This window comes from Panthera pardus, unplaced genomic scaffold (genome assembly GCF_024362965.1).
Source record: "Panthera pardus isolate Hobbes unplaced genomic scaffold, ASM2436296v1 HiC_scaffold_27, whole genome shotgun sequence".
NCBI classification, from domain to species: Eukaryota; Metazoa; Chordata; class Mammalia; order Carnivora; family Felidae; genus Panthera; species Panthera pardus.
Genome location: NW_026526843.1, coordinates 126665439 through 126784808, shown reverse-complemented (window position 1 = coordinate 126784808; position 119370 = coordinate 126665439). Strand labels below are relative to the sequence as shown.

General features: G+C 48.7%; 1 protein-coding gene and 1 non-coding gene across 2 annotated transcripts; both read left to right on the top strand.

Moving 5' to 3' along the window:
* Nucleotides 1-17264: 17264 nt before the first annotated feature.
* LOC109248275 (protein Shroom2) lies at nt 17265-100158 on the top strand. Its single transcript, XM_053891935.1, is given in 10 exon segments — nt 17265-17566; nt 36682-36813; nt 41615-44075; nt 45623-45720; nt 81222-81579; nt 81581-81801; nt 86521-87045; nt 87952-88123; nt 94207-94479; nt 97377-100158. Coding segments are annotated over 10 exon segments (4794 nt in total). The 5' UTR covers nt 17265-17279; the 3' UTR covers nt 97644-100158.
* TRNAY-GUA (transfer RNA tyrosine (anticodon GUA)) lies at nt 91660-91744 on the top strand. Its single transcript has one exon. It is a non-coding gene; the product is annotated as a tRNA-Tyr (tRNA).
* Nucleotides 100159-119370: the final 19212 nt, after the last annotated feature.

Below are 119370 nucleotides of genomic sequence, written 5' to 3'. Positions count from 1 at the left end.
CCTCGGTCGGTTAAGCGCCTGACTCCTGATTTCGGCTCGGGTCCTGATCTGTTCATGGTTCGTGAGATCAAGCCCTACATCAGGCTTTGCACTGACAGCATGCAGCCTACTTGGGATCCTCTCTCTCCCTCTCTCTCTGCTCCTCCCCTCCTCTTGGTCTCTCCCCCTCTCTCTCTCAAATAAACAACAAAAAAACCCTGATGCGGCCTCCAGCTGACGCCTGCTTCCGTCCCCTGTGCCAGGACCACCGCACAGCCACCCTCCCTGCAGGGGAACGTGGCCGTCCCCTCCTGTGGCGGATTCCTACTGTGGGGAGAGCAGGGCTTCTGGCCTCCAGAGACTGATGCTCACCAGTGGTGGGAGGGTATCGCCCTGGAAGATACAGTCGGGCCTGGAGAACTCAGTGCTTGACTAGGGTGCTGAGGGAGCCCACATGAGAGGGGAGGAGGGGACATGCGGGTAGGGATAGTGGCAGAATGCTGGGTGAAGGGACATGAGGAAGACCGCCTGGGGGGTAGGGTTCCCGCGTGCTGCCGTGGCTTCTGACACAGGAGAAGAGGCGTGTATGACAGAGGAGGACCAGAGGTGCGTGCGTGGTTACGTGTATGTGACCTTCTGATAATGATTTTTTTCTCACCTCATTTAAAAATTTGTTTTGATGTTTTATTTTTTTATTTTTTGAGAGCGAAAGCATGAGTGGGGGAGGGACAGAGAGAGAGGGAAACAGAATCCGAAGCAGGCTCCAGGCTCCGAGCTGTCAGCACAGGTCCCGACACGGTGCTCGAACTCACGAACCATGTGATCATGACCTGAACCGAAGTCGGACGCTCAACCGGCTGAGCCACCCAGGTGGCCCTCACTCACCTCCCTTTTAAAAGCCAAGGACTGCCAGCCTTTGAGGTCCTAGGGAAATTATCGATAAAAATCCAGATGGTCAGATTTAGGAGAATTAAAAAAAAAAAAGGCCTGCTCCCACTGAGTGCTGATTTCACTTCCGCGAGCGGCATCTTTTGTACACGCGGCCCCTTCTCGACCTTATGAGCACTTGCTGTGCAAGTCAGGGCTTCGTGTTCTTCCCGCAGGGCTCAGCGAGGCCCTGTGGGCTGGACCTTTGACATCTGCCTTTGTCTCTTCCGGCTAATGTAACAACAATACCACAGACTGGGCCGCTCGTAAACAAATAGTTATTTCTCGCAGTTCTGGAGGCCAGAAGTCCAAGTTCAACGTGGTGGCAGATAGGGTGTCTGGAGAGAGCTCTCTTCCCTCTGTATAGACAGCTGTCTTTCCACGGTGTCCTCCCATGAGGGAAGGGGTGACGGAGCTTGTGGGGTGCCTAGTAGAAGAGCACTAATCCCAGTCCCGAGGGTTGCACCCTCATGACCCGATCCCGCCTGGGAGTGTCCCACCGGGCATCAGGGCTCAACATGTGAGTTTGGGGAGGACACAAACATTCATTCACCGCCAACATCACTGAAAAAAGAGTTTTTCAAGCAGAAAGACAGCCCTTGTGATGGAGGAGATCATCCATATTTTACCCAGCACAAAAAGCGAAGGCTTTAAGGGAGCTCTGAGTTTACCCAAAGGAAAGGTGAACGTAACTTTGGCCACGTTCCCTCTGAGCAGCGCGTCTCTTGGGTCGCACAGGGGCGGCGTTATCTGAAGGGACAAGCGCTGTTTCTTTGAAATGGCAGTAGGCTGGGAACGTCCATTAAAAATAAACAGCCGTGTGTTCTGAAAAGCCAGGGACACTTTGTTCTAATGTCCAGCGGTTCCTTTTCCTGTTTCGTGATTGCCTATCAGCTCTTGGAGATTGCTTTTCTACTTTGAAAACTGAAAACCTAAGTAATTCCAGTCATCTCTGTTTAACCGGCACTTAATGTTCCCACCATTTGTTTCCAGAAGCTCTGAGAGAGGGGCGCCTGGATGGCTCGTCCGACTCAATTTTAGCTCAGGTCATGATCTCACAGTTCATGGGTTCGAGCCCCACATCAGGCTCTGTGCTGACATTGTATGGCCTGCTTGGGATTCTCTCTCTCTCTCTGTGTCTTTCTCTCTCTCTCTCTGTCTCTTTCTTTCTGTCTGTCTCTTTCTTTCTCTCTCTCTCTCTGCCCCTCCCTCTGCTTGTGCTCTCTCTGGCTCTCTCAATAAACTTTAAATAAATTAATAAATTAGAATATACATGCATGCATACATACATATATGCTTGGGGTGGTTTTGCCCCAACCAGTCTTGAGATTTCTAAGACTGACTTGAAAGACCAGGACTGGGGACACCTGGGTTAAGCACCCAACTTCAGAGTCCTTGTGATTTGCCGTCTGTGATTTGGAGCCCCGTGTCGGGCTCTGTGCCGACAGTTTGGAGCTTGCAGCCTGCTTTGGATTCTGTGTCTCCCTCTCTCTGCCCCTCCTCTGCTCATGCTGTCTCTGTGGCTCAAAAATGAATAAATGTTAAAAAAAAAAAAAAAAAAAAGGACTGTAGTGGGGTTTTCCTCCCACGGTCCTTAGGATGAAGGCAGGGCTTGAGACAAAAACCTGGCTATCTTCACTGGTTCCCTTCGTCTGTTCGCCCTTTCCACAGTGTTGCCTCCTGCCTTGCAACAGACGTTGGTATAGGAGGGACTAAACAAAGATGCCACCTGGGCTTTGTTCTCAAAGACGGGCTAGTCCCGCCACGGGGCTAGAAGCAGAGGCAGAGGCCCATCAACAGTGTTCAGAGCAGTGGTTGGCGATGCAGCCCGGGTGTCGGAGAGGCCAGGAGGAGGGCCGCCAGGCCCGCGGCGGAGGCAGGAGGAGGCTTGTGTGGCGTCCAACGGGAGCGAGCCAGGTACAGTGTGTGCATGTCCATGATGGGGGCGGCGGCCTGAATGGAGGGGACCTGGCCAGCAAAGCCCGCAGACAAGAAAGACCATTTTCTGTGGGGAGAAAGAACAAAGGCTTCTTAGTTGCGGGTGTGTGATGTTGGGACAGGACCCGTGGTGCCCAGAACAACAAGGCCCGCTTTGCATGGTAATGATGGGCCTCATTAAACACGGTGGCTCCACCTGGCCCGATGGGCCTTGTGCGTGGCTGCCAGTGACCAGAGAGCCTGTCCCTGTGAGGCTGTCTGCTTCTCACCATGCTGGATGGGGTTTGCGGGGCAGGCGTGAAAATGGGATTTAGGCGGTGTCTTGCTTTTCGTGCAGATGTTCACGAGAGCTGGCATGGTTGTCCCGGATACTTAATCCTTTCTCTAGAACAGTGGCTCTGAACTAAGGGTGATTTTTTTGGGGGGTCCCCTAGGGGGCATTCGGTAATATCTGGAGACATTTTTAGTTGTTACAAATCGGGGTGACGGATGGTCCTGGCATCTAGTAGGTGGAGAGCAGGGATACTGCTAGTAAATATTTTGCGCCCAGCACGACCCCCCACAACAAAGAATTACCCAGCCCCAGTGTCAGAGGTAGAGAAGTGTGACATGGTATTCCGCCATGAGCCGTCCCATAGTTTACTTTTTGGACATCTGGGTTGTTCTGGGGTCTTAGGTGTCATTGATGATGCTGGTGTGGACATTGTGGTATGGGCCCGTTGGGTAACATACAGTCCCACTGATGAGGTATAGGTTATGCAGTGTGGTTTCCCACGTGGTCACATTGATCCCACGTGGTCACATCCATGTAGCCTACAGGACTTGCAGGCATTGAAGCAGCCCACGTGTCCACTGACAGGTGAAAGAATAAAGAAGGGGCACCTGGGTGGCTGTCGGTTGAGCGACCGACCGACTTTGGCTCAGGTCATGATCTCACGGTTCGTGAGTTCGAGCCCTGCATTGGGCTCTCCGTTGACTGCACAGAGCTTGATTGGGATTCTCTTTCTCTCCCTCTCTCTCGTTGCCCCTCCCCCGCTTGTGCACGCTCTCTCTGTCTCTCTCTGTCTCTCTCTTTCTTAAAAATAAACATTGAGAAAAAATAAAGAAAAGGCATATATGTACAGGGAATATTATTGAGCTTTAAAAGGGAAGGGTGCTATGCATCATGTGCTGTGGCATGGATGGACCTTGAGAGCTATAACCAGGCGAAAGGACAAATACCGTATGATTCCACTTATGTAAGGTGTCTAGAGCAGTCGGGTTCCCGGAAAGAAAGAAGACTGGTGATTGCTGGGGGGCAGGGGGGGTGGCGAGAAGGGGACTGGGGTATTGTTCGGATACAGGGTCAGTTGTACAGGATGAAGTTTTAGAGATGGGGTATACACGATGTGTTTATACTTAACGCTACTGAACTGTGCACCTTAAACACAGGGTTTTTAAAATTTTTAATTTTAATTGAGAGAGAACCAGTGGGGGAGGGGCAGAGAGAGAGGATAGAGGATTCGAAGCAGGCTCCGTGCTGATAGCAGACACCCAGACACAGGCCTTGAACTCATGAACCGTGAGATCATGACATGAGCTGAAGTCTAACACTTAAGCAGTTGAGCCACCCAGGCTCTCCGTGCCTTAAACACAGTTAAGAGAGTAGATTGTGGCGCATGTGTTTAAGCACCGTCGAAGAGCTGCAGGTGACCCCGTTTTCCTTTCAGGCACTCTGTGCTCCTGTGCACGTCACTGAGCAACTGTGCACCCTGGGGGGCACACCCTCCCTTTTCCTGCCTGAGGGCGCTAGGGGGCGACAGGGAACGTAGGCGTTGGGAGCCGCACAGATGATGAAGACATATTAAAGGAACTAGAGCTCATGGAATTGTGGGAGAACGTCCTCAGGGGGCATGTTGGGCAGCAGGAAGGCCTCTGATAACCCATGTCCACCCGGCTTGGGAAGACTGAGGGAGGCAGGCCCCTCGGTGTGGCCGGGCATCCCCCTGGCGTGCCACTGGTCTCGCGGCCCCAGTGTGGTGTAGTGGCCTGTGAAGACGTCCTGGGGCCTCCTGGGCCCCTCTGCAGCCGTCCCTTGCTGACTGTGACCTTGTAGAGACCTTGTCACCAGTAGAGAATAGTGCTGCTGTATCGCTTCTGCCTCCCATAGTTGGGCAGGTTCATTCTAATGCTTAGAACCATACAGAGACGGACATTCTGGAAAATGTAGTTCCCATTTTAACCAAGAGGACCCACTACTGACGCCTAAGTTGGAAACACCTTTTACTTATTGAACCCGTTCAGAGGGCCACCTGGGGAAATTCGTGTTCCTTTTTTTTCCCTTTGCTTGACTGCAAATCTGTGGTATTTAAACCACAAGTATTTTCAAGTATTTGTATCTTGAGAATTTATCATGTAAATCATGCTTTTTGAAAAGGGGGAACTGTGGTCTGGTTTCTACATAATCCACTTAGGCTAAATTTTTGTAAAATATCATTTATATACTGTGGCTTTGTCTACTTAAGTTTTCTGTGATGCTATTATAGCTAAATAATGGAAAAAGGAAACTTTAAGTTAGGTTTAAACAATAGCATCTAGGATAACTGAGCTTTGGGATTTTTTTTTTTTTTTTCTTTTTCAAACAGCCTCAGGAAAGGACTTAGAAACTATTGTACCTAAATAAATAGCTTGGAAAATTGTAAATGAAGCATTCTCCCTTACCACTTCAGCCTTATTTCCTAATGTTAAAATCAAGAATTGGGGGGAACCTGGGTGGCTCAGTCAGTTGAGCTTGGGACTCTTGATTTCAGCTCAGGTCATGATCTCAAGGTTTGTGGGTTCAAGCCCCACGTCGGATTCTGCACTAACAGTGCAGAGCCTGCTTGGGATTCTGTCTCCCTCTCTCTCCGCTCCTCCCCCACCCATGTTTTCTCTCACTTGCTCTCTCAAAATAAATAAATAAACACTTAAAAAAAAAATCAAGAATAGAATCATTAGGTCACTGAAGCCTAGCCAGGTAGTTCCCCTTGTTACACCAACAAATGGTAAGTGAAATAATTTGTGAATATGCTTGTGTAATACTTTAGAGTTTACAAAATATTATTTTTTTTAGGTGACAAAACAGACAAAAATGAGTGACTTTTTTTTTTTTTTTTCAACGTTTTTTATTTATTTTTGGGACAGAGAGAGAGCATGAACGGGGGAGGGGCAGAGAGAGAGGGAGACACAGAATCGGAAACAGGCTCCAGGCTCCGAGCCATCAGCCCAGAGCCTGATGCGGGGCTCGAACTCACGGACCGCGAGATCGTGACCTGGCTGAAGTCGGACGCCCAACCGACTGCGCCACCCAGGCGCCCCAAAAATGAGTGACTTTAAGTTGACTAGTTAAGTAAATGGAGGAGTCAAGGCTTTTTTTTTTTTTTTTTTTTTTTAGTTTGTTTATTTTGAGAGAGAGCACGAAAAGCGGAGAAGGGCAGAGGGGGAAAGAGAGAATCCCAAGCAGGCTCTGCGCTGTCAGTGCGGAGCGCGATGTGGGGCTGGAACTCACAAACCACAAGATTATGACCTGAGCCAAAATCAAGAGTGAGACACTTAACCACTGAGCCACCCAGGCGCCCCTAAACATTTTATTTTTTTAAGTAACCTCTACACCCAGTGTGGGGCTCGAACTCACAATCCTGAGAGCAAGAGTCCCACACTCCCACCTCTTTTAATCCTTCGCTGATGCTCATCATCTCCTTGCTCCCTAGCCGGCCCGTAATATAATTTTGCTGCTTGGGCCCCGCGGGTGTCTGTTACTGCACTTGCCACGGGGAATTTATATCTGTCAGTGTCCAGAGAGGAGACAAACCATTCAGTAATTTGGACAGGAAATGCTTCATATAAAGCAGGATTCGGCAGACCGGCGACATACAACACAGTGTTCTTTGTCTTGTCGGTTGCACAGAGTCGAGCGCTGGCTGTAGGCTGCGAGGCCCACGAAGCCTAAACTGAAACACTGCTCGCCGTGCGGCTCTTTACAGAAAGGTTTGCTCCCCCCCCACCCCGTACAAAAAAATTATTACCTCTTAATGGATAATTACTCGAATTGACAAGTAAAGAGGACTGTAAATGTAGAACCCCGGCTATGAGGAGCAGCCACCACCCCCGGGGCTGAGGCGGGTGAGCGAAGGAAGAAGACCTTAGAAGTAGCCCACCCCTCCCGCCGGGAGTCAGGCCTCCGTGGGGCGCGTGTGACCGCGTACCCCCGGCAGGGGCCAAACTCACGGAGTCGCAGAGCAGCAGGCGGGCGGGAGGCTGCCCCCGGCTGCCTTCGAGGTTCAGCAGGGAGCGGGGCAAGGGTGCTGCCGGAGCCGGCTGGCGTGCCGGTGGAGAAGCCTCTGGGGAAGGCACTGGGGTGACGCTGCTAAAACTTGCCGAGAAGCCGCCCGCGCCCCCCAGCGTATCCGCGGAACGTGCCAGGAAGCTACCGTGCTACTGGGCACGCCAGGTGACTGCCGCGCCCATTAATGTGGCGATCGTGACTATTATGCCATGTGACTGGCGAGCCACGTGACTGCCATGTTCACGTGAGTGCCGCGCCCTTTGACACCTTCGCGTGGCCGCCACGCCCATCACTGTCATGCTCACGTGACTGCCACGCCCACGTGACTGGCGCGCGGTCATACCTGCCACACCCATGTGACTGCCCTGCCCATTAACTGTTGTGATCACGTGACTGACGCGTCCCTGACTGCCACGCCCGTAACTGGCGTGGGCACGTGACAACCCCATTCGCATGATTGCCACGCCCATGTGACTTGCGTGTGGGCATAATGGCCACACCCACATGAAAGCCATGCCCCCAAACGGTCATGCCCACGTGACTGTCACACTCACGTGACTGGAGGATGGCCATAAAGGCCTCGCATGTGATTCCCTTGCCCATTAAGGGTCGGGTCCCTTTGACGCCCTGCCTACGTGACTGCCACGCCCATAGCTACCGTGCTCATGTGACTGCTGTGCCCACGTGACTCAATGCCCATGTGACTGGCGGGTCGGCCTAATGGCCGCCCTTAGCTGTGCCACCCACATGACTTATGCCCACGTGACTGCCACATCCATTAACATGTGTCAAGCCATGCCCACATGACTGACTTTCCTCTTGACTGCTGCGCCCATTAACTGTGGAGTCCCTGACTGCCACACTCGTGAACTAATGAGCCCATGTGACTGTCACATTCGTGTGACTGCCTGACCTGTCCACATGAGTGCTGTGCTCATTAACGGTCACATCAGTCTGATGCTGGGCCCACGTGACTGCCACACCCATTAACTGCTGAGCCCAAATTACTGCCATGCCCATTAACCGCCTCACCCACGTGACTTTTGCTCCTCCAATGACGTCCATGCTCCCGTGACTGCCGCACCTGTTAACTTCTACGTCCACGTGATGCCGCACCCACGTGACTGCCGCCCCCATAACTACCATGCTCACGTGACTGCCACGCCCACGTGACTGACGTGTCCCTCGACTGCCACACCCATTCGCTGTCACGCCAAGCGACTGCCTTTCCCATTAACTGCCGTGCTCGCATGAGTGCCACACCCACGTGACTGCTGTGTCCATCAGCTGCCTTGTCCTCGTGACTTCCACTCCCGTGTGACGGTCGCGCCCATTGACTGTCTTGCCCACGTGACCCTAGGCCATGTGACGCCAAGCCCCAGTGAGTGCCATGCCCACGTGGGGCCTCTCCCACGTGACGGGTGCACCCACGTGATGCCGTGCCCACGTGACTGCCGCCTCACGGGAGCAGGTATAGAGGAAGACAGGCCGCAAGTGGAAAGGGTGACGGAGTCCCCTTCTGGTGTCCCTCCCGTGCCCTCTGCTGACGGTCCTTACTGGTGCCTGCGGCAAGGAGAAGCGGTCACAGGGCCCCTCTGCGGGATCTTCAGGGGAGGCCGCGGAGGGCAGAGCTAGAGCCGAGGCGGCACGTTGCTAACCGGCAACGTGAGAGCCGGAAGTCTTCGTGTCCCTTCTGGCCTGAACCCTCTCTGACACGCGAGGGTGTTTAGAAGATGCTCCTTGGATGTGGCTTTCCGGAAGCCGTCCCTTACGTGCGTAGGCCTCTGTTCCTCGGATGCAGGGACGATGTGGTGTTGAGGACTTTGCAGAGTCCTCCTGTCCCGGACCTTTGCCCCGTAGAGAGGAGGCCCCGCTCGGGCCTCATCCGGCCGCAGGCGGGCAGCCGGGCCCGGGCTCGGGAGGAACGCTTCTCCTTTGGCTCCTGGCGCGGCTGGCCTGGCTTCTGCGCTGTACTCCCGACCGCCAGATGCGGAGCCCCTCCTCTGCCGATTGTGCTTGAGCCGTCCTCCAGATTTCGGTTTCCGTCTCTGGCTGTCCAGTGCAGCCTCCAGATCTTGTCCTCCTCTTCCGTGGGACTTCTGCCTTGACGCTTTTGTTGGCCACATCCCCCCTCCGCGCACGAGCTCGTCACCCAGGCGTGTCTTCCTTTTATGTATCTCGTCGGCCGGGGTCTGGCCGGTAGTTAACCTGCCTTGGTCCCGTTGTGCAGGCCACATTTGCCTTTCTTTTTACGGGATCTCACGTGACCAGCTCTCCTTTTAGGGAGGCTGAAAGGAACGTGTTAGAATAGTCAGAGGGAGCCGTCGCGTTCTTAAATGCCTCGGAGTAAACACCAACTCGCTCACCGGGAGACCAAAGCCCAGGAGGTGGGTTGTGGTTTCTTTTGTTAGTTTTAGTGGGGCATCGTTTTGTCTTTTCTCTTGCTTTTTGATTTTGGTTGTCGACCATGAGGAAAAAGAAGAGGTGTTTTTTTTTTTTCTTTCCACAATTGAGATTTTGTTGGCGGTTTGATGATCCGTACACAGACATTTCATTTTGTCTAGATTGTCTTGAAGTTTATTTATTTATTTTGAGAAAGAGAGAGCATCCCAACTAGGCTCCACAGTGTCAGCACAGAACCCGACATGGGGCTTGAAATCACAAATAGTGAGATCGTAACCTGAGCTGAAATCAAGAATCGGACGCTTAACCGACTGAGCCACCCAGGTGCCCCTCATTTTGTACAGTTTTTAGCACAGATACCAAAGACCTGAAAAGATGTAGTCTGTCACTCTTATGTAAACGGTTATTCCGTGACTTTACAGCTTGAAATGTGGAGGCAGATTTTCCTTAGGAAGAGATAAGTATCAGCATCTTGTGTGTCGATAATCTGTTCAACCACAGCGCTCCCCACCTCATTCACAATTCACAATTTAACATCCTAAACACGACTTGTTCCAACTTCCAGGTTTTTCACGGCACACAACCAAAGTGTTTAGGGAAACTGGGCTAGCACGCTCAGGAACTGAGCGCACCAAGATCAGGGAATGGTTTTCTTTAGGAATTGTGGGGAGAGAGGTAACTTTCAGTGTTCGAGACACACGAAATACACCACCGTGCCTCCAGATTGCCACGTAGCATGCTTTGTACTGTCGGCTGTAAAAACTGCTCCCCTGACCCGTGGAATGTTAAGCTGACCCAGACAGCCAGAGCCTCCTGGGATTCCATATCTTGCTCTTTCCTGGTTGTACTAAAAAATACATAACCAGTGAATGATTTTGCCTCTTAAAAAAAAAAAAGTTACACTTAACTTGGATGAGGTGACATTCCCTCCTTAAAAATATTCCCAGACTTACTAAAAAGCTTACATTTCCAAAATAGCGATGAAACTCCCCTCTGGATTCTGTAAGGAGACGGGGCCCACCAGTAAGACGTGGCATGTGATCTTAGGCTGGGCTTCCTTCACCTCTGCTTCTCCAGAGGCTGGGCTCTCCTGAAGCTTTCGTTCCTCTGTTCCCTCAGGTAGATCTGTAGTTTCTTGGCCAGTCCCTTCAGCCTGTTTTCCCATTTGTTTGCCCTTTTTTTTTGTTTGTTTGAAGAGGTTTTGCTCCATTTCCACTTTTGCTGGTGCAGGTTTTAGCTGACAGCTTGCGTGTCTCCTCTGGGGCTCCCTCACCGCCCCTGCACCCGAGTTGACCTTTCTCTCGGGCATCTTGGCCGTGGAGAGGGTGCCGGTCGGTCCCGAGATGCCGAAGAGCCTTCTAGAAGCTGGGCTGCCTGGCTTGTGTGGCTTCTCTCGTCACAGGGGAGCCGGCAATTATTACTTGTTTGAGTCTCCAACACGTTTAGGTGGAAGTTTCCAGTTTTCAATGGGCTTGTCTGTTACCAGAGATACGCACTCAGGTTATTTCACTACTTGATACTTCCCCTGGATGAGTCAGGTTTCCTTTCCGAAGCTTTTTGGTTCTGGGAGAATGAGTAAAATACCGAAATTAAGCAGCCTGAAGCGGTGACGTCAGGGATTGCCCCGTCTAACAAAAGGCATTGCTTTGTCATGCAGGTCCTGTTGTCTGGACCATTCTTGAGGTAGAACTGATAAGTTGCACGTGTGATTCGTGGCCTTTGAAATAGGATATTAGACTCCGTGTCGTTTTCCTCCTTTCATTCTGATCTCTGGCCATCGTGATTTTCTGAATCACTCGAGCACAACACCTCCGCACCACTGGCTTCTTTCCTTTGGCCCGTTGTGTCCATCTGTGACCACATCGTGAGGTCTTCCCTCACAGCATCTAGAGTCCTTGCCCACGTTCCTGTTCTCTGCCCTGTGTCGTTTTGAGCCCTCGTTTCTGTCCAGCGCCAAGATGGAGGTGAGGATCTTCGTCATCGCCGCCTTGTTCTTAGGCAGAAATTCATTTCACGTGTTGTGCCTGCAAGGTTCATCTTCCACAAATACTTGCGTGAATACTATCATTTCCCTACTTCCATGCCTGCTTTCTCTGGGCCTTCACTGCCTACGGGATATTGTCCCAGATTCTGATTCAAGGTCAAGTTCCTAATCTTCTCCCTTCTGCCCTTATCTTCAAACGCCCTCTTGTGAGAGCTTTACACCCTGCCAGGCTGACGTTCCTGTGACACGCCTGGGCTTCCTGCCCGTGCCCCTGTCTTCACGTCAAGACCCGACTTTGGGATGTCCTCCCCGAAACACGCACCTCCTTTCAAGTTGTGTTCATGGCCCTTCCCATTTGTGAAACTGCATTTCCGCCCCCGAGACAGAGGTGAACGTTGCCCCTCGTGCTGCCCCCTGCATTGGACGCGATTCCTTTCAGCGTATGTCTGGTCCGCTCCCAGACCCGATTCTTTTGCCTCTGTGGGTCTTCATTCCCGATCATCTGTAACGTCCGTTCCAAGAAGTATGAAAACTTTGTTCCAAAATGACTCTTGGGCATTTAGGTGACTCAGTCGGTTCAGTGTCTGACTTTGGCTCAGGTCGTGATTGCACGGTTTGTGGGTTCGAGCCCTGTGCCAGGCTCTGACCTGCCAGCATAGAACCTGCTTTGGATTCTCTGCCTCTCTCTCTCTCTGTGACCCTTCCCCGTTGCTGCTCGCCCGCTCGCTCTCAAAATAACTAAATGATAAAAAATAAAGGCTTGCGTTAACTGTTTCTCCCCACTGCTGTTTCCAGACAACATATTCCTATAAGAAGAGTAAGGCCTTCTTGACGTCACGGGACATCTCACTTCATCGGGACGGTGAGCGTGGGTTTGCCGTACGGAATGCCAGTTAGTGACTCCGGGTGGAATTTGTGGACTGGCGTGGGCGCTCGGGACTCCCGTTCTGTACGTGTGAAGGGCGTGCCACGTGGGCCCGCATCGTGGGCACGGCAGGGTTTGTCTCTGCCCGCCTCCCGTTGTGCGGGGGACTCTTCTGGGTTGGAGCAGGTGACCTCGGCCGGAACTACCCTGCTGGTGGCTCCCACCCTCTGTCCGCGTAGGCGGTCGCCCCTACTGGTTAACAGTGCCAAGCACGGTCCTTTGTAGTGCGTGGCCCTCGGGACGGAATGCCCATCAGCGTTGGGTTTGGATACACTGTCACGTGCGGGCAGGCAGAGTCCTTATCCTGTGCGGGTAGCACTGACTTCAGGTTTGTTCTTTGCCAAGTTGAAGCCTAATTAATCCCACCTGCTGTGAGATGTTGGTGGGGGGGGGGTATAGAATGCAGGTTTTCAAAGCTGCTTTTTCTTTTACAGCTTCTTCCCCCAGGAGCACAATAAATATCAAAGAGAAACTTTGTCTTGGGGAGGAAGCCAAGGGCGGGGGTGCAGGGGGGAGGGTAAAGCCCCAGCTACTTTATCTCCCAAACCCAGACCGATTTTTTTTTTTTCTGGGAAGTGTAGGTGGAGTGCTTAGGGCGAGGCTGAAGGAGGCTTTGGAATGCAGTCTTCCTTTATAGAGGAGAAACTGGAGAAGTCTTTACGGATGAGAGGAAGTAACATGGTGTTCGTCTCCGTGGCGAAGCCGGAGGACATGACGGGGCTTCACGGGAGTCTCGCACAACTTGTCCATAGAAGGGTTTGTGGGGATGACGCGGAGAAACCCACCAAGTGGTAGCTGAGCCAGACACCGGTGACGTGTCCCCTCCAGGGCCTGCTGCCTTAACAACTGTCGTGAGACCCTGCAGGTCATTAGTCACGGTGGTTTTGCCTAAAGACGTTCTCTTTCACTGCAATTCAAAGGGCATCACTGTAGGGAGGACGCTTATCGTGGGGTCAGGATCTTTTCTTGTAGATACAGAAGAATGTGTGACTTTTAGTATGCTAAATGTGTCTGACACAAAACTCACCATTTTAACCCCTTTAGAATGTGTGATTCAGGGGCGCCTGGGTGGCTCAGTCCGTTAAGTGACGACTCCCGGCTTCAGCTCAGGTCATGATCTCATGGTTCGTGTGTTTGAGTCCCGTGTTGGGCTCTGCACTGTCAGTGCAGAGCCAGCTTGGGTTTCTCTCTCTTCCTTTAAATAAATAAATAAACTTAAAAAAACTTGTATGTTCTGTGGCTTCCTCATGGTACCTGGCCCTTGTGTGTTGTGACGAGTCTCCAAAAAGTGCATCCTTCAAGGCTGCACCAAATGCCATGGGCTCTGTGAAAATGTTCCTGGAGGGTCCATCCACACCATAGAGGGCAAGCCGACTTCTCACTCGTCTGGTACTTCATTTATCTGTCCCTATATCTCTATACTGCAACTCAAAGCATCGTCTCCTCTCCTGGGAGCTTGTTAAGGATGGTCTTAGAGACGCAGAAGTTGAGGCCCCACCCAGGACCTGCTGAATCAGATCTGCATTTAAAAAACATTTTTTTAAAGTTTTATTTATCTATTTTGAGAGAGAGGGCATGAGCAGAAGAGGGGCAGAGACGGGGTGGGGGGGTAGAGAGGGAGAGAGAAAGAGAGAGAGAATCCCAACCAGGCTCCACACTGCCAGTGCAGAGCCTGATGCAGGGCTCAAACTCACAAACTGTGGGATCACGACATGAGCTGAAATCAGGAGTTGGATGCTTAACTGACTGAGCCACGCAGCCACCCCCAGGTCTGCATTTTAAACCCTGGGAGACTTGTGTGCACATTACAGGTTGAGAAGCATTGGCCTCTAAGCCTAGAAATGTCTTCGAGGCGGGAACTACATCTTGCAAGACCCACTGTCCAGTATCTAGCGGTTTTTTGCATCGTACTTGCTCTGTAGATGGTTACTGAAAGAGTAAGTACAAACTCTGAACGCAGATGGCTTTTTTTGCACTCATGCCACCAAAGCATTTACCTAATGGAATTCAGGCAATAGTTCACTGGGTACAGACCCAAGTTACCATCTGCATGTGTTCTGTATTCTAGATTTTGCCCTCCAGATTGTGTACTTAGCGCCAAGAGGAGAGAGAGAGAGGAGATGAAACTGACCCAGGCACGCCTTGAATGCTGCCTTGAGGGTCTGCAGCCTCTGGGTCCCTGTTTTGGGGGACAGGTGCTGGTCTTGACCCCAGCCACCACGGTGCTGCGGGCTCTGATAGTGACCCCAGCCAGAGCGTTGGTCAGCTTCCCCTGGGGGCTTTCCCCGCACGGGCAGGGTCACCGGCCGTCCTTGTCAGTGTGAACTTTGGTGGTGGAGGCTTCTGCAATGCTCACCCTTTCTCCTTTATCTCCTGTGGTTTACCTGGTGCCCTCTTTCACCAGCGCTCTAATTGTTGGGGATCCAGGGTTCCATCTCTGTGGTTATCTGCCCGTGGCTCTGTCTTCTGTCCGGGCAGCCTCCTTCAGTCTCCCCAGCCCCCTGGTTTTTTTTTTTTAAGTTTTATTTATTTCTGAGAGAGAGTGAGTGTGTATGCACAAGTCAGGGAGGGGCAGAGAGAGAGAGGGAGACAAACAGAATGGAAGCAGGCTCCAGGCCCTGAGCAGTCAGTACAGAGCCCGACACGGGGCTTGAACCCATGAACCACAAGATCATGACCTGAGCCGAAGTTGGACGCTTGACCTACTGAGCCACCCAGGCACCCTGCCCCTCAAATCTTTAAATATCTTCTGCTTGGGGTCACTCCACGGGTGGGCCACCTTTCCCTGGATGCTCTTCTCCCACAGCCAGCTGCCCACGGACCCTCCACCTGGACAGCCCCTTGGCCTCTCGCACAGGACGTGTCAAAAACCTAAGCTCTCCACTGAATGTCACCTGCACTTTGTACCTGGCTGAGCGTGTAATCTTGGGCAGGTGGAAATTTACTTACAACGTGTCTGTTACTGTGTTGGGATAAAATTGTCTAGACTTTTGAAGCCAGTTATTAACAAAAATATGAAGCCATCCATTCGGTTAAGAAGTAGTCGTTTACTTGCATCGATGGTGTTGACTTGCGATGAATAATTGCTTGGTTAACCTGAGACTTCAAACGTCGTCCTTAGATTTAAGCGGAGGTTTGAGGCAACTATCGTTCACTTGCAGAACTGAGGCATGTAAGTTGCTTAGTACCCAGTTTTTTAACCCGGAGGAAAGATGTACTGCTCTACTGCTTGGTGAGGGCTTTGTAAGTAACTGTTAGGTTGGCCGCGGCAAACAGTCAGGCAGTGAGCTTTCAGACTGTACACAGATACTCTCACAAACGTTAACTTTGTTCACCGGTTTTCCTAGCAGTTTGTCAAGGTAATTGCTTTTTGGTATACAACTGGGGTTGGCAAACTGTTTTGTAACAAGCCAAGTAGTAAATATTCTTGGCTTTGTGGGCCAGGCTACTCATTGCTGTCCTGTAGCAATATGGAAGCAAGTGGGTGTGGTTCTATTGCAGTAACATTTTATTTACAAAAAAGGGGAGGGGGGGGCGCATCTGGCTGGATTTCGCTCATGGGCCATAGTTTGCCAAGCACTAGTAGAGAAAGCAGGCAGGGTTAATTGCTGCTGAGATTATTATTACTGTATAGAAAAAAACTAGGTTTAGTATTTAAAGACCAAGATTTCTCGGGGCGCCTGGGTGGCTCAGTTGGTTAAGTATCTGGCTCTTGATTTTGTCTCAGGTCATGATCTCTTGGTTCATGAGTTTGAGCCATGAGTGGAGTTCTGTGCTGACATCACAAAGCCAGCTTGGGATTCTTTCTTCCTCTCTCTGCCTCTCCCCTGAGTGTGCACTCTCTTTTTCTCCCTCTTAAAATAAATAAACGTTTTTAAAAATGCCACATGTTGCAGAATTCTTTTTATTTGTTTAAATGTTTAATTTTTTAAATTTATTTATTATGAGAGAAAGAGAGAGAGCACAAGTGGGGGAGGAACAAAGATAGAGGGAGAGAGAAGCCCAAGCAGGCTCCATGCTGCCTGTGCAGAGCCTGACACAGGGCTCGATCTCATGAACCATGAGATCATGACCTGAGCCAAAATCAAGAGTTGGATGCTTAACCGGCTGAACCACACAGGTGCCCCATTGTTCATTTATTTTGAGAGAGAGAGAGAGAGTGCAGGGGAGGGGCAGAGAGACAGGGAGAGAGAGAATTCCAAGCCGACTCCACATTGTCAGCACAGACCCCAGTGGAGGGCTCTATCCCACAAACCGTGAGATCATGACCTGAGTCAAAATCAAGAGTCAGACGCTTAACCACTTGAAATGCCCAGGTGCCCCTGTAGGATCCTTTTTCTGTGAGCTATCCAGCAAGGGCAAATGCATAGAGACAGGAGGTGGGTTTAGTGGTGGCCAGGGCTGGAGGGGGTCAGGAGGTGACTGCTCACGGCTACCAGGTTTCTTCTAGGTTTAGGACGTGATGGTTCCACAGTTCTGTGAATATACTAAAAAGTCATTCACTTGTATATTTATATGGGTGAGTTTTGTGGTATTCGAACTCTCTCTCAGTAAAGCAGTTACAAGAATCTAGGCCTGGGATTAATGTATGAGAAACAGTACATAATAAAAATAATCCATCATTATTGTTTGGATAAAGGATTCCAGAAAAGGGCCCTGTATCTTTAGATCCACCGTTTTGGGTCGTGTGTGTTCCGGAGCGCATGCGCTCTTTCCTGTTCCCTCGGTGAAGGTAGCCCAGGTCCCCGCAGAGGCAAGCGCTGGGTGAGGGATGTGTCCCTCATTCGTCAAATAGGAATCCGCGCAGCCTGAGGGCCTAGATGGGGTCCTGGCCGATCGCAGAGCCAGTCATAGAGCTGTGGGCGGCACACGTCACAGGCACGTTGCTCCTGGCTGACTTCTGGGGACTTGCTTTGCTTGTTTGGAGGCTCATGGCACGTGCGTCTTTGTTGCAGATTGAAGAAGGAAGTAAAGCTGCGGCAGTGGACAAGTTACTGGCCGGGGACGAGATCGTCGGCATCAACGACATTGGTCTCTCAGGGTTTAGACAGGAGGCGATTTGCCTGGTGAAGGGCTCTCATAAAACCCTGAAGCTGGTAGTGAAAAGGTAAGACCCACGCCTCGTGCCATTTTCACAAACAGAAGTGAGTAAAATAGCAAAAGGTGAAGCCAGGTCTGCTGATCTGTATCACTGCAAGCAAATCCCAGTTTGGACTTAAGAGGTGTGTGTGTGTGTGTGTGTGTGTGTGTGTGTGTGTGTGTGCGCACGCGCGTGCGCGCATGACCACAAAATTCTACTCCTTGGCCAAGGGTGAATCCAGCATCCAAAACTTAAAAGATGCCTTCTTCTAGTACTATGCATTGTTTATTTGATACATTAAGTGAATTTGAATGCTTTTTTCTTTTCTTTTTTTGATTTAAAATCAAGTTAGTTAACGTACAGTGTGGTCTTGGTTTCAGGAGTAGAACCCAGGGATTCATCGCTTACATATGACACCCAGTGCTCATCCCAACAAGTGCCCTCTTAATGCCCATCACCCATTTTCACCACCCCGATCAACCCTCAGTTTGTTCTCTGTATGTAAGAGTCTCTTACGGTTTGCCTCCCTTTCTGTTTTTATCTTATTTTGCCTTCCCTCTCCTGGGTTCGTCTGTTGTGTTTTTTAAATTCCACTTATGAGTGAAATCACATAATATTTGTCTTTCTCTGACTTATTTCGCTTAGCATCATACATTCTAGTTCCATCCACACTGCTCCAATGGCAAGATTTTATTCTTTTTCATCACGATGGAACATATTCCATTGTATACATAAACCACATCTTCTTTATCCATTTGTCAGTTGATGGACATTTAGGCTCTTTCCATACTTTGGCTATTGTTGATATTACTGCTGTAAATACTGGGGTGCATATGCCCCTTCAAATCAGCATTTTTGTAGCCTTTGGATAAATACCTAGTAGTGCAGTTGCTGGGTCAGAGGGTAGTTCTATTTTCAGTTTTTTGAGGAACCTCCATACTGTTCTCCAGAGCGGCTGCACCAGTTTGCGTTCCCACCGACGGTGCAGGAGGGTTCCCCATTCTCCACATCCTCGCCAGCATCTGTTGTTTCCTGAGTGGTTATTTTAGCCACTCTGACCGGTGTGAGGTGGTATCTCATTGCGGTTTTGATTTGTATTTCCCTGATGATGAGTGACGTTGAGCATCTTTTCATGTGCCTGTTAGAATGCTTTTCTCTTTTCTTCAGCCATATGTAGGTTCTTATGTTAGAGAGCTGCACTGACGCTTCAGATGAAGTGTTGTTACCTCTTGTTTCCACAAGGTGGCAGGCTACTGTGTTTTCGCCTTTGAGTGAAAATGGTGCAGGGCTGCCTGTACACTGGTCAGCTACCAGGACTTTCTAGCGCTGTGCTGAGGTCTGGGGGGAGCGCGCTGCCTGTTCCTGTAAATCAGATTGCAGAACTTTGGAGGACATGAAGTGGTTAGAAAAGTAGAATGAGGGGCGTGATGTTTTTATGCACAGGAGCGACCCTGAACCCCCATAAAGGTACTTGTGATTTCTTGTCTTCAAATAGAAGTAATTCTCTACCTTGCATTTTGTAGTTGGCTAATTCACACTAAAGTGTTTGCATGCCCCCTCCTCTTTTTTTTTTTTAAGTGGAATTAGTGTATTCTTTCAAGTTTAACTGTAAATTTTAAAAAATAAATGGACTCAGGAGCCTGAGTGGCTCAGTTAAGCGTCCGACTTCGGCTCAGGTCATGATCTCATGGGTTTGTGGGTTCCAGCCCCGTGTCGGGCTCTGTGCTGACAGCTCGGAGCCTGGAGCCTGCTTCGGATTCTGTGTCGCCCTCTCTCTCTCTCTCTCTCTCTCTCTCTCTCTCTCTCTCTTCCTTGCTCACTCTCTGTCTGTCTCAGAAATAAGTAAATAAACATTTTTTAAAAGTGTTAAAAAAAAATAAATGGACTGAAGCATTTACTTCCATTTTTAGTACAAGTAGACTTGAAAGCCTATTCCCAAAGGAATTCACTTTTTATTTTTTATTTTTTTTTAATGTTTATTTATTTTTGACAGAGAGAGAGACAGAGCATGAGCGGGGAAGGGGCAGAGAGAGAGAGGGAGACACAGAATCCGAAGCAGGCTCCAGGTTCCGAGCCGTCAGCACAGAGCCCGACGCGGGGCTCGAACCCACAGACCGCGAGATCATGACCTGAGCTGAAGTCGGACGCTCAACCGACTGAGCCACCCAGGCACCCCTCACTTTTTTTTTTTTTGACTGAAACCATATCCAAGGAGGAGGCTCAGAAACAAGGAAGAAAAAACTCTACTTCATTGCCACACTGAATTAACAACTTCATTTCCAAGTGGTACAGACTACCCTCTCTGTAAATCAGAAAAATACACTCTTAGATGGGTAGTTTGGGAGCCCTTTGGAGAGGATGAGATAGGAGAGACACTGTCATATTGTATAATTATTCCTTTGTGGTCACATTAACAACCTTTCTAAGGCAGGATACGTGTTCTAGGATTTAGTGGCGCTTAGTGCAGTAATGATGATGCGAAGGGAAGCGTGCTCCACAGAGGTGAGCTGGGTGTTATCAACTGCCTCGGGGAGTCCTTACCAGCTCCCCAGCTGATTGAGGTTGCCCTCTGTCGTCTCTCATAGGAATCTGCGGGTTTACTTGAAAGTGAGACAGTAGTGTTTTTTTTAATGTTTATTTATTATTTGTTTTGGGAAGGAGTTCGGGGGGCAGAGAGAGGGAGGGAGAGAGAATCCCAAGCAGGCTCCGCTGTGCCAACGCAGAGCCCGACACGGGGCTTGAATTCACGGACTGTGAGATCATGACCTGAGCCAAAACCAAGAGTCAGACGCCTGACAAACTGAGCCAGCCCCCCTCCCCCACCCCCTGAGGCGCTCCCTGAGATGGTAGGCTCTGGCTGTCTTGTTGGCAGAGATCTAACAGTTAGCAAGACCCATCGGTGAGATTGTGGGGAACCAGCATGTATTTGATACAATGCCGATTGGACTACAGGTTAGACAGACTTTCCGGCGAGTAGTTTGGCGACATGTTTCAAAAGGCAGGTCTTGGACCCACAGTTTTCGTTTCTGGGATCCTAGATACTCAGCAAAGGGAAATTACTGAAATGAATTAGAGACCACCCAAACTGTAAAGTGCTGCTGTTACAAATGATGTCAGCGTTTCCTGACATGGGAAGGCGCCCCACGAAGTCCAGGTGAGCGGAACACATAAGAGCAGTCAGAGAACCGTGTATGTCCCATTCTTACAAGGTTGGTCGGTTGGTTTGTTACGTATGCTTCACGCCAGCATGCAGCCCAGCATAGGGCATGAGCCCAAGACCTGAACTGAGATCAAAGGTCCGATGATTAAGGGGGTTCCTGGGTGGCTCAATCGGAAGCGTCTGCCTTCGCTCAGGTCATTATCTCATGGTTCGTGAGTTCGAGCCCCGTGTAGGTTCTGTGCTGACAGCCCGGAGCCTAGAGCCTGCCTCGGGTTCTGTGTCTCCCTCCTTCTCTGCCCCTCCCCCACTCATACTGTCTCTGTCTGTATCTCTCTGTCACTCTGTCTCTCTCTCTCTCTTTTAAAAATAAACATTAAAAGAAAAAGATGGGACACCTGGGTGGTTCAGTGGGTTAAGCATCTGACTTTCGCTCAAGTCATGATCTCATGGCTTGTGGGTTTGAGCCCCGTGTCAGGCTCTGTGCTGACAGCTCAGAGCCTGGAGCCTGCTTTGGATTCTGTCTCCCTCTCTCTCTGCCCCTCCCCTGCTTGTGCTCTCTCTCTCTCTCTCTCAAAAATAAATAAACATGAAAAAAAATTTTTTTTAAAAAGAGTCAGACATTTAACCCACAGAGCCACCCAGATGCCCCCTGTTCTTAGTTTTAATTTTTAAAGATATTGTGGTACAATACATATAACAGAAAATTTACCATCTTGGGAATGCAAGCTGGTGCAGCCACTCTGGAGAACAGTATGGAGATTCCTCAAAAAACTAAAAATAGAATGCAAGCTGGTGCAGCCACTCTGGAAAACAGTATGGAGATTCCTCAAAAAACTAAAAATAGAATGCAAGCTGGTGCAGCCACTCTGGAAAACAGTATGGAGATTCCTCAAAAAACTAAAAATAGAACTACCCTATGACCCAGCAATGGCACTACTAGGCATGTATCCACAGGATACAGGTGTGCTGTTTCAAAGGGACACGTGCACCCCTATGTTTATAGCAGCACTATCGACAATAGCCAAAGTATGGAAAGAGCCCAAATGTCCATCGATGGATGAATGGATAAAGAAGATGTGGTACATATATACAGTGGGGTATTACTCGGCAATCAAAAAGAATGAAATCTTGCCATTTGCAATTATGTGGATGGAACTGGAGGGTATTATGCTAAGTGAAATGAGTCAGTCACAGAAAGACAAATATCCTATGACTTCACTCACATGAGGACTTTAAGAGACAAAACAGATGAACGTAAGGGAAGGGAAACAAAAATAATCTAAAAACAGGCAGGGGGACGAAACAGAAGAGACTCCTAAATATGGAGAACAAACTGAGGGTAACTGGAGGGGGTGTGGGAGGGGGGATGGGCTAAATGGGGAAGGGGCACTAAGGAATCTACTCCTGAAGTTGTTGTTAACTATATGCTAACTAATTTGGATAAAAATTAAAAAAAATAAAAAATAAAAAAATAAATAAAAGTATATTTATCATGGTGAGCAATAAAAAAAAATTTACCATCTTAAACATTTTTAAATGTACATTTAAGTAACGTATTACTTATTACTTTTATAGAACTTTATAAATTATATTATTATACTCACAAGTTATGTTTATAACAATAAAAACTAGCATTAAAAAAACTCACTGTATTTTTATTTTAATTTTTTATATTAAATTTTTTTTTCTTAACTTAAAACAATTTTTAAATTAAGTTTATTTTGAGAGAGACAGTGTGAGTGGGGTAGGGCAGAGAGAGAGGGAGAGAGAGAATCCCAAGCAGTCTCCACGCTGACAGCACAGAGCCCAGCACAGGGCTTGAACTCGTGAGACCATGACCTCATGATCTAAGCCTGAAACCAAGAGTCGGACACTTTAACCAGCTGAGCCCCCCAGGCACCCCAGCTCATTGCATTTTTAAAGAGGAAAAGCTTTGGGGGTTCAGTGTGCCTGTGCTCGTAGGAGTCAGCAGGAGGGTTGGTCCCCAGGAAACCATCAGCTGTGCACCCTGTTCTGTTCTAGGCAGTGCCCCAGAGAAGGTCTGTTTATTGCTCTGTGATCGGGACAAGAAGAAGGACCCTAAGAAGGCGGGTGTTGGAGTGCTGGCTACGATATATTCTAAGGCTAACATGTATTCTGCATTTATTCAGTTCTTAAAGTAACACCAGGGTGCAGTCGACTCCCCGGGCTCAGAAGGGCATTGGGTGGACCAGGGGCCTTGCACCTCTGTTGTGCGCCTCCGGAGAGCAGCACTGGCACTCACTGCTGATCTTGGGCTTCTTTGTATCATACACGTTCTTGTGCACTTAACGCCTGTATCCGCAGAGATCGTTCTGGGTTGACTGCGCTGAGGTCTGAGTCGCGATTTCTCTTAACGACCCCACGCTGCTCCACAGTCTGGATCCTCCGCTGTTCTACAGAACCTCTGTAGACGGATATTTCTGGTGCTTCTGGTGAAAGCCTGTAACTGCAGCATGTGGTGTCTCTGTACCCGAGTCCGTGTACCTGTACGTACAGGTCGTTGCAGTCCATTTCCAACCTGGGGTTCTTGAATCAGAAGTTTGGGGAGCACGAACTGTGATAGCCACCTCCAAATTTCTCGGACCACTTTTCAGGCTCAGGTCCACTCTAGCAGAGGTTATTTTCAGTTTAGTTCTGTACTCTTTTCAAATGTGATGGGTGGAAAATGGCTTCATTGGTTAAATGCGCATTTTTAGGGCACCTGATGGCTCAGTCAGTTAAACATCTGACTCGATTTCGGCTCAGGTCATGATCTCACGGTTTGTGAGGTTGAGCCTTGCATCTGTGCTGTTAGCGTGGAGCCTGCTTGGGATTCTCTCTCCCTCTCTCCGCCCCTCCCCTTCTCTCTCTTATGCACACTCTATCTCAAAAGTAAAATGAACATTTTTAAAAATTCAAAACAATTTAAATGGGCACTTTTCATTATGAATGAATTTGGGCGTCTTCCCATATCTTTAGAAGCTTTTTTTTTTTTTTTTTTAAGTAGAGGAACATCTTTAAGGATATCAGAATGATCTGAATTCTATTCCAAGCAAAGCATCTATGCCACAGAGAACTGGTCAGTGGAGGGACAGGGAGGAGATGCAGGGCGCCTGCTAGCTGACGGAGGTGACAAGTTATCTAAATTTTTTTTAACATTTATTTTTGAGACAGAGAAAGACAGAGCATGAACGGGGGAGGGTCAGAGAGAGGGAGACACAGAATCTGAAACAGGCTCCAGGCTCTGAGCTGTCAGCACAGAGCCTGACGCAGGGCTCGAACTCACGGACCGCAAGATCACGACCTGAGCCGAAGTCGGACGCTTAACTGACTGAGCCACCCAGGCGCCCCAGTGACAAGTTATCTAAAAGACTGTTGGGGAGAAGGAAGAGACTTTTGCCCCGAAGGATTGATGGGAGCCACTGTGTAGAACTCCACTTTTGGATTCTGTATGTCCAGTTTTCTTTAAATGAGGGGTGCACAGGATAATTTTCTGGTTAAGATGGGAATTAATATTTTAAGTAATATGTATAACAAGATAATGATTGTTCACTTCTGTTTTTATGAAAACATACTTTATTTTGATCATTTTTAAAAATTTATATTTGACATATACCATTGTGCAATTTGAAATACTTTTTTTTTTTTTTAATTTTTTTTTTTTCAACGTTTTTTATTTATTTTTGGGACAGAGAGAGACAGAGCATGAATGGGGGAGGGGCAGAGAGAGAGGGAGACACAGAATCGGAAACAGGCTCCAGGCTCCGAGCCATCAGCCCAGAGCCTGACGCGGGGCTCGAACTCAGACCGCGAGATCGTGACCTTGCTGAAGTCGGACGCTTAACCGACTGCGCCACCCAGGCGCCCCTGAAATACTTTTAATAACACTTAGGTATTACAAAATTTTTTAAAATAACTTTGTATTAATTTTTAATACGATATGTCGATATTATTTTTTGCCTAATAGAAAAAAGTCTAAGGGATGCCTGGGTGGCTCAGTTAAGATTCCAACTCTTGATTTCAACTCAGGTCATGATCCCAGGGTCATGGGGTGGAGCCACATATGGCTTTGTGCTGAGATTCTGTCAGTCTCTTTGCCCGTCTCCCCTACTTGCTCTCTCTCTCTCTCTCTCTCTCTCTCTCAAAAAAAAAAAAAAAAAAAAAATTAAAAAGTCTGAAATGGTGCTTTTGTTCAGAAACATGAATGAAATTCTGTAACCTGGTTAATTAGTTAGTATTAGGGTCTGTTGCTGTCACCCAGCACATGGCAACTCACTGCTATAAAATCCTGAAGATGCTCAGAGGAAGGACCACTAAAACTTCAAACTGAGTTTTACATTGTCCTTATTACAGAGGCACCAGTAGGTACTTTTAAAACAATTTCTCTGGAACTGGTAACGTGTATTCTTCTCTGCCGAAATTTAAATCTGTGTTTAAAGCCTGCCATTCTCCTCTTTCTCCATCCCCAGGCAACCGCTTATCGGACTTCTGTCTCACAGATCAATTAGCATTTTCTAGAACTTTATGTACAGCTCCAAAGTAGATCATGTACTCTTAAAAATACGAACAAACAGACAAAACCCGACCAGTTTATAGAAAAGCACTCTGGGGGCGCCTGGGTGGTTCAGTGGGTTAAGCATCTGACTTCAGCCTAGGTCATGATCTCACAGTTTGTGAGTTCGAGTCCCACATCGAGTGAGCTCAAGCCCTGCTTCGGGTGAGCCCTGCTTCTGTTTCTCTCTGCCCCTCACTCACTTGTGCCCCCTTTCTCTTTCTTTCTCTCTCTCTCACTCTCTCTCTCTCTCTCTCTCTGTCTCTCTCTCAAAAAAAAAAAAAAAAGGCACTCTGTAAATTATTCATAGACTGAACCACAAACACGTAAATATCCTGTGTTGCCCCGCCGGAGAGTATGGCCAAATGATGAATTAGCTTGCTCAACTCTTATTTAACTTGATTGTACTCCCAGCCCGTCCTCAGAGGCCCAGAGAAGGGCTGACATTTATGGCAAAGACTGAGGGTGGCCAGTGCAGGTATGGTGGTTCTCGGAGGTTCTGGGGAAATGTACCTCCGTGCAAACTACGTACCCAGAGTTTCATGAGTAGAAACAGCGGTTCACATGCTAACTCCTTCCTGCTAGTGTATCTCTTACCCGTAGGCTTGTTTTGTTTTGTTGTGTGTGGTGATCAGGGGAGCGAGCAGGCAGGATGGGATTGAGGGGGGCCGCTTGGACAAAGCCATGGCATCTGGTTTCCTGGGCCGTGGGCAGTGCTATCTTGTCATCGCTTAGGAGCCGGGAAGGGAAGGTGAGTCAGGAGGTGCGAGCGGCTCTTTATCTCTCCCTGTGAAGTTTCTTTCCCAGACACAAGAGAGAGAGCGCTTCCTTTCTCCCCGTGTGGGGTCAGCTGGAAACAGAGACCTGTAACCGTGATCCCCACCAAGTGCACATCTGTTCTCCTGCACGATGCCCAGGTGGTCAAGGAGGGGGCGGGGGTGTCTGCCCGGGAGTCAGGTGAACTGTTAGGCCATGAAGAGAGTCTGAGCCGAAAGCTCCTTCCTAGATCTTCCCTCCGGGCTACTCTGTTGTTCCGACTTTGCTTGGCGGAGGAAGGAAGTGCTACTCACTGGAAAGTTCGGGGCGGATGCGGTAACCTTTTCTTCTGTGTCGCTGACAGTCGTCATCTGCACCTTTGTCCTGTGTGTCCAGGCCACCTCCCTGGGAGGGCTGCCTGGCGGGTCTGGAGTGGCTCCTGTGCCCATGTTTTCACAGACAGCCACGGCTGTTGTCCTGGGCAGGCACAGAGGGTACACCATGGCCTAAGATGGGCTCGGAACAGGTGAACACCAGAAACCGGGTCACTTGTGGCATTTTCCCGATCCTACTAGCCGAGTAGATCAGCCTCGGTTGTGGGAGATGTGCTCAGGGTCTGCGTGATGCGCACAGCGTGTTGGGAAAGGGGGCGTCTTGCTCAGACCTGGGGTTAAGGCTGCTGCGCTCTGATCGTATCGAATGTGCACTGAAATGGCATGAAGAGTGCTGGGACACAGTCCTCCTCTCTCTCTTTGGAGGCAAAATTACCATAGCCTCAGCTTCTAAAATGTACATATAATTTCAAATATCCTCGGGAAAATTTCTTTTAAATACCACGCTATCCATTAGTTTGGAAAGCTTGCAACTGCTCTGGCTTTTTTTTTTTTTTTTCAACTTCCTATGGGAACAGATAGTTTTGGTTACAATGAAGCACGCCTGCCCACCTCATCATTTATGGTACTCTCAAACCATCATCCGGTGTTGCAGGTAGTTTTGCCGGGTCCGGATTATCGATAGGGTTGGTTCATGTGATTTTCTGCCTCTTTGCCGGCGGCCTTAAATCCTTTTGTGTCTCTAATTACAGCCCCTAAGCTTGCGTTCAGGAGCAGATTAACACCCAAGGGTAGAGGTTCTTCGCTGGAGGCTGAAAGGGTTAGCCAGACTTCGGGCCGAGTTAGAGATTTCAAGAAAGCGGCTTTCAAATCTAGTGACAACAGCTGTGCTCGCTACGAGCACATTTCTTGCAGCCTGCTTTGTTTTCTGGATGCCACTAAGCTGCAGTGAACTCCGCACCGCCCCTGTGTTGTGCTGGGAGCCCCTCTGCTCCTGGCTCCTTGGAGCTATCCTGCAGCAGGTGGGTCTGCACGCAGCCCTGACATTGGTTGGCAGCGATGTTCTTGGAAGCAGCTATGGGTGGCGATGCGGCAGGGTTACAGGCAGGGCTAGGGCGTCGGCAGGCTTCATTCCTCCCCGCTTCCCTCCCAGGAGCTCTTCCTGGGCCAGAAACCATATATGTGTTTTGCTGGAGGGTGTGTGCCTTGGTGGGGGTGTCGGCAAAAACCTGTGCTTTTGAAGGGTCTGCCATCATTTGTTCGAGTCTCAGGGGAAAAGTTTCTATTTCGAGCATGTTGGGGGTTACAGCCGTTTGCAAATGCTCATTTTCTTATTAGACAGAGGAAACCCAGAGACTTACGCTGGACAGACACCCTGTCTTGGAGCTGTTTTCCATTGTTTGTTATTAAATGGAATCAGGAGAAAAAAGAAAACCATGCAGATCAGAGTTGTTTTATTTTGGGAAAAGTTGCTTCTATTCCAATTTAGGCTCATTATATATGGCTTGAGCAATTTAATCAGGTGAATTTCCAATTAAGTGAGGTTATTTCATATTCTAAGTCAAATAGAAAGTGGAACAAAGTTAAGATTTTGTTTTTCATTGCAAAGCGTGTAAGTGATGTTTATAAAGTTTATCGTGCAAACATCGATGGTTTCTGATATGTTAAGACATGCAGAGAAAGTTTTTTTTTTTTTACTTCTTTCAGATATGACTCATCAGCACTGTTACTAATGCTTAGAGCTATTTGTAATTAGTTTTACTAATGGTTGCACATTTGAATATCCTGAGTTTCTTTGCCAGAAAATCCGTTCTCTTGAAATGTAGCCAGTAGGTTGGGCTGGCGCCCTTCTGAAACACTCAGTTGAACTTGCTCGGGCATTAGTCCCTCGAGGAGCTGTACTGTGAACACAGGTGGGTGAGATAGTCTTTTTTCCCCTTTTTTCTTACATGAATAGATGTATTGACCTGAAGATTTTAAAAGTTAGTAGAAAAGCCAAATCGTTTTGGTCTGCTCCAGTTCTGCCTGCGTTCATTATGTGACATTAAAAAATATATGTATCTTTTTAATGTTTATTTGAGACAGTGAGAGGGGGAGACACAGAATCCCAAGCAAGCTCTGTGCTGTCAGCACGGGGCCCGAAATCAAGAGTCAGACGCTTTACCGACTGATCCACCCAGACGCCCCCGTTATGTGACATTTCTGCACAGGCTTCTCTGCGGAAGCACCCGGGAAGAGCGCCGAAGGCTGAAAGACGAACCATGCACCCGCCCTTACTGGGGGAAGGGGAAGGACCAGGGGTGCCCCGGGCCCGTGGAGAGGCGCCCCGCCTCTTTCATCCTGTGGGAATGCTGCCTCTCAGCCTGGCGTTTGTTCCAAATGCAGCTTTGATGTCCTGTATCAGTCTCAGCTCTTTAGGCCATTTGGGAATTTTTATCTTAATTCTTCTCATGTTTAAAGGCAGGAACTCTGTGGCTCGCATCCCATAGGACTATATGGATTCAATCCAGCATGACATCACCGTCCACAGCAGTATGTTGTCTGACCACCACCGGGGAAGGGAGCCCTTTGCCGTTTCTCAAGTGCTCGGCCCTGTGTCTTCATACATTCGTGTAACGTGTTAGAAGCGCTCCGTGCGATCATACCATTAGGTCCTGCCGTCCAGGAGCTGCCTGCTGAGGGTGCTGTCATAGGCCTGGATTGGGAAAGCTGTGACAGGTGGTGAGCCAACAGATGTGAGGAGGCCGGGAAGCAGACTGCAGCAGAGTCTTACCTGAGGCTGGGCCACTGACCTGCCCTTGGAAGGCTGAGCCAGGTTTGAGCCGCAAATCTGGTCCTACGTCGGCAATACCAGGGAAGGGCAGAAGGGGTGCAGGCAAACGGACTGCAGGGGGACGGGTGACTAGGTGGCTGGGGGCAGAACGGTGCTGGCCCTGAGCTTGCCTCTGAGCTGCCGGGAGGGCTAGTGCAAGGCCACCAGCCTGCCCACATGTGTCTCCAGCTAATGCCCACGCTGCTGGCCCAGGGGCACCCTCCAGACCACAGCTTGGCTAGATGCCGGAGAATGTGGGAGCTTGGGCTCCCGTGGCAGCTGCAAGCAGTTGAAGGTTCTGGAGTGAGAGCAAGAGCTGTCTAGAGCAGCGTGGCTAGGAGATTGATCTGGCAGGAGGTAGACAGACCAGCAGAGGGAGAGGCTGGTCAGGACGTAGTCATCCACAGGCTTGGCTGGGTCAGAACAAGGTTCATTTTGTGTTTGTAGAGTGCTGGTTTTTATGTGTTTCCTTTTGAAGGACTAAAAAGGGTGCTTGCAGTCACCCTCTCCAGTGCACGCTCCCCCCCCCCACCTCCCCTGTTGGCCTGTACCCCCTCCTTTCCTTGAATTCTAAAGTCTTCACACAGGGCTGTTCCCCTCACCCACGGGTCACCGAGGCACCTTTGCAGTCCTGCCCAGACCACCCCTTCTCTGAAATCCAGGCCTCTTCCCCCCTCAGGCCCCCTGATTCTTTTCTCTAAGATGCCCCCAACGGATCACTATTGATTTCCTCCCGCCAAGGAGCCTTCTCCAACCCCAGGGTTGCCTAAAAGCCCCAGATCCCATCATAACCCCCAGCACAATGCACACCCAAAGCCAAGGCACCTGGCCTCCCCCTCTGGCCTCCCCGGCCTCCCAGCCAGCGGGTCCGGTACAGTCAGGCTGACGCAGCTTGTGGTGACCAAGCACAGACTGTTTGTTTTATAAGGTGGTGCCTGTTGGCTTCATTCTAAAAGGCTATGAAAATAACCCAGCACTCACGAAATTTTTTTTTAGGCAAGGAAGGGATTCTGTTCTTTATGAGAATGACAAACATTTCACTGAAGCATTTATTTTAATAATTCCTTTTTTAAGAGAGAGAGTGCACACAAGCAGGGGAGGGGGGCAGAGAGAGAGGGGGACACAGAATCTAAAGCAGGCTCCAGGCTCTGAGCTGTCATCATGGAGCCCGATGCAGGGCTCGAACTCACGAACCATGAGATCATGACCTGGGCCGAAGCCAGACGCTTAACCGACTGAGCCACGCAGGCGCCCCTGGATTCATTCTTAATTTTAAATGATATGCTAGCATTTTTCATATTTGTGGTGTAAACCCTGTCCTTCCAAAAATCCCCCAAAGACTACCTCGCTTATAAAATTATTTCTAAAAATTGAAGTAAATTTTTATTAATCTTGGTATGTAATTTGTGGGAAAGGCTTCGGGGGAACAACCCTCATTAGGATGAATAATTTCATCTGTAGGAGCAGAAAATGTTCATAGCCAGTACTCTGGCTTTTCTGTATTTATATGAAAGGAATAGTAAGCACTGATTAGAGGTGCCATTTGGGAAGAGTGACAGTGGCATGAGAGAATACTCCCAAAACCAGGCGGGCCGCAGAGTGAAATGGAGACACGGAGTCTGCAGGCTTCTCCAAATTGTCTAGAGACAGAGAGGAGGTCATGCAGAGGGCTGTCTTTAGATCATGGCTTCTTTTCCTTGGGCGTCTTTTTGGCCTTTTAATTTTTAAATATTCCATATTTTCTACAATAAGCATGTGTTTTAAGGATTCCAAACATCAACAGCCATTTGAACAAACAGGCTTCCTTTCCTACATACACTGGGCTGACCCTGGCCCAGTGTGAGCACGGACGAAGCCCCACTGCCTATCCAGTGATTCTGGGATTGCGCAGCCCCAGGCTCAACGTGGGGCGTTGCTGGTCCGTCTGTCACATCCCTGCCCACAGCACCTGCTCAGAAGCAGGACCTTCGGCGTCTCTGGGTTGGGCTGCACAGGCCTTTGTGGCTCTAGCGCCCCCATTCGCCCCTCATGGCTGTTTGCGAGGCCAGAAATCACCCTCTGTGTTTCTCCCTCCCAGAATGGGCTTCCTTACCGGTCTCTCCAGTTGGCTTACATCTGACTGCGGCCAAGGAGGGAGCATTCTTTCGGTAGCGTCCCTATTCATTCCTGTTGGATATTTGTCTTGGGGCTGTCTCGACCATAGCAGACATCCCACAGGAAGGAGTGATTCGGGACTGGTTTGCTGTATGCCATTTTGCATTTACTCCCTTCTTTTTTTTTTATTTTATTTATTATTTTTTTTTCCAGAGGGAATGCTTTTTTTTTTTTTTTTTAATCTTTGTAATATAATTTACTGTCAAATTGTGTAACATACGGTGTGTAAAGCGTGCTCTTGGTTTTTGGGGTAGATTCCCATGGTTCATCGCTTACATACAACACCCAGTGCTCATCCCAACAAGCACCCTCCTCAATGCCCATCACCCATTTTCCCCTCTCCCCTCCTCCATCAACCCTCAGTTTGTTCTCTGTATTTAAGAGTCTCTTATGGTTTGCCTCCCTCCCTCTCTGTAACTATTTTTTTCCTTCTCTTCCCCCATGCTCTTCTGTTAAGTTTCTCAAGATCCACATATGAGCAAAAACATACGGTATCTGTCATTTTCTGACTCATTTATTTCACTCAGCATAATACCCTCCAGTTCCTTCCACGTTGCTGCAAATGGCTGGGTTCCATTCTTTCTTATTGCCAAGTAGTACTCCATTGTATATGTAAACCACATCTTCTTTATCCATTCATCAGTTGATGGACATTTAGGCTCTTTCCATAATTTGGCTGTTGTTGAAAGCGCTGCTATAAACATTGTGGTACGTGTGCCCCCATGAATCAACACTCCTGTATCCTTTGGATAAATTCCTAGTAGTGCTATTGATGGGTCATAGAGTAGTTCTATTTTTAATTTTTTGAGGAGCCTCCACACTGTTTTCCAGAGTGGCTGCACCAGTTTGCATTCCCACCAACGGTGCAAGAGGGTTCCCGTTTCTCCACATCCTCTCCAGCATCTATATAGTCTCCTGTTGTGCATTTTAGCCACCCTGACCAGTGTGAGGTGGTATATCAGTGTGGCTTTGATTTGTATTTCCCTGATGGTGAGTGACGTTGAGCATCTTTTCATGTGTCAGTTGGCCATCTGGAGGTCTTCTTTGGAGAAGTGTCTGTTCATGTCTTCCACCCATTTCTTCAGTGGATTATTTGTTTTTCAGGTTCTGAGTTTGATAAGTTCTGTATAGATTTTGGGTACTAGCCCTTTATCCGATATGTCCTTTGCAGATATCTTCTCTCATTCCGTCGGTTGCCTTTTTGTTTTGTTGATTGTTTCCTTCACTGTGCAGAAGCTTTTTATCTTGATGAGGTCCCAATAGTTCATTTTTGCTTTTAATTCCTTGTCTTTGGTGATGTGTTGAGCAAGAAATTGCTGGGGCTGAGGTCAAAGAGGTAGTTGCCTGCTTCCTCCTCTAGGGTTTTGATGGCTTCCTGTCTCATGTTTAGGTCTTTCATCCATGTTGAGTTTACTTTGTGTATGGTGTAAGAAATGGTCTAGTTTCATTCTTCTGCATGTTGCTGTCCACTTCTCCCAGCACCATTTGCTAAAGAGACTGTCTTTTTTCCATTGGATACTCTTTCCTGCTTTGTCAAAGATTAATTGGCCATACATTTGTGGGTCCAATTCTGGGTTCTCTATTCTATTCCATTGGTCTATGTGTCTGTTTTTGTGCCAATACCATACCGTCTTGATGATTACAGCTTTGTAATAGAGGCTAAAGTCTGGGATTATGATGCTTCCTGCTTTGGTTTTCTTTTTCAATATTACTTTGGCTATTCGGGGCTTTTGTGGTTCCATACAAATTTTAGGATTGTTTGTTCTAGCTTTGAGAAGAATGTCGGTACAATTTTGTTGAGATTTCATTGTATTTTATTATTACTTTAAAAAAATTTAATGTTTATTTTTGAGACAGAGAGACAGAGCATGAGCAGGGGAGGGGCAGAGAGAGGGAGACACAGAATCTGAAACAGGCTCCAGGCTCTGAGCTGTCAGCACGGATTCCGATGCGGGGCTTGAACTCACAAACGGTGAGATCAAGACTTGAACTGAAGTCAGACGCTTAACCGACTGAGCCACCCAGGCACCTCTGTATTTTATTATTTTTTAAAAAAAATTTTTAAGTTTATTTATTTATTTTGTGTGTGAGAGAGACAGAGGGAGCAGGGGAGGGGCAGAGAGAGAGAGAGAGAGAGAGAGAGAGAATCCCAAGCAGGCTCTGCACCATCAGCATAGAGCCCGATGTGGGGCTTGAACTCACGAGCCGTGAGATATCATGACCTGAGTGGAAGACAAGAGTCTCATGCTTAACCAACTGAGCCACCCCGGCACCCCGCATTTACTCACTTCTAATGCTCATGGCTCTGCGGGTGGCCAGGGTGGATACCACTAAGAACCAAGTATGGCACAGTGGTTTCACCCAGGCCCTCAAACTGGGGACTTGTGCTCTCCTGTCCTGGCACATCCTGTGGCCTGTGCACTCCTCAGGGTCCCCACATTTCTGGCGGCTGAATGGCTTAAAGCCACCTGAGTGTGTATCTTGTGCGAGAAGAAAGCCCACGATCTTGTGAAAATGAAGACCTTAAATCTGTTCTTGTTTCTGTTCATCTGGGTCTGTCTGAAACGCAGCCAGAGGGACAGTGGCTGTGTGAGACCACTAGGTGGCGCCAGAGAGCTCTTTCCCCACAGCCTGCCAGACCAGCATCCTCACAGCATTGTGATTGAATGAACACTTCTGGGTCCAGAACGTCGTCCTCTCTCTTATTGGCATGAATCCAGCCGTTTTAGGTAGTCAGAGGGGCTGAGAAACAGAAGGTAGCTGGAACCTTCCCAAATACATTCATTATGCACTAGGAAATTCAAAGGACCTGATGAAAAGCCCATTATGTTTTAGGAAAACGTCACTATCCCCAATAGCCAGAATATCCTTATGTGTAGCTTATAGGTACAACCTTTTCACTGGGTGATTTTTTTTTAAAAAAGCTCTTAATTTCTACTGTGGTTGTCAACTATGTCTTCTTGAAGTAGACATGCATCTATATGTGTTATCTTTTTATTTTATTTTTTAATGTTTAGCTGTTTTTGAGAGAGCAAGAGACAGAACATGAGCAGGGGAGGGGCAGAGAGAGAGAGAGAGAGAGAGAGAGAGAGAGAGAGAGGGAGGGAGACACAGAATCTGAAACGGGCTCCAGGCTCTGAGCTGTCAGCACAGAGCCCAACGCGGGGCTCGAACTCACAGACTGTGAGATCATGACCTGAGCCGAAGTCGGCCACTTAACCGACTGAGCCACGCAGGCACCCCTGTATTGTCTTTTTAAAAAGGAGGGAGTGCGTGCACTCTTGGAGCCCTGCTGCCCCCCACTCCCAAGTCAGCCAGCACATATCCCAGTCTTGCCATGTGCTGGGTTGGAACATGTTGCCACAGATTATAAGGCATTTTCTTTTTCAGGCTTCCTTTTTTTATTTGTTTCCTTTGCCTCCACTCTCAGTCTAGTTTATTTCCTTCATTAATTAAGTATAAAGGAAGATGAAACACATCCTTGATGCGATAGCACAGAAAATGCCACCTGAACACGAGACTCACGTAGCCAGAACCTTCCTCACGAGGATTTGGAGACACTCGACGAGGTACACTTTGGGATTGCAATCCCCTTACTTCTGTGGTGTGATGAAGTTGTCTGTTTTTTTGCTCTTGTTCATGGGGAAACTCCTGAAGTCAACACATTCCACATTTTGCCACCCATCTACTTTTCCTCCTTAATTATGAGTTGTCAGAACGTTTTTATTTTAACGTTTATGTATTTGTTTTTGAGGGAGGCGCAGAGAGAGAGAGGGAGAGAGAGAGAATCCCAAGCAGGCTCCACACTGTCAGCGTGGCTGGAACACAGGAACCGTGAGGTCACGACCTGCGCCGCAATCAAGAGTCAGACACTTAAGTGACTCGGCCACTCAGGCGCCCCGTGAGTTGTCAGAAGGTTTAAGTTATACATACTTTTCAGATTTCTTTAATCCTCTTTACTACTGTTTTGAGAGAGTGTGTGTGTGTTAGAACACACGAGCAGGGCAAGGGCAGAGGAGGAGAGAGAGTCCCAAGCAGGCTCCACACCCAGCCCAGAGCCCATCGTGGGGCTCAATCTCATGACGCTGGGATCATGACCTGAGCCGAAGTCAAGAATCAGACGCTGAACTGACTGAGCCACCCAAGCACCCCGGGTTTCTTTAATATGCTTTTAACATTAATATCCTTTAATGTCTTTGCCTGCCTGGAAGAATGTCTGCTCTCTGTCAAGCATCTAGAGAGGCTCAGTTTGAGCCTCTTGAGCTGCAGACTGGCCACAGTGAGCAAGTTCTGTCCCAAATTGGAGACGTGGAGACATGGAGACTGGGAGAAGCAGGTGCGTGGCTCTCCTCACACACCACCGTTTTCTTGGATGCTCTGTGAACATTTACATGGCAGCTGTAGGGATTTGCGACTGAACCTCCCTTATCATTCCCAGGCGGTGTAGCCAAAAAAAGAATAAGCCACCGATGGGAGGGTGCGGACAGGGGCGCAGGAGCCCAGGAAGACGCTGCATACTGTGTTCACAAGTCCTGGCTGAACGGACTAGAGTCGTCGTTCTAGGGCATCATGAATTCACACGATGGGGACCCTTAGCTGACTTCACAGGCACTTGAGAGGCTCAGAGGAATGAATGCGCCTCTGCTAGTCTCAGTTAATGTCAAGATGTCTGCGTTTACTTAGTGAAGTGAGTAAATAGAAGTCATCCAGGGACGCCTGGGGGTCAGTCGGTTAAGCATCTGACTCTTGCTTTTGGCTCAGGTCGTGATTTCATGGTGCAGGAGTTGGAGCCCTGCAATGGGCTTTGTGCTCACAGTGCAGAACCTGCTCAGGATTCTCTCTCTCTCTCTCTCTCTCTCTCTCTCTCTCTCTGCCCCTCCCCTGCTCTCTGTCTCTCTCTCAAAATAAATAAATAAACTTTAAAAAAAAGGAAGTGGTCTAAACTGTGTATGACCCGGCTGAGCTGGGGACCCCCTGCACTTCTCTCTAGTGCATCTCTCCTCCTCAAGGAGGCTGACGGCTGTGTGCCTAGCTATGCTGAAACAGGAAAGACAGAAGAGTCCTTCCGGGGTCCTACTGATGGCTGAGGCGAGGACAAGATTTATTTACCTGTTTAGAGCAAAAATTGAAGAATAAGGCTTAGTTCACATTTTGGAGCTCATGACTCTCACTCTGCCTTAGGATGGGTTCTGCATTAATAAAAGTTAACAATTTTTCATATCCAGATACCGTGGAAAGCCCCGGAAGCAATGCTATCAGTCACGCGGGAGTAGCTGTAACATATTTCCGTGTCTCACTCCCGTCTTGGCACAGGGTTGTCCTTTATTTGCAATTCCTGAGTTGTCTGCGTTTTTTTTGTTTTTTTGTTCTTTTCAGGAAGAATGAACTGAGCTGGAGGCCTCACTCCTGGCATGCCACCAAGTTCTCTGATAGCCACCCCGACACATCAGCATCTCCGTTCCCCTCTGCCAGCTCCTGTCCTTCCTGGCACGGCCGTCACCACCCCAGGTAGGCACTGTTTCCCACTGGGATGGACGGTGTTCGACATTCCACCAACGTCCATGACCTCCCAGCCCTGCCACAACAGCACCTTTCTTGACTTCAGCGTGATTTTCTTTTCTTTTCTTTCCTTTTCTTTTCTTTTCTTTTTTTTTTTTTTTAACATTTATCTGTCTTTGAGACAGAGAGACAAAGAGTGAGCAGAGTTGGGGCAGAGAGAGAGAGGGAGACACAGAATCTGAAGGAGGCTCCAGACTCTGAGCAGTCAGCATAGAGCCCGATTTGGGGCTTGAATTCATGAACGGCGAGATCATGACCTGAGTCAAAGTCCTATGCTTAACCAACTGAGCCACCCAGGCACCCCTCTTTTTTTTTTTAATTTATTTATTTTGAGAGAGAGAGAGAGACACCGTGCCAGTGGTGGAGGAGCAGAGAGAGAGGAAGAGAGAGAGAATCCCAAGCAGGTTCTGCACTGTCAGCGCAGAGCCCCATGCAGGTCTCTAACTCACAAACGGTACAATCATGACCTGAGCCGAAATCAACAGTCAGAGGCTTTTTTTCTGATGAGGAAAAGCTGCTGACACACCATTACCAGTAGAAATGTCTAAATTCTTCACTGGGTAGGTAGGTGTCCAAGCCTTGAAAACAAAAACTAGGGGCACCTGGGTGGCCCAGTTGGTTAAGCATCTGACTTCGGCTCAGGTCATGATCTCGTGGTTTGCAAACCCCATGTCAGGCTCTATGCTGACAGCTCAGAGCCTGGAACCTGCTTTGGATTCTGTGTCTCCCTCTCTCTCTTCCCCCGCCCCTGCCCACACTTTGTGTCTCTGTCTCTCTCTCTCTCTCTCTCTCTCTCTCTCTCTCTCTCTCTATGTCTCTCTCTCTCTCTCAAAAAAAAAAAAAAAAAAAAATTAACATTAAAAAAAAAGAAAACAAAAACTAAAACACCAAGGGCAAGGATGAACAAGTGTGCTTTCTCATTTATGTTGTTTAATAAATCAGGAGCTTGGGGACTTACCTTTTTGGGCTGAATCCCTTTGGGCCAGCCAGGTCGGTAGTCCTGAGCTGAGTGGGAGGGCTGTCCGTCCACCCATGTGCCTACAGCAACCACCCTTCTTGTGAGACTTTTATGTGCACATTAGAAGGCAGAAGCGGGGTGCCTGGGTGGCTCAGTTGGTTGAGCCTCTGACTTGGGCTCAGGTCATAACCTCACGGTCCGTGAGTTCGAGCCCCACGTCAGGCTCTGTGCTGACAGCTCGGAGCCTGGAGCCTGTTTGAGATTCTGTCCCCCCGTCTCTCGCTGCCCTTCCCCCCTCACACTCTGTCTTTCTCTGTCTCTCAAAAATAAATAAACATTAAAAAATCTTAAGAAAAAGAAGACAGGCTCTGCCTAAGGGTTTGGCAAGTGTATTCCAGCGAGGCTCCCAGGCCGTTCTCTTAAGCATCAGCACCCTCTCCCCAGCCCCCAGGGCTCTCCTTATAGAGGAAATCAGGGCTTCACAGCCCACATGCCAGGGTGCCATCCAGCCTCGGGGGCCCAGGGGTGCTTTCCCACTGAGCAGGAGACCCAGATGCTGGGAGTTGTAGGTCAGTGGATGGAGGGGGAGTTCTGGGCTACCTGGAGTCCACATTTCAGGGCCAGAAGGGCTAATGTGTCAGGCAGGTGTGTGGCCACACCACAGGGGTGCTGGCTGGAGGAGGCCTCTCCTGGCCACCTTGGGTGAGTGGCCAGCGTCCTCACAAGTCTCATATTAAAAGGATGATGGCTCTGTCTCCCTCTCTCAAAATAAATAAATAAACTTAAAAAAATTTTTAGAGATGGGGGAGGCGCCTGGCTGCCTCAGTGGGTTAAGTGTCCGACTTCGGCTCAGGTCACGATCTCATGCTTCAAGCCCAGCTTCGGGCTTCTCGCTGACAGTGCAGAGCCTGCTTGGGATTGTCTCTTGTCTCCCTCTCACCCTCTCTCACCCCCCCCCCAAATAAATAAGTAAACTTAATATTTTTTAAGCAGGGTGGCTTTGGGTGTGTGCGAGCCCATGTATGAGCGTGTATATATATGTATATGTACAGGTGTACCTGTAAGTGTGGCGTGTGCACATGTATGCAAGTGCATGCTTGCGCGTGTGTGCTTGAATGTATGTGTTTGTGTATGTGAGTGTGCGTGCGTATCTGTTATGGAAGAGCATTTGTGCCTGTGTGTGTAGAGCTAACGTAACCATCTCAAAATCAGTTTTTGATCGTTAGTAAACACCGGTCTGCTACAAACCTCTGAAGTACTTCTGTGAAGGCAATACATCTCAGTGCATTGATCTGTTGAAAGTGACAAGAGATGATGGTATTTGGAGTCCAGGGTATTTTTGAAAAACCACAGATTCTCAACTGAGTAGTAAAAGTTAAGTGAAAAGTGGGCCTTTTATTTTCATTATCAAAGTGACGTAAAGTAATACGATTTCCATTAAGCCCATTTGGTGGTTTGTTGATGACAGAATCACGTTTGCTGCCCACATGCGTGTGGGAACGGTGCTGGGCACTATTTATAGCTGCCCAGACCTCAAATGTTACAGAGAAATCACCTCCAGGGCACTGAGGGGAGGGTGCAGGAGAACCGCCTCCTGTTCTGTCTGAGAGGGGCACTGCTCTGTCCTTTTAGGAAAGGGTATACAAGCCAACGGTCCCCTGCCTTCAGGACAATGTCACTGTCCCCGGTAGCTGCCGTATCCTCAGAACTTGTAGATGGAGCCCTTGTTGTGTGTTTTCGTTGGTTCTCTTGTTCATTTGTTTGTTTTATAAATGGTCAGTGATGTGCTTTTCCAAATGTTTGCTAATTTTGAGAGAGAGAGAGAGAGCGAGTGAGCATACAAGAACAGGGGAGGGGCAGAGAGAGAGGGAGAGACAGAATCCCAGGGAGGCTCTGTGCTGTCAGCCCAGAGCCCGACTTGTGGCTCCAACTCACAAACCCTGAGACCGTGACCTGAGCCAACATCAAGAGTCGGACGCTTAACCCACTGAGCCACCCAGGCGCCCCTTGTGTTTTGTTTTTGTTTTTTTTTGGAGAGTGGGTTGCAATTTTATTTTTATTTATTTATTTTTTTTCAATATATGAAGTTTATTGTCAAATTGGTTTCCATACAACACCCAGTGCTCATCCCAACCCTTGTGTTTGTTTTAAGAGTGATTTCGCCAGTTCAGTCTCCTGTGTCCTTGCCCTAATCACACATTTTTCCCATTCATCCTGGTTCTCCCCAAACCTAAAGTCGCCAGGGTTGTGGTAGTTTTTCTTGTTTTTTGTTTCTTACCTTGAAGCCTGAATGTTCCAGCTTTGTTGAACTTTAATGAAAACAGTTTTTCTCTTTTTAAATGTTTATTTTTGAGAGAGAGAGAGAGAGAGAGAGAGAGTAGGGGAATAGGTAGAGAGCTAGGGAGACAGAGAATCGCAAGCAGGCTCCACGCTGCCAGCTCAGAGCCCCACACGGGGCTTGAAACCAGAAACTGTAAGATCATAATCTGAGCCAAAATCAAGAGTGGGATGCTCAACTGACTGAGTCACCCAGGCTCCCCACGGAAGCATTTTTAACATGCTTGGATAAGTAGTTTTACCATCGAGAGCCATTAGCCTCCTATATACACTGTCACTACCTCATAGAATAACTGATTCCTTAACAAACATATCTCCCAGCTTGTAGCAACAAACCTGATTTTGTATTTCCCTGTCTTAGGCCCCATCCTGCTTCAGAACCAGTATTTTTGGCATTCAGGTACAGCTCCAGTGAACTCTGTCAAGTTAATGAGTCCCCTGAGCATGGCAGTGTTTGTTTTGCTAAGAAAGCCTGTGGCTTGGGTCCTTTATCAAATATTCCATTAACTGAGAGTTAAGAGGAGCTCTTGGTACTTTAATATTTGGGTGTGGAAAAGTAACGCTATCTCTGGATTTCCCCTTTTAATTTGAAAATTATCGTTATTTGGGGCACTGGGGCGGCTCACTCGGTTAAGCATCCAACTTGTCCTGGTCTCACTGTTCGTGAGTTCGAGCCCCACATCGGGCTCTGCGCTGACAGCTCAGAGCCTGTTTGGGATTCTCCCTCTCTCCCTCTCTCTCTGCCCCTCCCCTGCTCTGTCTCTCTCTCTCTCTCTCTCAAAATAAATAAATAAACGTAAAAAAATTTTAAAAAGAAAAGAGAAAATTACTGTCATTTGATTGCTTCTTTGGTTTTAGTAATCCATAAGAAGAATCCTTTTATACGCTAAACCCCGGGGTCCACAGTCTTGTTCTTTGAGGGGGCAGGTAGGAAATATTTTAGGCTTCATGGGTCTCTGTCGGTTGCAGGTACCCAGCTCTGCCGTTGTAGCTCAGAAGTATTCACAAACAGTGTGTAAACAAATGGCCATAATTGTGTTCCAATCACAGCTTATCTGTGAGTGCTGCGATGTGAATTTCCTGTCATTTTCACGGGTCACAGAATAATCTTTTTTAAAAAATGTCTTTAATGTTAATTTATTTTTGAGAGAGAGAGAGAGACAGAATGCAAGCAGAGGAGGGACAGAGAGAGAGGGAGACATAGAATCCGAAGCAGGCTCCATCCAGGCTCTGAGCTGTCAGCACAGAGCCCGACGCGCAGCTCAGACTCACGAGCCATGAGATCATGACCCGAGCCGAAGTTGAACGCTTAACCCACTGAGCCACCCGGGCGCCCCAGCATCTGGACGTTTCTGTGTGGGGCCATCTGTGTTCTTGGTCCTGCTCTCCTCATTTGTCCCCTTTACTATTGCTCGCTTCAAAAGCAAACTCTTCTCTCTGGTTCTTTCCTCCTAGTTCTTCCTCCCATGACCTGTCTGGCACGTGGGAGCACACGAATCTGCAGCGTACCTCTGACCACTTTAGTTCCCTGGGGAGCGTCGACAGCCTGGACCACCCTTCCCAGCCCTACCCCTCCGGACGCCTCTCCGCCGCCAGGTCCAATGGCAGCATCGACCACCTGGGCGGCCCGAGCAAGCGGGACTCAGCTTACGGCTCATTCTCCACCAGCTCCAGCACGCCCGACCACACCTTGCCCAAGGCTGATGCGTCCTCTGCAGAGAACATCCTCTACAACGTGGGCCTGGGGGAGGCCTCCAGGCCGGGCGGCCGGCAGGGCCAGGCTGCCAGTGACCCCCAGGGCCTGGAGGACAGGCTCGGGTACTTGCCACCCCGGGCCCCCCGTGACGGCAGCAGAAGCCCCAGGCCAGAGGACAGTCCTGAGACCAAGCTGGCCACCCCTGGGAAATCAAATTTGGGACCGGTTTGGTATGTCCCCGATAAGAGAAAAGCACCTTCCTCCCCTCCTCCACCACCTCCCCCTCTCCGCAGTGACAGCTTCGCTGCCACCAAGAGCCACGAGAAGGCCCAGGGCCCTCCACTCTCAGACACCGCCAGTGTGCAGCACTTTCCAGGCCCGCCCCGGGCCCAGCCCCGCAGTGACTGGAGACCAGAGCCCGCCAGTCAGCAGTGGAGGCCGGCACGGCCCGGCAATGGGAAGAGAGTCGGGAGCTCGGGCCCTGCGCCCCACGTCCCCCTGGACGGTGGGGTGCCGACCCCTGACCACAAGCCGGGCGGCCTCCCGGGGGCCCCTGGCCGGCTTCAGGCCTCTCTGTCCAGCACGGACGTGCGTTTCCCGCAGGCCTCCTTTGGCTGCCAGCACCCGCGCCAGTACAGTGACGAGAGTCCCTTCTGTCACGACGGCCCCAGGGCCGCCTCATCGCTGAGGGAGCAGCACTGTGTGGCCGTCCCTGGTGGCTGCCAGGAGCCTTCTGCCCACCGAGTCCAGGACGACGGCCCCACTCGGCTCAGGTGGCCCGGTGCCACTGAGCAGAAGGGCGACAGCGGTGGGCAGAGCCGCTACTACTGTGTGACCAGCAGACAGTGCCCGCAGGCAAGCGCCCAGGCGGGACAGCCCCACGAGGAATATTGGCAGTCTGACAGGGCCGCAGAAGCCCACGAACTCCCCACTGAGCACCCGATGGGCCACGGGCCCTGGGGTCACATCCGCCAGCACGAGGAGGAGGCCCCGCACACCCGTGAGAGCGACCAGGCAGCCAAGGGCCACCCCATGGGAAGCGAGGAGCCACAGACAGCCGCCCACTGGGCAGGAGCCGCGGGGAAGGAAGCCGCCGACGGCTTCCTGTGGGCCGCGGGAGAAAGCGGCAAGATCTCCCCTCAGAAGACACCTATGCTGCACTCGCTGGCCCGGGAGGGGGCGCGCCCGCCCGACGACGGCCCGGGAGCTGGTGCCGAAAGGCCGCCCCCGTTCGATGGCCAGGTGGGCAGAGCCACCCGGAGAAGCGACCGCTTCGCCACCACCCTGAGGAACGAGGTCCAGATGCGCCGAGCCAACCTGCAGAAGAGCAGAAGCACGGTGGCGCTGGCTGGGGCCGACGAGGCGGCTCGGGAGGCCGGCGGCTGGCAGGTGGAGCCGGAAGGCGTCCCCGGCGCCTCCCCAGAAGGTTCCTTCCGGGGCACCTATAAAGACCACCTGAAGGAGGCCCAAGCCCGGGTCCTGAGGGCCACGTCCTTTAAGCGCCGCGACTTGGAGCCCAGCCCGGCCGATCGTCCCGCGGGGTCAGCAGAGCCGCGGACTGAGGAGCACAGCACACATCTGGATGCCGCCCCCCACTTCTGGGAGGGGGGCCTGCCCAAGCCGTCCCCGTCTGGAGGGGGCCTGCCGCACGTTCCCCGCATTGGGGGCCGGAAACGGTTCACGGTGCAACAGAAGCTGAAATCGTACTCCGAACCCGAGAAAATGAACGAGGTGGGGCTCGCAGGGCCCGATCGCCCCCACCGGCACCCGGGTGCGTCCGAGGACACCGTGGGCACATTCGCCGACAGGTGCAAGTTTTTTGAGGAAAGCAGCAGACCCATTCACCAGAGACCTGGGCAGAGGCAAGCGCTCTGTGGATTCCCGAAGGAGAAGCTGGAGAGGCCGCGGACAGCGGGCCACGGGTACGAGGGTGCAGAGCCTTCGTTCCAGAACAGGGCCCACACGACCTCCTTTGGAGAGAACCCCAGCAGTCACGGAAAAACGGCGAACATGGGAAAACCAGAACCGCCTCAGAGACTTGGAACCTTTGCTGAGTATCAAGCCTCTTGGAGGGAACAGAGAAACACTCTAGAAGCCAGGAGTTCTGGGCGGTATCACTCAGCGGATGACATCTTGGACGCAGGTCTGGATCAACACGAGAGGCCACAGTACGTTCATGGAAGGTCCCGTTCCTCACCATCCACAGACCCCTACAAACAGGTAGGTTTGTGCCCCAACCAAGGAAGAGCTGGCCCGGGCTGCTGTCTTAAGGCACATGTAGGATGCCCTGAAAATACGATGGCCCAATGTCAGTGTCGCTTGTGTCCCGCCGTTTGGGCATCGTTTGTGTGCACTGGCTCTTCTCGTGTCAACTTGTGTGAAAGGTACCTGGGGACTAAACAGGTACATCCATGACAATTTAACTCCGTATCCGTGTGCCTGTCCTGAGTCCCCGGCCTCCCCATCGTCACTTGCTTCAGCTGTCTTTCCTCATAATTAGCTTGCCCCAACCTTAACACCACGGAAGAATTTGGGGGGAAGCCTAGAAAATGGTCAGTTCTCTGAAATGAAAAGGGGTGAAGACAGTGTATGATACACGATAGCCACTCTTCAAATGCTGAGGCCTTTAAAATTTTTAATATTTGTTCCTTGTAGTATTTTTTTTCAAATATGTTTGGATTCCTCCAGAACAAATGTAATTAAACATGCAATGCATTAAACTGTTGCACTTTTTATAAGGTGAGAATTCTTTTTATTTTTTTTATTAAAAAGAATTTTTTAAAGTTTATTTTGAGAGAGAGAGCGAGTGAATGAGCAGGGGAGGGGCGGGGGGAGAATCCCAAGCAGACTCCATGCTGTCAGCACAGAGCCCAGTGCGGGTCGCAGACTCACAAACTGTGAGATCGTGACCCCAGCTGAAACCAAGAGTCAGACGCTTTAACTGAGCCACCCAGGCGCTTCTATAAGGTAAGAGTCCTAATGCTGAAAGTTGACTTCAAGCTTTCTAGGAAATTTAAAGAAAACATTCCAGTGTCATCTCGCCTCTTTCTCTCTCTCTCTCTCTCTCTCTCTCTCTCTCTCTCTCTCTCAAAATATAAATAAACATTAAAAAAATTTTTTTTTTTAAAAAGAACCAATAGTAGGTTCAATACACAATATTCAGGGGGTGCCTAGCCTTAGTCGGTTGAGCGCCTTTTTTTTTTTTTTTTAATGTTTATTCATTTTTGAGAGACACAGTGCAAGCGGGGGAGGGGAGAGAGAGACAGACAGACAGAATCTGAAGCCGGGTCCAAGCTGTCAGCACAGTCTGACACGGGGCTCGAACTCAAGGACGGTGAGACCATGACCTGAGGCAATGTCAGACGCTTAACCGACTGAACCACCCAGGTGCCCCAAGCGTCTGTCTCTTGATTTCGGCTCAGGTCACCATCTCACGGTCCATGGGTTCAAGCCCTGTGTCAGGCTGTGTGCTGTCCGTGCAGAGCCTGCTTCGGATCCTGTCTCCCTCTCTCTCAGCCCCTCCCCAGCTCGCTCTCTCGCTCTCTCTCTCTCTCTCTCTCAAAAATAAATAAATACTAAAAAACAACAGTTTGGAGAGCGGAGCTTGTGAGCCCTGTGGCTGAGTGTCATTACAAGGCGGCAGGCTGCGTCCTCGCCTCCGCGGCACAGGCTCGCGGGGCAAACCCACAATGAGGGGGTTCATAATAATAGATGTCTTGAGGAAGGCAGCTTGATGATTCGGTGTCTCACTGTGCTGCTCTTGGCAGGAAGCTGCCATCGAACCACAACAGCAAGTGGGGGACGCTGGTGAGCACAGGCAACTTTCTGCCACCGTCCGGGCCGAGGAGGGACGCCCTAATCCGAGGTGGGTGAATTCTGGATTTGGGGTTGCTAAGAAGACATCTTGGAGGTGGCCTTCTCGATGGTGGGTGAATGCTTGGTTCACGTGATTGGGCCTCTGGTGGTTTTTTTGCCAAACCCAGCATGGCTGCTAACTGGATGCAGTTTCCAGCACCTCAGCGTCCCCGCTGCAGACGTGGTGCCGTTTGAGCAGAGCCTGTAGCCCTGCGCCGCCTCCAGCAGAAGCGTCTCAAGGGCGAAGATGTCTTCTGATGCCATCGTGGCTTTTTTTTTTTTTTTTTTTTTTTTTTGGTTCTTAAAATGGCTGCTGTGTTTTCTGTACAGTACGGTTCTTTATGTTCACAGAATGAGAAATCCAGTGTAACGTGCTTGAATGAAATGCTTTATCCAGAATGCTCGTTGAAAGGATGCTTTAATGATCTAGTACACAGCTGGGCTGCCAGGGCGTGGTCTCCAAATTGGAGTTGCCTGCGAAGATTGTCAGAAAGGAATGGAGCCAGCCTTTCTAAATCGGGCTTATTTCGAGCTCGAAAATAGAAATCAAGTCCGTTGGCTCCTCAAGAGGATCTGAAGGACTGGTGGATGGTAGCAGTGTTATTAACACGTTGTGTGCCGTAGTTCTCAAATGTGGGCAGTGTAGCTGTTTGACTGTAGTGAGGATAGAATTTAGACTGATTAAGTAAATGAATCAATAGTGTCATCTCGCCCTTGATATGCACGAGGAGGGAGGGAGATGGAAGCGTAGAACACTGTAGGACCTGTGGTATCAGCTTATTTTGAGAGGGCTGATAGGGGCACCTGGGTGGGTCAGTCGGTTGAGGGTCCACCTTTAGCTCAGGTCAGGATCTCACGGTTCGTGAGTTCAACCCCCACATCAGGCTTGCTGCTGTCAGCTCAGAGCTCGCTTCAGATCCTCTGTCCCTCTCTCTCTGCCCCTCCCCCATGCACACTCTCTCAAAAATAAAACATTTAAAAAAAAAAGAGGGTTGATAGAACAGTGGAAATAAAACTACACAATTGGGTCACTGAATACAGATCTTTCTAATGCTTTGAGAATCTCTGGTGATTGGTGTGATATTCAAATTTAAACACTTAACCTCAAAATTCAGGGTTCTGTTGCAGAAATAACCAATTTAAATGTTTGCTTTTGAGAGCCTTCTATACTGGGGTTTTATTTCACTTGGCTTTAAACTCGAGTGCTGTTAGCCTTACAGCAGAGTATACAATCTTTATGTGGCTCTGAGGGGACACGAGTGGTATTTTGTGTAGGAAGTCTGTGTAATTATCTGCATGGCTAAAACCAAGAATCCCTGGGTAAGAAGGAATGGCCACCGAATGATACACCTACGGAATCGAGCAGTTTCTGAGAAACACAATCACAGCTTTATTACTATACATTCTGGGTAAGTCGCGTACCCAGCACCAGCTGTACTCTTTCTTCCAAGCCCACTTCTAGGCTGTGTTGCAGTTGTGAGAGCGCTCGGTGCACCCTGCATGTGCGAGCTCTGGTTTCACCCCTGTGCTCCTGCCATGTATGTATTTCACTGATCCTGCAGAGGGTTTGTGTGGTGGTTAGAGTTAGTGCCCCTGCGGTGAACAGAGTCCTAATGAATAGCTCTAATGTACAGTGTGTGTGTGTGTGTGTGTGTGTGTGTGTGTGTGTGTGGTAAATGGCACTATCAATAGTGAAAGGGTCAAGAGGAACAGGGGGAGGGACCATATGCTTCATTTATCATGGCTGTGTCTTCTAGCGGACTGTGTAACCACCCTGAAGAAATTAGTTCCAGAAGCTTTCTGCTTTTGAGCTACAGACCCAGCAATTTTCAGAATTGTGTGCACTTTCAAAGAGTGGCAGGACTCAATGAAATTCTAGAATAGGAGCATTGAAAAGCCATTCCCAGTTTTTTTCAGAGAATGTTTGTTTTTCGAAATATCAGTAAGACATAATGTACTTAAAACATTAAATCTGGGAATAAAAGAAATGAAAACTCAGGTTAAGGACTGTCTTTTGCTCACCAAAAATAAAATCCTATAATACAAAGATTTTAAGATACCTAATGTTTTGCATAAATTTTTTAAATGTTTTATTTATTTTTGAGAGACAGAGAAACAGCACGAGTGGGGAAGGGGCAGAGGGAGAGAGGGAGATACAGAATCCGAAGCAGGGTCCAGGCTCTGAGCTGTCAGCACAGAGCCCAACGTGGGGCTCGGGTTCACAAACTGTGACATCATGACCTGAACCGAAGTCAGACACTCAACCAACTGAGCCACCAGGTGCCCTGCATGAATTTAAAACAATATAAGTGTGTCTATAAAAAATATGAATTACTGGGGTGCCTGGCTGGCTCAGTCAGTACAGCATGGGACTTTTGATCTCGGGGTTGTGAGTTTGAGCCCCACACTGGGCGTAGAGATTGCTTAGAAATAAAATCTTAAAAAAAAAAATTACTGATCTGATAATGGGGCAGGATAATGAATGGTTTTCATTGTATTCTGTTGAAACAACAGTAGGGCATCAAGATAAGAGTTACTTGTTTACGTAAACCACATAGAGAACATTTTTGTGAGGGTCAAGGTTCTGTTCTATATAAAGATAAATAGGACAAAGGTTCTGCTCCCCAAGGACCTCACAGTGTAGGAGGGAAGGACAGACACCCATACTTAACCACTGAAGAGGTGACACGTAAAGTATAATTTTGGTGAAAAGTTACGTGGTGCTTCAGAATGTTGGAGGAAAGAGGATGGGGGTGACTTCTGGATGAGTCCTGGGGAAGACGGGTGGTTTGAGCTGAAATCAGCCCACTCCCATGAGAGCAAATCCAATCGCGTGCACTTAGTACCAGCTTTCCCTGTGGTGGGCAGCGTCCCCTGCCCACACCCGACCCTCAGTCTCCTGGCTTCTGTTCTCTGAGGTTTTGTACCAGCTCTCCAAGCCCCATCATTCTGGCCAGCACAAGTCTGCTTCCTGCAAAGCTGCTCCCCCACTGACTTGGGGTCCCTCGTAAGTCGGATGCAGTAGCTTATTCCGGCCATCGTAACAAAATACCAGAGACTGGGTAGCATCCACAAAAAAAAAAAAAATTTGTCTTCTCACTCTTCTGGAGGCCAGAAGTCCAAGTTCGAGATGTCACCCTCATTTCCCCCAAGGCTTTTTTCATGACTTGCAGACAGCCACCTCCTCCCCGCATCCTCACGTGGTCTTCCCTCCATGTGTCTGTGTCGTGATCTCTTGTAAGGTACCAGGCTGGATCAGGGTCCCCTCTGATGACTTCATTTTACCTTACTTACCTCTTCAATAACCCTCCATCCAAATAGTCACATTCTGAGGTCCTGGGGGTGAGGACGCAAGCGTATAAATTTTAGGGGGATACAGTGAGTCCGTAACACTGGGAGGAATGTCGTTTCTGCCTTATACCTTAAACCAGTGCTGTCTGCTACATCGGCCCTCTCAGGAAGTGTCACCCCATCACTGAGTGGCTGAGGCCACACCTGATAGGGGAGCATTTAAAATTTTTTAAATATTTACTTGCTTATTTCTTTCTTTCTTTATTTTGAAGTGGGGGAGAGCAAGACCAGGGGAGGGGCAGAGACAGAAAAAGAGAGAGAGAATCCCAAGCAGGCTCCGAGCCATCAGTGCTGAGCCCGATGCGGAGCTCAAACTCACGATCCATGAGATCATGACCAGGGCTGAAATCAAAAGTCCGGTGTTCAACGGACTGAGCCACTCGGGCGCCCCGTTGCGGGAGGATTTAAAATAAAAGGAAGAGGGAGCCGGCCATCCTTGAGTGTGGCTGGTGAAGAGAGAGGAATTTGGCAGAACCTCTCTGGAGGGCTTTTTGGTGGCCCGTAACCACTGCAGGCACCTTCTGGTGCACTGATCCCACTTTGAAGAGTTGCCCAAGTGAACAGCAGCACAGAGGCATTCCCCGCTGAGGTGCGGACTGATGCTCACTTGGTGGGTGTGTTTGCACCCCACCCTTCCCAGTTCTCATGGAGTCACCCCCTTGCTGCCTGCTGGTCTCCTTGCCTGGATGGCTGGTAGTGCCTTTGAACGGGGTGGAGGTCAAATTCCTGTTTTTGCCCCTCGGTACCCCCTCCTTGCCGGGGCTCGGATCTGAGCCACGGCTCCCCTGGTCACCTTGCTGCCCAAGCCAAGGCCCACCTTCCTCGGGCAACACACTGCTCTCTGGGATCACGTTCCCGCCTTCGTGCAAGCTTTCGTCATCTCCAGCCTGGACCACAGCAGCTGCCTCCTCACTGGTTTTGGAAGATAGATTACAACTGTCCCAAGGCCCAAACCATTCAATGGCTTCTAGTTGCACTTGGAATAAAATGCAAACTCCTGACTGTGACCTGGAAGGCCCTGTGTGCCCGTCCTTTTGTGGGGGGGGGGGGGCACCCTTCATCACCGCTCTCCCATCCAGGCTCAGGACTCATTGCCACCTTCCTATCCCTTGAACAAGCCAAGCTCGTTTCTCCCGCAGGGGCCTTGATGCTCACTATGAGACTGTTCCCGGAAGCCACAAGCCTGCCTCAGGACATCTGCTTAGCAAATGGCAGCTGGGTGTTCATGCTCAGCTTGGGGAGGGGACCTGTGGAGCACAGTGACTGACAGGTGGCTGGACCAGTTGTCAGGTGGATGAGTGGAGACATGGGTGGGTGGTGGGTAGATAAATGCATAGGTAGGTGGATAAATAGGATGGATTGGCAGATGAATGGATAGGTACCAGCCTATCCTTGGTTCAGTCCTTGATTATGGTGGGTAAGGATTCCATGTTGGTACATTCTGTATGCTAAATGTCATTTAAGATTTTAGTTTATACAATAGTAAGTGAAATGGACTTGTCTTTCTGTCCTGGCATAACATTGAGAATCAAGACATAAATGTCTCAAAATAAATTTGGTAGTGTGGACTTGTTTTCCAGTATCGTGTTTTTTAAATGTTTATTTATTTTTGAGACAGAGAGAGTACAAGCAGGGGAGGGGGAGAGAGGGAGACACAGAAACCGAAGCAGGCTCCAGGCTCTGAGCTGTCAGCACAGAACCCAGGGCGGGGTTTGAACCCACGGACCTTGAGATCATGACCTGAGCCGAAGTCAGATGCTTAACTGACTGAGCCACCCAGCGCCCCTCCGATATCATATTTTAAAGCTTGTAAGAAAGCTAAGCTATGCTATAGGCGATTATTGTTCTCCGATTTGAGTGTTCAATGAGTACTGTGTTCTGGGAGGCTCTGGAGACCAAAGGTGATGAAAGGGGATCTAGGGGTGGAACACCATGGCTGTGGGTGCTGGCAGGTTCTGTTTACATAGCTGCCTTCCAGCCATTTCCACCCCCGCCTTTAGGAGCGAGTGCCAATGGGCTGGCACTGACCTGCAGACCTGTATCTTGTTGGGGCAGATGAGGAAGGAGGAGGAGGAGAAGGTATTCTGAATCCCAACAACTGTAAAATTGAATCTGTATGCAGTTGAGCTCTTTAGGGAAAATGTGCTTGAATATAAAATTCATAAACAAGCTAAACCCACCTGAGGGCACCTTCCTGTACACTTTCCCTGAGAGGTGACTTGGCTTACAGAGGTTGGTCAGTGCAAAGACTGATTTTTCATGTATTTTTCTTTTTAAGTTTACTTATTTTGAGAGAGAGAAAAGAGCACACGTGAGCGAGCAGGGGAGGGGCAGAGAGAGGGAGAGACATAATTCCAGGCAGGCTGTGTGCAGTCAGTACAGAGCCCAACATGGGGCTGGAACTCAGAACCATGAGCTCATGACCTGAGCTGAGATCAAGAGTCAGCTTAACTTACTGAGCCATACAGGCGCCCCTGATTTTTCATTTACTAAACAAGCTTCTTACAAATAGATTTTAAAGTAAGAGAGATTAGCCAGCCAAAGTCTATTCCTCATTTGTTGCTTTAGGGAAGACCTTTGCTTTTCCTGGCCCTCAATTAGCTAAGGGGCAATTGAAGCTTTCCATTTTGGACTGCTCTGCTGGGTAATTATGCAGCCCGCGCTGGGATAACAAGGGGACACTCCAGCTTGGACGTTTTCCAGGGTGGAGCCAGCATCTGGCAGAGCCGGCACTGGGCATAGCTTCCTTCCTGGGCGGTGGGTTTTGTGCCTGCAGTGCTTACACACTTGGCCTCTGTCTTCCGTCCTGGAGAGGAGAAAGGGTGTGGCAGAAAAAACCCTGAGCCCCGGGGGGGGGGGGGGGGGGCGGGGGGGGGACGGTGGGACGGTGCTGGTGGGTTGTAACTCCAGTTCCTCCCTGCATTTGTAGCCACATGGCTTTTTAGGGAACGCAGAGTGAGGACAAGCGAGCGATTGCAGACTTTCTTCCATGCTGGCTTCGTCTGGTGACTTCACGTTGTTTGAGAGGGACATGGCGGGGCGGCGTGTGCGGGTTATAGGATTTGGGGCCGGAGAGGAAAGACGGGAGAGCCAGAGCCAGGACAGAAGAGGCGTGCCGACGGGGCGGGGACGGGGGCCCAGGGGTGGGGAGGGGAAGGGAAGCGGACGGCCCGCAGTTCTGAGTTCCGGGCAGGGAGAGGAGCCGGAACTGGCAGTCACATGACTTCCGGTGCTCTTCCGGGGAGGCCCCCCCCCCCCCCCGCGTCTAGCTGCGCCTGCGTGCTGGGCGCGCGCCCCCTGGTGGCCGCCAGAACTAGCTGGTGAATCCTACAACCAGCCCGGAGGCTGCTGCGTGCCCTTCCCTGATGGAGAGACCTCCATAGCCACCCAGATGCAGAAACCCCCTGCTCTTTTATCCTCTTGTCTCTCCCGGCCAGTTGGCCGCTCTCTTCAGAGCTCAGACCCTTGTCGCTTGACCTTGGTTGAATTTTCACATAAAGGTATTCATCAGTGTTTTTTTTTTTTTCTTTGTCCGGAAATCCATCTAAGCATACCAAGACCCATCTCCTTTCAGTTCTCCCAGCCTGCTTCTATTCTCTAAGGCTGTGTCTGAGGGCTGAGATGGTCTGGGAAAGTACCCACTCAGCCATACACATTTAAATACTCCTTACGTTAACGCTGTTCATTTTGACAAAGGCATTGGCAAAGTCTGCTCTTCCTCCTTTGGAGATCATCTTTGCTGCCTGTTAACTTTTGTAGACTTTTCTGGTTGGTTGCCTAGTTAAGGTGCCTTCCATCTTGACTCAAGAACCAAGTTCCTATTTCTTATTTTTATTTATTTATTTATTTATTTATTTATTTATTTTTAATGTCTATTTATGTTAGAGAGAGAGAGAGCACAAGTTGGGGGGGGGGGGGCAGAGAGAGAGGTAGACACAGAATCTACCTCCAGCTCCAGGCTCTGAGCTATCAGCACAGAGCTGGATGCAGGGCTCGAACCCACAAACTGTGAGGTTATGACCTGAGCCAAAGTCCGTTGCCCAACCAACTAAGCCACCCAGGCGCCCCAGTTCCTATTTCTTCTAATGGGACCTAGCATGGCACTCTATTCGATCCATATTAAGTTGGCTTTCTTACCATTAGTGGGTGAAGCCAAATGTCTTAATCAAACCTGAGTGATTAACTCAGGTTAGAAATATATGCATATCCCTGGGACTCCTGGGTAGTTCAGTCGGGGTTGAGCGTCCCGCTCTTGATCTTGGCTCAAGTCATGATCCCAGGGACATGGGATCAAGCCCTGTGCTAAATGTGGAGCCTGCTTAGGGTTCTCTCTCTCTCTCTCTCTCTCTCTCTCTCTCTCTTACTCTACCCCACCCTTGCCACAGAGAGGAGCGAGGTGTAGGGCCCTCAGAGTCCTCCCTGATGACCCAGTAGGGTCCTGGCTGAGTTGATGCGTTCCTTCTATACCTGCCTACCTCAAGGCCACCATCCATTCAGCGTCATTCATTTTTAGAAACTTTGGACAGTAGACGTGCCAAATACAGGCACGTTGTTTGGGGCCAGGATAAGGCAGCCTAATGGCAGGTTTCGCCTTTGTTCCTTTTCCTTTGTTGGCATTTTTATATTAGAACTTTGAAATCATTGTGTGTGCAGAAAACCGTTGGGGAATGCCAGGCCCACCAACGCTGAGCTCCCCACAGGATGACTGTGAGGACTGGCCCGCTGTCTGGCTCTCAGTTCCACCTCCTCCCCTTAGGACTCACAGGCTTGTAGGTCTCTATCCAGAGGGCCTCAGTGGCCGTTCTTTGTCTCTGAGGTTACTCCAAATTACTTGCCCCCCGCCCCCCGCCCTTCAATGAGGTTGTAAAGATTTATTTGTGGTAAGATCCAGACAACATAAAATTTCCCATTTGAATGTGTGCCATTCAGTGACATTTACTACAGTGATGTTGTGCAACCATCACCACTATCTAATCCCAGAACATTTTTGTCACCCCAAAAGAAAACCACCTACCCACTAAGCAGTCACTCCTGACATAGGCTTACTTTCTTTAACTTATGAGATAACTTGACGTGATCCACCACGTGGGGCAAGGGTACGTCTTACCAATACGCAGTTGTCGCCAGATGCGGGTGAGATGGGGACTCGGCTCTCGGCACTCACTTGCCACAGGCTCGGTTGTCAGGTTCTCTCACCCAGTCTCCAATCGGCTTAACCCCTGCATTTGCTGAAGGTCCACACACCTGAAATCAAAGAAAAGTCACCTATTTCTCTTAAGCGATTGAGATTGCGTCCCAATATTTCTAAGCATGTGTTAAAACTACACATTGCCCAGGACTTCACGGAAGAGCACACAGAGCCGGGGGCGTGTTTTACGTCTGTGCCCCCAGCCCCACCCCAGTAGCCCTTTTTCCTCCCACTCCCAATACAGAAATCCTTGCCACCCCCACCAGAATTCAGAGGAAAGGAAGGCGAGGGAGGAAGAAAAGCACGGGTAGTAACAGAATGGTTGCCTGAAAAATAGATCTCCTTCAGGGGCGCCTGGGTGGCTCAGTCGGTTGAGCGTCCGACTTCGGCTCAGGTCATGATCTCATGGTTCGTGGGTTCCAGCCCCACATCAGGCTCTGTGCTGACAGCTGAGAGCCTGAAGCCTGCTTTGGATTCTGTGTCTCCCTTTCTCTCTGCCTCCCTCCCCCCTCCCCCCTGCCCCCTGCTTGTGCGCTCGCGCGCTCTCTCTCTCTCTCTCTCAAAAATAAATATTGAAAAACAAACCAAAAAAGTTATTGAAAAAAATAGATCTACTTCAGGTTTTCTCAAACAGCATTCGGAGCATGTTCTTGGGAATAAGCATGTTCTCCGTGTGCGTTTACTTTTCTGTCATTGTTTCCATACTAATTCTTCAATTCATAAAAGGATATTCCGGGTGATGTGCGTAACCGCACCCTGTACATGAGGGAGTGTCTCATTGTCAGTGGCACTCACATAACTGACCCTGGTGGGGAGGAAAAAACCTGTCCACATTCATCCATTAAGCTATCCTTCTAGATCGGCAAAAGATATCAAGGTGCCTGGCCCCCAGAGCTCCTTGTCCTGTCAGTCAAAAGAAAAGCGACGGGTGAAATGAGGCCTTCTGTGACATCCAGAAAACCGGTAGCTGAACTGGAAAGAAGTAGTGCTGAGTATCAGGTGGGGCCACGGGAGAAACAGTTTGTTCCCAGAAAACTCCCCCCACCATCGGATTAAACATTTGCTTTGTAGTCTTGCTCTCATAAAATGTGCAAATTTGTTTTGTGTTTTATAGCCTAGGAGCTATGAAAACAAAGAAAGTGAAATGTTTTATATTTAGACATGTTTCACAGTACAGTAAGAAATAATCAAAGCCGTATGTGAGATCGCATACGTCGGCAGAATCTACAGAGACACAAAGTACATTCGTGTTGCCAGGAATTTGGGGTCGGGGGCAACGAGAATGGCTGCTGTGGTAGGTATGGAGTTTCTTCTGGGGGGTGGCGAGGATGTTCTGGAATTAGATAGCATAGATAGTTGTACAACTCTGTGAACATACTAAAAAATACTGAGTTGTATACTTCCATGGGGTGAATTGTATGATATGTGGACTTTATCTCAATTTTTAAAAATCTGTGAACACTGGGATTCCACAAAAAATAAGTTAATTTAAAATAAGTCTGGGGGTAACAGAAACCCATGGGGGAGGGGAAGGAAAAAAAAAAAAGAGGTTAGAGTGGGAGAGAGCCAAAGCATAAGAGACTCTTCAAAACTGAGAACAAACTGAGGGTTGATGGGGGGTGGGAGGGAGGGGAGGGTGGGTGATGGGTATTGAGGAGGGCACCTTTTGGGATGAGCACTGGGTGTTGTATGGAAACCAATTTGACAATAAATTTCATATATTGAAAAAAATATATAAATAAATAAATGACCCTTCCGAGGAGTCCCACATCTCCTGGGGAAGTGCCTGCCTTAGTATCATCCTGCAGCTCTCAGTTGTCAGTGGGGAGCAACTCTGAACAAAGGCCTCAATGAAAAAGTAGTAATAGGGTTCCAAAAAAATGAAATAAAATAAAATAAAATAAAATAAAATAAGTCTGGGGGAACCTGGCTGGCTCAGTCAGTGGAGCATGTGACTCTTGATCTCAGGCTTGTGAGTTCGAGCCGCATGGTGGTGTAGAGATTAATTAAAATCTTATTTATTTAAAAAAAAAATTTAATGTTTATTTATTTATTAAGAGAGAGACAGAGCACAAACAGGGCAGGGGTGAGGGAACAGAGAGAGAGGGACACACAGAATCTGAAGCAGGCTCTAGGCTTTGAGCTGTCAGTACAGAGCCTGACCCGGAGCTCAAACCCACTAACTGTGAGATCATGACCCGAGCCAAAGTTGGATGCTTAACTGACTGAGCCACCCTGGCACCCCAAAAATAAAATCTTGAAAATAATTGAAAAATGAAATGAATCTGGACATGACTCAAGTCTGAGAAATGCAGCTGTAGCTCTGAGGTCGACAAAGTTTGTAAAGGGTCAGACAGTGACTTTTCTTGACTTCGGGGATCAGACTATTCACGTTGTGATGGCTCAGGTCTTGCAGCGTGGAGGCAGCGATGGCAGGTACATACAGGAGTGTGTGGCTGTACTCCAGAAAAACGTGGCAGAAAGGTTCGCCGGCCCTGGGGTTTGGCCGAGGGATGGCTGTCGGTGAGTGTACTTTTCAGGGTTGGGAATGCAGGTCATGAATGGAGCTCTCTTTACACATTCCAAAGAGCCTTCTTTTATGATTCTCTTGCCACATGAGATCCATTTCTCTTGTCATCTTCATTGTACTCGTCTCCTGGGAGGTGGTTGAACTTCTGGAGCTTGAACGGTCCACCGAGTAGAGGTGCTGGGGCTCCTTCACAGCGTAAGGGTAGAGGACGGTGCGGGATGCTCGAACCACGGGCTCCTTTGTGATGTTCTGACTCGCAGTGATGGTGTGGGGTAGGGTCCTCAGACCCTAATGACCAACTCGGGAAGGGCTCAAGGCTTCACCAAAACTTCCCAAGAGGCGAGGGAGAAGAGTTCTTCTGGAGTGTAAGTGCTAAGGTGCTTATCTTGTTCTGTTCCCTTTTTATTTGTGGAATTCTTCAAGAGCGCAAATGTTCTGTGTCAGTTAAAGACCAGGATTTGTATGTAATTTATTACAAGTGTTTATAATATAAAGTCTTTTTTTGTAATTAAAAAAATTTTTTTTTAATGTTTGTTTATTTTTGAGAGAGATAGCGTGAGCAGGGAAGAGGCAGAGACAGAGGGAGACACAGAATCTGAAGCAGGCTCCGGACTCTGAGCTGTCAGCACAGAGCCCCACATGGGGCTCGAACTCACGAACTGTGAGATCATGACCTAAGCCAATGTTGGGTGCTTAACCGACTGAGCCATCCAGGCGCCCCTTTTTTATTTAAGTTTAAGTTAGTTAACATGTAGCGTAGTAATGGTTTCAGGAGTAGAACCCAGTGACTCATCTCTTACATATGACAGCCAGTGCTCATCCCAAAAGTGCCCTCCTTAATGCCCATCACCCATCTAGCCCGTCCCCCCACCCACCTCCCCTCCAGCAACTCTCAGTTTGTTCTCTGTATTTAAGAGTCTCGTATGGTTTGCATCCCTCCCTGTTTTTACCTTATTTTTCCTTCTCTTCCCCTATGTTCATCTGCAGTGTTTCTTAAATTTCACATATGAGTAAAATCATATATTTGTCTTTCTCTGACTTAATTCGCTTAGAATAAGACCCTCTAGTTCCATCCACGTTGTTGCAAATGGCAAGGTTTCATTCTTCTTGATCGTTGAGTAATACCATTGTGTGTATATATATAAACCACATCTTCTTCATCCATTCATCAGTTGATGGACGTTTGGACTTTTTCCATAATTTGACTATTGTTGAAAGTGCTGCTATACACATTGGGGTACATGTGCCCCTATGAATCAGCACTCCTGTATCCTTTGGATAAATACCTAGTAGTGCAATTACAGGGTCCTAGGGTAGATCTGTTTTTAATTTTTTGAGGAACCTCCTGTTTTCCAGAGTGACTGCACCAGTTTGCATTCCCACCAGCGGTGCAAAAGGGTTCCCCTTTCTCTGCATCCTTGCCAACTTCTGTTGTTTCTTGAGTTATTAATTTTAGTCATTCTGATGGGTGTGAGGTAGTATCTCAGTGTGGTTTGGATTTGTATTTTCCTGATGATGAATGATGTTGAACATCTTTTCACATGTCTCTTTGCCATCTGGATGTCTTCTTTGGAAAAGTATCTATTCATGTCTTCTGCCCATTTCTTCACCGGATTATTTGTTTCTTGGGTGTTGAGTTTGGTAAGTTCTTTCTAGATTGTGGATGCTAACCCTTTTATCTGATATATTATTTGTAAATATCTTCTCCCATTCCGTTGGTTGCCTTTTAGTTTTGTTGATTGTTTCCTTCACTGTGCAGAAGCTTTTTATCTTGATGAGATCCCAGTAGTTCATTTTTGCTTTTTTTTCCCTTGCTTCTGGAGCCATGTCTAGTAAAAAGTTGCTGCAGCCGAGGTCAAAGAGGTTGCTGCCTGTTTTTGTCTCTAGGATTTTGGTGGTTTCTTGTCTTACATTTAGGTCTTTCGTCCATTTTGAGTTTATTTTTGTGTCTGGTGTAAGAAAGTGGTCCAGGTTCATTCTTGTGCATGTCACTGTCCAGTGTTCCCAGCACCACTTGCTGAAGGGACTGTCTTTATTCCATTGGATATTCTTTCCTGCTTTGTCAAAGATTAGTTGGCCACACGTTTGTGGGTCCATTTCTGGATTCTCTATTCTGTTCCTGTGATCTCTGTGTCTGTTTTTGTGCCAGTACCATACTGTCTTGATGATTACAGCTTTGTAATACAGCTTAAAGTCTGGAATTGTGATGCCTCCAGCTTTGGGTCTCTTTTTCATCATTATCTTGGCTATTCAGGATCTTTTCTGGCTCCATACAAATTTTAGAATTCTTTGTTCTAGCTCTGTGAAAAATGCTGGTGGTATTTTGATAGGGATTGCATTGAATGTGTAGATTGCTTTGGATAGTATCAACATTTCAACAATATCGATAACGTAAAGTCTTGCTACCGCTAACATAGCACAAGCAATGAGTGTCCCAGTGAGTGTCCCAGACACCGTAATAATTATGCCTTGCTCTAGTAAACATAGTTGACTTGGATATATGAAAACCCAAATTATAAACCTTAGTATTATAAAAGTGCTTTCTCTTTGGAAATAATTCATTGAGGGCGTTCTTTAAAAATTCCGCAAGCACAACTAACGTCCAGATCTTGATCTCCAATAACCTTCTGGAATCAAAGCAACCGGTGCTCCTTGGGAGAATGGCTGGGTTTAGGGCTGGGCCAGGGAATATGCAAAATGAGCCTGGAATGTCTTATAGTGCCAAAAAAGTAAGAAAGCACTGAACTAAATAAGCCCAATGACAGTAGGCACATGTCAAAAGGACACAGGAGCCGTCTTAAAGAGCTTCCTATGACCAGAACTGGAATAGTTAAAACAAGAAAATAATGTTGGATTATAACCTAGTGTATAAAATAAATATTCTTGCGTCCATACTGATATACACAAATGATGGAATAAATGGGGGAGAGAAAAGGCAAGTCTGTGCAGAAAAGTTCCAAATAATCTGTGTAGTTTGTCTGCCCTCAAGGAGGTGGCACACAACTCCCAGCTCTTTAAATATGCACTGTGTAGAGAGGACAGGATGGAAAGGTGGAGGGAGAGAAGGACATATGCTAGCCCCTGCCAGGTGATACGCAGAGATAAGTTGTGTTGACAGCATGACCCTCGATGTCATGTAATGAGGATGGCACTTTACCTTCGTGATCTTACCCCAAATCCTATAACTGCAGCGTAATCGTGACAAAACCATCAGACGGATCCTTGTTGGGAGATGTTCTATAAAATGCCTGAGCGATATTCCTCAAAACTGTTAAGGGCGTCAAGAACAAGGAAATTCTGAGAAGTTGTTCCTTAGGAGAAACTGGGGAGACACGGCTAAATGTAATGTGGTACTCTGGGTAGAGTCCTGGAACAGAAAAAGGACATTAAGTTAAAAAAAATTTGGGGGCGCCTGGGTACCCCCAGTCGGTTAAGCGTCCAACTTCCACTCAGGTCATGATCTCATGGTTCTTGGGTTTGAGCCCCACATCGGGCTCTGTGCTGACAGTGTGGAGCCTGCTTGGGATTTTCTCTCTGTCTCCCTCTCCCTTTGTCCCTCCCTCGTTCTTTCTGTCTCTTTCTCTGCCCTTCTCCCTCCCCTGCTCATGCATGAACTCTCCCTCTCTCTCTCGAAAGTAAATAAACCTTTAAAAACAGCAACCACAACTAAAAAACAATCTAAATCGAGTGTGGGCTGCAGTTAATATTAATGTCCTCAGACTGGCTCATTAATTATAACAAATGTAGCACATTAATGTAAGTTGTTAATTGTAGGGGACACTGGGTGTTGGGTGTATTGGAACTCTTTTATTGTCATATTTTTTCTGTAAGTCAAACCATTCTAAATTTTTTTTTAATGTGCGCTTATTTTTGAGAAAGAGAAACAGAATGTGAGCCAGGAAGAGGTAGAGACAGGAGACACAGAATCTGAACCAGGCTCCAGGCTCCCAGTTGTCAGCACAGAGCCCGATGTGGGGCCCAAACCCACAAACTGTGAAATCGTGACCTGAGCCAAAGTCGGCTGCTTAACCGACTGAGCCACCCTGGTACCCCTAAAGCCATTCTAAAATGAAGTGTTTATGTAAAATTTTATTCTTGTTTTTTTAAGATTTTATTTTTGAGGGGTGCCTAGGTGGCTCAGTCGGTTGAGTGTCCGACTTTGGCTCAGGTCATGATCTCACAGTTCCTGAGTTCGAGCCCCGCATGGGACTCACTGCTATCAGTGCAGAGCCTGCTGCGGATCCTCTGTCCCCCTCTCTCTCTGCCCCTCCCCTGCTCATGCGCGCTCTCTCAAAAATAAATAAAACATTGAAAAAAAAAAGATTCTATTTTGAAGTGATCTCTACCCCAACGTGGAGCTCAAACTCACAATCCTGAGGTCAAGAGTCACAGTGTTCCCCTGACTGAGCCAGTCAAGCGCCCCTAAAATGCTCTTCTTTTTGTTTGAATGTTTACTTTCGAGAGAGAGAGAAAGAGAGAGCATGAGTGGGGGAGGAGCAGAGAGAGAGGGAGACACAGAATGTGAAGCAGGCACCAGGCTCAGAGCTGTCAGCACAGAGCCCGATGCGGGGCTCAAGGTCACAAACCATGAGATCATGACCTGAGCCGAAGTCCGCCACTTATCTGACTGAGCCACCCAGGCACCCCCAAAATGGTATCCGTATAATGCATTTTGAGTTACTCAGTTTGTAAATATTAGGAACGTACCTTTTGAACAGTGAGTGGGGTGAAATATCTAATCAGCCACCATCTTACTGGACGTGTATTACGTGGGTGGGTGTGCCCTGTGCACTGAGTGTTAAGGGTGTGGCCTGAGGCCAATTTTGCCTTGTCTTAGTAACAGGACCATGTACTTGGTAAATAATCAGTGGACATGAGCAGTCTAGAAAGAAGGTAAGCTTTGGGGTTGAAGACACAGGTTTAAATTCTCATTCTCATTGCGTCAGGCCACCTCAGTTAATGACTTCATGTCCCTGGCCTACAGCAGCCTTCCTCGGAGACTTATTTCAGTGCTTCCTAGATATAACATTAATGCGTCGGCACAGTGCTGAAGATAAGTAGGTGTGGATAAAAGGAAAAAGTCACTCTTACGAATATAGCAGTAGGTACTGCAGAGTAGTATGTGTGACTCGGTTAAATGAGCAAGACTCAGAACTAACTGCCGTGAATTTAGAAGAGGCTGATAGAAGCAGGTTGAAAAGAGAAAACCCATCTTGAAGTTAGGTAAGCACCAGACTCGGGAGGGCTGGGACTGTCCAGATGGGAGGGCGCTGTTAGGGCCAGTGGTGGGTGGGAGCATGCTTCCTGTACTGGGGCAGCACTGAGGTCTTGGGCTGCTTTAGGAAGGGAGGTGGAGGGCAGGGACTTTAAATATGGATCATTGTGAACTGATGAACTGGTAAGTCACGGTCAGCCAAGGCGCGGTCAGCCTGTGACTTCTTTGTCTTCTTCACTGAAGGCTTTGCACACAGTAAAACTTCCGGAAATACTTTATCAGTTGTTTGGTAGATTATGTTCCTAATGAGTGTGTAATAAACCCAAGAGTATAAAGAGAATGCAGATAGATATAAAATAGGCTTTTCAGTGGGGTTTTTTCTTTCATTGTTCTGTCTGATTTTATTACGGTTTTAGGGTCGAACAGTGTATCGCACATGCTATGTGATTAGCATAGTTAAATAGACAAAGCTCCATAAAATACATTCACTAGGCTTTCCTGTGTTTCCTCCTTTTAAACGGTAAGGAGGAAGACACCCGAGCCTTTTGGTAGCTTTAAAAGGGCAAGTCTTTGGGGGTGGGGGTTCTAAGCATAGAAGCCTTGGGAATGTTCCCCCTGAGGTCAGGAATTGTTGATGAAGTAACATGAAATACAAGGGAGCCTTGAGTCAGGGAGGTTAGAGTTGACAGAGCCTGCGTGAACTTGTCCATCACGAGGCAGCAGGCACAGACAGGCCAACTGCTGTGAGCATGGCTTTGAGGCTCCTCTGTGCCGGAGGCAGCTAGACCCAGGGGCTGCGGCAGGGTGAGGCTGCCCTGTCCCTGGAGGGAGCACCCCGCCGTGTTCCCGCTGCTCCACCACGCGCAGGCAGCCAGCGGGGAGCCGGTAAGAGACTCCCGGATTTGTTCTTAGGCAGCTCGCCCGGGATGGGACCCGTCGCCTCATGCCTCTGCTGCTTCCATGTGTAGTTACGAGTGTCTCTTTTGTTCTCCTGTCTTTACGAGCAGGTTGTCAGCTCAGGCAGCACAGTGGGTGAGATCCGGGGAGGTCTGTAAATGTTTTCCTTGTTTATTGTGCTGCCTGGAAATGAAAAATGATGCAGGTTGGGGTGCAGATTCCAGCTCTGCACGCACGCACGCACGTACGTGTGGAGACACGCGCCTGTGCCGCTTCTGTGCTTCTGGATCCATGCAGACTTCGCAGCTTTCGGTTTGGCAGCTGGCTAAACGTGCTCTGAAATGAGAAGGCAGTGGCTTTCCGTACCGCATTCTGGGCTGCGAGCCATGGTGCCGGTGAGACCGGTAGCCTGGGATGTGGGAGCATCGCTCTGCGTGAGATCGGCGGAGGGCCGGCATGGTGTGAACAGCGTCTCGCCTTTGCTTTTTCTGTGCCAGTAGGAAATTAGCATTTTCATGACCGAGGCACTAACTGCGGATATTGAAAGGAAATGGTGAGTCGGCCACATGGAAATGGGGGGGGGGGGGTGGGCAGCAAAATCAGGTGTGCACGTTTAGGTACGGAACAATGCTCTGTGGCTAGATTCACACGTAGACTGCTAATTGCAGTGAAAAACGCCTAAATGTAGAAAATGGAATCAGTGTGGTTCTGAGTACTGTGCAGGTCTTAGGTTTTGCTCCCCACTGTGATTGTGACAGCTTAGAGGCATGCCGTTTCTTCACAGGTTTTACTGTACGTGTGCTCTGAGTCTTTACCTTCTATATTGTAAAAGAAAGATTTGTGAAATGCCTTTGCTATTAGCAGATGCTTTGGTGTCTGGAGGGAGGATGCCATTTTCAGAGAAAAATCTGCATGTACGTGTGTGTGTGTATGCTCACACATGCATACACTGTTTGAGTCTGCATTTACTGACTCCCATGGGCAGGCGTTCTTTTAAAATGCATATGTAGTGGCCATGCTGTTGAGAAGTAAAAAGGAAAAGGAGTTTGAAGAAAGGTTTTCAGAAACCTATAAAATGGCCTGCCGCCTTCCACACTGAAGACTTACAGAATGAATGAATGAAACATGTCACGTAAAATATGTGCAAATTGGGTGCAGGTCAGATGAAGGGCTGGCATATTTCCCTTGCGAAGCAGAATCTTTGAGGGGTATTCTATAAATATTTCTCATTATTGTGTTGCAGAAAAGTATTCCACGGACAGTAGTAGGAGGTACATCTCCACATTTGCTTTTTGTCATGCATGGTGGAAGAAATATGGTTTCCTTTTCTCTCTCACATACATACACACTCAAGCTGACACACACCCCTTAAAAATTTGCAGGGTATCCTTATAGATGCACGAACGGAACGCACATGTATGTTGGTGTTAACCATACAGGTTGTACGAGGCATCTCTTGCCCAGCTGGAGTGACATGGCCCTGGGAAGCCTGTGCTAAGTGCCCCCTGTTTAACATGGACTGGCCGCTTCCCCCAAATCCACCTTTGAATTTCAGTGGTGTGTTGGGAAGCTGATATGTTATGTGGTTTTTAGAATGCGTTTGCTTTACTTTCACGGCCTTTAATTCTTTGCCTCTTATGTGCATTAAAATTAAAGAAGGTCAAGGTGGTAGAAACCAGGGCTGCTATTTTGTGTCCACTGGATCAACCCGTCTTTCCCTGGTTAGTGGACACTTGGGTTTTCCAGCTGGCTTTTCCTTAGATAATTAGGTCCTTTCTGGGCAGCTTCTAGACAGAGCTGGAGGTCTGACGAGATCCTACAGTTACTTAGTTTTTTGCCTTTAAAAAAACATTTGCAGAATCTCTTGTGTTAATTCTTAAAGTTCACAAGCATTTTCATACACACACACACACACACACACACACACACATATCTTGGGCCTGAGCACATTGCATACCATGTTCACTTTACAGTAAGCAAACCGGGGCTTAAGTGCTGGATTCACACAGCCCTTGCGTGCGGTATGGCTGGTTTTTAATCTGTTGGGTTCCTGCGGATTCATGCCACCTCTGACGTTGAAAGGTCCTACAAGGAAGTAGGAGAGGAGACGGCGGTGCTCGTTGGCAAAGCTAGTCTCTTCTGACCTTTCATGTCTCAAATCCAGGATGCTTATAGTGCAGTGGGAAGGAATTGCAGTGTGGACTCCCGAGGGGGCGTGTGGTGCAAAGAATCCCTAACCAGGCTGAGAGACTGGGGACGTGTATCCTGAGCTGCGCGGGTATAACTTGCAGGCTGCCTTTCTGACCCTCCGTTTCTTTGTCCATACGATAAGGAGTTTGGGGCGCCTGGGTGGCTCAGTCAGTTAAGCATCTGACTTCGGCTCAGGTCATGATCGCAGTTCGTGAGTTCGAGCCCCGCGTCGGGCTCTGTGCTGACGGCTCAGGGCCTGGAGCTGCTTCGGATTCTGTGTCTCCCTCCCTCTCCACCCCTCCCCTTCCTCACACTCTGTCTCTCTCAAAAATAAATAAACATTAAAAATAAATAAAATCTTTAACAAAAAATTATTTTTTAAAGTGTAATAAGGGAGAAGACGAGTCCTCACAGGAACTTAAATGTATTATAAAGCAACAAGAATTCAAGTAGTGCAGCAGTGGTTCAAGAACAGACAAAAGTTAATTAATACAAGAGAATCAGTAGCCCAAAAATGAGCTTATTTTTTAATTGAAGATTTAATAAAGCATGAAAAACAACAGAAGAGAAAAAATCATGTCACGGGGCGCCTGGGTGGCTCAGTCGGTTAAGCGGCCGACTTCAGCTCCAGTCATGATCTCGCGGTCCGTGAGTTCGAGCCCCGCGTCGGGCTCTGTGCTGACAGCTCAGAGCCTGGAGCCTGTTTCGGATTCTGTGTCGCCCTCTCTCTGACCCTCCCCTGTTCATGCTCTGTCTCTCCCTGTCTCAAAAATAAATAAAACGTTAAAAAAAAAATTAAAAAAAAAATCATGTCACATATGCTGTTGAAAAAAATAGATTAGGAAAAAAGTATATTCTTATTTTGTGTCATCTATCAAGTTAAATTTCATGTGGACTTAGGAGATTTTTTTTTTAATTAACTATAATAAGGGGTGCATGAGTGGCTCAGTCGGTTAAGCATCCGACTTCGGCTCAGGTCATGATCTCACGGTTCGTGGGTTTGAGTCCCGCATCGGGCTCTATGCCGACAGCTCGGGGCCTGGAGCCTGCTTCAGATTCTGTGGCTCCCTCTCTCTCTGCCCCTCCCCCGCTTGTACTCTGTCTCTCAAATATGTAAACATTGAAAAAAAAAAGACTGAGAAAGCTTTAAAATACTTATTAAAAAAAAAGAAGAAGAAGGAAGGAAGGATAAAGCGTTTGGAATCACTGGTTTCTGAGGTCCCTTGAGACCATACTAGTTTTTCATTCGCAGGGACAGAAGCCAGGCACTGCAATCCCCCTTGAGGTCACACACCCAGCCCCCAGGTTGTATTGTCTTAGTGCCATCAACATTCGTGGGAAAGAAGACCTATAAATATAAGTCACACACATACACACACACACACACACACACACACACACACACACACACACACACACATTAATGTCTTTGAGATCCATTTAAAATAAAACGAGCTCCTGTCTGCCAATGGTGTTCCTGCCTGCAGGCTTTGTTGATGGAATAGCAGTGCCCTTGACAGTCAAACCCGTCCGGTGTCCTGTGCTAATGCCTCATAAAGTCAGCTGCTAACAGATGAAGTGCTTTGGGGTATAACTTGCATAACATTTGTTATTTAATGACTCTTGCAAAGTCTAGCCAGTGGGCCCTTAAACATACTCAGAGGCCATTAAAGATGGAATAATTAGAAACTCTAGGAAGGTGTTTTAACATTTATATCCACGTGCATGCACGTATATGTATATATGTGTACAACATAGGCACACTCACATATTAGACATTTTATAGAGTAATAAAGTATATAAGGTAAGCTTTTATGTACAATTAATATATCTAAAGCCTATTGGGTAAATAACCCATTTCCAAATGTGGTTTAGCTGAGTGACAATAATTAGACAATCCAATGTATAGAATTTTGAGAATTTGGGGTCACATACAATTGTGGTAAGAGAAAGACAGCTGAAGCAAATGATTTTCTCTTAAATTATGGGGAGACTAGGGGCGCCTGGGTGGCTCAGTCAGTTAAGCGTTCAACTCTGGGTTTCGGTTCAGGTCACGATCTCAAGGTTCATGGATTTGATCCCCACATCAAGCTCTGCACTGATGGTACAGAGCCTGCCTGTGATTCTCTCTCTCCCTCTCTCTGTGCCCCTCGCCTGTTCGCATTCTCTCTCTGTCTCTCTCAAATATAAATAAACATTAAAACAAAAAAGTAAAAATATAAGGAAGTTCTTTGGTCAGCACAGAGCCCTCTTCGGATCCTCTGTGCCCCTCCCCAACTTGTGTGTCCCTGTGTGTGTGTGCGCTCTCTCTCTCTCTCTCTCTAAAATAGATAAACATTTAAAAAAGAAAAAGTTTAGGGGCACCTGGGTGGCTCAGTCGGTTGAGTGTCTGACTTCAGCTCAGGTCATAATCTCACACTCTCTGAGTTCGAGCCCTGCGTCGGGCCCTGTGCTAACAGCTCAGAGCCTGGAGCCTGCTTCAGATTCTGTGTCTCCATCTCTCCCTGCCCCACCCCACTTGCGCTATCTCTGTCTCTCAAAAATGAATAAACATTAAAAAAAATTTTTTTAAGAAAAACTTTAAAAATATATAAGGAAGTTCTGTGTATGATGCGTGGCATTGTAAGATACGAATGTCCAGTAGAGGTCCTGTAGACTTTTAGGATTATTTCCACACTTTCACAGTTATATAGGTGAGGCTGCAGCAAACATCTTGTGAAATACTCATGTTCCGGCATGCTGATTTCCCTAGGATCAAATTCTAGATACGGAATTGCTTGGTAGGCTTTTGGAAAATACGCGCAAATTGCCTTCCATAAAGTGCATGCTGTTTGTGCCCTACCACCTAGTAGCCTAGGGCAGTCCTGCTTTCTCAAAACTCTGGCCACATCAGACATTTATTTGTTCATTCATTTATTTATTTTTATGCTTATTTATTTTTTGAGAGAGAACAGAGGAGGGGCAGGGAGAGAGGAGGACAGAGGATCTGAACCAGGCTCTGCACTGACAGCAACGAGCCCAATGTGGGGCTCGAACTCACGAACCCTGAGATCATGAGCTGAGCTGAAGTTGGACGCTCAACCAACTAAGCCAGCCAGTGCCCCAACTATAAATTAAAAAAAAAAAAAATGTAATGTTTATTTTTGAGAGAAAGAGAGGCAGAGTGTGAGCAGGGGAGGGGCAGAGAGAAAGGGGGAGACACAAAATCTGAAGCAGGCTCCAAGGTCTGAGCTGTCAGCACAGAGCCCGACACGGACCTTGAACCCACAAACCGTGAGCTCATGACCTGAGCTGAAGTCGAATGCTTAACTGACTAAGCCACCCAGGCACCCACATCAGACATTTTAAAAGTTCTGTGATTCGACAGGAAAAGAGCAATTTCATTTTTAACTTGCATTTGCCCAGTAACTAGCGAAGTTGAGTTTGTGTCTTGTCTAGCCATTTGTATTTTTTCTTTGGTTCATTACTGTTCATATCTTGTGTTCATTTTCCTGTTGGCGGTAGGACCTCTCTCTTCATGATCATTGTTATTTAGGTTGCAGATAGATCCCTGAAGTGCGTTGTGTGCTTTTCAAACATTTAGGGTTGGTTATGCTTAGTTTTGTCCTTTTCTGTGTATAAGTATTTAATAATCATGCCATTGCCCCTGCCTGGTGGTTTTGCACAGTCCATTCCCATCCTGCTGGCTCCTGGCCCCTGGCAGTTGTGTACTAGCCTTTGCGTTAGTGACGTCACAAGCATAACCACCTGGGGCTCTGGGTCTGTGACCTTACTATGAGCTGTAGACTGCCACCTGAAACATTCTACAGAGTTTTTGCAAAGAAGATAAAACTGGTCAGGAAGAGAAGAACATAGGGGTTTCAGAGGAGTGTCTCACGTGATGTTGTAGACAGAGAGTAGGAGTCACAGATGAATGTCTACACCCTAGCTCAGGTTATCAGTAAGTCACGTAGGCTCTGGGGCTGCCGTGTCCTCACAGGCCAGGCAGAAGTACTGGATTTTCTCAGTTATGCTTGCCCTCTGCCAATGGACGCTAGGGTTAGGGTTGTGTGTGCTGAAGAATCGAGAAGTGCCCGCCTACCCAGTACCCCAGCACCTCCGGCCACCTGCTCTGGTTGACAGGAGCCCGTCTGAGGCACAGCTGTCAGACTTCCATACCTGCCAGGGTCTGCTCGCTTGAGCACTTTTCCATGCCTGTGCCTTTCTCCTTTTCGTTCTCCCTCATCAGGATGTTTTTATGTTCATTATAATGTTCCTGTTGTGAGTTTTGCTGTGGCCCACCGCCCCAAAAGCATTTGATTGCTCAGGGTGTAAGTGCGTCCAAGTAAAATACATAGAAGCCATTTAACTATAGATACAAACACATTGGAAAGAGTAAAGGGCTAGTCAGTCCCCCGTTAATATTTTTATTATGGTCATCGCTTTGTTGAAAAATTGAGGGGCTTCAGATTGTGTTTAATGGGCAAGGAAACCTAACTGCTTCTGTGAGTTGCGTCGGTTTCTATAGCATTCATGCAACGTGATGTGAAATTGCAAGGACTGAGTCAGGACACGGCTGCGCAGTAGAGCTGACGCCGTCCGCCTCTCATTTAAGACCAGGTCGGGGCATGGAATCTTCTCCCAGGCCTCACAGCTCCAGCATACTGGGTGTGTGTGTGTGTGTGTGTGTGTGTGTGTGTGTGTGTGTGTGTGTGTGTTTGCCCCTATGTTTTAATTAGTATTCGATCAGAACCACGGGCTCTGTGGACAGGTCTTTGGGTGACATCAGTATGTTTCTGGTTACTGATCTGTATTTACGTGGTGAGGTGCCAGGAAGCCTGCAAAATGGAATCAGGTACAGAGAGAAGCTCCCTTGAAGGATCTTCTCCTCTGTTGTCAGGGAAGATAATAATATAACAGATTACCGTAGACTTGGTGCTTAAACAACAGACATTTATTTTTCACCAGTTCCAGAGGCTGGAAATCCAAGATTGAAGTGCAGCTGACTTGGTTCCTGGTGAGACCCGTTTCCTGGTTTGCAGACAGCTCTGTTCTTGCCGTGTCCTTACGTGGTGGAGGGCAGAGAGAGGGGCCACAAGCGCTTTCCTGTGTCTCTCTCTCTCTTTTTTTTTCTTTTTAGAGAGAGAAAGAGAGCGTGCACAAGTGAGGGGGGGGACAGAGGATCAGAAGCAGGCTCCGTACTGACATCAGCGAGCCCGATGCAAGACTCAAACTCAGGAACCTTGAGATCATGACCTGAGCCGAAGTCAGACAGTCAGCCAGCTGAACCACCCAGGTGCCCCTCATGTCTCTTTTACAAGGGCACTCTCCCACTGCTGAGGGCTCCATCTTTATGCCCTAATTACCTCCCCCACGTCCCACCCCCTAACACTATCCCCTGGGTGAGGGGGAGTTAGGATTTAACATATGAATTTTGGAGGGTTACAGAAATAAACACTGTGATGTCAGGTAGTCAGAAGGCCCAAGAAAATCAGCCTGCCGGCCTTGGCTTCCTCTCCTCCCTTACTCCCTCCCTCCTTTCTTCCTGTTACCTCACTGAGTCTTTGCTGAAGCCTGCCTTGTGCCAGGGCACTGCGTTAGGCCTACGGACAGAAGTGGGTGTTATCACCGTATCCAGGAGAAGTGATATTCAACGGAAATAATACAGATAAATTGAGTATAGTTTGGGGACAAACAGGTAAAGATTAAATCCTTATGGGGGTTCATCAGAAGAAAGGCTTGTTTGTCAACAGGTCCTGGAAATGGGGGCACCTGGATGGCTCCTCAGTTGGGCATGTGACCTCAGCTCAGGTCATGATCTTGCAGTTCGTGAGTTTGAGCCCCACATCGGGCTCTATGCTGACTGCTCAGAGCCTGGAGCCTGCTTCAGATTCTGTGTCTCCCTCTCTGCCCCCCCCCCCCCCCACTTGCTTACGTTCTGTCTGTCTCTCTCAAAACAAAACAAAAACAAAAACAGGTCCTGGAAACGCTTCATGGAAAAGATTGGATCTTAAAGAAAATGGGAATGGTGTCCATGGGGCGTATTCTGAAGAGTGTGGATCAAAGCAGAGATATGGAAACCGTGAGGCATAAATGGCAGGGGAGGGCCTTTGGCCAAAATGTATGTTGCAGGAACATGCATCCCTGAGGAGTGGCAGGTGGCTTGGGAGGGATGAGAGGGAGCCTGCAAGATCAAGCATGCAGTCTGGCCTTGATCTGGTGGTGGTGGCAGGAGGAGCCAGAAGTTTCTGGGGGACAGGGTCAGGCATATCTACTTTCCATGCTAATGGTGGCTAAAGCATATGCATGTTTGTAAAATGCAACAAGAGGAGGACAGAAGAAGAGTGGAAATGCCCAGGGTGGCTGATCCTTCCCATGGAATACTTTGCTCACAGTCTGGAAAGGTCACTGCAACGTGGCTTTGCTTTCAGAACATTAATTTGTGCAAGTCGTGAATAGATTCACTCTCAAATTTGTTGAAATGGGCATTTCCCAATGATTTCAGTAGGGTTTGATTTGTAGGTGTTTTTTTTCCCCCAAATGTTTATTTTGAGAGAGAGAGAGAGAGCATAAATGGGGGAAGGACAGACAGAGAAGGGAAGAGAAGGAATCCCAAGCAGGCTCCACGCCGTCAGCACAGAGCCTGATGCAGGGCCTGAACCCATGAACCATGAGATCATGACCTGAGCTGAAATCAGGAGTCAGATATTTAACTGACTGAGCTACCCAGGCACCCCTGACTTGTAGTTTTAAGGAATTTTAATCTTGTACATCTGCCTAAACTTGGCTGTCCTTGCAGACAAACACACTACCTTACAGGGTTTTCAGTCAGGGCTGCAGTAAGTGCCTTAGAGCAAGAGGAAACTTTCTGGGGCAGTGCAGTTGTATTTTGACTTGATTGTGGTGGTGAATACACAACTCTATACATTTACCCAAACCTCCCATCGCTTGAATTTTATGGTGTGTAAACAATACCTTGATAAGATTGTGGTGTGGTCATGGGATCGAGCTCTGAGTCGGACTCTGCACTGAACTTGGAGGCTGCTTAAGATTCTCTCTCTCTCTCTCTCTCTCTCTCTCTCTCTCTCTCTCTCTCCCTCCCTCCCTCCCTCTCCCTCCTTCCTTCTCTTTCTCTCTCTCTCTCCCTCCCTTTGCCCCTCCCCCTCTTGCATGCATGTGTGTGTTCTCTGTCTCTCTCTCTCCCAAAATAAAAATAAAAGATAAAATTGTGGTGGGGTGTGGGGAGGAATAGAGGTGGAGATGTTCTATAATGTCAAGACTTCCCAGATCCATAGCTAGATCTCTAGGAATACAAACACGTGTTTTTAAAAACTTAAGTGGCTCAGGAGAAAAGCTTGTACATGTAGGGCACAAGATGTAGGGTAAACCCAAATTCATGTATCACTTGTTCCCTGTGCCCTAATGTTTGCAGCTTTTAAGTTTTTATCAAGAACAGATCATACCTAATAAAAGCTTACGCAGCCTAGATGTTCCCGAAACTATTATTGAGGTAAATGAAGTGTCTGCCATAATACGATACTAACCTGATTTTTCCTTCTGACTGCTTCTAATGATTTGCAGCGACAGGTTGCAGCATTCACCATGGTTCACCCAAGGATGTTCACAAGAGACCATTGCTCCCACTAATAGCTAAAAAGGAGCCATTGCAGTTATAAAATCATAGCTTTAGAGGAACTCAGCAGGCCCTCCTCTCTGTAAAGTCTCTCCTCTTTTCTCCCTTGGCATTCTCTTCATAGTACTTAGCAAAAGGAGTTAAAATTGTTTAGAAATTAATATCTGCCTTGCCTTTTAGAGCAGGGTTTGACAAACTACAGGCCAAGGCCCAAATCCCCTGGGCCCAGGGTTTGAGACGCCTTTCTTGGTGGAGAATGAAACATCAAGGCTTTATCCCTCCAAGGCTGGTACCAAGGGGTACTTAATCTCACTGTGTCTTCAGAGGATGATCGTCTGGTTTCGAAGGGACATGCCAAGCCAAGGATTAAAGCTTCAGGCATAGTTTGTAATACTCAGATCAAGTGGTTAGAACAAGGGGAGAGAAGGAATTTGGGAGGGGAGGGTCCCATAAAGCAGAGATTCTCAGCACTGGCTTGACATCCAGATTCCCAGGAAGGCTTTTGCTAAGATAACAGATTTGCAGGCGTACGTGTCCTCATCAGCCCCTACCTCTGCCCCGAGCTGGCTTCTCCTGGAGTAAGTTCGAGGAGAGCTTAGATTTGCATCTCTGTAGCATCATCCCCTACGTTCCTTCAGAATGTTCTTGAGAATTGGAGGGGTGGGTTCAGGAAGCTGCTTTTTTACACATCTTGGAAAGAAATATGGACAGGGTAACCTCATGCCTGGGAGGGTCGAAAGCCTCTGACATTGATTACGTTTCCCCTGTGTCCTTTGATAGGCTTCAAACTGGTAATAGCTTCCCATGAGTTGCGGAAGGAGCTGCCAGGGTCTCAGAAGGCAGAGAGAACTTTTTACTGTACCTCTTGTGGTTTGTATTGTGTGTCCTGCTTCAGGTATTTTCTGGTCGGACTTGGGCCGACCCATGCTGAGAGTGGGGTCCTGGCTGGACCAGGGGATCCCAACGCCCATCAGAAGAGACAGCAGGGTGCGCTGGGACTGTGGGGTGACTTGTGGCACACACTCTTGTGTCCTGTGGTTTCAGAAGACTAATCGTGCCCTGCCGGGTCACCTACTTAAAGCCTGCAGACCACAGTGAGTGCAGTCTATAGCCAGCAGTGGAGCAGTGTCATTGGCCAGCCCCACTTCCCCCTGAAATCTTGATTTGATCAGTTCGGCTAGTTCTAAAACCTTGCAGTTCGGATCGGGCTTGCCCACTTTGAACTTTGCACAGAACGTATTTTTAGGAAAGCTGATAACGGAATGCCTGAAGAAAACTTTGCTAACCGAGCACGTGAAAATGTCATCTTTAGTCCATTTGTGCCTGTTTCTCACTGGTCTGGAGCTTTCATTGGCAGAGAGAATTTGCCTGATTTTGGTTCAATCAAAACAAAACAATTCATCAATTTTCAGGGGTGCCTGGGTGGCTGAGTAGGTTAAGTGTTTGTTTGACTTTGACTCAGATCATCAGATCATGATCTCACGGTTCGTGAGTTTGAGCCCCATGTCGGGCTGTCTACTGTCAGCATAGAGCCTGCTTCAGATCCTCTGTCCCCCTCTCTGTGCTCCCCCCACTCATGCGCCCTCTCGCGCTCTCTCTCTCTCAAAAATAAATGAAATAAACACATTAAAACAAACAAAAATTTCCAAGTGTCACATCTTGGAACCAGGAGCAAGTGTCTCTAGCCACAGAAATGAAAGAGGCCTGGAATAGATTCAAAACACGTGTTCTGAACACAGAGTTGGATGCTTGAGGGGCGGTCACAGACTACAGTCTCTAAATCTAAGTATTTTCTGTGATCGGACACTAGTCCTTCAAGAAATCTGTGCTTGTACGTTCTGATTTGGATCCTCTGTGTGTGTGGAATCTCTCTATTAATCTGTTCTCCTCCACTTAACTACAAACGTCTTACCAGTCCCTCTCAATTCAGCTTCATTCCTATTTACCACCCAAATTCCTGCAAGTAAAAAACAAAACCCAAAGGAAGCAAGTCTTTTTATCCATCTGTTAAGATAATGAAGAAGTAACATTCATCTGATTTTCTAAAGTGATTTCTTTCCCCGTGTGGCATTAGAATCACAGAAGAGAGAGCCTCTTTGGGTCTGACGCAGAGGGAATAACTTTAGTGGAGACGTTGCAGTAAAGAGATGACTGGATTGAAAACGATTTCAGCGCCCCTCCCCTCCCAGAAGGTGATTCTGCGAGACACGGAATTGGGACAGGACTCATGGAAACCGCTCTCTCCCTCATCACTAGTGTACCTGTCCATGCATTTGGTAGATGTCGTTTGCATACTCGGAAACTGGGATACGACAGCCAGACAGCCTTTAGCCTCCAGGGGCTCACCATCTGGGAAATCCTGTGGTAGTCTGGCATTTCCAAGGAAAGAGTGGGTGGTGCCATTATCCCTGGGTGTTCGTGCTGTTGGAGACGTTTCTAGTCGTTTCCGTCCGTTCATCAGTGAATCGGTCGATTGCCTCTTTCGCTTCCATGCCTTGCCCATCATCGTCACCTTTTCCCACCTTGTTTGGCCCTGAGAGGTGCTGTGTAGACAGAAGACCTTCCTGCGTGTGCTTCACTGCGGCCATGTGTGTGTGCTGGGAGTTCCCTGGGGCACACAAAGATCAGCGGAGACACCAGGGACTCGTTCCGGAGACTTGTACTTGTGGCGTGAGCGTCCCGTGTCTGTCCAGCCACCTGGCTCGTCTGAATGTCCGGTGGCAGTGTTCTTCTTGAGACAGCCTGCCTGGTGGTGTTCCGTGCAGATACAGGGAGAGAAGCTGTGATTTCTAATAAACGGTTCCAGCCTTCGCAAAATCGCCGTCCTCCATACCCGCAGGCAATGGATGTGTGCCACCTAAAACTGTGAATGTCGACCTCCACCGCTTCTGGGAGGCCTGTCTCTGCCTGGAAGGCAGCACTTCCGAGTCCTACCCGGTTGGCCTGTGGAGTCATTTTGTCCCGTGCAGACCTGGCTTTGCCACATACACTCGCAAGGACTGCTCTTGAACCGTCTCCGGTACGCCAGCCACCCTGTCCGTCGCTGGCGTCGGCGGCGGGCTGGCTTTGTGAACGGTGGGAGTTAGCATTTTTCGCAATATTGAAATGAAAGGAGGAAACACCCGAGTGTTGTCTTCCACCGGAAGGTTGCTCTGTCTCTCCCCGTCGTTCACTTGGGCAGTTCCATCCCACGGGATTGTGGCGGTACCGTAAGCGCCCCGGAGCAGCTGCCACGGGGATGCCCTTCCCCAGGTGGAGGCCTGGGCGGCCCTGCCTCGCCGTGCCGCGCTGTGGCGTGGCGTGGCGTGGGTGGGGGGTACGCGGTGCTGCCGCGGAGACCTGCGTTCGGGTCTGCTCCGCCACACGGGGCACTCTCCCGTTGGGGGCTCCGCGCAGCGTGTGGCCGGTGGGGGCCGCCACATGGATCCCGCCGCGCGGGGGGCTCTGCCGCCTCTGCCTCGCGTGGCTCCCCCCCGCGGTATCCCATGGTGAGGAAATGAGGCTTGGTGACACACTGTCTCTTGCCGATGTCACACAGCTGGTAAATGGTGCTGTGATGGGAAGCGTCTGCCTAGCGAAACCCCAGATGAAATGTGGGCCAGAGCCTCACCATGGCCTCAGACACTGAAGTGCATCAGGAGGAAGAGCCGTGAGCAGGAAATGTGTGTCCAGGTCACAAGTGACCGTGTGTCCCTCTCCTCTCATTGTCCCTCTAAGTACATAGGAAAGGAGGACCCTGTGGTACGCGTCACGTAAGTCATCCGAGAGCTAGAAATGTTTCTCTTTTCCTTGATGGAGACAATGGTTAACCCTACTTGCAAAGCAGTGCTGAATTAATTAGTGATTGCAGAGCAGTCTAAAAATGTTCGCTTATGATGGGAATGTTCACCTGCAAAGTTATTTCTCTGAGAACCTGACTGGCTGCGTCTCAGAAAATGCAGCCTCGCAGGGCGCCTGGGTGACTCAGCCCGTGAAGCATCCGACTCTTGATTTGGGCTCAGGTCATGATCTCACAGTTTGTGAGTTCGAGCCCTGCGTCAGGCACCGAGCTGACAGTGTGAAGCCTGCTTGGGATTCTCTGTCCCTCCCCAGCTTGCTGTCTTTCTCTCTCTCTCTTTCTCTTTTCTCTTTCTCTCTCTCTCTCTTTTCTCTTTCTCTCTCTCTTTCTCTCTCTCTCTCTCTCAAAGTAAATAAGTAAACTTTAAAAAAAAAAGAAAAGAAAAGAAAAAAAAAAAGAAAAGAAATGGGGTACCTGGGTGGCTCAGTCGGTTAAGCGTCCGACTTCGGCTCATGTCATGATCTCACAGTTTGTGAGTTCGAGCCCCACGTCCAGCTCTGCGCTGACAGGTCAGAGCCTGGAGCCTGCTTTGGATTCTGTGTCTCCCTCTCTTTCTGCCCCTCCCCCACTTGTTCTCTCTCTCTCTCTCTCTCTCTCTCTCTCTCTCTCTCTCCCTCCCCCCCCTTCCTCCCTCCCCCCCTCAAGAATAAAAAATAAACATAAAAGAAAGGGGAGGGAGGAAGGGAGGAAGGAAAGCAACACAGCCTTGCTCCTTACCATTGTGCACAGTGACTGAAAGCAGCAGATGCATTTGTATGTTGATGTTTGGGTGACCGTGTGCCATGGTGCATGCAATATTTGCTTGTGAGGCTTCAAGAAGATAGCCTGGTCTCCTACCCTCCGTGGAGGCGCTTATAGGCCAGTGAGGCGAGTTGAGACTGTGAACCACGCAAGTATTGGAGAGTGAGAGCAGTCCTGGGCTACGGGTCACCAGGAGCAGAGCACCTGTGTGAGACGGAACAGAAACCTGTGGCCCAGAGAGAGGAACCCAGGGCCACAACAGGGCTCATCACGAGCAGAAAGAACCTGGAAATAAAACCGTTACTTCTCGGATCTAGAAAGCACAGTTAGACATGGGGCTGACCGGCCGCATCCCCAAATCAACAACGTAGATTTGAATAATACCAGTGTTGATGGGATTCCCTGGGCATTTGGTGTGTGTGTGTGTATGTATGTGTCTGTATATAGTCTTTCTCCTTTTGGACTTCTGGTCATTTCTGCCCCTATCACAGGGTGTCTGGGGTCCTGAGCAGCATTTATGTGGCCTTGGGGCGGGGCGGGGGGTGGGGGTTCCTCTTCAGATGAGGTTTGTTTTGCTTCGCTGCCCTGCCTCGGACCTTTCATGGCAGCAGGCAGAGGAGAAAACAGCCAGGCGCTGGGGGGAGAGAGAATCCCAAGCAGACTGCATGCTATCAGTGCTGGGCCGGACTTGGGTCTCAAACCCACGACCATGAGATCATGAACTCAGCTGAAATCAAGAGTCAGATGCTGACTTGACTAAGCTACCCCGGCACCCGTCAGCTTTTATTTTAAAGTCTATTTATTTATTTTAGGAGAGAGAGAGAGTGCACACCAGCAGGGGAGGGGCAGAGAGAGAATCCAGATGAGGTTTGTTTTGCTTTGCTGCCCTGCCTCAGACCCAGGCGCTGGGCTCCCACCTGCCCAGGGGTTGCAGGTGTCCTGGGAGCCTCCTCCTGGAGCAGCCTTCTCCTTGATAACGTGTCATTAGCATGTTCTGCATGACAGTGAGTGACCTGAGCTGCATATCAATTGCTGGGAGTCTGGAATGCAGCTGCCTTTTAAATGTTCCTTTGTATGGCTTGACTCACTGTTCCAGGCATTCCTAGGAGCTAAATGGTTAGGTGCCTTTGCTGGCAAATCCTTAAGACTTCTTATTTTCTTACTCTGTGTGGATCTTTCTATCACCATTTCTATCACCATTGACTTTATCCTTGAAAATTTTTAAAATTTTTTTTAAATGTTTATTTTTGAGAGAGACAGAGAATGCGAGTGGGTTTGGGGCAGAGAGAGAGAGGGAGACAGAATCGGGAGACACAGGCTCCGGGTTCTGAGCTGTCAGCATGGAGCCCGATGCGGGCTCAAACTCATGAGCCATGAGGTCATGACATGAGCTGAAGTTGGACACTCAACCAACTGAGCCACACAGGAGCCCCTATCCTTGAAAAATTTTTCAACATTTAAAAAGGAAGGGCTCCGAGGTGCCTTGGTGGCTCAGTCAGTTCAGCGTCTGATTTCAGCTGAAATCATGATCTCATGGTTTGTGAGTTGGAGCCCCGCGTCGGGGTCTGTGCTGACCTCAGAGCCTGGAACCTGCTTCGGATTCTGTGTCTCCCTCCCTCTCTGCCTCTCCCCTGCTCACTCTCTGTCTCTCAAAAATAAACATCTAAAAAAATCGTTTTTATTAAAAAGTTATTTTGAAAACTTCTAGTTTCTCTTAGTGTGTACCTAGTATGTATGTTTTTCTTGCATATCTAACTTTCTGAAGCTGGGTTAATATTTTAAACTCTTTTGCTTGGCTGTTTTGTCACCGTGCATCTTCGAAGCCGAGGCCGTGTCTTCAGCGTCTTGAAAGCAGAGACCACACCCGCCCTCTCTCAGGGCCCCTGTGGGACTTGAGCTCTTCGGACTTCTCCCAGATGTGGACGGCTTCCAGCTTCTAGGTGCGGCCGGGGCCAGCCGTGTGTGGCTGTGCTCACGGCAGCACAAGGTGGGGAGCCGCCCCCGGCTGGCTGACGACGGGAAGGGGAGGGACTTGGGCATGGTCAGGGTTCTCCTCCAGAGCATCCGCTGAAGCTGAGGGGCCCTTTCCCCGAGGGACACGGTCAGAGGGACACGCGCCGGGCACTGGACTTTGTCGTGCAGCAGCCTGGCTGGGGTTGGGGCATCCATAACACCCAGGCCGGGCATCACATCCCAGGAGGCAGGCTCGCTCCTGGGCCCCAAGGGGGTGCTGGAATGAGGGGGAAAGCCTTACCTAGCTTGTTAGAGGGGGACGTCACTTACGGGCACCGGTGCTCTGTCTTCTGGTTCCCCCCGGCTGCCCTCGTTAGAGTTTGCTTTAACAGCTCTGAGGTGATCTCGTCAATGCCAAATTGCTCTTCCCTGAATGGAACGGTCCTTCAGAGGCTCCTTTTCTTACTGTGTCAGGTTGGAAGGAACTGTGCTGGCAAAGGCATGGCAGGCTGCTCTGTCACAGAGTTGAGAGTGCTTAGCCCGTGAGTGAGCGCTGCTTGCAGCGCAGAGAAACGTGCTTGGAGCGTGTGCCTCCGTCCGGGTTTTGCGGAGACCTTCCTGTGTGTGCGTCTGTGCGTACTGAGCACACGCGTATGTGCATCGAATGTGGCGGTAGAGCTGGGAACGGGTAGCAGTATGGAATGATCAGTGAGCCACTGCAGCGCCCAAAGTCTTTGTTTTTGTCTCTTGTTTTAAATTTTATTTGAGAGAGAGAGAGAGAGCATGAGTGGGGGAGGGGGCAGAGGGAGAGAGAGCGAGAGTGAGAGAGAGAGAGACAGACTCTTAAGCAGACTCCACACTCAGCACAGAGCCCAACGTGGGGCTCGATCCTTTGACCCTGGGATCACGACCTGAGCCAAAATCGAGGGATCAAGGGTGGGACGGTCAACCAACTGAGCCACCCAGGTGCCCCATGTTTTTCTCCTTTTTAATAATATACGACTGATTGGGGTGCATGGGTGGCTCCATCGGTTAAGCGTCCAACGCTTCCTTTTGGGTCGGGTCATGATCTCACGGCTTTGTGAGTTCAAGCCCCACATCACACTCCACGCAGGCAGCATGGAGCCTGCAGGGGATTCTCTCTGTCTACCTCTCTCTCTACCCCTTCCCTACTCACGCTGCCTCTGTCTCTCTCAAAATAAATAAAACTTTAGGAGAAAAATAATATACTACTGATTTTAAAGGCTTTATTCATAAATTGATTTGAGGCTCATGTTAGAAAGCTCTATGCCTTTTTGTAAATGGCAATTTTCCTAAATAAGCCACATAAAAATACTGTTACATCAAGAAATAAATATTTCTAAATATAGCCATATGAGATTTTTCACCAGTGTTGTTTTTAAAAATGTGTAAAGGGGACTCCTGGGTAGCTCAGTCCGTTAAGCATCTGACTTGGGCTCAGGTCGCGATCTCGTGGTTCCCGAGTTGAAGCCCCACGTCAGGCTCCGTGCTGACAGCTCAGAGCCTGGAGCCTGCTTTGGATTCTGTCTCTCTCTCTCTCTCTCTCTCTCTCTCTCTCTCTCTGCCCCTCCCCCAAACGCTCTCTGTCTCTGTCTCTCTCTTTTTCTCTCTCTCAAAAGTAAATAAACATTGAAAAAAATTTTAAGAGGTCTGAACCTTTATAAATAAATAAATAAAGTGTGAATTTTCTTGCCCCACAATGCAACTTGTGTCTGCAAGTACGTGTCTGTACCTTAAGTGTGTGCGTGTGATTTTAGTATTTCCCATCCTGTTACGTGAGGTAGCAACATGCAGCCTCCTGTGTGTGCTTGGACTGGATACCTCGCGTCACGAACGGCGGGGACAGGTGTGGGAAAACGTATCTGGCTTTCATTCCCGAAAATGAGTTAAGAAGGTCATCGAGATCTGGATCTAGTCCGGTTTGGAGAGATGCGGCTTGGCATCGTGCGCTCACTTGTACACTTTCTCCCTGTAGACAAGCAGATGTCCGACGGCCGGCAAGCGGTGCGGCAGGACAGCAGGACTCCCGGACGCCGGCCCAGCTCGGTCAGCCGTCTCCCGCCTGGGGGGCTCCGGAGGTGCCCCCGGAGGCCCGCGGCCGAGCGGGGACCCTCCCTCGAGACTACAGATCCTCGGAGGGCGCGCCCTCGGCCCCGCACACCCGCGGGCAGGAGCCCAGGCCCTTGAGCGTCGCGCCCGTCCCCAAGCAGCCAGCCCCGCGGAGGCCGCCGCCGCCACCGCCGCCCAAGCGTGAGCCCGGGCAGTTGGGGGGCCTGGCCGGCGGCACCCCCAGCGGGCCCCCGCCGTCCCCCGAGGCCCCGGACGCGTGCGCCCCCCCGCCCGGCCCTCGGCCAAAGGCCCGAAGACGGCGAGCGCGCGGGGAGGCATGTAGACGGGCACCGGGCCGGGCCTGAGCGCCAAGCCCCGCTCCCTTCCTCGCTGCGGGCCCCGCGCCCGGCCGCCATGGAGACTTCTCGCTCCCCTTCGCCCCAGTTCGCCCCGCAGAAGCTCACGGACAGACCTCCCCTGCTGGTCCAGGACGAGAGTTCCACCAGGTAGGGCCCTGGCCCCGCGCCTGCCCTTCCCTGGGCTCCCGCGGGAGGTGTCCCTGGTGTCTTTCCTGGGCGGTGTGGGCGGTGTCTGGACCCCATGGGGGACAACCCACAGCTCCAGGGGCCACGTGGATTTTTAACTTGGGGTCGGGGCGGGGGGTGCCCTGTTCTCCAGGAGCAAAGGGGATGTGCCGCAGGTGCGGACTGTCCTCTGTCCCCGTGGCCCAGGCCCAGCGGTGGTGTGTGCCTTCCCTCCGGGCATCTGCCCATGAGGGCTGTGCTTTCCCTGAGCACTTGTTGGTTGGAGAGTCCGGTGTGCAGTAAGCCTGACGCCTTCAGGAGACTTTGGTGTTTTTCATAATGTCCGGTATTTCCACACGTTTTGTAGGTTTATGTTTCTATTTTTGAGAGAGAGTGTGAGCAGAGGAGGGGCAGAAACAGAGGGGGAGACAGAATCGCAAGGAGGCTCCACGCTGTCACCGCAGAGCCCCAGCCAGGACTCATGCGGGGCTCATGTGGGGCTCACGCGGGGCCTCACACGGTCAAACTGTGAGATCAGACCTGAGCCAAAATCAAGAGTTGGACGCTTCACCGACTGAGCCACCCAGGTGCCCCAACACATTTTTTTTCTGTGTCATATGTGAAAAGCAGAGCTGGTATACACATGTTATAAAGGCAGAGGAAAAACCTGTTCAACTCCATGGCGCTGCTGTTAGAATTTCCGACGTGGACTTGTCTGCCGTGCCCGTGGAGACGTTGATAAATATGGTCAGGCAGGGACCGACCGGTCCCGAACACTGAATGTTTCCCTTTGCCGTCCTCTCAGAGTGCCTTTGAAGAACTGGGAAAGGGCAGAAGTGCAGAATTTTCATCTTGCTCGCTAGGGCCATGGTTGTCCATCTGGGGGAGGGTGGCTTTGCCCCCGGGGGGGCATTTGGCTGTGTCTGGAGAGGTTTGGGGGGTCGCAGCTGAAGAGCGAGTGTTGCTGCTGGCATCCAGCGGGCAGAGGCCGGGACGCCTCGCATCCTGCAGTGCACAGGTGAGCCCCGCAGCAGGGAATGCTCTGGCCCCGATGTCCCCTGCTGTCCAATATGGTAGCCACAGTCACATGTGGCCGTAGGAATGGAAGTTAATGAAAAGCAAAATAAATTCTGTGCATCAGCTGCACCACGTGTGGTTAATGGCACACATACCATTTATTTCCATCATCCCAGAAAGTTCTGTTGGACCTTTTTGTTGTAGAGTCTCAAGCCGTTCTCTTTTTTTTTAAGTTCATTGATTTATTTTGAGAAAGAGCATGAGCACGGGAGGGGCAGAGAGAGAGTGAGAGACAATCCCAAAGCAGGCTCCACACTCTCAGCACAGAGCCCAACGCAGGGCTCAGACTCCAGACCCAAGAGATCATGTCCTGAGCCGAAATCAAGAGTCAGATGTTAAGGGGCGCCTGGGTGGCTCAGTCGGTTGAGCGTCCGACTTCGGCTCAGGTCATGATCTCACGGTTCGTGGGTTCGAGCCCCACGTCGGGCTCTGTGCTGACAGCTCAGAGCCCAGAGTCTGTTTCACATTCTGTGTCTCCCTCTCTCTCTCTCTCTGCCCCTCCCCCACTCACACTGTATCTCTCTCTCTCTCAAAAATAAATAAACATTGGGGCGCCTGGGTGGCTCAGTCGGTTAAGCGTCCGACTTTGGCTCAGGTCACGATCTCACTGTCTGTGAGTTCGAGCCCTGCATCGGGCTCTGTGCTGACTGCTCAGAGCCTGGAGCCTGTTTCAGATTCTGTGTCTCCCTCTCTCTCTGACCCTCCCCCGTTCATGCTCTGTCTCTCTCTGTCTCAAAAATAAATAAACGTTAAAAAAAAAATTAAAAAAAAAAAAATTTTAAAAAATTTTTTTAAAAGAGTCAGATGTTTAAGCAACTGAGCCACCCAGGCGCCCCTGTTCTTTTCTTTCCACCTTGAAAATAACTCGGCAGAGAGGACACCACTGATAGCATCCTGTATCTCCGCAAGTGTGGCCTCGTAACCACAGCTTCATCTGGGGGCCACGTCTGTGTTCTGTGTCATGCAGACTGTGGGCACCACTGAGATAACCTGTCAGTGGGAGGCAGCGTTGTCCGTTCTGAAGGGAAGAAGAAGCAATAACGTGGTCTGTGTGGCGGGCCAAGTGTGCGACACTGTTCCAGGTGAGCTGGCCTGGGCCCCTCAGGCCGCCCGCTTCTCGGGAGCTGGTCTGAGCTCCGCGGGCTCCTCGGAGAAACAGCCATGTGTTCCCACGGTGCTCGTGACCTGCGTCGGCTCAGGACGTAGGGAGTGGGTTTCATTTTTTTCTTGCCTGAAGCCAGTGTTGATTTTCTCATTCTGTCTTTTCCAGGAGCTTGAGAGGGATTTCAGTAAACAGGGACAGCGCCTATTGAAGATACTGGGGGGTGATGGGTACCCACATTATTTAGTGTTCCCACCCATCGTGTCTTTTGGGTCGGAAAAGGTTGCCTGTGCACCATGTCCCCTACTGTATGAGTGCTCACAGAGGGCCCGAATCCGGGTCAGTGTCTATACCCAGACCCACATGTGTACACTTTGTTCTCAGGAAGCTCAGTGAGGCACATGGTGGCCGTGCCACCTCCAAGAGCTGCTACCCAGAAAGTCGCTCACAGTGCACTGAATTAGTCACCGTCCCCACGGTGTGCCCTGTCGGTCAATCCTGGTATGAGAGCGTGCGATCCCAGTGACCTGCAGGCTGAACAAGAAACCAGGGAGGCACGGTCAGCTACCGATGGGTCAGCAGGGGAAGGGTCAGGGTCCCCCTGTGTCAGGGCTTCCTGAGCTGCCGGTCATTTAGGCTCAGCTCAGAGATACTGTTCTTGGGGCGCCTGAGTGGTTCAGTCAGTTAAGCATCCAACTAAGCGTCTCACAGTGCGTGAGTTCGAGCCCCACGTCGGGCTCTGCATTGATGGCGTGGAGCCTGCTTGGATCGATCCTCTATCCCCTTCTCTCTGCCCTCCCCCACTCTCAAAAATGAATAAACGTTTAAACATTTAAAAGAAAGGGGTGCCTCGGTGGGGCAGTCAGTTAAGCGTCCAACTTCAGCTCGGGTCATGATCTCACGGTCCCTGAGTTCGAGCCCCGCGTCGGGCTCTGTGCTGACAGCTCAGAACCTGGAGCCTGCTTCCGATTCTGTGTCTCCCTCTGTCTCTGCCCCTCCCCCACGTATGCTCTGTCTGTCTCTCTCAACGATAAATAAACATTAACAAAAATAATTTTAGAAATAAATAAAAATGTAAAAGAAATTGCCCTGCTCTCTGCTGACTTGGATCTCTTGAGCAGAGCTGCTCGCCTCATCTCCCTCCATGTCCGGCCTCTCCCTCCTTCCAGCTACCCCTTGACCATGAGTGTGCACGCGCTCCTGCCTGCTGGGGCGCCAGCCGGGGTGCAGGGCAGGCTCCCACCTTCACGCGCTGTTGAGCCGTCCCTGTGTGCCAGGCCCTGAGCCCCCAGCAGGAGTGCGGAGAGAGGAGAGGAAGCATTCCTAGCCTCTGAGGGATTTCAGAATGGGCATTCCTACCAAAACAAATGCTTCAACTCGTGTGCTAACACTAGGTAGCTGACTTTTTTACTTATTTGTTTTTCCAACGTTTGTTCATTTTTGAGAGAGAGAAAAGTGTGAGTGGGAAAGGGACAGAGAGAGGGGGAGACACAGAATCGGAAGCAGACTCTAGGCTCCAAGGTGTCAGCACAGAGCCCGACACCGGGCTCGAACCCACGAGCCGTGAGATCATAACCTGAGCCGAAATCGGACGCTCAGCCGGCTGAGCCACCCAGGTGCCCCTAGGTGGCTTACTTTTAAATCTTTAACAGTCGTCTGGGGATTTTTTGCTTAAACTTCAAACGATCCTCTGCTCCCCCATCTGCCCCTACCCCACTTGCACTTTCTTTTTCAAAAATAAACATTAGGGGCGCCTGGGTGGCGCAGTCGGTTAAGCGTCCGACTTCAGCCAGGTCACGATCTCGCGGTCCGTGAGTTCGAGCCCCGCGTCAGGCTCTGGGCTGATGGCTCGGAGCCTGGAGCCTGCTTCCGATTCTGTGTCTCCCTCTCTCTCTGCCCCTCCCCCGTTCATGCTCTGTCTCTCTCTGTCCCAAAAATAAATTAAAAACGTTGAAAAAAAAATTTAAAAAAAAAAAAAATAAATAAAAATAAACATTAAAAGAAAAAAAACATAGGCAATCTTTCTAAAGTCTCCCGGCGGCCCCAGAACCACGCAGGCACCCGTGGGTATGTACCGGCCCTGCTTGGAGAGGCAGCGAGGGAAGGCTCTAATGATAACTGTGAAAGGAAGCCTGTTGCAGGTCCCCCGACAAAGGAGAATGTCACCGAGCAGGGCCTGTTAATGTTTGCACTATTATCCGCATGAAAACGCGTGTTAAACCACCCTCCTCTCAGTCAGCAAGCCCAGGGATACACCCCTGGCTCCCCTAGGGGTGTGGGTGATTTTGAAAATGGAAAAGGTGTCCAGACGCTCAGGGTCAGGAACGCAGGCCTCCTCGACCTCCATTCCCCGTCCTGGGTCTGTGATCACGGAGGCTCCTTCCAGCTCAGTGGCCAAAGGTCTTTGAGCCTGGGTTCCCCAGCCGGAAGAGCAGGTGAGGGACCAGCGGGTTTCTCTCCCGGGTAGGCGTCGACGGCAGGGCTCACTTTGCGTTTTCAGCACACGGCTCTTCTCTTTCCAGAATCGAGCGGGTGATTGACAACAATACCACTGTGAAGATGGTGCCCATCAAGATTGTGCACTCGGAGAGCCGGCCTGAGAAGGAGAGCCGCCAGGGCCTGGCCCGCGCCACCGAGCTGCCCACACTGCCCAGCGGGCTGGAGAAAGACCACATCAAGACCCTCAGCACCTCGGAGCAGTTCTACTCCCGCTTCTGCGTGTACAGCCGCCAGGGCGCCGAGCCCCCGCCCCAGCCCCCCGAAGCCCCCGCGCCCACTGCCAAGGACAGCGGGGCCTCTCCGTCCGGGCTCAGCTACGTGAAGACCAAGGAGAGGACAGCCGAAGACCTGAAGTCAGAAGAGCTGGCCCGGGAGATCGTGGGCAAGGAGAAGTCTCTGGCCGACATCCTGGACCCCAGCGTGAAGATCAGAACCACCATGGACCTGATGGAGGGGATCTTCCCCAAAGACGAGCACCTGCTGGAAGAAGCCCAGCAGCGGAGGAAGCTGCTCCCCAAAGTCCCCTCTCCTGGGACCACGGACGAGAAGTGAGTAAGCACCGCCTTCAGGGGCGCGGTGTGGCCGCTTGGTGCGCTGCTCCCTCTTAGCATCTGGTTCGCTCCAGGGGGCAAGTGCCTTCTCCGTGTGTCTGTTTTCATGATTGCTTCTGGGGGGCAGGTTTCCGAAAGTACTGCCCAGTGCTTACTTAGCACGTTTTGGCCGTCCGGGGACCCTCCCAAAAGAAGCGCTAAGGCCCGTGGCTGGGGATGACGACTCTGAGGCCTGGCAAAGATGTGAGGATAGCGCAGCTCCTGCGATGCCCGCAGGCGCCTCTCAGAAGACAGCGCTTCTCAGCTGGGCCGTCGTCTCCCTCCAGGGGACACTTGGCAATGTCCGGGTACGTTTTTAGTTGTCGCCCCCGCGAGGTGCTCCCGGCATCCTGTGGGTGGAGACAGGGAGGCTGCCCAACACCCTGCGGTGGACAGGACACCCCCACAGCCCCAGGTGTCAGTCACGAAGGCTCCTGAATGTCCTAGTTACTAAGGAGGCTTTCTGTTCCCGCTTGTGGAACGGAGCGAACGGATGCATTTCCACGGTTTGGGGAAACGTGCTTTGCGACCTGTCTCATTCCGTGGGCCACCTGCACAGGCGTGTGCTCACATCTGTCCTGTTTATATCCATTGTGTCCGTACACGTCGTTAACTGACAGTAGGTGGGAGTGCCCGTGAGATGCCCGAGACAGGGGCAGAGGGGGTGAGTCGGATCAAAGCAAGAGGGAGCAGACACGGCTGCAGCCAAGGGCTGCCCCTCCGCCCCGCTTTGGCGGTCCCATCCCCCAGCTGTTGTCTTTTGGTTAGCGGCCCCATTGGCTCGTCGGGACCGAGGCCGTGAGCCGGAAGGGGGCACGTGCGCGTAGGGTCACAGCCAGTTGCGGTTCTGACCTTTTTACGTAGGAGAGAGGAGCCGAGCGTGCCGGCGGCCATGTCCCTGGCCACCAGTTCCACGTACTACAGCACTTCGGTCCCCAAGGCGGAGCTGCTGATCAAGATGAAGGATCTGCAGGAGCAGCAGGAGCCCGAGGAGGATTCGGGGAGCGACTTGGACCACGACCTGTCGGTGAAGAAGGTAGGAAAGGCCGTTGCCAATGAAATTGTGCTCGTTGGCAGAGAAGGGGCCGCACGTCACGGTCCAAGTAATCTGTGCCTTCCACCCTAGTTAAAATGCTGCGGACTTCATTCTGTGACCTTCGGCAAGTTACCTGTTCTCTTTGAATATCAGGTTCTAATACCTGCAGCCAGGAGATCACAGTCCCCACATAGTGCTTGTAAAGTGCTTTGTCCACCAAGCAGCGTCATTTCTTGTCTCCTAGAACTCCCAGGCGCTTAGGGGTACAGCAGGAGACCAAACAGAACGGAGCCCTTCCTTTCCAGAGGGGAGCCTCTGTTCAGCCCACATGAAAACAAATACACAGTAGGGGGTCGGCACACTGCAGCCTGTGGGCCAAACCTGGTTTTGTGAGCAAAGTTGTATTGACGCACAGGCACATTTATTCATTTAGAGACGCTCTCTGGTGGCTTTCCTTCCACAGAAGCAGGGTTGAGTAGTTGCAGCTGACCACGCCACCTGGAACGTCGAGGATCTTTACTGTCTACCCCTTTATGGAAAGAGTTTGCCAACGTTTAATGTGGTACATTGGATGGTGAGAGAATTAAAACAGAGTGAAAGAATCGAGTGAAACAAAGGAAGGTGATTCTAGAGAGGGCTCCAGCGAGGGGATGATTGAACAGTGACCTAGAGTGGTGTGAAGGGTGAGCCGTGTGGATATCTGGGTGCACTGGGGTAAGGGGACCAGCCGCTGCGAAGGTCCTGAGGTGGTAGGCTCGTGACACATTGGAGAAGCAGCAGTGGCTTTAGCTGGAGCTATGTGGACCAGGAGGGTAGGACTGGAGATAAAGTCAGAAATGAGGTCAGGGACTACATAGTGAGTGGCCATGAAGTCATGGTAGGGACAGCATTACTGCTGTCAGTGTCAATGGCATTACTGCTCTGTTAGCTTTAAATCTCCATGATCTGTCAGCACGCCAGACCTGTGGCATCTAGGTGATTACCTAGTTTTTTAGGAAGGCCTTAGCATTAAATGGATGACGGGATTGCCAAAGAAAGTCCATTTCAGAGGCTAGCACGTACTCTTTATTCCAGGGCCTTGAGCCCGTCAAATACTACCAGGGAAAGAAAAGGAGGGAAGCAGCCTTTTGTGAGCATTTGCCATATGCTTAGTACTTTGGAAAACTGCTTTCATAAAACAAACACTTTTTTTTTTCTTTTAACAGAAATCTTACCAAAAGATTATGCGTGTATAGTTGGTGGTTTAAAAACACCACTGGCTGATTTCAGATATAATAGAAGAAATATTGTGACCCATGCATGAGAGAAATTTACTTTCAGTTTGGGGAATATCTGCTTTTTTGTTCAAGGGAATTAAAGGGAATAAAAGATAAGAATTTTAGTCCTGGGCTTGTATCTGGCTTCCAATCACATATCCAATTTCTTTCTTTTTTCTTTCTTCTTTTTTAATGTTTATTTTTGAGAGAGAGAGACAGACAGACATACCAAACGTGAGCCGGGGGGGGTGGGGAGAGAGAGAGGGACACGCAGAATGTGAAGCAGGCTCCAGGTTCTGAGCTGTCAGCACAGAGCCTGACGTGGGGCTCGAACCCGCGAACCGCAAGATCATGACCTAAGCCGAACAAAGGCAGACTCTTTTTACAACATGGCCTTGTTTCTCGTGCTGTGATGAGTTTGGGGTGGGGCACGCCCTGGTACTGCCCAGCCTTCATCTGGGTGGCTCTTTTCTCTTTCTGCTTTTGGGAGGCTCAAGTTGCTGGGCAACTGCCTCACCTTAGATGACTGCTTTGGGATTGAGATGAATCTCTGTGAACTTGGCTCCTGACAGCCTACTCCCCGCACCCCCCCCCAACCTACTCCGCATGATTATATTCTTGGGTTTTTTTAATGTTTATTTATTTTGGGGGCCAGAGGAGCAGCAAGAGAGGGGGCCAGAGGATCCGAAACAGGCTCTGAGCTGTCAACAGAGAGCCCGATGCGGGGCTCGAACTCACAAACTATGAGATCATGACCTGAGCTGAAGCCAGACTCTCAACCAACTGAGCCACCCAGGCACATCGCATGATTAAATTCTTAACCCAACTGACATATCTTATTCCAGATACAAATGTTGAGTAATTTCACAGTAAACGGCAAATGCTGTAAATCACAGTTCTCTGTGGTGTTAGTGACTCAGTAATCCTGCTTTTCGGCTTGATTTGACAAAGGCAGCTGGCACCCTGTCTTTTCAGCCTTCTTCCCATAACCCACAAATACACTGTGTCGTGTGGTTGTACAAAGTGTTCACGGTGGGGAGAAGGAGGTCCGTGCCGTGTGGATGTACCTGATGGGCCGTAACGGTAGAGCGGCTTGACCCCGAATCGCATGTGGACCCACGTGCCCAGAGGGACCTTGGCTGTCATGGTCCCAGCATCGCTGCATGCTCACAGAGCCCGAGTGCCAAATCGGGTGACCCTGTGTTTTAGGAGAAGGCTGAGGACACAGGGATGCAGAGAGGGAATTGTCGTGGCTGGTTGGAAGCATTACCCCAGGAAGGCGAAATCCGTTTTTACACCCGAGGCGGCTCAGGCACACTCTGCCCAGAAAGAGGCCCAACTGAGATATGGGATTCTTCAGCAGAAGCAGACACTCCATGGTCAACATCTGGAATCTGAGGGTTGTGGTTCTTCCCTGGAACTTAGACGTGGGCACGAGGCCCAGAGAGAAAAGACCTCATTCCCCGCCCAGAGGGGGACAAAAGTAGGTGTGCGGGGGGCACCGGAAACAGAGGTAAGGGGCAGGAGTGCACCTGCTGTGAGACCCAGGGTGGGCGGGGGGGTGGCTGGCCTCTGCCACCACTTGCTCTCCCCCCCAGGCCCTCTTGAATGCCATGTGCTGCAGAACACAAGCGGATGGGCTCACGCGAGGCTCATCTGACGTGGCGGGTGAGGCCTGCTGCACCCCGGCTGGTGCTGATAGCCAGTGATCCGTATGCTTCCTGGGCCAGGCCTTGTCCCAAGATCCCTGAAAGTCAGTGTCTGCCCCTTTATGGAAGAAGGGGAGGGTATTTCTAATAAAACTTTACGCACGACATATAAAGGAATCAGAGGAATTTGGGCTCCTTCCAAAACGCCCAGCTTCAAGTTCGTTCAGCTGTTATTGCAGGTTTTGAAGGCGCATATCATGCATTGGTGTGAAATCTTTATCACGATAATTGCTAAAGAAGAATGAAACAGGAAAGTTACCAGAAGCCCTGGCTAGGGGTCCTCACACATCCACAATCCTCTGAATTGCTTGAGGTGTTCACTCGGGTTACGGGTTGCCTGCAGGTGACAATTTGGAAGGTTCTCCATCCCTACAATCCATTTTGTGCTCTTCCCTCAAGTTATGAGTATCTGAAAAAGGCCATCTTAGCCGTGGGACTCGAAGTTGACTTAAACCGTCTCCCCAGATAGGTAGGTAACCAGACGCACCGAGACACAAGCATCAGCCCACATTCTGAGAGAAAATATCAGAACTGTAGACGCATACAGCTTTACATTAGTGAGGGAAGGGGCGCCTGGGTGGCTCAGTCGGTTGAGCGTCTGACTGTAGCTCAGGTCGTGATCTCACAGTTCGTGGGTTCAAGCCCCGCATCGGGCTCTGTGCTGACAGCATGGAGCCTGGAGCCTGCTTCGGAATCTGTGTGTCTCTCTGTATCTGCCCCTCCTCTGCTCTCCCTCTCTCTCTCTCAAAATAATAAGTAAAATAAATAAATTAGTGAGGGAAGACTAGAACCTGACCCGAAAAAGCCCAAAGCAGTTTATAAATTCCATGTTGGGTGTTTTAGGAGAAAACCCATGCCGATTAATCTGCAGTGAGGACAAGGACAGCTCTCCTCTGAAACTGCCTGCTATCTTAATCTGCAGGATACCCAGACATTGTGATAAGCCCTAGGCAGATTGGACCACGAGCAGGCAGTGCCCATGCCTTTCCAGGCCGTGGACTTATCGTCATACTTACTTGTGCACGCGCATCAACGCCAGATGGGGATTCTCGTCAGCGTCTCCTCCGCAGACAAAGCGGACACGTCATCGGCTCCTGCAAAGCGTGCGATGGCTTGCTCGTGGTTCAGCGTGTCTTTCGTCCCGCCGTGTGACTTTGCCCACCTAAACTGTCATCGGGACAGGCGTTTTTTGTTTTTGAATTTTTGTTAACGTTTACTTATTTTTTAGAGAGAGAGTGAGGCAGAGCACGAGCGGGGAAGGGGCAAAGAGAGAGGGAGACACAGAGTCTGAAGCAGGCTGCAGGCTCTGAGCTGTCGTCCCGAGCCCACAAACCGTGAGATCACGACCAGAGCTGACGTCGGCCACTTAACCGACTGAGCCACCCCGGCGGCCCCATGACAGGCGGGTTTTACCCCACTGTTGTCTGTTAAGCCGGGGCACCTTCTCAGCCTGCACGCAGGACTGCTGATACCTGCCAAGTACGGGTACCTACCGCAAGCCGCCAGGCTGGTGATTGTCACGCAGGCACGCGTTCAGCTTTCGTGTCAGTCCTGGAGGTGCGGGCTCCTTTTCCCCTGTGCAGCCAAGATCACGGTCCTGGAGAGCTTGATGAGACGTCGCTCCCTCCGGGCGGGTGACTTCTCTCCGCTCGGCTCTGCCGGCTCCCTGTGGGGTTGGAGTCTGTAAAGGGCCCAGGACACGCGGTGACGGTGTGGGGGGACTTCATGGGTCCGCTTTCTATACGTGGCGTCCCTTGTTGCAGCAGCCTGAGCTGAACATCCTAACTGGACGTGAGCGTTCACATTCTGCAGTCTTCATCTGGGTTTGTGCACCTCGGCGCTGTGGCGCGCGGGGGTTCACGTGGGCTGTGTGTGGTTCAGCACCTGGGGGTGAACGCCCTGGCGCTTCTGCTGTGGGTGGGCCTGACGGCACACAGACATCCGTGCTCGGAAGACAGTGGTTTTGGCAGCCTGGGCTCACCTGCTGCGTTCCTTTAGAGCCATCCCTGTACGTTTCCCCAGATCTGCCAGAGGGGGCAGACCATCTTTGCCACTCAAATCCTGCCACTTCAGCAGGAAGGCCAGTTTACATGTTTTGTTTTTTATTTTTGCCCCTTTAAAAGACAATCACTTAAAGGGCCTGTGGAAAAGGGGGGTGGGGAACTCACGTTTAATGGTCAGAGTGTCAGTTGGGTAACATGAGGAAGTTCTGGAGATGGGCGGTGGTCACGGTTGCCCACGACGTGAATGTACTTAATGCCACAGAGTGGTACGCTTAAAAACGCATAAAATGATAACTTTTGAGACTATATCTTGCCATACTTAGTTTATTTTATTTTATCTAAAATATTTTTTTAATGCTTTTGTTTTTGAGAGAGAGGGGGACAAAGCATGAGTGGGGGAGGGACAGAGAGAGAGAGAGGGGGCACAGAATCCAGAGCAGGCTCCAGGCTCTCAACTGTCAGCAGAGCCCAACTCGGGGCTCGAACCCACAAACCGTGATCATTACCTGAGCCAAAGTCGGACTCTTAACCAACTGAGCCACCCAGACGCCCCTTTCTTGCCATATTTTTAAAAAGTTAGTAATATATGTGCATTTCGGTCACATTCAAGTCAGGTTACTCTCAAAAGACTTTTAATTTTACTGACATCCCTTTATTTGTTTTAACTTTAAGTTGCTAGTTGTGTGTGGAGCATATGTTTAAATCACGCCATTCAGTAGCAGGCGTGAGACTCCATAACTTGTGCACGTGTCAGTTCTTGCACTGGAAGATTGCAGACTATGAAGCACAGAATCTCACGTGGGCCCCGAGAATCCCGGCCAAGGTGAAGGCGAAATGAGGTTTATCTCGAGGGGCCACGTCCTACCTATCGCTGTGTGATAGGACACTAACGGGAGGAGAATAGGTTAGTTTCGTGTCTAAATGTCACGCCAGGGACTTCACCGGGAGTTGTTCTCCCTCCCCGGGTCTTAGAAAGCCTCTCTTAGAAAGTTGATGCAAAATCAACTCTTCCCCACGCAGGTCACTTACGTGAGACCACAGGGCCCGGGCAGCCGCTGTAGGTGCCAGGTCGGGTCACCCTAACGAGTGTTTGCATGCCCCCCTGTGCCCTACAGCAGGAGCTCATCGAGAGCATCAGTCGCAAGCTGCAAGTGCTTCGGGAAGCCCGGGAGAGCCTGCTGGAGGACATCCGTGCCAACAGCGCACTGGGGGACGAGGTGGACGCCATCGCCAAAGACGTGTGCAAACCCAACGAGTTTGACAAGTTCCGGATGTTCATTGGGGACCTGGACAAAGTGGTGAACCTTCTGCTGTCGCTGTCGGGCCGTCTGGCGAGAGTAGAAAACGCCCTCAATAATTTGGATGACACTACTTCTCCTGGTGATCGGGTAGATACAACGTGTCTGACCTGGACTCGGCGGGGGGCGGGGCGGGAGGTGGTTGCGGGAAGGTTCCGCGTGGGGCGTCATGAGTTGGTGCCCTGAAGCCTCACGCGGTCCCTGCGGCGGCCTGTGCACCTCCCAGCGCAGGACGCCTTCGGGTGTCCAGGGCTCTCCCTCACTTTGCCGGTAACTGAGGGAGACAGGTGCTGGGGGGGTGTGGTGGGCAGGGCCTGACAGGCGTGGTCATGGGACTGCAGGGCTGCTGTGATGTTCAGGAAGAACTGTGGGCTCCTTTTCACATCTTCTCACCTGTTCCCACGGATCATTACTGATAAGCGTCTCTTCCTAGGAAATAGTCTCTTTCACCTTTCTTGACCATGCGTGTAAGTGGGTCTCACTGAGAATGGAATGTGATGTTGTCGCTGCTTTTAACAGGAGTGCACACGGCAGTCTGGAAGCAGTCGAGGACTTGTCTGCCTCTTCCCCCTCTCTTGAGGTGTGCAGCCTGGAACGTGTCTCTTAGGGGGTTTGCAGAATGCAGGAAGTAATAGCCCCCTTGTTGGCTTCACTTCCTGGGTCAAATATCAGTAGAACATGGAGTTTGCTTCTCTGTGTAGGCCCTCAAATGATCATCTTTATTATTAATACGGCTCCTTCTCTGAAAGGGGAGCAGAAGAGTTAGCCCTCTCCCTTACTGTAGGTGAGAGCGCTTTCAGGCGACCTAAATGTTCTCGAGCGCAGCTCGCAGACGTTGTCGTTCTGTGCTTAGCTAAGTCGTTGATGACTACCGTTTGAACATACTGGATAAGCATTGACAAAATAGCCGGGACCCTTGGGTGATGTTCAGATTCCACTTTCTGATTTCCTCGTCTTTGCCACGTGTATCTGAGGAGAGGAAGATAACGCGAGGGGTACCCGGGTGTCTCCGCCTGTTGAGTGTCCGACTGGCTCAGGTCATGATCTGTGGTTCGAGCGTTGGAGCCCCGTATTGAGCTCTCTGCTGTCAGCACAGAGCCTGCTTGGGAGTCTCTCTCTCTCTGCTTCTACCCCACTCATGTGTGCTCTGTCTCTCTCAAAAATAAAAATATTCTTAAAAAAAAACTTGAACGAGAAAGAGATTCGTTTATACATAATTGGAATGTTCTCGAGTATTGATTTAAGTGAACAACTAGTGTGGTCTTTGCAACTCAGCTCCTCTATAATCTATCTTTCCCTCCGTGTGGGTGGAACGGACAGATACTTTATTTAGAATTTGGGGATGATGAAGGAATGCCAACGCTAAGGACCACGCACGTGGTCCTCCTGAGTACCAGGCTCTGGAGCCCTCAGCACGTCCCGGGGGCTCCCTGTGAATGGAGTGTTGCATTCCCCCAGCCAGGGGCAGTGAGGAGGCCCCGTCTCCAGCAGGGTTGGCGTTGGAGGAAAATCTGTATCAGGCAGCGGAAGTTTGGAGACGCTAAGGTTTTCAGAGACAACATAGTAACTAGTTAAAAGACACCGCAGAACGTTTTCTGAGGCTCCCTCCATCTTTCCAGACAGAAAATGTCCCCATCAGGTCCTCTCCCAGCCTCTGCAGCCTCCTGTCCCTAGTCAGCCTGACTGGTTTTAAGTTTTTATGTATTTATTTTGAGAGAGAGTTCCTGCACACACCAGCATGGGAGGGGCAGAGAGAGAGGGAAAGAGAGAATCCCAAGGCTCTTTCCCCTGATGCGGGGCTCGGACTCACAACCCACAAGATCGTGACCTGAGCCAAAATTCAAGAGTCGGACACTTACCTGACAAAGCCGTGCAGGCGCCCCAGCCGGACCGATGTTAATAATCCAAAGCACACTTCTAGGGTCTGTTAGCACCTTTCCCTTTGGGTTTAACGGATTTGCTTTGCCTCCTCTTTGCGTGAGAATTCCCTGTGCGCGTGACCTGAAGAGGGCGGTGTTGCACGGGAGTGGGCAGGGGACCTGACGCCCACCAAGACAGTTTCTGCTTAGTGACCCGCCCACCAAGACAGTTTCTGCTTAGTGACGGTGGCCGCTCACGTTCATCGCGCGCTCTCTGTGTGCGGGCGTTTTACAGAGAGCCGCCACATGCTGGACTCTCACGGTGGCTGTTGGTAACTGTGCGTGGCCACGTTGCAAAGTGGCAGAATGAGAGCGGCTGTCCTGCTGCCCAAGTAAAAATCACACGGAGGAAATGAAGCCCCGGCCTCCCCCAGCCGACGGTGGGAGACTGAATGCACTCATCTCTTCCTTTCTTAGTTTTCGTTAAACTTAGAGAAGGCAGGGACCGTTAGGTGTGTATTTTGCGGAGAGACGGTGCGGCTGTGAGTGCCACATTTTGGGAACGGGGTCGTCCGTGTCCCCCAGAGCGGGCCCGTGTGGGGAGCCGGGGAGTCTCCCCCGTCACCCTGCGTCTGTCCTACCTGTCCTTGCTCCCTCACGCGTGCCCTGCAAGCTCGCCCAGGGGCTCTTCTCCTGCGGAAGGGTGTACACACCCTGCTCCGCGAGTTCTTCGGAATCTGCGCCTTTTGCTGCCTTTGCCGCGGTGTTGTCACGGTCAGGCCTCTGACGCGCATGGGATCCCTAAGTCCTTTACACCTTTCGAGCCTCTCAGAATTCTGTCCTTATCTGTCCGGGGACAGCTCTTCTCGTCAAGGCTGTTCCTCTGAGCCATTCCAGGCCAGTGGGAAGAAATGGGAGGAGGGACGAGCCTGTGAGCTCTCGAGGAAGGGCTGGGGCTAGCCGCGCCCGAGTATCTCCGTGCAGAGGCCGTCAGACCTCTGGTCCCTAACCTGGCGTCAGGGTGTCCCCTGAAGCAGCCCGCAGCGTGGCCGGCATCTTGCGGCGGCCGCCCGGAGCCCCTGCTCTCGCCCTGGTCCTCAACGGGCTTGTCTCTCTCTCTCTCCCCAGCAATCGCTGCTCGAGAAGCAGCGGGTCCTCATCCAGCAGCACGAGGACGCCAAGGAACTGAAGGAGAACCTGGACCGCCGGGAGCGGATCGTGTTCGACATCCTGGCCAGCTACCTCAGCGAGGAGAGCCTGGCCGACTGCGAGCACTTCGTGAAGATGAAGTCCGCCCTCATCATCGAGCAGCGCGAGCTGGAAGACAAGATACACCTGGGTGAAGAGCAGCTCAAGTGTCTGTTCGACAGCCTGCAGCCCGAAAGAGGCAAATAGGAGGGCCCTCCCTGGCGGAGGCCGGAAAGTGCCCCTCTGAGCTCGGTTCCGGAGGATGCACGCGGAGACCCCAGCCGGTATTTATGTCCTGCAGCCCGAGTCGTCCCCTAGCGGGATGGCTGCTTTAGAGAAGCAATAACTTCCGTGTGTGTTTGCGATGGTCTATTTAATGTGTTTTAGCTTCCCCGTTGAACGCTGAGCAGAACATCTCACCATTAGCCATTTTGCTTTGCCAGTTACCACACGTGGCCCAGCCTCCGGAGGGTGGCGGGTTCCCGCAGTATAGACTGTGTAGTGCATGCAAGTGGTCCTTCTCACTGGTAGGGGTGCCCTTCCTCCCGTCTTCACATCCTGAACCAACCGCCCGGGAAGCAGCCTGAGTGAGTCTCGAAGGCGCATGAGCGGGGAACCCCTGGCTCCCGTCTTACCCTGCGATTCCTTACCCTGGGAAGCGTGGGCTGCCCCGTCGTACCCCATTCGTCCGATGGTGTGGACCCTTCCTCGTCCTTCATTCAGTCTCCCAGCAAAACCACGATGATATGATGAGAAGTTACTAACCTTTTGGAAAGGGGAATGGTTTCCCAGTGGTTAAAAACCCACTGTGAAATGAACACCTTATGTGTTGGCTTCACGCATCCTGAAATCGCCACAGAAAGAATCGTGTGCATGCTTTAAAACACGTGCACAGCACAAGGAGCTTCAGTCCTGGCGTCACGGTTCAAGTGATCTTTTCCTGCAAAGTGAGAGTCCTCGGTCAATAGTGTGTCCAGTAGGAGTCATGTGCTCGCTAGATACTTGTTTCATGAGACCAACAGCATATTTCTGAAATTACCTTCTGCCTGTAACACTTATTTTGTGTGCGTATGGTTGTTAGTGACAATTGCCTACGTTTCTGTTTTTGCCTCTTTAAATCTATTGCCATGCCGTAAGGGTTACTTTCCATTTACTTGTAAGAACCTTTCCTCTCTGCGCTTTCAGAGGCCCCATGGAGTATTACAACTCCCAAACCCGATCTTTTTCTGCCACAGTTTATAGATTCTGTCCCCTGTTTATCAGCTGAAATCGCAAGTTTCTCAAGAGAGTCTGCTCACTAAGAAAACACTGTCATGCTGTCAGTTTCCAGTGGACAAGTCACAGACTGGGAGGAAAGATGTGCTAATCATGTCTATGACAAAGGATCTAGAACGTGTGAAGAACTTTCAGAAGCAAGAGAACAAACAGCTGGTTAGTACATGGGCAAGAAACATAACTGGGTGCTTCAGCACAGAGGCCGTGTGCACGGGCAATAAAATAAGCACGTGGAAAGACATTCAACCGCCATCGGCTTGGTTATAACTTCCGTTTAATCTACACCGATGTAGAGCTTCTTCACAGATGCTCATCCGATTAAACGCATGGTAAATGGCAGGACAGCCCCTTGGACGACGTCATGTTGAAGTGATGATCGGACATTTGTTTGATCGAGGGATCATTTGGATCCTCGTTTCCCCTATTCCCATGAAAGTTTTCCGACAGGTGGGGACACGTCCCTTTGTCTGCGGCGACGGTTGCCTTCCCAGAACACACGTGCACACAAATGTCTTAACAGACCGCTGTCTGTACTTGATGAGCCAGAGGGGGGGGAGCTGGACCCCTGAGCCACAGCACTGACGTCTCTGCACCCCACGGGGGTCCCAAAGTGGCAAGCTTCAGTAACGCACGCAATAAACCCTCTTTTTGGCAATCCACTCATGCCAGAAAGCTCTATGCCTTTTCAGAAGTTTCCAGTCCTATTGAATTAAGCGATTTCTGACTTGAAAAAAAATCCCCATCCTGCCAATGACGTGTCCTTCTTTCCTCCTGCTGTAGTCCCTTCCTGTGAAAACTGGTCACTTCAGAGAAGGTGAAGTTGGCTGTCCACGGACCTCTGTCATTCTCCTCAGGGGGACAAACACAGTAATTTCAGCGTGTTTTGCTTTTAATTTAGACAAAGCGTTTATCTGTGATCTTTTCCCTCGAATACAGTATTGTGAATCATTCTGATGATATATATGTAAAATGTGAGTAACAGGAGGTGTGTGTCTCTATCCAGCCTTTTAGGTCTTTTGAGGACCTTCTCTTACACACAGCAATATACAGTGCTCTGTCCCCCTTGCCGCGAAGCACATGGGGTCACTGTCCTGTACCTTCCCCTGTTTGCCTCTTCAACGTCTAGTCAGCAGGGACCCAAAGATTCCAGTGAGTCGATGTACATATCTTTGTACATAGCTATGTTATTGCATACAACAACAATCTGGTGCTAATGTTTTGCCCTTGGCATTCTTAGGTGGCGGCTGATTCCTCCCCCTCTGTCGTAGCACAGCTGTGGAATGCTCTGTATGGCGAGATTTCAGTCAGGGGTATGGCCTGTGGCTTTTATCCTGCAGTCCAGTGTGGAAAATGTGTACGTACTTCATGCTCGACCCTTACCACTTAGCTCTCATCGTATCGTCCTGCTTGACTTTTAACAGAATAAATGTGTCCTTGAGTGAATGGAGCGTGTCTTTGACTTACCTATGTTCTATCTTTTTTTTTTTTTTTTTTAATCCAACTGTCCTCACCATAGGTCAGATTCTTAAGCCACTGATAAATTGTGGGATGGATTCTCTATATGTGTGTAACTTTAGGCCAGCCTAGCTAAGGCTGATCGGTTTGCAGGCAGGCAAAAGTCAGGGGACACAGGTTGTATCAGTCAGCCGTGGCCGTAGTGATGCTGCGTAACAAGCAACTGTGGGATCTCATTGTGCAGTACGGTATCTCTTGAGCTCACGCACGCGGCGATCATGGTACTCTGCTCCGTGTGTCTCTCGTCTTTCTCCTGGAACCGGCAGCCTGGCCTGGGGAAGTCCGTGGCGGATGCACGAGAGAACCGACCCGGGCACAAAGGTGTTTTTCCACATACCTGATTATATCACACCGCTAACCTTCCGTTGCCAAAGCAAGCCCCACAGCTGAACTCAGAGAGGTGGTGGGATGTGCCCCACCTCTTCGGTGGGAGGAGCCGTGTCGTCACGTGGCAGAGTGTGGGCACCAGGTATGAAGAATTCGGGCCACTGATGAGCTGCATCTCCCACGCCGGCGTCTGCTCTGATGGGGTAGCGCTCAAGCGTCCTGGACCCAGAAGCCACGTCCCCAGGGCGAGGCCACCTCTGCCTGCCGCTCCCTAGTCTTATGGCCGTGACCAAGGTACTCGGGCTCTCCGAGTTTCGTCCTGTGTCACTGGAGAAGGCCTGGGGAGCTCAAGCAAGCACATGTTGTTCATGTGCTTAGAGGCCACGCTAGGCCTGGAAAAAAGTGCTGCGGACGCGTCTACTCTTGTGGGTGCATCATTCTCTCTGGTCTTGGAGGGACAGGCCTTCCCTGAACGATCTGCCAGAGCCGCACAGGAGACGGGGATTTCTGTTGCATGGGAGGATGAGAAAGGGTTCTGGTCTGCAGCAGGTTTGCGAGGCGTCAAGGCTGGATGGGAGCGGGGAGTCTCTTTAATAAAAATTATTCAACGGGCACCTGGGTGGCTCGGTCGGTTAAGCGTCCGACTTTGGCTCAGGTCACCATCTTGCAGTTCATGAGTTTGAGGCCCGCGTGGGGCACCGCGCTGACATCTCAGAGCCTGCTTCAGACCCTCTGTCTACCCCCCCTCCCCGCTCTGCCTATCCCCTGCTCTATCGCAAAAATAAACATTAAAGAAACAAATTTCATAAGTAAAAATTATTCAAAATTAGAGTGGATATTTACTGAGAATGAGAAACTCACAAGTCAGATTTTTTTTTCAGTGGATGAATACCACACATTTTGTTTTTATTTCTGGCTTCTGCCAGGTGACTTCAGCGTGTCTCCTTTGAGTTCTGGAATGGTCAAGAGATTACTAACTGGGGGCAGTTCAAATGCAGTCCGAGAGTGCTGCTGTGGTGCTAGGCTGGGCCGTTCTGCGATCTGTGTGCCATGTTCCATGACCCGCTGATGACAGCGTGCAGGGTTGCGTCCCTGAGAACTTGTGTGCTCGGGCTGGTGAACCACATTGGTGACGGCTTGGTCTTTGGTGCGGGCCCATCAGACTTGTACGGGATGAGCTGTGTCGGGTACCCTGAGACAGCCTGGGATATGGGGACACCAGACACTCGCTCCATTTTCAGACCTGTCTGCCGGGACTGCTGCAGGTCTGTACCTACAAGCGCAGACATTCTGAGAGCCTGGGTTGTGCACTTCCCGTTAAGAGAAGAAAAGCAATGCACGGTGTGTTTATCGTTCGTGTGTGCTACATCTTGAGTCCCGGTGACCCACATAAACATCCCAGTCAACCCGAGCTGGAGAGTGCGCCCTCTCCTCGTCTCCTCCAGGTCCCCCAGAGGCTTGTGGTCATTCCGGCACCTCCTGACACAGGCAGGCGGAGAGGAATGACATGGTAGACCTAACAGAACGTGATGACGATGTCTTTGGCAAATTTCACGAAAGCATAGGGCTGTGCCAGATAAACCAGGTCATCAGATTCAAAGACGAGGCCTACCAGATGGCGTGATCCGTCCCGGCGAGGACCACGTGGAGGTGTATTCAGGGCTGTCAGTCGTAGCTCACTAAACCCTCAGCCCTCAGAGCCCAAGGCAGGGTTTTGTGTATGTCTGTGCTTCTCTGCTTGGTGCCTGGTATGAGTGGGCGCTTAATTTATACACAGGTATTGAATGGGCGAAGAAATAAAACCGGTTACACAGTATGGATCACCGAGCAGCATGAGATTTCCTTTTTTTCCCCTCCTCCTGGGTGCCGTGTATGGAACACCTGTGTGCCAGGCACTTGAGGTCGGGCCATGGAGCACGTGCTGCTGACTTAACGCACAGAGGGAAACAAGGACCGAGTTCGTCGCATTACCGTCTCAATCTTGCTGCCTCTACCTTTACCCTCCCAGGTTCTCCCTTCAGCCTCTTCTGCGTCGGTGTCCGGAGATAGAGGGATGTTGCATGGGTCACAGGAAGCGAGTGCCTTGATTTTATTACTGTCAAGCCTGAGACCAGAAAGGACATAGAACGCAAGGTCAGCAGGGAGGAGCCGATGGGGTGTGCCAATTTTTGAAGGTTCCAAACAGGAACAGCCCCTGGGATCTAAGTACTGAAAGGCACGCAGGATAGTCTCCAGAGAAAAGCCAAGAGGAAAACTATCCAGTGAGCCTGGGTGTCTCTGCTATGTATTTCTCTCGAAGAGATTCTCGGAGTGTAGTGAAGTTTCCAAGGAAGCCTGCAATAAAGACTCGTTTTCAGATTCACTCAGGGTTTCCAAATGTACTTGAACTTGGATTGCTTCCACCCTGTGTTTAAAAAGTTAATATTTTGATTTATTTATTTTATTTTTGAGACAGAGCAAGCAGGGGACAGGCAGAGAGAGAGGGAGAGGGACAGAATCCCAAGCAGGCTCCGCGCTGTCTGCGCAGAGCAGAGCCCGACGTGGGGCTCGAATTCGGGAACCGTGGGACCATAACCTGAGCCCAAATCTAGAGTCAGATGCTGAACTGACCGAGCCACCCAGGTGCCCCCAATTTAATATTTTTAATCAGTCAAAATGTCAGCATATCTTGAGAGACCCAGTAATAAGGTTGGCCACCACTGGTGGTAATGGAGCACTGTGAGTGTTTGGTCTAGGGGGCTCCCGTCCCCAGAGGTGGGGGGAAAACCTAAGTCTGTCTGTCTCCGTATAAGGCTGCGGTCTTCAAATTCAATTTTGTGTAGATTATCCAAATAAGCTTTGGGTAAGATGGAAAATACACAACAACCACAAAAAACCCACATACGCACGTACGCGTGCACATCCGTAGCTAACAATATATGTTTAATATTCTGTGCTAAGCACATATTTGGCGTTTTCTCCCCACCAGTAGGACGTTTCTCCCCACCAGCCGGCATTCGATTGTAGGTCTCCGGGCACACGCCTACTGTCCCCACATCCATTCCTGCCATCCCTATGGCCCCACCTTCCCTATTGACATCTCTCTGGCATGCCAGCCACCCCTGGTGACAGCTCTAGGACTTTCCCAGGAGACATGAAAGTCTACTAGGCCCATAGCACGCTCTATCCCATTCCACGCCCACAACGTTCTTTCCCATCCAGTGCAGGTGAAGATGCTACCACTGTCAGAGACCTGTTGCCATGAGACGTAATATGTTCACAGGTCTTCCCTTCTTCTCTCTCTCCTGTCCTTCTTTTTTTCTCCCGAGAAACAGGAGTCTACTAATCATGTTGTTGAAGTCTTTACTTAGGGTGCCTGGGTGGCTCACTTCAGCTCAGGTCATGATCTCCCAGCTCAAGCGTTCAAGTCCCACATCGGGTGACCTCAAGTGGCTCAGTCGGTTACGCATCCGACTTTGGCTCAGGTCTTGATCTCACAGCTCCTGGGTTCAGGCCCCGCATCGGGCTCTCTGCTGTCAGTGCACAGCCCGCTTCGGCTGCTGTCTCCCTGCCTCTCTGCCCCTCCCCAGCCCGTGCTTTCTGTCTCTCAAAAGTAAATACAAACATCAAAAAAATTGTTAACAATAAAATAACCTTTTTACTTAGCAATGTTGGGAATTTTCCTCTAGTTATTTGTTAACATCGCGTTTAATTGCTGTGTGATAGCCCACTATAAAGGTACTCAATAGTTCATTAACCGTATTCTCAGAATGGGATTTTTTCCTATTTGTTCCCAGTTGTAACCTTGGTTATAAAGGTCATCGGGTGTGTGTTTCACTTACGTCTACATATCTCTCCTTGTTTGCTTGGGATAAATTCCTTACAGAAACACTAAGCGATTCTGGTGGAATTTTGGCTTCTAGATAAAATCTAGTACCCTGAGTGCTGGCTAGCTGACATTATGTGATTTTTTGGTAGCCTCCTGTCTACAGAAGCCCCATTTGAAGCTATTCCCAATCTTCGGTCAATTTCTCACAAATGAGGAATTATTGTACATACTCCATGCTATTTTACCCACGTGGACTATGTGTCAACAAGCCTGTAATCCAAGCCTCAACTAGGAGGAGGTCCTTTCCCATGAATTAAGGGTATCTTTCCTAATATGTCAAATGTCCATGGTCTTTCACAACTGAATCTTGCCCTTGTGGGTACCACTTCTGCTAACACCTACACATATATGTTGCCATAGCTTTTTTTTTAATTGAAATTTTTGTTTTAATGCTTATTTATTTTTGAGAGAGAGACACAGCACAAGCAGGGAAGGGGCAGAGAGAGAGGGAGACACAGAATCAGAAGCAGGCTCCAGGCTCTGAGCTGTCGGCACAGAGCCCGATGCAGGGCTTGAACTCGTGAATGGCGAGATCATGTCCTGAGCCGAAGTCAGACACTCAACCAACAGAGACACCCAGGTGCCCTGGTGTTGCCATAGCTTTAAAAAAAAATTGTCATTACTTCCTGATGGTGTGGGTTAGATACCATTTCTGGGGGACAAGAGAGCAAATGAGTAGGAGACAGGTCTGAATCAGATACATCTTAAAAGTGGACTTTGATGGCCCATTAGTAAACATTACCCGCCCTCCCCCGCCAAAAAAGAAAACTAAAACTAAAACAAAACCAAACCAAAAGATGATATGCAAAGAGAATACATGATTCAGAAAAGAAACCAAAGAGGTGCGGTGATGAGTTACAAGACGGATGTTGCCTTGGAGTCCGGGACCTAGCAACCGAGAACTTGGAAGGCGCAGACAATGGGTGACAGAATGTGCTCACAGCTGAAGGCTGAGGAGAGGAGAGGGCCTTCAGACTGAGCTCCAGTCACGCTCGGTGGCTGAGTGCTCCTGTCTGCCCGCTCGGTGGCTGAGTGCTCCTGTCTGCCCTGCCGAGGGGCCGGCCATGGACAAGTGAGGACGCTGTGCTGGATAGAGGAACAGCCTGTGCTCTGCGCGTCTGACCCAGTAGCTAGCCGTCGTCCTCCCCAGACTTCCGTTGCGTCGGAGACTGCGTCACTGGACAGTGGAGGTTCGGCCTTCTTTGTTGTGTGTGTCTTACTGTGGTGCAATAGGACATAATCTTGATCATCTTACCATGCGTTAAGTGTACAGTCCAATGGACGTTTAAAATGTTAGGTCAACACCACTGTCCCATCTCCAGGACGTCTTCGGCTTCCCAAACTGAAGCCTTGTCCCTGTTAAACACTAACTGCCCCATTCCTTTCTTCCCCAGCCCCTGGCAACCGCTGTCCTACTCTCTGTCTCTGTGAAGGTGCCCACTCTAGGGACTGCATAGAAGTGGAATCACAGTATTTGTCTCTTGGGGACTGGCTTGTTTCAGCGTAAGGTCTTCACGGTTCATCCATGTTGGAACAAGTGTCAGAACTTCCCTCCTCTTCAAGGCTGAAAAATGTCCCATGGTGTGTCAAGACCACATGTTTTCTATCCATGTGTCCATGGACAGACATTTGGGTTTAGCATGAAGGGCGCTACATGAACGTGGGGGTGCAGGTATCTGCGGTCTCTTCCGTTGGGTAGAGAGCAAGAGGTGGGATTGCCGGATCACGGGGTAATTCCACGTTTCATTTTCCGAGTCTGTGTTGTATTTTCTCAGTCCCTCTTGTATTGTGTTTTGACTCCTTGGCCACACGAGTGTTTGTTTCGCTCACTGTCCGTGATTAATTGGCTGTTCGTTGCTTTCACATTTTGATGCCCGGTCCTGGACTCTTCTGACACGGATTCGAGTGGCACCACATCAGTGTCACTCAGTGGTGAAGACTAAGGAAGGTGGAAGGGGCAGACCCTTTCCCTCGGGCCACGTAATCCCACTTAGAACTCTTCAGGGCTCTCTTCGTTCTGCAGCCTCTGTATTGTGACACGGTTGTAATGGCATCGTGAGACAACCTCACGGGGATTTTTGAGGTTATTGTTATTTATTTTATTGGCGTTTTGTCGCCCCATTTCAAGCCTGTCTCACACATCCACAGGCCCACCTCTCCTGAGGCCGCTTCTCTACATGGGTCCGCACAATCTACTTCCTCTTTTCTCTTTTATATTCTCCAATTAGCCAACATGTGTAGCCCTCAAATTTAGTCTCCTTGGCTGGTGAAAATAAATAACCTGCCTATCTCTGGGGAAAGGCAGCCATATGCCATCCGTTCTACCCTTGGAAATGAAGACTTTCTGGGTGGCTGGGTGGCTCAGTCGTGAAGCATCTGACTCCAGCTCAGGTCATGATTCCACGGTTCATGAGTTGGAGTCCCACACCAGGTAAGCACAAGCCCTGCTTCAGGTAAGAAGCCCTGCTTTCTCTCTCTCTCTGTCTCTCTCTCTCTCTCTCTCTCTCTCTCTCTTCTCTCTCTCTCTCTGTCTCTTTCTCTCTTTCTCTCTCTCTCTCTCTCTCTCTCTCTCTCTCTACCCCTCCTGGGATTCTCTCTCTCTCTCTCTCTGCCCCTTGCCGACTTGTGCCCTCTCTCTCTCAAATAAAAAATTTAAAAAAGGGAGACTTTCTAATCTGAACCAAAGACATATCAGAATTCAGGCAAGTATAAGGTGTACGTTGCACACGGGAAGCTAATACCTGCTTGAACACTCCACCAGAAGGTTTCCCATCTTGGGGAAAGCATTTCAGAGTTCATGAAGCTCTGTTAAATGCAAGGGATGGAAATCATATTCGGGTTACGAGCCAGAGACTGGTAAGAATAGTCGTGTCTTAAACTTCACGAGGCCAGAAAACTACAATTAGGCTCACTTTCAAAGTGCCCCTTGTCGCCAAGGTTCCTTTGCACTGAGCATACATCGTGCTTCCATATACACAATAATCAAAACCCAAACAGACACAGTAACAAAGGTTACGAGAAGGTGGAGAAATTCGAGCCCTTCTACATTGCCGGTGGGATTATCAAATGGTGCCGCCACTTAAGAAAACAATGTGGTGGTCCCTCGACGTGTTAGACATAGAGTTACCTTGTGACCCAGCAATTCCCCTCCTGCCAAAGACAAATGAAGACACATCCACGCAGAGACTCACACGTTAATGTTCACAGTAGCATCATTCATAGTAGCCCAGAAGGGAGAAGAACCCAACTGTCCATCACCTGCTAAACAAACTGGTATGTCTATACAGTGGAATACTACCAGGCCATGAAAAGGAATGGAGTCCCGATACATCTGTGGATGAACCCCTAGCACATTATGCTGAGTGGAAGCAGCCAGACCTAAAGGCCACATATCGTAGGACTCTGTTTATAGGAGATATCCAGAAGAGGCGTATCTGTAAACATGGAGGACCAGGGGCCGGGGGAGGGGAGAGGGGAGTGATTGCTAACGAGGACAGCATTGCTTTTATGCTTCTCTTGGGCGGGCCTTCCTTTTAGCGAATGGTAGACAAAATGGCTATACTTTCCACTCAGCTCCCGTGTCACAATGGCCTCATTCTAACACAATTTTCTCGAAGGGTTTTAGAATGTCAGGTAAGTGCATGTGTAGGTTTGTAAACGGTAAGTAAGCGAGCCAGGGGCTTTGATGGGATGAGATCCAGACTATCGCAACGGCATCCTTCAGAGTCCCCTTGGTCTCATCACATTGTGGGTTGGGCATGGCCCGTTAGGAGAGAGGATTCCAGCTGCCTGATGGTGAAGGGGTATCAAGTCCCTGTGGCGGTACCTCCAGAAAAATGGCTGGACGTGGCTCTCCTCTGGAGCCAAAGACAAACGTGTCAATTTCTCCACTTTTCCCATTAGGTCATGGAGCTTGATAACATTGACCTGAGAGCAAGAATGTTGTCACGTTCCTCTCGACCACACGGCATAGGTTTCAGAGACTCTAGGGTTTCAGTTAGGAAGTTCTGATTCTACAGGCCATCAGCGCTGGGTACAGTTTCTTTTTTTTTTTTTAATTTTTTTAATATTTATTTTTGAGAGAGAGAGAGGGAGACAGAGTGCAGGCGGGGAAGGGGCAGAGAGAGAGGGAGACACAGAATGTGAAGCAGGCTCCAGGCTCCGAGCTGTCAGCACGGAGCCTGACGTGGGGCTTGAACTCACAAGCCGTGAGATCGGGACCTGAGCTCAAGAGTCAGACGCTTAACCGACTGAGCCACCCTGGTGCCTCAAGATTCTTTAATTTCTAAAAATGACTGGATACTCAATACTGTCATTAAGTACATATGATTATGGCATTTTTAGCTTACATTTGATCTTGCTTTATGCCTCCATTTATACTATCAGAGTTTGCATTTAGAAATGAAATAGTAGTCTAGGAATGTGAATTATTGAGGTGCCTGGGTGGCTCAGTCGGTTAAGCGTGCAACTTTGGCTCAGGTCATGATCTCACAGTTCATGGGTTCGAGCCCCACGTGGAATTCTGCGCTGACAGTGAGGAACCTGCTTGGGATTCTCCGTCTCTCTCCCTCTGTCTCTCCGCCCCTACCCTACTCTCTCAAAAAATACAATAGAATAGAAAAGGAATGTGAATTATGAGGGAATTTCTTCTGGTCTCAGACCCAGTGCACACATAAGGTATAGGTCTTCAATTTGATTTGCAAATTGGACTCTGAGGGGTTGGGGTGGGCAGGGGTGGCTTTTCTGGAGGCCCTGTGTGGCTCTGAACCTACAGACCTTCCAAGCAGTAAGCCCTCTGTCAACTTCTGCCTGCAGGTGCTGTTGTGGTCTTGGGGATGTTTGCAATGGCTGAGGGTTCTGGCAAAAGCTGAGTTTCTGGACAGTCCCACAGAAGATACTCTAATATCCCCGAGCTTGTGTGGGGTTCCGTCCAGGGAGGACAGTGAGGTGCAAATACGAGTTATTACAGAGTACTTATGTACCAGAATTAATTAATCCTCCATTGCTTTACAAGCTTAATGAAGCCTTTTGTATAGTTTTTATTAAAAAAAAAAAAATCATGCTCATGCCAGAAGTACCTAAAAAGCTTGAACAGCCAGACCTCATTTAACAAGTCACAATCCAAGGCCACAAATACAGTGTTGAGTGAAAGAAGCCAGGCACAGAGGAACGCCTACTGCAGGATCCCTGTTTTGAAAAACAGGCAGAATTGAAGCAACACTTTTGGGGGCCCATGCTGAAGGAAAGCCCTGTAAAGACAAGTAAGGAAGTGATTCCGTTATCTATCCTCCACCAGGTGGTGCCGACAGGGTTATTTGCCCCGTGCCAATTCACTGAGCAGTACACTTCGATTTTGTGTGCTTTTCTGTACAGATGTGATTCTTCACAATACAGATAGCCTGAACAACGCTAATCCAGTGAAAAATGTCTCTTACTAACTTAGCATATAGAGACTTCCAGTTGTGTTTATATGCACGGTGACGTTCTCTGTACTCTTTCGTAAGTTCCCGTTTGGGCTCGATCCATGGTCAACATCTTCCTTCCGTCATGTTTTACTGGAAACAGGAATCAATATAATCTAGAAGACTAAACCTGTGAAATGTTGGAAAAGAGGTCGAGAAAGTGGAGCCTTCGTGCATTGCTGGTGGGCAGGCAGAATGGTGTAGCCACTTGGGGAAATGGTCAAGCACTTTCTGAAAAGTTCGACATCCACCTATCATATACCCCACTAGTCCCACTCCAAGGGACCTACACAAGAGAAATGGGAATGTAGGCCCATACAAAGTGTTAGGAAGAAATGTTTATAGCAGCCCCATAATGGCCCAAACTTGGAGAGAACCCAAATGTCCAAAAACTGATGGGAGAACAAACGTACGTCCAATTCAATAGGACTCAGTAATCAAAAGAAAGAAACTCCTCACACATGCTACCGCACAGATGAAACCTGAAAATACTATACAAGACGAACAGAGACAACACAAAAGGGTACGCCTTGTTTGATCCCTGTTAATATGTTTCATGTTGGCGCATAGCTCCGTTTCATGGATGCAGCATGAAGTGTTTAGCCAAGCCCCAGGGTTAGACTTGAACTTGTTTCCCATTCTTCAATATTACAGATAGTGATTAATAGTGTACGACTAAATATCGGTGGCCAATCTTAATTATTTCTTTGGGCAAGCGCCCAGAAATGGAACTGCCCGTGTGATAGTCTGTCCATTTTAATCCAAATGGCCCTTCCCAAAGTTTGCTCAGTCTGTGTTCCTACCAGCAGGGCATGAATGTCAAATGGCACTGGTCTCAAACTATAGCACAGCTTACCACACAGTGGGGGTGGGGAAGGCACTCTTCCAAGCCTTGGAGCCCACCCTCATGACACTCTGTATTTGTTTGCAGTCCCCCTTCACCCCAGTAGGCAGCCTCCATGGTCTTGCTCATCAATAGGGCCAACCGCCAAGTAGCATGTTTTGCTATAGCCGCCATAGGATGGATCCTTACTGCCAATTACATGGGCCTTGTGGAGTGGTGAGTGTGGTACATGGACAACACCTCTCTCTTTCCCTCTGGCATGGTCTGTGTGGGAATGTGGAAAGACTGTATTTACCACCATGTGAACAGCTACAACAGAACCATAGGGTATCACCATTACACCTACCATGATACTTACCTCCCTTTTGATATTCGTGTTTCTCAAATTCTCCTGGTGGTCACCAGCCTCCTAGGTCTTTTGGGGAGAACCTCCATCATCTTTTCACTTAGGAATGTGTTCATGGTAATTCTTAAGGAGAATGCCACCATCAATTCATTTGTTGCCTCAGGAATTCTGAACATAGATTCTGGTATCTGTATTTCAATTGCTGTGATCTGGAATTACCGCTCCGTGATGAATGAAGAGGTATTGCCTTCCCATTGTCTCTCTCTATACCCTTCAAACCCAATACTCAGGAGACTGGCAGTGCCATTGTGGTGGCATGCCTGGCTGCCTTCATGATGTTGTTGAATGGGTTGCTTTTCCTATCTTACAAATTCCCCCAGGTTAACCAAGTGCATCCTGAAATTACAGAAATGTAAAATTCCTAGTTGCAAGTGCTTTGCAAATGCAAGATTACAAAGAGTTTATGGGAAGTATTAGGAAGATGCTCTACAAATAGCTCCAAGGATTCAAGACCATGCCAAAGTTTTGGGCAGAAAGTAGCCACCTGTTTCCCTCGATAATCCTCTGTGCCTTTGGTTCATTGATGCATGAGTTCATTGTTTGAATTACAGAAATTTCATTAAAAAAATCTTCCCTGGAAACCAACTTGACAATAAATTTCATATTGAAAAAAAACCTATTAAAAAAAATCTCCCCCGCCTGCCAGTTGGTCTTATTGGATCTGAATTTTATTTGTTGAATAAATAATCAATACTATGAACCTAGTGTATGGATATAAGATTTTCTGTGATTCTCACATTTCCCTCTTAAACTTCTGCTAAAAACAACCATGTCTATTTCCTATGTCATGATGATGATAACATTGTACTATCATGTAAATTTTCCCGAATGTGCAGAAGCAGAGTGAGTAATATAAGGAATCCACCATACCCATTATCAGACTCAACAATTATCAGGATTTTGTCACATTAGCTTTATATGTCCTTTCTTCTCCCCTTTAATCTGTTTTTTCCATCGTATGCCAAAGCAAACCCCAGATATGTGTCTTCATTCCTGTATGTTTCAATATTACGCTCTGAAAAATGGACATTTCCTTGCACAATCATATGCCTTAAAAACTTTAACAGCTATTGGGGTGCCTATGTGGCTTAGTCAGTTGAGCCTCTGGCTGTTGATCTCAGCTCTTAATCTCAGGGTCATGAGTTCCAACCCCATGTTGGGCCCTGTGTTGGGCATGCAGCATTTCTTGTTTTTGAGTATCAACTCAAATCTTGAATATGAACTTGTGAGATTGTTTCCATGTTTTTATTATATAAATTTTTCAGTGCATTCAGAAATGGACAGGTGATTACTTCCGTTTCAAGACTGTCACTATGTTTCCAAAAGTATTTCATCTGTATCCTCCCTGACACTTACCAATCCCTCCTTGGATTATTTTGTAATTAATCCCTGGCAGTGTATTATTTTTATTCTTAAATACTTCAATACACATCTCTAAATACCAACAAATAAATACCAATAAATGTTAGTAATTCCTATTGTAATGAAGTATGCTGTTAGTGTTCAGATTCCCTTTATTGTCTCATAAATGTCTTTAATGTAACTGGTGGTGTCTATATATTCAAAGTGTTTCACTCAGTTGCATTGATTATTACTTTTGTGATCAAACTATTGCATTGTTGGCAGTAGAGTCACAGGGACATATGTCCTTTCACATGTATCCATCAGTATTATTTGAAGATTTTTAAATTTTTTTAAATTTATTTTTGAGAGAGAGACAGGGCATGAGCAGGGGAGGGGCAGAGAGAGAGGGAGACAGAATCCGAAGCAGACTCCAGGCTCTTAGCTGTCAGCACAGAGCCAGTTGTGGGGCTCAAACTCACAAACTGAGAGATCATGGCCTGAGGTGAAGTTGTATGCTCAACTGACTGAGCCACCCAGGTGCCCCTAATTTAAGATTTTGTTTCAAAAAACTTTTATTCAAGACAATCGTAACCTACTGATTCCGTCAAACAACTCTACTTTCTTAATAAAATTCTTTATATAAACCTTAGTTTCCTGAACAAAAAAAAATAGTGAAGAGAAGCACATATCAGTAATACAGTTAACAACTATATTCATCAAATGTTAGAAGTTAAAATAAAAGAATATTATTTACTTTGTATCCAATTACATTTAATGCCCATGGTTCTTAAGTTTGTGGACATTCTCTGTAAGACAAATACTACTATACACACAAAATTTTGCACTGGTTCACAGTTCTCTTTTGAAATCTTCATGGATCTTATTTTCTTTTTCTCTTCTCTTCTCTTCTCTTCTCTTCTCTTCTCTTCTCTTCTCTTCTCTTCTTTTCCTTTTTTTTTTGCTTTTTTTCCTTTATTTTTAACCAAGCTCCATGCCCAGTGTGGAGCCCAATGGGGGCTTGAACTCAATGACCCTAAGATCAAGGCCTGGGCGCAAGACCTGAGCTGAGATCGAGTCTGTCACTTAACTGACTGAGCCACCCAGGTGCCCCAAGGATCCTATTTGCAAAATACGTGACAGTTGTCAACCATAGATTGCTCTATGGACATACTAGAAACCCCCCTTTCTCATAAAACTAATTTTTTAAACAAATTAATTTTACCAGCTAAAAACCTACCTGCAGTATTAATAAGTACAGGTACACCCTGCTTAAAATCATTTTATTAACCAGTTTTCAGTGACAGTTTCCATGTTTAACATTTAAGGGAAAAAGGGTTTGTTTTTTTTTAAAGTAATCTCTGCACCGAATGTGGTGTTCAGACTCATGACCCTGCCCTCAAGACTTGCATGCTCTACACTGAGCCAGTCAGATGCCAGAAGAAAAGCATTTTTAATAAAGTCAAATCATTACTGAAATAATTTTCCTTTTCTTTTCAAGAGACATGACTAGAAAACATGTTACTATTTCAAGAGGAAGAATTCTGCAGAAACACTATCTCAGGAGCAAAAGAAATTCTCAACACAGTATGATCATGCAGCTGTCTTTACAGTCTCGAGAATTTTGAGACATTAACCTGTTAATAATATGTGTGACTGTAATATATGGGAATGCTTGTTTCTTCAGCTTTTTGCCACTTCTGAGAGCTTGCCATCATGTTGAAGAAGACTGCTGAAGTTCATGGACATGATATTGTTTTCATCTCAGTTCTTTCAGCGTGTTTTTCAGTATGTTTGCAAACAACAACAACAACAACAACAACAAACAAAACAAAACTCTTAAGTCTTTTCCCAGAGCCTGTAGTTCTTTCATGGCTGATGCCTGTTTGGATGATGCTAAGATACTTCTGCAAAAACATTGGATTCTTGGCTACTTATACCATACTTGTTTTGCTTGAAAAATATGTTTTTGTATTCAGTATTTTTTTTTCATGTTCTTCAGCTATGCTACATTCTATGTCATAGTAAAATTTTTGTAACTTTCCAATTCTCTGAGATTTCCATTATATACCAGCAAGGTTCTGCACATTGAAAACCCACATTGTGTCAGTATGCTCAGCACACATGGGTATTATCCACATTCCTCCTCTGGAATGCAGAGTTGCAGTATTTAATGAAACTGTTTACTAGCTGATTAATTCTCTGACCATCCCTATCAATTAAGAGAGACTTCCTATGAAGAATCATGATTCTTGTGGCCTGCACAGTTGTAGTGATGGTAGTTTCCATTCTATTTCTGTTATTCAAAATACCTTATTTTAATAATATTTTAATAACAATTTCTCTGTTATTTCACATACCATAAAATTTACTCTTTAACAACTACAAGTGTGTGCTTTTTGGTATATCCATATACCTGTACAGCCATTACACTTACCTGATTACAGAGCATTTTTATCACCCAAAAAGAAACCCCATTATGCAGTCCCATTTAGTCTTTGAGGCCTTTTTGTGCCACAACAAGATGTCCCAGGCGAATCACATACATCTGAGGCCCAAGATCTTGAACCCGCATGCCATTCCTGATCCTTAGACATGGGAATGGTATTTAGACACCACAGTTTAGGCACTGGTAGCGCTCATTCTTTGCTTGTCTTTATATGTAGGTATTTTAGTGGGAAGAACTAGGATACATGAATTTTTATGAAAAAAATCATCACATATATATGAAATATATATTTAACTCAATCTCATAGAATTTTTTCTAACTACAATTTTATATTGCCTTTCTCCCAGATAAAAAACCCAGTGATATTAACGTACTTATTTGCTTTATTCTGTGATATATAAAATTTTGACGATATTACCAATAATCATTTTTAGCCACAAGACTACTGAACAAAGCTTGTTTTTTTAAGAAAAAAGTTTTTTTTTAAGAGCTCTTTGCCTCAGGGATGCCTGGGTTGCTCAGTCAGTTGAGTGTCCGACTTCAGCTCAGGTCATGATCTCACAGTTTGTGAGTTCGAGCCCTTCGTTGAGTTCTATGCTGACAGCTCAGAGCCTGCTTCAGATTCTGTGTCTCCCTCTCACTCGGCCCCTACCCCAACTCATGCTCTGTTTCTGTCTCAAAAATAAATCAACATAAAAAAATTTAAAAAGAGCTCTTTGTCTCTAAAATTTATTGTATAAGATAAAGATACATATCATCAAAATACATTATACAATATTTTGATCATGAATCATTAATATCATTAACGATTAATGATGGTTGTATAGTTATATATGGTGGATAAGTAATTAGATTTATTCATTTCATCTTATTTTCTTTTTAATTTTTTTTACATTTCTTTTCAAATTGTTTTAACCTTTCTATTTTTTTCTTGAGAGACACAGAGAGCGTGGGCAAGGGAGGGGCAGAGAGAGAGGGAGACACAGAATCCAAAGCAGGTTCCAGGCTCCGAGCTGTCAGCACAGAGCCCAACGTGGGGCTCAAAGTCAGAAACTGTGACATCATGATCTGAGCCAAAGTCAGACACTTAACCGACTGAGCCACGCTGGTACCTTCATCCTGTTTTGCATTTTTACGTTTGTGGTTTTGACACAGTTTTATTTTTGCATTTGTGAAATATTTACATATTTTCAAAGTCAAATTTACTTTAAAAGATTGTCTGAATAAACTTCTGTTCCTATGCATATCCTATTCTCTGCCATCTTAGGTAACTTAAGCATTTTTTGTTTATTATCCAAAATTTTCTTTTGCAAATACAGGGGTTGTGTGTTTGTATTTATTCCATGTTTTTCAAAAGGCAACCATATTCATATACATATATCATATATATGTGTGTGTGTATGTGTATATATATATATGTGTGTGTGTGTGTGTATACCTATCTATCTAAATCTACATCATCTATATCTATCTATCTATCTATCTATCTATCTATCTATCTATCTAATCAATAACTTCCTGCAGGATCACTTTGTCTTGGATATAGAGATCTTTCTCACTGTTTTATGGCTGCATGGTATTCCATTGTGTGGCTTTACCCTAGTTTATTCAGCCAGCTAGGTGACTCTGCATATATGCATATCTGTATTATAACTTTGTGCATACATACTTTTGTAGTTTTGCCAGCGTGTGTTTAAGTTAGGTTCCTAGGATGATTGCAGTTCTCCAAGGGGTGATACAATTCACATTCCCATGAGAAATCTGTGAGAATGCCTTATTCTTCACAGCTTTTTCAACAACAACAACAAAAAAAAACACCACAAATTTTTTGAATTTATCTTTGGTGTCATAGGTGAGAAATGGTATCTCTATATTATTTCCAATGTATATTTTTCTTGTTAGTAAGAGTGAATATTTTTCCAAATGTTTTAAGGCGTTTTTTTCATTTCTTTGGTGATATGTCTTTTATCTGTATCTGTGTAACACATTAGCCTACAACTTAGTGGCTTAAAGCATGTTTTAATTTGATTTATTTTACTTATGATCTTACAACTTCTGTAGATCAGTAGTTTGACAACAGCTTAGCTAGATCCTCTCCTTCATGGTCTCTCACCAAATGCCAGCCAGGCCTTGCACTCATTTGAAGGCTCAGTGGGGAATCCACCTTATAGCTTACTTACATTGTTGTAATGTAAGTACATTTCATTTCATCACCTCCTCATTAGCTATGGGCTACGGTCTTCAGTTCCTTCCCAGATGGCCCTCTCAGTAGAGCTTCTCAAAACATGGCAGCTGCCTTTGTCAGAGCAGGTAATTGAGAGAGGAAGAGAGAATGCCAGTAGGATGGAAGTCATGATTGTTGTTTGTTTTTTTGTTTGATTGTTTGTTTGTGGCTATGTTTGTGTAACCTAATCATAGAATCACATGTTATCACTGTTGTCATTTCCTATTCATTAGAAGCAAGTGCTAGCTCCCGCTCACACTGCAGGGGAGAAGGTGAGGACATGAATATGGGAAAGGAGGGGATCATTGGAGTCCATGTCACAAAATGCCTACCACTAACCTGCTCATATTCCTAACCCGTTCTTATCCTGAGGTGTTGATATTCTTGATGTTTAGGAGAAATTAATATAGTAAGTGTATTTGCCCTTTGCCTTTTGAGCCTTCACTTACAAATATTCTTCTTAACTTGGCTTTTACTTGGGAGCTTTGCTTATTGCATTTTGTCATATGAATGCTTTTGGTAAAGCTTATATTGTCAAATTTATCAATCTTTTATTGCTTGTGGTATTTGAGTCATGATATATATTTCTCTATTCCCATGCTCTAAAGGCATTTTTTAAGTTTTTCTTCATTTTTTATGTTAACATTTCATTTTTATTGTATTCATTTGGAGTTTAACCTGATGTGTAGTGCAAGATATTAGGCCAGTTTTACCTTTTTAAAATGACTCTCCTGAGTGCCTGGGTGGCTCAGTCGGTTAAGCGGCCGACTTCGGCTCAGGTCATGATCTTGCGGTCCATGAGTTCGAGCTCCGCGTCGGGCTCTGTGCTGACAGCTCAGAGCCTGGAGCCTGTTTCAGATTCTGTGTCTCCCTCTCTCTCTGCCCCATCCCCACTCATGCTCTGTCTCTCTCTGTCTCAAAAATAAATAAACGTTAAAAATTTTTTTTTTAAAAAATGACTCTCCTTTGGTGCCATGTCACCTAATAAAGAAGACAAAATACAAACAAACAAACAAACAAACAAAAACAAGTATCTTTTCTACACTGATTTGGATGCTGTCTTATTTTCATAAACTAATTTCATAAATTCCATAGATATTGGGTCCATGTATGGACATTCTATTGGAATCCTTTAGGGCATCAGTGTATGACGTGCCAATAATATACTTTTTTTTAAATTTTAAAGCCCTAATTAAATAAAATGCTATTGCAAGTAGTATGCTTATTCTCTCCCCATTCTTAGGATATCTTAATTATTCCCATGTATCTTTAATTTTTAATGTTTATACATTTTTGAGAGACAGAGACACATCATGAGTGGGGGAGAGGCAGAGAGAGAGGGAGACTCACAATCCGAAGCAGGCTCTACGTTCCAAGATGTCAGCACAGAGCCTGATGCGGGGCTCAAACCCAGGAACTATGACATCATGATACGAGCCAAAATCAGTCGATTAACTGCCTGAGCCACCCAGGTACCCCTTTCCCTCTTATCTTCACATATGAATTTTATACTCAACTTGTGTTACTCCAGACTGGAAAAAAAAACATGATTTTTTAAAATTAAGATCCTGCTAAGTTTGTAAGTCAACTGAAGGATAACTTACATATTTATAACATGAGTCTCCTTATTCAAGAACGTGGTATGTCTTTTCCTCTCTCCGGTTTCCTCTCTCAAGACTTTGTTTGAAAATCGTATTTATTTTAAGAGAGCACGAGCAGTGGAGGGCAGAGAGAAGAGGAGAGAAATAATCGCAAGCAGGCTCTGCACTATCAGTGTGGAACCTGATGTGGGGCTTGTACTCATGAGCCATGAGTTGAAAACAATGGCTGGATTTTTAAACTACTGAGTCACACAGAACCCATATTTACTTACTTTTTACTTTAGTGAGAGAGAGCATGAACGAAGGAGAGGGACAAAGAGAGAGAGAATCTCAAGCAGGCTTCACACCCAGTGCAGAGCTCTGATGCATAGCTTGATTCCAGGATGCTGGGATCTTGATCCAGGATCAAGAGTTGGGTGCTCAACTGAGTGAGCCACCAGACATCCATCTACTTTGTTTCTTGAGGATTGTTTAAGATAGTCTTTCTCCCCCACTGAGTTGTTTCCAGAATGAGGCAATTATGGAGAAAGGTGCTATACACACTTGCATTTGGATTTATGAACAAATGTACTTTTATTTCTCTTAGTAGATATCTTGGAGTAGGACTTGGAGTAGGGACATA